Source organism: Desmodus rotundus, chromosome 7, assembly GCF_022682495.2.
Source record: "Desmodus rotundus isolate HL8 chromosome 7, HLdesRot8A.1, whole genome shotgun sequence".
NCBI classification, from domain to species: domain Eukaryota; kingdom Metazoa; phylum Chordata; class Mammalia; order Chiroptera; family Phyllostomidae; genus Desmodus; species Desmodus rotundus.
The window spans coordinates 37,171,009-37,312,365 of NC_071393.1; the positions used below are offsets into that span (position 1 = coordinate 37,171,009).

A 141,357-nucleotide genomic window follows, 5' to 3' on the forward strand; every position below is an offset into this window, starting at 1 on the left:
TTGAGGTCTAGGCTCAGATGCAGGTAACGAGACTTGTGGAAGCAGTGAGCCGACAGTCCCAAATGCGCAGAGGCCACCGAAGAGGCCTCAGGAGGAGCTCTGGCCTGCCCCCGCCTATGCCGCCCTGAGGGGCCCCTGAGGAAGCAAGAGTGGGAACCTGCCTTTCTTTCCTGACAGCCGCTTCCTCAGGCAGGAAGGAAAAGGGAGTTTTGGCTTTCCCCTCCCCCCTCCAGATAGACAGAGGCCCTGCCTTTGGCTGAGCCGAGATACCTCCTGTTTCCCCTCACCTTGAGCCAGCCCCAGTGTCCCCTTGCTCTGGGCCACCTTCTGTCTCTAAGTCTAAGTTTGCCCACCTGTAAAGTAGATTCAGGATACACGCAGAGGGCTGTGACAACAGACTCGGAAGGTTTGCTACTGTATATACTGCCCTGAGAGGGGGATAATTTTCAATAGGTAGAAGCTTCAGAATTTAGAGGTCCCCCTTTACCCAGGACCTGAGAGAGAGGTAGATGTTTTGCCAAAATACTTCTTCATTCCTTTAAAAAGTACATCTCTCCTATGCAAAGAGTGTCTCACGTGCTTATCCAAGGTGCTTCTAGATGGTGAGCAGCGTTCAGCTTAGACGTGGTGCGTGCTCTGTCTCTCTGTCTTCGTCTGTCTGTTGTATACAGTGGGTGCCATATAAAGCTGATCAATGGTGGTGTTTTCTGCCTGCTTCTGTGAGATGGGCAAAAGATCTCAGCTTAGAACACCACGGCTCACCCTGCCTTTGCCAGCCTTTCCTGGGCCTGCACGGCCTTGTGCGTATTTTTGTCAGGAGGATAATTTCCTCTCCACCCCACGGACGTGGATCAAACTGGTCTGTGGCCCAGCTGTGTGGTGGGCACTCTGACCACCAGATGTTGCTAAGGCTGGAGGTCTCTAATCTTATAGCACATCAGACAGTAAAGGATGTGGGGGTGGGGTCAGAGGGATCCTCCTTCATAACAGTTTCTAAGAAAACGTGTTCCTACCTGTTCCTCTGTCTTTGACTCGTTTTTGGAGGGAATGGGATGAAAAGTAGGCCTGCTAATAACATTGCCAGGTAAGGTATGGTGTATATCAACTAAAAATTTCCAGCTGATAGAAGAACCAGTACTGAGGGCTTCTGTACATCAGCGCAAGGCAGACACATAGGCTGGCCCCCCTGGACACTGATGGAGATAGGTAACTCCTGCACAGTCAAACAGATTTCACCTGGAAGTGTGGAGGCCCCCTCAGTACTCGGAGTTGAGCACTGTGCTAGGAGATGGAGCTCAGGCACGTTCTACGTACTCAAAGTTAGAGGGGAAGACAGACGCATAGTGTGGTTATAATGGAAGGCCACCTAGGGTCTGTGATAGCAAGAAGAGCACCTAGTTCAAACTTGACTGGAGGTTAGAAAAAGTTTTCCCGAAGGAGATGAAAGGAGGGGAAGGCTCTTTGAGGATGAACTGGGACATCTGGGCAAAGATAATGGACAGCTGCATCATTTTGATAAAGTACCTTTACCAAGAAATACTAAGGATTACATTTAATTCAGTGCCTACTGTGTGACAGACAGTGGGCACCGAGACCCTCTTCCCATTCCTAACTCTACCTAACCTCCTTACCAAGCCATGGCAAGACACTTGAACCAAAACGGCATTTAGAAGTATTTTGCTTCCTAGTTCGGGAGCGTGGATCGCGTACCAATGCTGCAGGGGTCGGCAGTGGTCGGGGGTCGGCAAACTCCGCAGGGCCTGCAGGCAGATCTGGCCTGCAGCCTGGTTTTGTATGATCTACAAACTAACAATGGTTTTTACCTGTTTAAAAAATTGTGAAAATAAAAAAGAATATGAGACAGAGACGATATGTGGCCCACAGACCCTAGAATATTTATCTGACCCTTCAGGTAAAGAGTTTGCTGGCCCCCGTAAGATCATGGGAGACTTGTCTAAGGTCTAACGAGTGTGAACAACGTGGTGTTTCTGTCTCTGTTGTGTGTGTGCATCTATTAGTCTGAACCCTTTCCGCGGCAAGTGTCAAATACCCAACTCAGACATGTTTAAGCCAATAGGAAATTAATGGCTGTACATGAACGGTAAATGAGAGGATGTATCTGCCTTCTGGCGTGGCTGGATCTAGGGGTTCAAATGATGATGTTTGCATCCATTGGCTCGGCCTCACTAGTTTCAGCTGTAAAGTCCTAGGAAGAGCTTTGGCCAGAATGGACATGTGCTTACCTCTAGGGTGGAAGGATAACCACTGTAATTGATAACTTCACCAGGACTGTGTGAAGGGGAGAAACGGGTCCTCAAAGGAAGAGATGATAGGCAGAAAAGCAATATGCATTTAGTATTCCACCCCTTTTTTGCTCAGCATCCACCTATGCTTTTCTTGACAAACATCAATTTCAAGTGTGCCTGCCTAACAATGCGATGATCCCAGGCCCAGCAACAACAAAAACACACCCACTGCTCTGGCCCATGTGGCTCAGTTTGTTGGGCGTTGTCCTGCAAACCAAAAGGTTGCCAGTTCAGTTCCCAGTCAGGGCACATGCCTGGGTTGCAGGTTTGGTCCCTGGTCAGGGTATGTACAGAAGGCAACTAATCGATGCTTTTCTCTCATATCAATGTTTCTCTCCCTCTCTTCCTCCATTCCCCTCTAAAAGTAAAAAAAAAAAAAAAAATTTAAACACACCCACTTTCCAATGGAAGACAAAACAGCATCATGTCCAGTTGCTTTACTGAACCCTCAGGCCAGGGTCCCGTTGTGCTGTGCAACTCTTGTTCAGGTCTGGGTATAACTTCTTATGATTTTGCCACCTGTGGTTAAAAGATGCATTTAGCTACCCCTGTATAACCAATATGAAGTAGTGGAGGAAAATAGGATAACAAGTTTTAAAAAAGAGAAACCTTCTACTTGGAATAGGGGAGAAGAGAAAACACTAATCTGTAGCACACAGCGCATCCTTCTGGACAGTGGAGCGAGTTTCTTGTTCCACAAAACTGATTGTTCTTGGTCCTTTCACTGGGTTCTTCATCTGTTGTCCTTTATGGACATCCCAAAGGGGATGTCTCTTCTGGAATTGAAGTCTCCCTCTTCCTTTGGACATGATTTTGGACCCAAAGATTGCTTTAGAGATTACACATTTCCAAATCCCTATTGGCCAGGCATGGGAGTTTTCTGGTGATACAATTCTTTCAAACTGACTGATTTGATTCCTGGGCTCTCTGCGAGCTAAGAACCATCATCTAGAATCTTGCTGACTCCTTGTCCTTGAGCCTGGATCTGGCCCTTGGGATTTCTGTCTCTTAGCAACAGGTCACACTTTGCCCATTTCCTTCCCTCTTAACTTCATGGCTTCCATAATGGCCTGTCTGCTCAGTGCCCCCAGAGAAAGATTACCTGTTCACACTTGGCTAGTTCATGCTCCAGTGGCCCTGACCAGATAGTCAGATATCCCTGATTTGCCCTGACTGCTAAGCCTCAGCCCCAAGGAGAGGCTTAGGACAGGAGTGGGGCAGCCACACAAGCACTCTTTCTGGCCAACCGGCAGGCTGCTCCACTCCTCACCCTCTGGCCACGGTCCTCTTATTACACAGAGGCCACATCACCAAAACACTCCTGGGGGGAGTCTGACAGTGGACACTCAATGTGGGGACCCTCTGAGAACTTGTATAACTTGAGGACCTTGGACAGTCTTCAGCCTTCAGCAAGGTCCCTATAATTTCTCTCTCTGGGAGTCTCAAATGTAGTGAGAAAAGACCTTTGGTCTGAGACAGGGCTAATGACCTCTACTTTGGAAGCAGCGCAGGGTTTGCTGTGTGCTCTGACCAGACCTGGAGACTGGCCTCTGCCTCAGTGGAACAGAGCATGCATGCAATACTCTACAAAAGAGTGTGCTAAGGACGTGGAGATCACAGGATTTCCCTTGATCCTTTGCAGGTTTGGATATAATCTTTTGGCAACCACTTTCCTGATTGTACCTGCCTGCGTGGTGATGAGAGCAAATTCGGAAGGCACTCAGGCTATTTTGGGCCTCTGGGCCTCCCTTCACAGCCGGTATATTTGCACGGTTATGTTACACAGCCCTGTGTTCTTTGGAAGAGCCAACAAATAAACCTCATGGGCTCAGGGAGCTCAGAGCCAATGGAGGCTATTCAGCTATCCTTCCAGCCTGAGCCACATGCAGCCTGCAAAGAGGTGACTAAATCTGTGCCAAGTGTCACTCCTTTTCTCCCCAGCCCTGGCTTCAGACATCGCTCTCACAATGCTCTCCAGCCTCTAGCAGGCTGGGCTGATCAGAGCCTTTGACTGGCCATCTGTAGAGGGGACTTTGATATTCCAGGCCCTGGCCACCTGCCTTCTACTTGCCTAGGAGCACAGAGACCCAGAAGGCAGAGCAGGCCGCAAGTCTAGGTCTGATTTGTCCGAACAAAAGTCTTAGGTTCCCAGGAGAAAATTCAGGGGATAGTGAAGAAAACCTGTGAAATGAGCTTCATTTTCTCCTAGAGAGCAGGCCAGAAATGGCCTGACCTGGCGACCTTGGCACTAGGCCCCTTACAGGAAGCCAGCAGTCTGAGCTAGGTTCCCTGTTTTCCTGTTTTGTTTTGTTTTTTTCTTTTTTAAATAAAATTTACTGAGTGACTGGTTAATAACAGTCCCTGTTTTTAAGCAGGAAAAATCAGTCGTGTCCTCAGGACCTTCTCGTTACTGTAGAGGCCAATGTTGGACTTTGATGGTGGCCCCGTGTCTTGACCTAAGCACTCTAGAAATCAGACTCCAGAGCAAGGATTAAAGTGCTCATACTTTTTTGGGGAGATGGAAGCCCAGGATGGTGAATGGGGAGAAGAAAATGTGAGGCCAGGAAAGATGGGAAGGAATATAAGGAAATGAACTACTGCGCTGGCCACTGCTTTGCATGAGCCAGGAGGAGAAAGAAGGTCATCTGCCAGGCTTGTTTGCTAAGCACAAGGTGTCTGCAAGGAGAAACCTTACCTTGGAGCAGTTCGCCAAGAAGAGAATTGAGAGGGAATTTATCAATCCATTCCCCTCTTGTTTCCTGTTTTCCATTGGCCAATGTGCACCCCACAGAGAGCTAACTCCATTGCACCTCCGAGTTGCATCACTGCCTTCTTGGGTGTCTGCTTGGGAATTCAGACCCCATGGCTTGCCGTGTGGTGTTTCTACCATGCGTGTGGAAGTGGAGGGGATACTTGGCATATAGGTAGGGTGCCAACTAAGAGAAAGAAGGCGGTGGCCTGGGAGTCCAAGAACGAGTATGAGGTTTATGACCCACAGGATTCACAGCCAAGTTCCCAGGCACCGACCTTACATGGTCTGAATGCTAAGTGAAAGAAATAGTATTTAATTTGGGAGAAAAAAAGAAGCATTCAGGTGTGGCTTGGAGGGTCAGTCTTTTACTCTGGAACTTCCCAGGCCTTAAGCACCAGTACTTCAGTTGGATGTCCTGCCTCTGTGCCTTTGTTCTCACTCACTTCAGCTGGAAGAAGAGGGTCTGGCTTTTATCATCTATGAGACACGTGATTATCAGACCCTTGCCAGTCTAGCTTGCTAGCCACAGGCAGAAAAGGCAACTCTAAACAAAGCTGTGTACAGTACTGGTTCTGCCAGTATGGAAGAAAGCTGAACTACGGAACCTTATTGAAAATCTTGAGAAGAGGCCAGCATACTCCAACATCCGACGTCTTCCCAGTGTTGTCGCTGAAATATCTGGGATGGATGCATGACCCAAAACTCAAGACAAAATAGATCATTTAACCACTGGACTTGACACCAGATAACAAGGATTTTCAACTTCGCAGCCAAGGATCATCAGATCCCCATTGACTGCATGTCACTTCAGTTCTGACAGTTCCATATTCTGGAGTCTGTTCTTTGCCCACTCCCTCCCATTTCTGTATGAGAGCTGGTGTCATTACAAATGACAGGCACCAACACAAACCAGCTTAAGCAAGAAGGGGACTGTGTAGCGGTGTTATTGACTCAGGTAGGGCTGCATTCAGGGCTCAAAGAGGGCTCTGCTGTACTTTGTGCCTTGCTCCAATTTTCTTTCCTGCCACAGACACACTTTCTCCATGTGAGAAAGTGTGAGAGAGGGTGAGAACTTGCCTTGAGGGGAAGACTGCGATTGGCTCCACTCAGGTCACAAACCTATGTCTAAACTCATCACTTTGGTCAGGGTGATGGAGTCCCCTGCTTGGCCTGATGGCTCAGGTACCCATCTCTGTGGAGTGGAAGGAGGGAGGGGCAAAGGTGGCATTGTGACTGTTGGGCCCTCCAAGTACAATGGAGTATAAAAACATGTACTGCCTGGTCTGGAAAAACTTGTAATTTTGCCTGGGTGGAGAATAGCATGCAAGTGAGGAAGTGGTAAAAGTCAGGTAGGAGGCAGATCCAAAAAGAAGGGTAAAAGTTTTGTCCTAGGGGCAGTAGGGAGCCATGGAAGGATTTCCATAGAAGAGTGACATGATTAGTTTTGGGTTTTAGAAAGATTCCCTCGGGCAGCTAAATAGAGACTAGGTCGGAGGGGTAGGTAGTGGGACAAGGGGTCTAGTTTGGAGGCTAGAACAATGGTTCTGGGGAGGAGGCTTAGGAATATAAAGGAGGAGTCGATTTGAGATGTATTAAGAGGTAAAATTTAAGAGGTTTACGAGGTCAAATTGGTTCATTTTAAGTGAGGGCAGAAGAAGTAGATGCTTCCCTCTCAGGGTTCAGACTGAACAAGTCAAAGGTGCTGTTTACCAGGCTAGGAACATGGAGGAAGTGCAGATTAAGAAGGAGATGAGTTTGCCTGTGAGACATACAAATAGAGTTTTCTTAAAAGGCAACTTATCCAAAAGGCAACTTGAAACTCAAGAGGTAAAGGGTAGGGAGATAGATTTGGGAGTCCGAGTAACTTACAGTCAGTGGTCACACAGGCTGATTTAAACAGAAAAGCCATGTGTTAAAAGGACATTGGGTGTTAAAAGGACAAAGGACAAAAGGACACTGGATTGCCAAGCAGGAGACACAAGCTTAGAAATCAAAACAGGAACGATGGGAGGCCAATCAACCACAGCAAAAGCCAAAACCAGATGCCAGAAACAGCCCACTGACAATACTGCCACTGTCATCATCACTGGGCACTGAAAGTCACCATGACCAGTATCCACACCACGACAGCCCCCTGGCATGGGACAAAGCTGACCCTGCTGTGGCCACTGCCACCAGAATGAATTGCCTGTTTTTCTTGTGCTCTGAAGCAACTTACTCCAGAATCTACATTTCTGGGAACTACTTGGCCAGGACTAGATCACGTGCCTCTGTTTTAGTTGCCAAAAAGCTGGGAAAGCAAAGACTGAACCTTTTTGATGTCAGTCATGGAGGGTGGGCTCTGCTTACCTCCAAGACCTGTAACAGAGCAAGGGGATTCAGATTCTGGGCACCCCCAAATTACCAGGGTCTGCTTTAGGTAGGCACTAATGCAATCACTGAAAAGAATGATAAGGGTAGAAATGAGTGTGAATTTCTACTTACATAGTGAATGACAGAAGAAGAGTCTGTTAAGGATGCTGTGAAGAAGCTGTATGAGGTGCAGGAATAACTAGAACAGCACAGCCTGCAGGAGCCAATAGAGGATGCAGGGATGGGGCGGTCAGCAATGCCAAGTAACATCACTTGGTCCAACAAGCCTGAAATTTCCCAGTGAATTTAGGAGTTTGGACGTGATGTGTGACTTCGGTGGAAGTATTTTCAGCAGAGGTTTTGGGGAGAGGTTGGATGGCACTAGATCCAAGGAATAAATGGGAGGTAAGGATGCGGAGTTGGAGAGTGTAGACCATTCCCAAGAAGCTGGGTTGAAGGCAAGAAAAAGTGTGTAATAGCCAGAAGGGTGTGGGATGAAAATTGGGTTTTTAAAATAAAATTGGATTTTTTTTTTTTTTAAAGCAAGAGAAAGAGAGCAAAGCAAGGCAGGGCAGAGTGCAGGGCAAAGCAGAGGAGTGGGGTGAGAGAAAAAAGATAAAATTGGATTTTTAAAGAAGGTTTGGCGAGTGATCAAATTTATATGCTGAGACCAAAGAATAGGGGAGAAGAAAAAGATGAATACCCATGAAGGAGAGGCGTAAGTGAAGGAGGAAAGGGAACAAAAACATATTATAGTGAAAGGGTTAACCTTGGGTTTGAAGGGAGACATCTCTACCTCTGAGAAAGAAGGGGTGGGAGAGATTCCAATATTTGGAGGGTGCTGAAAATTGAGAGATTCCCCCACAGCAATTCTTTTCTCTGTGAAGCAGAATGGGGGATGGTGGCAAAAGTGGCGAAAGACTGCTGGGTACTCCAAGGGCCCAGCTGAGGACACAGAATTTGTGGTGCTCTGTGTTGGGTACAAGTTAACTTAAGCAATTTATTGTAGATAAAGGTGACTCACAGACCCCACGGTCAGAGGGACTCAGGAAAGACCTAGGCAACTTTCAGAAACCAAAGGGCAGTCTTGCCACTCTGGTCTCTGCCTCTTCAAAAGCTGTTATGAGGCCCTTGCTGGTGAGTTGCTTTAGGTAACAGAACCAATACCTTCCCCAAGTCCTCTGAACTTCTGCCCTCTGAGACTGAAGCTGTAAGTCCTGTTATGTTATATCCCTCAATTTTTCAGGTATTATAAGCAATGGGTGTAACAAACTAATACTGAGACAGTGTTGGGTCCCACACTGAGCAGCAAGGGAAGAGTGGGGCATCAGAAAGGAGAGGGAGTTGGAAAGGAGATACTTTACATTTACCCAAATGTAAAAACATCATTGGGGAAGTTATGACTGAGGCTGGTTCAGGAGGGATAGAGATGGCATGTTATCTATCACTCAGGGCCAAAGCCTTCCTGTGTGCACTGTGTCCAGCTAAAGAGAGAGAGTGAGGAAGAAGGTAGATCGAGCACAAGCCTTGCCCCATCAGTGCCAATGGAAAAGAGGGGCATGGAAGAGCCAAGATACCCACTTCATAAGGATGAAAATAGGTCCGACCATACCTAACCAGTTGACCATAATAACCAGTTATCTTTCATTTGTGAACAACAGTAAGTCCTCACTTAATGTCACCAATAGGTTCTTACAAACTGTAATTTTAAGCTAAACAACCTATAAGAAAACCACTTTTAGCACAGGCTAATTTACATAAGCAAGAATTAAGTTCCTGCGGCATATAAGGGTCACAAATCATTATCAAACTTCTAAATAAAGACCCCCAAACACTTCTAATATTAGACATTGATATAAGCGTGAGCTATACGTCCATTTAAGAAAGATGAATGAAAATAAGTAACGATGATGATTTAACCCACGTGTTCCACTTCAGGGTCGAGGAGGGGCTGGAGCCTCTGCCAGCCCCTCAGGGTGCAAGATAGGACCCACTGTGGACAGGACACCCTTCGAGGCAAAGGCAATCACGTGCACCCACACTCAGACTGCGGCGTGGACACATGCCAGTTCACCTTATTTGCACATCTTTGGGATGTGGGAGGAAACCAGAATTCCTGGAGAAAACCCAGACAGACGTGGGGAGAATGTTCCAACTACACATAGATAGTGAGTGGCCCAACTGGGAATAAAAATTATCTTCCCTCGTCAATGTTATAATTAAACAACATCGAACAAAATGTCATTTGAGGACCTGCTATACTTCCCAGTCCCTGGTACTCTGCTGGTTACTTTACACGTACAGTTGACTCTTCTTTTTTAAACATATTTTATTGATTATACTATTACAGTTCCATTTTTTCTCCCCTTTGTTCCCCTCCACCCTGCACTCCCCCTCCCACCAGCATTCCTCCACCTTAGTTCATGTCCATGGGTTGTGCATACAAGTTCTTTGGCTTCTCCATTTCCTATACTATTCTTAACCTCTCCGTCTATTTTGTACCTACCACTTATGCTCCTTATTCCCTGTATCTTTTCCCACATTCTCCCCTTCCACCTCCCTGCTGTTAACCCTCTCTGTGGTCTCCATTTCTGTGATTCTGTTCCTGTTCTACTATTTTGCTTAGTTTGTTTTTGTTTTTATTAGGTTCAGTTGTTGATAGTTGTGAGTTTGTTGTCATTTTACTGTTCCCATTTTTGATCATCTTCTTTATCTTAGATAAGTCCCTTTAACATTTCATATAATAAGGGCTTGGTGATGATGAACTCCTTTAACTTGACCTTATCTAGGAAGCACTTTACCTGCCCTTCCTTCTAAATGATAGTTTTGCTGGATACAGTAATCTTGGATGCAGGTCCTTGTCTTTCACGACTTCAAATACTTGTTTCCAGTCCCTTCAAGGTTTCTTTTGAGAAATCAGCTAATAGTCTTATGGGAACTCCTTTGTAGGGAACTGTCTCCTTTTCTCTTGCTGCTTTTAGGATTCTCTCCTTATTTTTTAATCTTGGGTAATATAATTATGATGTGCCTTGGTGTGTGCTTCCTTGGGTTCAATTTCTTTGGGACTCTCTGATCTTCCTGGATTTCCTGGAAAACTATTTCATTTGACAAATTAGAGTAGTTCTCCTTCATTATTTTTTCAAGTAAGTTTTCAATTTCTTGCTCTTCCTTTTCTCCTTTTGGCACCCCTATGATTCGGATGTCGCATGTTTAAAGTTCTCCTGGAGGTTCCTAAGCCTCTCTTCATTTTTTTTTTGAATTCTTGTTCCTTCATTCTTCTCTAATTAAATGTTTATTTCTTCTTCCTGGTGCAAATCATTGATTCAAGTCCTGGTTTCCTTCCCTTCAAATGTTGGTTCCCTGTATAGTTTTCTTTATTTCACTTTTCATAGCCTCCTCTTCTTCCTCTATTTTGTGATCATACACAACTATTTCTGTGAGCATCCTGATTACCAGTGTTTTGAACTGTGCATCTGATAGGTTGGCTATCTCTTCATCACTTAGTTCTATTTTTGGAGCTTTGATCTGTTCATTTGGACCATATTTTTTGTCTCCTCAGGCCTGTTATGTAGTAAGGGTGGAGCTTAGGTATTCACCAGGACAGAGCAACCCATGTTGCTGAGTTGTGGCACTCTAGGTGGGGGAGGGGTCTGAGAGGGAACAATGCCACTTACTGGACTCTCAGCTGGCTTTCAGTCACTTCCCCCACTACCCACAAGCAACTTGTGCCCTTTTGGTGCTGATTCCCAGATGGGTAGGTTTGTGTTCATTCTAGGACCCTGTGGGTCTCTCCAATGAACTCTCCTGTAAGGCTGGGAGTTTCTCCCACATCCACACCCCCCCCCCCAATGTGGACCCTGGCCTGCAGGGTCTGTGTGTTGTGGGTGCAACAGACAAATTCACATGGACTACAGAGTCCTGTGGAGAAAAAGATACAGCATGGCTGCTTTCTAAATGAAAGAGAAGGCCCTGACTGCTGCCTGGACAGACTGTTATTGTTTCTTCTGGGTACATTACATCGAGGATGGTCCTCATTTACTATGCACAGATTCACTTTAGGTGGTTACCTTTTACAGAAAACAAAGGAGAGGATGTTGCTAATTACATCAAAGGAGAAGGATATTTGCAAATGTAAAGGGAAAAGTGGTTGAACTGGTTATACTCCATACTTGAGAGGTTTAGCTGAGATTTTAGGAAGTTACTTTAAAGATATGCAGTAAGCATTTACTGCCTCAATACAGGGTGAGGGAGTTTTAGCAAAAGCAAGCCTCACAGCAGCCTAGGTACAACGCAGGCCTGATTCCCCATGGGAGACCTATCCGGGGGTGTGGGTCCTGGGTGCTGGACCTCACTCCCCACTGGCCTTTCTGAGTGGGGGCTGGGCTACATTCCCCATGCCATGTGGAACAGTCACCTATAACCCCCACAGATTTTTACAGCCAGAGGTGCTGAAGCTTTTTTTCCCATGCTGGAACCCTGGGTTGTGTGGTCTCTCTTGCTTCCCAGTTGTTCCTCCTGGTTTATCTGCACGCAAATGTGGGACCATCCTGTCTACCAGCTGCCACCTCACCAAGTCCACCAGCTACTGCCTTGCCTACCCCAGCCCCCCAACCCCCTCCAGCCCCCACATTGCCACAAGTCCTGTACATCCGAGCTGCCAGTCTCTGCCCCTCCTACCAGTCTGGATGAATGTTTCTTCTTTAACTCCTTTGTTGTTGGACTTCCATACAGTTCGATTTCCTGGCAGGTCTGGTTATTTTTTGTTTTTACATTTGTTGTTGTCCTTCTTTTGGATGTGGAAGGAGGCAAAGTGTATCTACCTATGCCTCCATCTTGGCTGGAAGTCTGTACAGTTGACTCTTGAACAACACAGGTTTGAACTGCTCAAGTTCACTTATATGCATATTTTTTTCAAAAAAATACATAGTCAGCCCTCTACATCCCCAAGTTTTGCATCTGTGAATTCAGCCAACCCTGGATGGAAAACAGCTTTTGATCTGCGTTTGGGAATCTGTGGATGCAAAGAGCTGAGTATGTGTTGTTCTATGCCCTTTTATATATAAGGGACTTGAACATCCAGGGATTTTAATATCACGGGCAATCCTGGAACTAATCCCCATGGATACCGAGGGATAAGGGATTACTGTAATTAAGTTTTCAGGGAGCCAAATGCTACATGTGGATTTTTGACTGGAGGTGGAACAGGTTGGTTGGAAGCTAGGAAAATTCCTTGGCAAGTGGAATGGGGAAACTGAGATGGATACCTGAGCAAACTGGCCAAGAAATCTACAGCCAGATAATAAGTTGCAAGGTCATATCTTCCCTGACCAAAGACACTTAGGAGCAAATGTTTCACACATTCCAGATTGTGCTGGGGCAGACCTGCCTCGGTCCCAGTCCCTTTCCAGGGACACACTTTTTAGCACCCTAGATGGGACTTGGAGTTGTATTCTCTCCTTTACTCTCCAGTTTATCTTTCCTGTCACTTCTCATTTCCTGGTGGTGTGGGGCACATCTGTCAGCAGCAGAGTAAAAGCTTCATAAAGACACACCTTATCAATGAGACCACAGGTAAGTCTGCCCTCTGGACACAGAGTAACCCGCCCACAGAACTATCCTCAGGTGACAGAGTTTGGTGAGCCAGGGGCTGATCACCCCTCATGTTCAAATTGACCCACTCGCACCCCCACCACCTTTTGCCTGTGTGGAGTTGAGTCCTCTGTCTGAGCAGAGTAACTCCAACCTCAGAGTGTCTGGCCACCTCAGTGAGCATTGGTAATTCAGCCCAGAGGACATGGGGTAAACACGTCCACAGGCCTCTCTCTATTAGGGACCCAACTTACTTGACTTGGCTCATGGTGCATTGGTGGGGCTCCTGGGCAATGCTACTGTTGTGACTCATACTATAACTGCTGGTCCTCTATTTGGAGCATTGATTACACTGACTTTGCAAACGTCATTCTTGTCATGTCACGCCTGTTACTAGGTTTCTCTTTCTGGTTTCAGTCCTCACACTGCACACTTCAGACAAGATCGGCCGCGTTCAGGGTGGTATGGCCATAGACTATGCACTCGTTATACCTGGCCAGAGGGTAAACTCATGCTCCTCTGGGAAATTCTCCAGAGCCCCTATCTGGCCACTGTCTGCTAGACCCCCTCTCTAATCACTTCCTGCACCCTTTCCATATTTTCCTATCTTGCCAACCAGGCTGCTTTTCACTGGGTCCAATCCCTTGACTGGACTGACACTTCATCCTGGGGCCCTACATCTTGGTACTGGAGGTCTCATAATCAGTCACCAGCTGTATTGACCAGGTTAAAACAAACAACAAAAAAGACAAAATGGGGGATGCCAAAATCACTCCCGGAAATTCCTCCTTAGAATGAGTTCTTAACAATTGGGCCACATTTAAGGGCGATGATCATAAGAATAAGCGCTGCATTTTCTTTTGTAATGTCTGGCCCAATACAAACTCAGGGATGGGGAAGTCTGGCTTGTAAATGGATATCTGAATTATAACACTATTTTCCAGTTAGATTTGTTTTGTAAAAATGAAGGCAAGTGGAGTGAAATACCTTATATTCAGATGTTTATGGCTCTTTACCAAAATAGGGGCTTAAGAAAGTCTTCTAGGATGTATATTGCCATAACGTCTGGGTCAGATGAATTAGAAGACACCTTCCTTTCAGTCCCAGCAAGACAGAGACCTCTGTCCCTAGGAGATAGAACCCATCCTGAGGGTGGAGCAGCCTGTCCCCCAGCTCATCCCCTGTTACCCCCTAAGGTACAACTGGCACCTCATAACCACTCCGCCACTAGAGAGCCACTGGCACCTGCCCCTGCTTATAGTCCTACCACTACCAGCAGCAGAACTCATTATCACCCAAACCCTAGCATGTGATCACTTATGGAAGCAGCAAGTGGGGAGCCTTACAGGGGCCATGGTCCCTCCTCTATGTCTGACCTGGCCCTCTGTGCAGAAAAACTCTGTGAGTTCTCCGAGGATCCTGGTAAATTCGCACAGGGGTTTAATCACTTGGCACTGACTTATAACCTAACTTGGAGGGGTTTATAGATGGTTCTCTCCCACTGCTGTGTTGTAGATGAAAAGCAGTGCGTAACAGAAGCCCTAGAGCCTATGCTGATGAGTCAGCTGGTCGTCATGGTCTGCATTGCATATATGGACCAGGGGGAGATGCAATCCCAGAGCAGGACCCTAACCGGGCCTATCAAACTGGGTCAGATAAAATGACAAGAGGGAAGGGACTGCTGGTCCCATATGATTACTTGTCTCATGGAGGGGATGAAAAGATGCACTGTTAAGGCTGTTCATGATGATAATTATGATAAAGGGAAGTCACTCAGAAAAAGGACGAAAACCCCACCCTTTTTCACAGCGATTGACAGCAGCTTTATGAAAGGACACAAATATTGACCCTAAGTCTGCTGAGGGCCCCGCACTTCTGGGGATGCATTTTATCCAGCAAGCATCCCCAAATACCAGGAGAAAGTTATAAAAACTAGCCTTGGGACCCCAACCACCACGGAGCAACTGGTACGGACTGCTTTCAATGTTTTTAACAACCAAAACAAGCCGCAAGAGGAACAAAATGTCACCCACGGAAACAAAAGTCTCACTTGTTAGCTGCAGCTTTAAGTCCTAGGCAACCTCAGGGCTACCCACTCCCCAGAGGACAATAGACATCAAAGGGGCAGTTCTATGTCTGTGGACAAGAAGGACCCTGGAAGAGGGAGTGCCCACAACTGACTCTGGCTCGACTGCCTCCAGGACCGTGTCCCCTCTGTGAGAAGAGGAGCCATTGGAAGAATGAGTATCCTGGGCTCCGAAGGGAACCCAGTGCCTCTAAACCAATGATGGTCCAACACCAAAGAACTGATGGTGTCTGAGGCCTCCCACCACCCCACCGACCATCTGACCATTACACTGAGGAGTCTCGAGTAACTCTTGACATGGCAGGCAAGTCCATTACATTTTTATTAGACATGGGGCTGCTTAATCTGCTCTGACTTACTCACCTGGACCTCTTTCTCCCAAAACCTGTTTGATCACCAGGGTATGTGGGTGGCACAGCCTCAGAAATCTCACTTAAAAAAAAAGACTTTATTTATTTATTTTTAGAGAGAGGGGAAGGGAAGGAGCCAAAGAAGGAGAGAAACATCAAGATGTGGTTGCCTCTTGCACACCCACAGCCCAGGTAGGTGCCCTGCCTGGGAATGGAACCAGCGACCCTTTGGTTCACAGGCTGGCACTCAATCCACTGAACCACACCAGCCAGGGCACAGAAATCTCACTTTTAATCATGCTTTTCTTGTAGTTCCAGGCTACCTCATCCCCTTATTAGGAAGGGACATCTTGTCCGCTCTGGGAACTACCATTATCCTAGGAACATTAGCCATAGAAGATAATGAACCCTCATTATTATGCCTGATGGCCAATTTAATTTCTCACTCTGAGCCAGAAATTAATAATGTTGCAGAATGTATCCTTGTCCAAGTCAACCGCCAAGGCATGGGAAACTGAAATACCAGGCAAGGCAACAAATGTACCCCCCAACAAGATACTCCTGCCCTGGACAGATGGCTCAGTTGGTTGGAGCACTGTCCTGTACACCAAAAGGTTGCAGGTTTGATTCCCAATCAGGGCACATACCTAGGTTGTGGGTTTGATGTCCAGTCGGGGCACGTACAAGAGGCAACTGATCAATGTTTCTCTCTCACATCAATGTTTCCCTCCACTCCCCTTTCCTTCCCTTCTTTTCTCTCTAAAATCAATAAACATATCCTGGGGTAAAGATTTAAAAAAGAGAGAGAGAGAGAGAGAGATCCCTAAAACCAGTACCTTCCTTCTAAAACCTGAGGCCGTAAAAGGGATTGAACCTCTCACTGAAAAATGTGTAAGGCATAGGCTTCTCAAGCCCGGCCCGGCCCCATACAATGCCCCTATTCTCCCAGTAAAAACCCAAAAGTACAAGACCGGTTGGTACTTGTACATCCTATAGTTCTAAACCCCTACGCCATCTGAAATCCCAGGAGAAGCCAAATATTTTACTATATTAGATTTAAAGGATGCTTTTTAAAAAAGATTTAACTTTTTAGAGAGGAGAAGGGAGAGAGAAAGAGAGCGAGAGAAACATCAATGTGTGGTTGCCTCTCATGTGCCCCCTACTGGGGACCTGGCCCCGAACCCAGGCATGTGCCCTAGACTGGGAATCAAGCTGGCAACCCTCTGGTTGGCAGGCCAGCGCTCAACCGCTGAGCCACACCAGCCAGGTCCAAACAATGCTTTTCTTCTGTATCTGCCTTCATCCTGACTCCTAGTACCTGTTTGCATTCCAATAGACTAACCCCCAAACTAGGAAGATTTGTCAATATACGTGGACCGTGCTCCCTCAGGGCTTTAGGGACAATCCCCATTTGATTGGAAATGTGGGCAAGCAGCTGGAGGACGGCCACACTCTCAGACTATAGCATTCGGAAAGAGTCCACCCCGCAGTTGGTGCTTGGACCGCAGGGTGGCATCATCAAGCCCTCCCTCCACAAGGTGGCCCCGAAGTACAGCTGTAACAAGGTGATTTGCTGCAAGTGTTACGCCCACCTGAACCTGTGCACTGTCAACTGCAAGAAGTGTGGCCGTACCAACAACCTGCACCACAAGAGGAAGGTTAAATAAGGCCTTTCCGCCACCTCTTCAGGTGGCGGAATGGCCTTCTGCCCGAACCCCTTGGCCCTGGGGCCTTAATAAAGTTTCCCTTTTATTAACTGGGGGGGGGGAAAGGGTGGGGAATGCTATTGTCTGTCTTCCGTAAACAAGAGGTAAACCCCTGCCCCCTGCTACTTTGGCTCAAAAAAGCTGAACTCATAGTACTCACTAGGGCCTTACAATTAGGATAAAACCCTCTGAATTAATATCTATACTGACTCAAAGTACGGGTTTCTAATATTACATGCCCATACTGCTATGTGGAAGGAAAAAGGACTTTTAACTGCTAAAAACTCCTTCAATAAGATACCGTAAAGAAATTTTAGAACTCCTTGCAGCTGTAACACTCCCCCAGAAAGTGGCAGTAACACACTGCCTGGGCCACCAAAAGGGGACATGGATATAATCAAAGACAACACATTGGCAGATAGAGCAGCAAAGGTGGCACCCAGGTTTTCATCAATCACCCTGGAAAGAGTCCACCCCGCAGTTGGTGCTTGGACCGCAGGGTGGCATCATCAAGCCCTCCCTCCACAAGGTGGCCCCGAAGTACAGCTGTAACAAGGTGATTTGCTGCAAGCTCAGTTCCTCAATGCCCCTCCACCCCCAGGAGACCCTTTCAGCACCATGGAGGAGGTCTCTTGGGCCCTAGAGAATGGGTTCTCTAGAGACCCTATGGGCTGGATGTTAAGGGATAATAAACTCTTATTCCTTCAAAGTTTAAATTAGAAATACAACAAAACGCTCCATGATCACATCCATATGGAGAGGGATGCTCTTACCACCCTTGTTTCCCCAGCTGTTTTTGTCACAAGGATGTCATGAAACTATAAAAGAAATCACCCAAGGGTGAATACTCTGGTCCCAAAATGACTCCCAGAGTCACCTCCCTCCTCCTTCCCTCCTGACGCTAATACGATACAGGGGCACATACCCTGGGGAGGAGTGGCAGACTGATTTCACTCAGATGCCCCCTAAAGCTGGATTTAAATATTTTCTAGTATTTGTAGGCCCTTTCACCGGATGGATTGAGGCCTTTCCTTTTTTTTTTTTGAGGCCTTTCCTATCAGAAGAGAAAATGCTACTGAGGTATCCAAATATTTACTAAAAGAAATCTTACCTAGATTCAGACTACCAAGAAACTTACAGGGCAACAATGGACACACTTCTGTAGCCAGAATTAAACTATAGCTGGCTCAAGCTTTAGGGGTCAACTATCACTTATACTCATCATGGAGACCTCAATCCTCAGGTATGGTAGAAAGACCTCATCAAACCCTTAAAAAGACTCTAGCCAAGCTATGTCAAGAATCTTCAGAATCCTGGGTGTCTATGTAACCCATAGGTCTCATGAGAATGAGAACCGCACCTAAAGGAAAGTTACAAATGAGCCCCTTTGAACTCATCTATAGCAGGTCCTTTCTTGGATATGACCTGCTACTAGATGAGGATGCCCGCCATTTGTTATACCATTAGTCTAGGACAGGTACAAAAGGCATCACAGGAACATGGAAACAAAATTCTAGATTTCCGGTCAAGATGGAGGCATAGGTAAACACATCTCACCTCCTCACACAATTACGGCAAAAATTACAACTAGACTACAAAACAAATATCACCCAGAAAAGTCAGAAAATTGAGCTGTATGGAAGTCTGACAACCGAGGATTAAAAGAAGCCACATTCATCCAGACCAGTAGGAGGGGTGGAGATGTGGAGACACAGAGTGGTGCAGAGATGCATGAATGTGGACCAGGCAGTCACAGATCCACATGTAGTGAGTAAAACTTGGGAGGGATACCTCAGGAGTGAGGGATCGAAGCCCCAGACCAGACCACCCAGCCCAGGGTTCCAGTGCCAGGAAGATAAGTCCCTGTAAATTCTGGCTGTAAAAATCAGTAGAGGTCGAGGCAGTGGAAAACTGTAGGATTCTCAGGAGACTCCTCTTAAAGGGCACACAATGGACTTAGGACTTCTGAAGACTCACCCCCTATGAGAGTCAGCACCACGGCAACAGCTAGAAGGGCACTGGTGGAATACAGGGATAAACTGAAGTGACTGGCAACAGGGTGAGTGCTGGCAGACAACTTCCTTCCAGGCAGAACTCCAGAGGCCAGGTAGCTGCATTGTCCCCTCTCTGAGCCCTCCCCCACATAGAGCCACAGAGTGGTGACATTAGTTACCCTGCCCTGGCAATTACCTAAGGCTCCACCCCATTCAAATCACAGGTACACTTTTCTACAACAGGCCATGCTACTAAGACAGGGGGTCAAAGCAGCTCTACCTAATGCATAGAAACAAACACAGAGAGGCTGCCAAATGAGGAGACAAAGAAATATGGTCCAAATGAAAGAACAGAACCAAACTCCAGGAAAAAAAAAAACCTAAATGAAATGGAGATAAGCAATCTATCAGATGCAGAGTTCAAAACACTGGCTATAAGAATGCTCCAGGAACTCACTGAGTAGTTCAACAGCATAAAAAAAGACCAGGCAAAATAAGGTCACATTAAGTGAAATAGAGAAAAATCTACAGTGAATCAACAATGGAGGGGATGAAGTCGAGAATCAAATCAATGATTTAGAAAACAAGGAAGAAAAAAGCATTCAATCAGAACAGAAAGAAGAAAAAATAATTTGCCCTGGCTGGTGTGGATCCGTGGTTGAGTGCTGGCCTGGGAACCAAAGAGTCACCAGTTCAAATCCAGGTGAGGGCACGTGTCTTGCTTGTGGGCCAGTTCCCCAGTAGGGAACGTTTGAGAGGCAACCACACACTGATGTTTCTCTCCCTCTTTTTCACCCTTCCTTCCCCTCTCTCTAAAAAGAAATAAAATCTTTGAAAAACTAATAATAATAAAAAAGAATTTGGAAGATGGAGGCACAGTTAGATATGCTTTGCTTCCTCGCACAACCAAAAGAAGGACAACAACAAATTTAACAAAAATAACAGAACTCCCAGAAAACTGAACTGTGTGGAACTCTGACAACCAAGGAGTTAAAGAGGAAACATTCATCCAGACTGGTAGGAAGGACAGAGATGGGCAGCTGATGCAGAGAGGACATGCAGCAAGGCGTCAGCTGGAGGACCCAGTGGCCAAGGTGGCGGCTGGTGGACCAGGCGGTCCCACACTGTGTGCGAATAACCGGGAAGAACAACTGGGAAGTGAGACAGACCATGCAACCCAGGGTTCCAGCACAGGGAAATAAAGCCTCAAAACCTCTGGCTGTAAAAATCTGTGGGGTTTGCGGAGGTAGGAGAAACTCCCAGCCCCACAGGAAAGTTTATTGGAGAGACCCACAGGGTCCTAGAATGAACACAAACCTACCCATCTGGGAATCAGCACCAAAAGGGCACAAGTTGCTTGTGGGTAGTGGGGGAAGTGACTGAAAGCCAGCTGAGAGTACAGCAAGCGTCACTGTTTCCTCTTAGACCCCTCCCCAACCTAGAGTGCTGCAACTCAGCAATGTGGGTTGCCCTGTCCTGGTGAACACCTAAGCTCCACCCCTTACTACATAACAGGCCTGAGGAGACAAAAAATATGGTCCAAATGAACAGATCAAAGCACCAAAAATAGAACTAAGTGATGAAGAGATAGCCAACCTATCAGATGCAGAGTTCAAAACACTGGTAATCAGGATGTTCACAGAAATGGTTGAGTATGATCACAAAATAGAGGAAGAAGTGAAGGCTATGAAAAGTGAAATAAAGAAAAATGTACAGGGAAGCAACAGTGAAGAGAAGGAAACAGGGACTTAAATTGATGTTTTTCACCAGGAAGAAGAAATAAACATTCAATTAGAGAAGAATGAAGGAACAAGAATTAAAAAAAAAAAAAAATGAGGAGAGCCTTAGGAACCTCTGGGACAACTTTAAATGTCCCAACATCTGAATCATAGGGGTGGCAGAAGGAGAAAAGGAAGAGCAAGAAATTGAAAACTTACTTGAAAAAATAATGAAGGAGAACTTCCCCAATCTGGCAAAGGAAATAGTTTTCCAGGAAATCCAGGAAGATCAGAGAGTCCTGAAGAAGTTGGACCCAAGGAAGCATGCACTAAGGCACATCATAATTATATTACCTAAGATTAAAAATAAGAGAATCCTAAAAGCAGCAAGAGAAAAGGAGACAGCTCCCTACAAAGGAGTTCCCATTAAAGAGCAGAGAAAGTGCTTCCCAGACAAGGTAAAATTAAAGAAGTTCATCATCATCGAGCCATTATTATATGAAATGTTAGAGGGAATTATATGAGAAAAAGAAGAAGATCAAAACTAGGAACATTAAAATGGTAATAAATTCACAACCATCAACAAATCCGAAAATCAAACTAAGCAAACAAGCAGAACAGAATGAGAAGGATAAATATGGAGATCTTTGGAGGGTTATCAGTCGGAGGGGGAAGGGGAAGGATGGGGGGAAGATGCAGGGATTAACAAGTACAAATTGGTAGGTACAAAACAGACAGGGGGATGTTAAGAACAGTATAGGAAATGGATAGCCAAAGAACTTATATGCGTAACTCATGGACATGAACTAAGGGTGGGTATTGCTGGAGGGAATAGGCCTACCAGGTGGAGGCAAGCAAAGGGGAAAATTGGGACAACTGTAATAGCATAATCAATAAAATATATTTTAAAAAATTCTATCTGCTCCCAATAAGGACTACCAACACAAACAGCCAAAACCAGGGGCGTGGTCTAGGAGGGACAATTCTGTTAAGTCCCAACTGCAACCCAGATGGAAGGGCTCACTTCAGGTCCTACTGAAGTGAGGTCCTACTAAGCAACCCAACAGCAGTAAAGCTTATAGGGATAGCCAGTTGGGTTCACATATCTCAAATTAAACCTGTTTCTTGTGAGTGCCCAGAGGAACCACAACCCAAGACTTACTCTGAACCCATTGAGGACCTCAAGTTCCTCTTCAAGAAACAAAAACCTGTTACAGGTAAGTAATGTGGTGACTGGGCTTTAGTATAATTGTCTTTCACACACACACACACACACACACACACACACACATACATGTCTGTCTGGAAAAAAAATAGCCATTGTTAATATAATAATAATGGTTTTCATGACATCGATGTAACCTGGCAGCCAAGGAGAGTGGACTGGAATGCGCATGTGTGAACAACGATGACTTCACTGTACTAGTCAGTGGGGGTGGTAGTTGCTGTTAACTGAGCACGTTTACTCTGTGGCTGTGGAATTCAAAATGACTGATCAGGTAGAGCAATGAATCTGCATTGAATTTTGCATTAACCTTGAATATTTCCCCACAGAAACTATTGGGATGATTCAGAAGCCTGCAGCTATGGGCAACCGGTGATTGGCAGCTTCATCATGACAACGTGCCCACTCATGCATCACATCTTGTGCAGAGTTTTTTGTTGAACCATCAAACACCCAGGTGACTCAGCCTCCCTAGAGCCCAGATTTGGCACCCTGTGATGTCTGGCTTTTCCCAAAACTAAAATCACCTTTGAAAGGGAAGAGATTTCAGAATGTTGATGAGATATAGGAAAACATGACGGGGCAGCTGATGGCGGGGTCCCACCATATGAGGTCCCAAGGCACCTATTTTAAAGGGGACTGAGGCATCATTGTCCTATGTACAATGTTTCTTGTATCTTGTATCTTCTTCAATGAATGTGTCTATTTTTCATAGTACATGGCTGGATACCTTCTTCCTCACCCAAGAACCTTTTTTTCCATTGTTTTTAGAGAGAAAGGGAGAGAGTGAAGTGTCCAGGTGAGAGAGAAACATCAATTGGCTGCCTCTCATCCACACCCAGACCGGGAATCAAACCTGCAATCTTTCAGTTACAGGATGACACCCCAACTAATTGAGCCACATCATAGGCCATATAGTAGGGCTGTCTTTCTCATATTCCTGACACTCTTTCTACTCGTCCGTCATGCCCAGCCTCCTTCCCCAGGAAAACAATTTTCTGTCTCTGTTGGATTTAATCCTTACCAGATAAAGTTCCAGGTTCTCTACTCTGCTCAAATTATTCAAATTCTAACCGACAATGAGTAATATCGTTCTTCCTTCCTTTTTTTTTGCTCACCTGAGGATATGTTTATTGATTTTAGAGAGAGAGAAAAAGAGAGACATCAGTGTGAGAAACCTCGGTCAGTTGCCTCCCATGTGCGCCTCAACTAGGGATTGAACCCACAACCTAGTTATGTACCTTGACTGGGAATCAAACCCGCAGCCTTTTGGTGTACAAGATGATGTTCCAACTAGCTGAGCCATGTGACATGGGCAACAATGTATATTGTTCTTATTTCATGACCCTACTGTACCCAGGACCCCTATGAGGAGAATGGGAGACCAATATATTAATAAACTTTTCCAATATTGTTGCTACTGGAAATCAACTTTATGATTGCTGGATCTGCTGTAGATAGCCAATTACAATAGCACCCCCACCTCAGTTTCAACCTACAGCTCTCAATTTGAATCTAACTCTAATATCAGGGTCCTGCAAGAATTTTAAAAAGGCTAATTATTATTATTATTTTTTTTGTAAACCTCCCTCCAATTCTCAGTGGCTTTCCTGGCACTCGCCTTACCCTGGTCATTAATCAGACTAGTAGCTAGTCACTTCAGATGCTCTTACCTAGTAGCTAGTCAGTTCAGATGCTCTTACCTAGTAGCTAGTCAGTTCAGATGCTCTTACACAGAGTCTCTGTAAGAGCATCTGGACTGACTAGCTACTAGTCTGATTAATGACTAGTATTTATTAATGACTAGCCTCTCTGTCCCAGGCTTGGATCCCATGCCTGTGTCTCCCTTAGATCAGGCAGGGAGAGACATCCATGCCCTGCACCGGCAGGAACTGCGACCCTTGTCAGCAGGGAGCAGTTAGTGAAAACATATCCTTCTCCCTTATTGCCCCTAAAAGATTTCAGGGATGGAAACCTCTGAGGGGGGAATGAGGCATGTCGGTAAAAAGCTAGGAAAATTCCTTGGCAAGTGGAATGGGGAAACTGAGATGGACAGCTGAACAAACTCTGAGCAATCTACAGCCAGACAACAAATCACAAGATCTTCTCTTCCCTAACCAAGGATACTTAGGAGCAAATGGTTTACACATTCCAGATCATACTAGGACAGACCCGCCTCAGTCCTGGTCCCTCTTCAGTGACAGTCTTTGAAGGTGAAATTGACCAAAGAATGACCCTGACCCCTCTCTACGCTTATTTTGATGAATCAGCATATTGAAGCACACACCTGGAACACTGATGAATATTCTATTGGAATCCTCCCCTGAAACGTCCCCTAAAATTCTCCCCTTTGGGAAAAAAAAAACAACAACCCTCAAGATAAAGCAAGCCTGCGTACTCTCTCTCCAGAGCACGCCCATGTCCCCCCTTTCCTCAGGCATATACTTTTGCTTTCTTTCTCCTAAGCTCTAAGGATCTCAATGAGGCTGGCCACCAGGGCAGCAGCAGGCAGCAGCCCCTCCTCCTGGGCTAACCCCCTGAACCTGTCTCTAAGCACCCTTCTTTTGTCTAACTTTGCAGTGAGCCCCCAAAATCAGCCCAGTCTAGGCTCACTCCTATCACTGTGATCTTGCCTCTTCTTGAAGCTCTTTCTTTGTTTCACTGTCCTGAGCTTTAACACACACTGTCCATACCACCTGGCCTGGGGTTGTGAATCTTCCCTGCACGAAGCCAAGAATCCACACATTCCAGACCATGCCAAGGCAGAACCACCTCAGTCCTAGTCCCTTTCTGGTAACAGTAGTACACCCCTAAACCCCATGCTATTCTAGGGTCAACTATATTAGGCTAAACCATATGAAATCGTAGGCATTTGACTCTATATCCTACAAAATGGCACTTTCATATGGTTCAACCAACCACTTCATTTCATTCTCACCACGGGAGCCCCATTAGTTAGGTATTATTGTCCCCACTTTACAGGTGCGAAAACTAAGACTCAGAAGTGAGCCCTAGCCGTCAATGAGTACTGAAACAAAGATTTAAACCCTGTCAATCCTTCCTGTAGAAAATTTTATTTCAACCAAGCTTTTGAGGACACTCCCAGAAGCAAGTTTTCAACAGATTTGAGAAAATGTTCTGGCAAATGACAGTTTTACAGCTTATTTTATACATTTGGAATCAAGGGAGAAAACGTAAGGAAGGTTACATGAACTCTAGTGATAGATTAGGGAAGCAGGAGAAAGCGAAGTGAATAAATGTCTAGGATTGGATAAAAAGTAAAATGGAGATTGGTGGGTACAGGATAGGTAGCATTCAACATTTACAGTGAATAGTCATAGTATGTGGGCAATAAGGTAACAAAGGAACTTCATAGTCCGCACGTTCTAGCGGTCCTGTGCTCCCGGTGCCAGCAGTTGTGCCTCCGAAGTGTCTGGAAAAGAAAATTACTCTGACATTTCAAGGGTATGTTATCCTAGATGCCTAAGAACGATGGACAAGGCTCACTTAAGCTAAAGACTGACCTGCCATGACCCACCCAGTGAGGAGTTCATGATCAGATCATCCTGTGTAAGCAGGTCCCCGAGTTTGCCCAGCCAGCCACGTAGCCTCCTGAACTTGTCCCATCTACTGTGTTGCCCCTTTTCTTCACAACCCCACTGTCTGAATTAGAAGGTCAGAGTGCCTTCTAGCACACCGCAGTGGCAAGGGGAGTAAATGTATTAAACTTAAGACTTAAAAAATCCCGAGGTGTTTGACTTCCATTACAAATCAGAGGTTGTTAGAAACAGCTGAGCCTCGGGAGGACCTTATCAATCTCCATCCGAGCGCCTGATTTCCCACGCCCAGCAGCAGCCGCCCATTGCCTTCATTTTTCATTCCTCCCAACCGCACGGGGCGCCACATGCCAACGTCTCTTCTGGAGGGACCTCCGCTCACCCGCAAGGTCCCTCTTGTTTCTCTATGCAGCCGCGCCGATCGGCGGCGCAGACCCCCCCTCCCCCAAACTAATCGCATCCCTCCCACCCCACGGCACCGCCACCCACCCACCCGGCCAGCCCCGCGCAGGCGCCGCGAGCGTGGAACCCGGAGCGGCGGCGTGCCGAGGGGCCGGCTGGGTGTCCGTTGGTCCGGAGCGGGCCACGTGGCCACGGCGGCGCCTCCTGCGCGTGCGCAGACTGGCTCAGCGCGCCCGTGACGGAACGACGAGGCGTGGGGAAGTGCGACCTCGCCCTCCGGGCCCGGCCCCCGCCCCTTGGCTTGCCGCTCCGCCCCCGCGGGGCGTCCCGGGCCGCTAGCTCCCTCGGCTGTGGCCGCGCGCGGCCCGGGGTCGCCGCCGTAAGTACTCGCGAGGCCTGCGCGTGCAGCCGCCGCCGCGGGGACGGGAGGGGCGGGGCGTGCGAGGCCTGCCCCGCCGGCTGGAGCGAGCGGAGTGCGGGGCCCGGACTGTGGCCCCGAGCGGCCGTTCCTGGCTCGACGGGCTTCGCTCGAGGCCGGGCGGCGGGCGACACAGGTCGGGCACGGAGATTGCTCCCCGGGAAGCAGGCGTTGGCTGTTCTGGGCGGCCTCTGAAGGAGACGAGGGAAGAGCTCCAATTGCTCCCCGAAGGGAGGCCTCGGAGCCTGCCCTGCAATCGCGGGTGGCAGCTAGTGTTTTTTGGGGGGGTCGGGGTGTGCAGACCCCGCCCTCTCCCTCCGCGGAGTACTTGAAATAGCGCTGGTCTGCGAGAATCGCCCCTCTTGGGTTCCTGTCCGCACTCTTTGTTCTTCGGGAGAAAGGAGCCCTCGATGGGGAGCGGAGTAACCTCCTTTCCCGGGACCGCAGAGCTGGGAGCCAAACCCAGAGTTTAAACGTCGCCGTCTTTGACCGGGTGTAAAGTTTTCGCACCGAGAAGCCCCTAGGGACCAGGGAAAGACCCTTGCGATCCAGGCTTGAGGCTTGTTTACGTTTGGCCTATTCGTGTGAAAACTCCTAAAGCGTCGTATGGAAGCTGCCATCTCCAAACTGAACTCTGAGCTGAACAGGCCCCCTCTCTGGGCACTGTTCACACAGTCTTTGTAGCCCAGCTGATTTTGAAAGGATCTCGCCTTGTAGCTAAGCCAGGTCTCTCTGGCTTAACTCATTAAGAACTCCTTAAATTAGTTAAAACGACATCGCATGAAGATTGAGTGTAATTAAGACCTGTCAAATACACTTAAGTTCCAGCTCCTCTGTATTTCTAAGCAAATTGCTTGACCTCCCTGCACCTGAGTACGTAGAACACGAACGCTTTGAAATAGGCTATCTTTCAGGTGTATTCCTCTTGAAGAGTGTCTGTGAATTTTATTACCACTCCCATTCCCCCCATTCTTCACCTTTTAAGCCTGTTCTCCATCTCTTGAGAGGAATGGGCAGTGGCAGTCGAAGGTGGGAGTACCTTTCAGTTTGAAAAAGATGGTAGTCTCTGAGTTATCTCTTCCCTGGACAAGAAAAATTCTCTCTGAACTACCTTTTCCTCCTTGTGTTAACAGCAGAAATCAAGCAACAACAGCTCTTGGAGAGAGGCTAAGTGTTCCTTGACTTACACAGTGACAAAGACCTGGAGAAAGTTGGGACTTCCGGCCACTCTGCCATCATCCCACCACCCGGTCCAGGACAGCCTGGGCTGGACGTCAGTGCCTCCTTTGTGCTCTGTGATCGTCTAGACTAGCTCCTGACTGTTTATTTCCAGCCTCTCGCACCCAGTGCTCAGATCTTCGTGTTCTGCTTCTCAGCTGCTCTGGAAGGTGAATGAAGTCTTGCTTTTTAAAATCATTTTTGTATGGTTTTTGTCTCTGTGTAGGTGCATTTAGGTGCTTTGGCTTAGGTATCCAACAGAGAGTTCATTCATTCACTCATTCAATGAATATGTGTTGAGAGACTGGCCGTAGAGGCAGTGAAACAGTCAAAGCCTATGCCACCATAGACCTTTCCTTCTGGCGGGAGAGAAACACAACCAACAAACATTTTGTATGTCAGAGCACGGTAAATGCTGTGGGACAAGACAACGCAGGGAAGGGAGGGAGAGTATGCTACTGTGTGTGTGTTGGAGTTGTGCTGTTTTATGTAGGATGGTCAAGGTGACCTTAGAGCAGAGATCTGAAAGAGTGACGGAGCAAGCCGTGTGGATATCTGGGTGCAAAGCATTCCGAGAAGGGGGAACAGCAGGGACAGAGGCCCTGTGCTGAGAAATGCTCCGTATGTTTGAAGAATAACAAGGAGATAGTTGTGGAATCTTAGAGGTAATCTTCCTGTTTACATTTAGAGTTGACTTTTTAGGGAGAGCCCTTGCAAGAGTCCAAGAGTAACCTCTGATTTTTTGAAAAAACTTTTTATTATGAAATTTTCCCACTACACAAAAGTTGAGACCCTAAGAAACTCATGTACCCTTTACCCAGGTTCATCCATACTTGGCATTTTGCCACACTTATTTCAAGTATCCTTCCCCTCCCCCCTTTTTGTGTTGGAGCAGTATTTTAAAGCAGACCTCAGATACCAGGCTATTTCATCTCTGAACACTTCATTTGCAACTTCCTTTCGCATATGGTTTTTGATAGGTCAGGCAGGGCTGTTGGCTGGGGGACTGCTGTGCTGTTTGCCCTGGCATTGTGCCTCACCATCCCCCATCCTGGGTGTCCCCATCCTGGGTCAGTTACCAGGCTGGAGTTGGCGTCTGAGGAACTGACCACAGGCCGTTGGAACACACAAGGATTTAGAACCATGCTTCTCATATTTTATGCATCAGAAAAGCTTGGAGGGCTTGCTGGAACACAGGGCATTGGACTCCATCTCTGGAGTTTCTAATTCAGTGTATCTCAGTAGGGGTCCTCAGATTTGCATTTTGAACAAGTTCCCTGGGGTACTGATGCTGCAGATCAGCAAAGCCTACTCAAGAACCACTGGTTTAGAAACCTAAGGTCCAACGGAACCGTACTGGAGACCAACAAGCCCTCTGTTTAAGGTTGGAGTGGGTGAGACTGAGCTATGTGCAGAGCCAGGAAGTCCTACAACGGTGGTTCTTTTTTGAAGGACTAAGGGTTCGTGTTTTTTTGAGCATTTGTTGGGATGATTGTATTTTTAATTTGGGGAGTAGGTTCCAAGATGAGTCTGGGGCATTACTTTGGCCATAACAGGTCAAACTGTATCTACCAGAGGGTGTTCAGTATTGTCGAGGACTTTTTAAGTTAGGTATGATTGTCATATAAAGGCTTCTAGTGATACTTATGTTTGGTAAGAGATTATGACTCAACTTGGGGAGTAATTAGGGGTTAAAAACTACCCCCCAAAATCTGATTCTGATGGATGTTAGTACCGTGAAAAGTGTTCCAGATGGGCTGATGTGATAGAGTAGCATGAGCACCTGGTCCTGCCGCCGCTGCTGTTGGCTTCAGCGTTGACACAGGACTCTGAACTAGAGCAGTGACTTGCTCCAATCCCAGCTCTTGAGCTTCTGTGGAACAGTAGTGGCTTCTGGTTCAGTATCTTTAAAGAACTGTGTGTACAAGTGTGTGGTCATGCATGCAAGCATGTCTCTGTACAAGTGTCTGTACATATGTATAATGAAAGTACCCATAAACGTGTGTGTCTGTGTATAAACCACCAGCTTTTCAGTGGTGACGAAATCAATTGTTGTCCACTTTCCACAGGACAGTGACTTGTTGCCACCACAGCAGCAGAGCCTGCCGTCCCCAGCAGATCTCCACAGTCAGTCCCTGACATCGCCCCCTCCCTTGCCACCTCCTAAATGCCCATCTCGTTGGCCTGGGTTCAGCTGGTGGTATGGAGGGGTGCTGCCTAGCACTGACCTGGGAGTGTGTGTGACCCACTGACCCAATGGTGAGGACTGACTGCCTACCTCTGCAACTGATCACCCAGGGGGTAGATGGGATAAAGCAGACCTCGTTTTTTCCTGGTGTTTTCCCTCCCACCCCTTTGGAAGGTAGAGTGGCTCTTTGCAGTTAAGGGAAGGAGAGGGGGCATGGGAACAATATTACTTGGTGTGTGTATGGGTGGACATTCTTGGGAAGGAAAGGGATAGAAAGGGAGTGAAGAAGCAAGGGAGGTTAGGTGTGCTTTGGAACTGTCTGGGGTCCCTAGATGATCCTAGAAGGGCCAGCTTACACTAGACCCTAGGCATGCCTAGGAGTCAACTTCGACGTTGAATTCTTCTCCGTCCCTTCCCACTCTGGCTACCAGATCCTCAGTTATACTGGACACTTCAGAAGGCCAAATTCTCTGCCGGTTTTCTCCATCCCACCAAGTCAGAGGTAGACCACGGATACAACCAGATTTAGGAAGAGATTCAGATGCTTCCAAAGGATGAGGTGAAGGAAATGAAGGGATTAGGGACTCAATTATTGCTGTCCCAAGGGACCTCCCCTTTGTGGGGATCTGTTTCCCACCCTATCGCCCCACTCCGTTCCGTGGGGAAACAAATCAATAAAGGGTTGTGTTGTTATTTCTCATTACTAGGACATCAAAGGCCAGTTTTGGAATGATGATGATTCAGAGGGAGATAATGAATCAGAGGAATTTCTCTATGGAGTTCAGGTGAGATTACAGCCCCTAAGATCCATGTAGGATGGTCAAAATGCACCTCTGGATGCACCAAGAGGGAAAGCAGTTATTCTGGACCAGAGACACAGTGTTGGTGTGGTCTCAGCATTATCTTGTCAGAGCTGATACATCCTTGTTCTTGCCTGGGATTCATACCTTTCCAGTGTAATCTACATCCTCTGTATCGGGGGCTACCCATGTGTTCTTATTTGGAAGTAATTATTTTCTGATTTTTCACTACTAGCCAGAAAGGTCATTTCAATCATTAAGGTAACATTTGTTGAAAATTGCCCTGCCAGTGATTGCTTAATGCCATCACTACCCAAGGCACAATCCTGAGCAGGAATGTGAGACTCTTCAGGCAGAACCAATCTGAGTTAAATTCTGTGCTCTTCAGTCTGTTCTAAGTTCTCATAGAAGGGACACCTAAGTATTCTGCTCAGAATCTGAGGAAAAGCTTTGAGATGTGAACTTCAGCAAAGCCTGCAGTTGATCTACCGAAACTTCTTAGGGTGGACGGAGGGAGACCGGTCTGTCAGTGAAATCCCCAGCTAGAGCTGCTTCCAAGAGCCCCTGCGTATACACAGCTTTTTCCTATGTGTACTGCTGCTGCTTGGTTTTTCTGTTCCTGGTGCTGCTGCTTTGTATTTTCCACCCCTCTTTAACGCTGTCTTCCTCCCCACCCCTACTGCTTTCGCTGCTGGTTCAGGGGAGCTGTGCAGCTGACCTATACCGACACCCACAGCTGGATGCGGACATCGAAGCCGTGAAGGGGATCTACAGTGAGAACTCTGTGTCCATCAGGTGGGACTCCACTGCAGGGGCGGCAGGGGAGCGAGCCCCTTTTTTCTGGGCCGTTAAAAGGCTAGAGGTTTTTTCTTCTTAGGGTATGATAGGGGATCTGTGTACACTAATAAATTAGTTATGAGCTTAATGATTCTGAGAGTTGCTCAGAGCACTTAAGCGTGGCCTCCCTTTCTTTGAACAGGAGAAAGTAGGGAAGTAGAGCCACTTTTCTTAGAAATTCCCTTTTGTCCTCCTAGACCCCTTTAGACTGATAGTTGCGCCTTTAAGGTAAGAAAGGCTTCTGGCCTGGACAAGGCCATGATTATTAGGTGGCTTGAGGCTGTAGCTAAGAGCCTAGGTACAGAGTTACCTTTTACCATTCCCTCTCCCCTGGCCCCAGGCTCAGTTCTCCCTCCACCTCAGCCTCTGTTCCCTTCTTTCTCCCTTAATGAGTCTCACCTGTGGTCGCCTTTATCTCTGTAGAGAATATGGAACTATCGATGACGTGGACATTGACCTCAACATTAACATCAGCTTCCTCGATGTAAGTGGTACTGGTGCCTGCCAATAGTGTATGTAGCAGGACTTGTGGATTTTACCGTGTTGGCCAGCAGTCTCTTTCTGAGTGCTGTATGTGGAGCACGTACTCTCCAGCCCTGTCTTTTAGATCATAAGCAGACAGTGGTGTGTACTGCCGTTTGCATGTGTGTGTCATGGAGGGAAAACATCAAGCCTATTTCTCTTTGTTGCTAAACTGGAAACGATTTCCTTTACGCTTTTAGGAGGAAGTCTCTACAGCTTGGAAGGTCCTCCGGACAGAACCTATTGTGTTGAGGCTGCGATTTTCTCTTTCTCAGTACCTCGATGGACCAGGTAAGGGCGGTGACTTTGGGCAAGTGTGTTCTCTGAGAGCAAATCCAAAGTCCTAAATTTAGTGACACAGAGAAAAACTAGGAACAAGGACCTTTGGCATAATCTGCAGGCCGTTGGTAGCGGTGGCTTTTCAGTCTCCTCTCACTGGTTTCTTCATTTCCTCTCGCCTGATAGCAGTCCCCTCAAATCATTGGTGAATGAAATTGTTTTCTTTGGTTCCTAGGTATTATTTATTCCTCCCCTTCCCCTCAGCTTCCTCATAGAACCTGAGAATATTTGAGTTGGTCAGTCAGCTCCCAGAATCTACCCTTTGCCACAAATGTTTTCTTTTCCACTGCTATTGTTTAGAGCACCGTTAGAATTTGAGGAAGCTAGTCCACTGAGCCATAGCTTTGGACTCCCAGGAGGATAGAGATGTGTACATACTAGGAGCTTTCTCTTCTCTTTGCAGAACCATCAATTGAGGTTTTCCAGCCATCGAATAAGGAAGGGTTTGGGCTGGGTCTTCAATTGAAAAAGTAAGAACTTTGATCTTTCTGGATATGGACATATGTGATGGATAGGCAGATGGAATGTTTTTTTCCCAAAAATGTCTTTCTGAGATATGCCCAAGGAAAACTAAAATAAATTTGGGGAGCCAAATTTATGGTTAGGCAGTGGAGCCTGTGGTTCTGGGGTGCTGGCCTTGAGACATCTTGAAGGTAAGAAGATAGGTTCTCCCTAGCTGGTGAGGCTCAGTGGATTGAGCACTAGCCTCCAAACCAAAGGGTCACTGGTTCGATTCCTTGTCGGGGCACATGCCTGGGCTGTGGGCCAGGTACCCTGTTGGGGGCGTGCTAGAGACTACCAATTGATGTTTCCCTCTCTCTCTCCTTCGCTCCCCCTTTCTCTAGAAAGTAATAAATAAAATCTTTTTTTTAAAAAAGAGGGAAGAATGTAGGTTCATTAGTACTTAATATTTAAGGAAAAGTACAACCCTGGAATTAAAGCCACATTTCCTCTTGTAGTTTTCTTAGAGTGGGGCCTAGGAGCTCAGATAGTTTCAGTTTATTGAATGTGTTGGGCACCTTGCTAAGTATTTGGTATACAAAGGAAAATGAGTTACAGATTCTACCTTTAGTGAATTCCAAGTAGAATCCAGTGGATACATGTTCTGATACCAGGGAATTAAGTTTTAGAAAGAACACAGAGGAAGAATGACTCAGTCTGGTGGCAGGTGGAAGACAATGAATGAATGAATGGATGGGAGGTGTAATGGTTTCCAAGGATAGATAAAAGTTGCCTGTGTAGACAGACACTAAGAGTAAATAATGTTTGCTAGGGTACAGTAACACGAAGTAGCATATATGTAGGAAGCTTCAAGTACTTAAATATTGCTATTAAAATGCAAGGGAAAAGTGGTAGGAACTGAAGCCAGAGAAGTAGCGAGGGGTCCAAATCAGAGAGGATCTTGGCCTTTTATATTGTAGGCAGTGGGAACATTGAAAGGTTTTAGGCAAAGAGAAGACATAATTGGTTTAGTTTTGAAAACATTATTCTGGTAAGACTGTGCAAAGTAGATAGGAGGATGTCAGACAAGAGACTAGAACTGGGTTAGTAGGAGGCTTTCGTGGAAGTCCGCCGTGAGACGGTGAGGACTGGCACCAAAGTATGGCTGTGGGTAAGAGCAGAGACGAGAGATATGCTGGAGAGATTTATGACGTGTGAACACGTAAGATGTGTCTTTGGGCTCTCCGAGCAGCACCGTGGCAGTGGGCAAGAGTAAGTGCCTTATAAAAGACGGCAGAGAAGAAGCCAGGAGGAAAGCGGTTGGTCCATTTTCTAAGAAAGACAGGTGTGATGCGGAAGTACCAGTGATGGCAAATGTAAGAAGTACTGGAAACACACTAGTCATGGGAACTCAAGGATCCGAAATCGCATCCGGTGGTCTCAGAAGGTCGTGTTTTCGAAGTGAGCCTAGCTGATCTGCAGAACGATGGAGTTGCATTTAGAAAATTCAAACTAGTTACTGAGGATGTTCAGGTCAGAAACCGCCTGACTGATTTCCGTGGCACGATCTTACCGTGACAAAATGTGCTTCGTGGTCAAAAATGGCAGACCATTACTGAACCTCGTGTTGGATGTCAAGACTACTGGTGGTTATTTGCTTGGTCTAGTCCGTGTTTGTTTTACTTAAAAAATGCAACAGTCAGATGCAGAAGACCGTTTATTCTCAGCATCAGCAGGCCCACAAAACCCGGAAGAGGACGATGGACATCATGACCTGAGAGGCGCAGACAAATGACCAAAAGAAGCGGTCAGTGAACGGACCCCAGGTGGCACGGGGAAGACATGGAGAAGCCTGCCAATGTGTTTGTCCACTCCATGATGTGTTTGTTGTTTTTTTAATTCTCACCCAGAGATACGCATATTGATTTTAGAGAGGCAGGGAGGGAAGCGGGGAGTGACAAACATCACTCGGTTGCATCCCGGTTGCATCCTGTAATGAATGCTCCCTGTCCGGGGATCGAACCTGCCACCTTTTGCCGCACAGGATATCACTCCAACCAGTTGAGCCACCTAGCCAGGGCACTCCGTGATGTCTTTGTTACAAAAGTCAAAGTGCTGGGGAAACCTAACTTTGCATCAGGAAAACTCATGGCGCTTCATGATGAAGGTCGCAATTCTGGAAAAGCTGCTGAGGTTCAGACAGGTACTAAAGTTGAATAAGCTGCTGGATATGAGCCCCCAGTGACAAAAAAGAATCCTATTGGTGATATTTTTAAAAATCAGGACGACCTGACGATTGATTTGGTTATGTCGTATATGGTCATAAGCCAAGGAATAGTGGAAAGTCACTCCTAGGTTTCCATCCCAGATGGCTGGGTAAAGTATAATACTACCAATTTAAATAGGGATTTAAGAAGAAGAGCAGATTTGTGGAATGAGGGTAATTCTGTTTTAAACATGTTATTTAAAGGTACCCTTGGGATATTTAAATGGACATGCTTACTAAATTGATATGTAGATTGGGTACTTACAGGAGACTTTAGGGTGACAGATATATCAGTGTATGGGTGGAAATTACGAGTGTGGAATTTGAGATTGCTAAAGGAGAGTGCAATGGAGTGAAAAGATCAAAGGTAAAACACCCTTGACACTCAGGCAAAGTCCCCAAGAAATTAGCAGGGGAGCCAGAGGAAGAAGAGACACTGAGGGGAGGTCAGGGAAGTTAGAGAAGAATAGGAAGAGAAAGGTGACACAAGGAGGGCCAGGTGCCAGAGAGGGTAAGAGGAGAATTTAGGAGCTTCTGTTGGATTTAGCATCACCGAGAGGGCAATTGTGGTGAAGTAGTGAAGGTAGAATATGTTGAGAAGTTAGTGATTGGCAACAAAGTATAAACAATAGGTATGGATGGAGAAATTTGGGTGAGGGTAGGAGAGAAAGAGGGGGAGAGAGCTGAGGGACAGAAACTTGAAACTTTGTAGACTTTGGGCAAGGAATTGACAGGAGAGAGGGATGGTTGATGGATCAAGGCCCCTAAAGAGGCAAGAAGGGACTGAGATCTAGAGAACAGATAGAGGAATGGGTCCTTAATGAGAGGGTTACCTTGTCCCCAGAGAACGGAGGGATGGAAGTAAGGGTGGAAATGGAAAATGATTTGGTAGTAGGGGTGGAAGATTAAGAAAGCTGATACCTGATGGCTAAGGTTTTCTCTATTTAGAAGGAAGAGAAGTCATTTGTTGCAGGTGAAGTTAGTTGCTTAAAAAAGGTGGTAAATATTAGGATTATAGCTTAAAGCAACAATTTTCAACCTTTTTCATCTCATGGTACACATAAACTAATTACTAAAATTCTGCAGCACAACAAAAAATAAGTATAATTTTAATTCAGTCACACCAGACAGCTATCGTTGTATTGTTGTGTTGGCTGTTGTCTTTTTTTTTAATTTGACAATCTAAGGGAAAAGAGATCATTACCCCTGACTAAACAGTCAGGTACTGCATGGTTTAAAAATTCTTACGGCACACCAGTGTGCCGTGGCACACCGGTTGAAAATCGTTGGCTTTGAGTAATGCTAGAGAGAACGGATCAAGGACAAATGAAAGACTTGATCAGACTAGCTGAGGACCCAGCTCAAGTTGGAAACCATAAATTTGCAGATGTAATTTTTAACCTAGCAATGTCAGTACCTCTCATGTATCACAAGGCAGAGGGCTATACTCACCTCTCTCCCACTACTTTTGTTTCACTCATTGCCAAGTATATAGTGATTCTTGGCAATGAATTCCAAGGCTTATAACTTGAAGGTGCGTGCCTGAGATCTCTCTCTAAAGGCAAAGAATCTCAGTTTACTTTGGTCCCTTAGACAAGGTGATGGGAGTGGGCGTTGGCGCCCTAGGGTAAATAGGTACTTTAGCACAGTACATTCCCATGTGCCAAGGTCACGTGCGGCAGGGCCGCGCTCAGACACACTCCCCCACCACAACTGCCTTTGCAGTACCCGGGTCCGAGTTTTAGATTAGTTTCCTTTCATAGTCCTATTTCTTGACCAGTTCCCCTGCCTGAGCTTTCCTAAGCCTGTTTTCTTTGATTCTTTAGGATCCTGGGTATGTTCACATCCCAACAATGGAAACATCTCAGCAACGATTTCTTGAAGTCCCAGCAGGAGAAGAGGCACAGTTGGTTCAAGGCAACGGGTACCATCAAGAAGTTCCGGGCTGGCCTCAGCATCTTTTCACCCATCCCCAAGTACGTGCTCCTCCATGAGCTAATTGTCTCCAATCGCTTGGTCTTGTCTAAGCTCCTACTCTACCTCTTCGATTACCTGTGTTTATTTATTCTGTCCTCTCCTCGGGTCCTTTGAGTTCTGTACCTTTTACTACTAAAGGTACCTACATGGCTCAGTCCCCTATGTGTGCTAATTCCACTCCTGACCCCAATTTTTATACTTTGTCCTTTATGAAAACACAGTTCCTAACTAGTGGTATATGTTTGGAGAAATGTATGCTAATCTCTCCATCCTTCCTTTATTTGGCCCTCATCCTATTCCCTATGCTAGGGAGGCAGAGTCAGAGTGTAGGCACCAGCTCCTTGCTCTGTGTAAGCGTACATCGATTCATAGTCAAACCTCAGTTCTCGAACATCTCGGTTCTTGAACAATTTGGTTCTTGCCGAGTTGCTCATGGAAAACATGTCTCGGTTGGCTAATAAAACTTCAGGTCTTGATTCTATACCCTGCCACCCTTTCGTGCTGGTACCTGTATGATCAGTCACATGGCAAAGGGGATTCAGTGTTCGAACAAAGCACTTCTGGAACAGTTCTCTGGAACAAATTAAGTTGGAGAACTGAGGTTGTACTGTATTATCTAGTTCTGTTTGCAGAACTAGATAATGAATCAGTGATCTGATAAATAAAGCACACACACCCCACCCCACGCTTTTTGATCATCTTAAAAGCAAATACAGATCCCAATTCGTAGCTTCCCAGGTACTGTTGTTGACGGTCAGGCATCAGGCTCTTTGAAATGAAACTACTTGCCTAGTACAGTGTTTAGTACTTAATCATATGTATATAAACACACACATTGAGTAAATGAAACAGGCATCCTCTCCAAGGGAGCATTCCACACCTGGCTTAGATGCCACAGAGTGACCTAAGCTTGGTCTCTGCCTAACCTCCATGTTCCAGGCAGGAAAACACACAGATAATGACATAAAACTCAGTTCAGACGTGTGATCTGTGTATTTGTTTTAACAGTGTTGAGATCCAGTAGAACTTTCCTCATACGTTCTTTTTGGCTTCGGTCACTTCCCTCATGCTGGCCTAGGGCCCACTGGTCTCCAGGCCTCTTCCAGGGCTCCTACTGAATCCCCAGTTTCATCACTTCTCCTTGCTCTCTCTCCAGGTCCCCCAGTTTCCCTATCATACAGGACTCCATGCTGAAAGGCAAACTTGCTGTGCCAGAGCTTCGGGTTGGGCGCCTCATGAACCGTTCCATTTCCTGCACCATGAAGAACCCCAAAGTGGAGGTGTTTGGCTACCCACCCAGCCCCCAGGCAGGTCTCCTGTGCTCCCAGCACGTGGGCTTCCCTCCCCCAGCACGGACCTCTCCTTTGGTACATGAGCTAGGGAGGGTTTGACTTGGGTGCCAGGGTGGGAGTAGAATTGGGAGAGTATAGCTTATCAAAATGGGGTGGGAGTATGGTTTTCTAAGCATCGTAAATGGTACTACCTGGGCGTGTACCATGAGTAGGTAGAGTGGAACACATTTTTTAATAGCTGGAAACTTATATCTGAAATATTTGTCTCCTGGCTGGGTAGTTCAGTTGGTTATGGCATCATACCAATTATGCCAGGGTTGCAGGTTTGATCCCCAGTCAGGGCACGTGCAAAAATCAATGAATGTATGCATAAATATTTGGAACAACAAATCAATGTTTTTCTGTCTCTTTAAAAAAAAATCAGTAAATAACTATTTGGCAAGCTTGTCTGATAGTAGGCCATGAAGCAGAGAGTCTGGGGTTGGATAGCCTAGTGAAATGTCACATGACTTTATTAGGTTATGGTTAAGACTTGATAGTCAGCTGCTACACTAACCTAGTCCACCTACCTTGAAGAAGGTTAAGGATAGGTGAGCTCTTTTCAAGAATCCTTGGCAAAAATGTCTGAAGGTCTCTCCAGCTTTGGAAGTACTTAGGCTGATTGGAGCTAGGGCTTAGCTACTTTGTTATGGGCATGAGTGAGGTCTGTCTAGGCGCCAGCTTCATAGGAGGCTCATGGGGTCTTCTTACTCTTGATCAGGTCAGTGGTCACTGCAAGAACATCCCCACTCTGGAATATGGATTCCTTGTCCAGGTAAATCAAGTCCAAAGTTTCATTCCAAAGCCTTTCCCCTGTTGCCTGGCCCATTTGATCGCCTAATGTCTCCTGTTTCCGTAGTCAATTAAATATTTCCTGAGTTGCTCTGCTCCCAGAACTATACTAAGTGTTACATGGATAGGAGAAAATAAGCATAGTTCCCATCCTCAGCTTACAGCATTCCTGGGAAGAACGCTTACAGACAGACCACTTATGATCAAGCGCCAAATGACGCGCTCGATGTGTAGTGCCTCGCTGCTGAGATGGGGCGTAATTGGCTAGTTTCCTTACGACCCCAGCATTCTCGCGCAGACCCACTTCAGTTTTCCCTGCAGACATCTTTTACTGCTCAGCCACCACTGCCATTCCTTCTTTTTTAACGTTTTTATTCCCTGGACATGCTTTCATTTTCTCATCCCTGTTACCTTTGTTCTCGTCATTTCCTCCACTGGATTTCCTCCCCTATATCTGCCTATTGCAGTCAAGGCTCAGTGTCACCTTTTCCATTAAATATTCTCTGTTACTCCAATAGGTATGTTAGTTAATTAGCTGGATGTTCTAGTTCCTCTTGCTGAACTGTCACGATGCTTTTGGTTTTATACGGCACCTATGTGCCGTGTGCCATATGCTGCATTGAACTGTAATTAATTTGTATACACACCACACCTCCCTATTGGAGTATAGGGTCTGAGAAGACAATCTTTTATATTACCGCATAATCAAGGAAACTTTTCACTGAGCTGGGTACATAGTAGGCATTCAGTAAATCTGAATGAATGAAAGCCCTTGTGTGTCCCTTTACTAGCCCCAAAGAATGTTAAATGGGAACAACTTGTTTTATACACAAAGCGTATCTGATTGAAAAAGCCATGTTAAGGCAAAATGTTAGGCCATGTTTAAAAAAATACCGTAGGATATTGCCCCACGAGCTCTGGATTTGTTCTTCCTTCCCAGCACGGAGTTGTGTCTGTGGCTGTGAGCAGTGGATAGGCCGACTGTTCTAGGTAGTTGAAATGCCTTCTCAGGCCCCCTACCATCTCATCATGGACCCAACACTCACCTCTCCCAGAGGGACAATCTGTAATTACTACAGCTAATGTTAATAGTTTGATGAATGTTAACGTTAAATGTTAACGGCAGCTTAATGTTAATGTTTAAAAATACTTTCACAGAAATCATCTCATTACTCTTAATACTTCTGTGAGGTGAATAATCACTTTCGTAAATGAAAAAACCAAGGCCCAGGTTAACTGACTTGTCTGAAGTTACTTGTGGTAGTAAGTAGTGAAGAGGAGAGTCTTAACCCAGGTCATCTACCATGGTGGTCTTGTTTTTACCCTTCATATTTGGTCTTAGCTCCAGAGGCAGGCCATTCGTTTAACTAAGTTTAGGGCCAGGAAGAGATTCTGTTGTAGGCGTGGGCTGAGAGGGAGGAGACTGCCTGGAAAAGAAGCTCGAATTAGTTCCCGTATCTGGGCCTGTGCTTCTGAAGGACTGAAGAGAGTCTCCTCTCCCCCAGATCATGAAGTATGCGGAGCAGAGGATCCCCACGTTGAACGAGTACTGTGTGGTGTGTGATGAGCAGCACGTCTTCCAGAACGGGTCCATGCTCAAGGTATAAGCCCTCGTCCTGTGCCCTCTTCCTTTGCCCTCTGCCAAGGCCCCTGCACTTCTCATCTGGCCTTTATGCCGTCCTTTCTGGGTCTGTGGTAAAGGTAAAATCCTGTCCTTACTCTTTGAGACTCTAGAAATAATTGTTCTTTCTTAAACAAATGTCCGTAGTCCTGCTAGGAAGGATGCGGGTGTGTGAATATTTTTGAAGATATAATCCCCACCCAACATTTAAGAAAGGTGTCAGGTATTGACCCAAACGATTGGACATGGTGCTGTCCTTGAGGACTCCAAATCTAGGTGAGTCGACGATACTGCACTGTGAGTGTGTAGAAGAGATACAAGTAGTGCCGTGGTGCTCAGCAGGGAGAGCTTGTCGCTACCTAGGTAGCTCATGGAAGGCTTCGTAGAGGAGACAGCATTACTTCTCAGGCCGACAGTAAGGCATTTTAATGAAGACTTCACTTATTTACAGTTTTCTCCTGACATAAAGGGCCCTGAATTCCTACCTCATTCTTGAGTAGTCTGTGGCCAGGATTGTCCCTCCCCCCACAACTCCCTTCTACTGCGCCTCTGTACGACCACTGTGTGCTTAATGTGTCCGTTCAGCCAGCCGTCTGCACTCGTGAGCTGTGCGTTTTCTCCTTCTACACACTGGGCGTCATGTCTGGAGCGGCAGAGGAGGTGGCCACCGGAGCAGAGGTATGGGAGGGGGAAGCTGCTGGGGCACCTAGCTTTCTCACTCCCTTGAACTTAACCTCCAGCAAAGCGTTCACAAGTAAGGGTGTTCAAGATAGTATTGTTCATAATAGTAAAAAAACCAAACGTGGGTACAACTGCATCTATAGGGTGTCCAGTTAAATGATGGTGTGTCCTTACAGTGGAAATACTATACATAAATGGAAATACTATAAATAAATACTATTATTTATGGGTAGAAAATTATAACATATAAGCCCTGACCAGTGTGGCTTGGTTGGTTGGGCGTCGTTCTGCAAAATGAAAGGTCTCCAGGTCAGGGCACATGCCTGGGTTGTGAGTTCGTTCCCCAGTCAGGGCACGTGCAAGGGGCAACCCATCAACGTTTCTCTCCTCTCTTCTTCCTCCCTTCCCCTCTCTCTAAAAAATAAATAAATTTTTTAAAAAGGAAATTATAACATTAAAAAACAACAGTATGTGAGGTGCAATTCTTTTTTTTTTTAATTGGCTATCTAATAAAATAAGCATTTCCATAGACAAAATATCTGGAAGGATATACATCAAATTTAGCAGCTTACCTGTAATGAATGAGGTTTGTTTGGAGGCAGGGGGATGAATTTTATCTTTCCTTTAAGCACTTTTTAAATCATTGTTGCTTGAATTTTTATAATGAGCTTATATTTTCTAATGAAAAAACCATAAACATACTTGCTTTTAAAAAGAAGAGCAGAGAGAGACGCTGAGACTCCAAAAGTTAGACCTGTCCTGGATACTATGTGACGTCCGGCACTGAGAAATCATTTAGCACTCTGGCAGCGGGGCTCAGTTGGATGGTGCCCCATATCTGATGGCACTTTGATTCTGGTCAGGCTTGCCAGTTCCACTCCCTGGCCCCGGGCACGTGCGATCTCTAGTCTGCACATGCAGGTGATCCCCGGTCCATGCGGGTGGGAGGCAACCAATTGATGCTTCTCCCTGACACAGTGTTTCTCCCTCTCCCTTCCTCTCTGTCTAAAGAGCAATGAAAAAATGTCCTTGGGTGAGGATTTATAAAAAATCATTTAGCTTCTGCTGAACCCTTTCTCCTTTCCCCTAAGGTGGTGGATCTGCTGGTGGCCATGTGTAGGGCAGCTTTGGAGTCCCCTAGAAAGAGCATCATCTTTGAGCCTTATCCCTCTGTGGTGGACCCCACTGATCCCAAGACTCTGGCCTTTAACCCTAAGGTATAATTGCTTGGGAATAAAGTTAGGACTAAGGAGCGAAACCAGTAGAAGACTGGGAGACTGTGGGCTGTCATTCTGGTTAAACAACGTCTCGGAATAAGAATCAGAAGAAATGAAATACTTGTTTCTTGGCAACTCTTGAACCCTGAGCTTTGGATGTTTTAGTGAATAAATAACTGAGTTTGTCAGAAGGGGAAAAGAATGAATATTTGTTAAGCCATGAAAGGAAAGAATATAGACTTTAGGGCCAAACAGACCTGGACTCCACTTGAGACTCTGCTGTTCCCTAGCTGAATGGTGTTAGGCAAGTCAGAAAACCTTAATGAAACTCAATTTCCTTATCTGTACAAGGGGATAATATCTACCTTGCAGATTGTTATAAAAACGAGGGGTAATATAAGTAAAGTACTGCATTAGTTAGCGTTCTCCACAGAAGGATAACCAATTGGAGATTTATTATAAGGAATTGGCTTATATAATAATGAAGGCTAAGAAGTCCCAGAATCAGCAGTCAGCAAGCTGGAGGCTCAGGAGAGCCAATTGTTTAAGTTCCAATCCAAAAGCTAGCAGTCTCCAGATCCAAGTTTAAAGGCGAGAAAAGACCAGTGTCCCAGCTTCAGAAAGTCAGGCAGCAGGAGCCTTTTACGGGGCCTCTCTGTTCTCTTCAGGCCTTTGACTGATTGGATGAGGCCCATGCGGATTAGAGGGGAGCAATGTGTTTGACACAGTGTTCTGATGTAAGGGTTAGTCTCACCTGGAAATTCCCCCAGACACACCCCAAAGCAGGGTTTGGCCGAATGTTCGGGCGCTCCGCGGGCCCGTCAGATGGACACAATGAGCCATCACAGTGCCTGACCATTCCTCATTACTGTGTACTATCACACACTATGCCAGGTTCTTTATACATGTTATTTCAAAGCATCTATATTGGGGTAGTGGGGATTTTCATCTTCATTTATTCACGGGGATACTGGGGTTCTAAGAGGTTAAGTAACTTACCCTATTACTCTCAGCTGGTAGAAGAACTAGCGTGATTCCAGAACTGCCCGGCATTAAATCTGCTTTCTTTCCATGGCATACCACACCATTTCCCTAGGGCCTAGACATTTTTTGTACATCTGGTCCTCCTTTTCATCACATCTTACTATCCTCCATTTTTCTTCATCTGGTTCTCTTTCCGTTGATTCCCCACAGAAGAAGAATTATGAGCGACTTCAGAAAGCTCTGGATAGTGTGATGTCCATCCGGGAGATGACCCAGGTACTCTGCCCTTCGCCTGTCCCCTGCCTGTGCCACTCAGCTGTCATATTCTGTTTGGAATTCATGGGAGTGGGGTGAAGATTTAGAGATGCTGCTCAGATTCCTTACTGTATTTTCTTTAGTCTTCGCTCCTGTTCTGCTGTTACTCTTCTCTCTCAACCTTTGCCTTTGCTGCTAATTCCTTAACAAGTTGTTCATATTTACTGTTCTCCCCATAATTATTAGGGAATTAGAGAAGCGAGGGAAAGACCTCTGCCCAGGGTTGGGAGGCTGAGGGCGGGGGGCTTGGAGTTGAGGAACTAGACCCAGGGGCCTGCATCTTCTATCCTTCTAGGGGTGGGGCAGCCACATGGAGCAGTGACCGTCCTTTGACTCAAGGCTGTCCCTCATCAGACTTCCCCACCCCTCGTCTGCAGTCTCTGCATGAATAGACATTCATTTGTGCTCATTTACAGGTGGGCCTCTTCTCAGCAAATCCTATGTATTACAGTTCAGATTAACACATAAGAAACACCAAGGAGGGACGATTACTTGTCAGAAGGACTCTGCTTTGCGTAAAGTTTCACCACAGGATTCCTTAGCTTATATTCTTTCCGGACATTAATTTCATTTATTGTTTGATATACAATCAACTTTGTAAGGCTGTAGGAATTGCATAAAATGAGGGAGACCCACCTGCATGTTGTTTTGTAAGCATCTTCAGTCATTTTCATACTTATTTATGAGTTTGCCCAGTTTGCCCAGGCTCCCTGCGGGTGGGAACCCCATCTCCTCTTGCCTTTGTGCGGCCATCGCTGCCTACTTCGCCCTGGGCCCTGATAGTCAGTCTGTGGAAAGTGGGAGGGTTCCCGCCACTCCAGCATGTTAAACTTATGGCTGTTGTCTTACAGGGCTCCTATCTGGAAATCAAGAAGCAGATGGACAAGCTGGATCCCCTGGCCCACCCTCTCCTGCAGTGGTATGGACAGAAGTTAATTCTTCCCAGAGTGAGGCAGGGACGTGGTACTAGACAAGGAGCCTGCACTTCTCTTCAAGACAGTTTCAGCTTCTTTCCCCCTTCCCGAGGTTGCATATAATACCATGGCTGCTTTTTTAGGGGTTATCACTGACACATCTGACTTTGACAAGAGCTCAGGTCCTACAGGGAGCCCACAAATTCTGCAATGTCACAACTTCTCTTCAGGGGGTTCTTATTTCCCTGTAGGTTTTTGCGTGCCCCTTGCATGTAGGAATTAACACTGTTCATTTCAAATAAGTTTCTGTGCATCCAGAGAGGTATCTCTTTCCCTTCTACTCCCTTCCCTGTCTTGAGGTCCATCCTGTGGAGGTAGAGTGTCCAGAGCCTTGAGGTGCTATTTTTGCCTTCTAGCAAAGATTCTGACCGTTTTCTGTTGCCCTCAGTCCGCACCATCCCTCTCTGATCTTGATTTCTGTTCTGTTTTCTTTTTGTTTTAGAGAGAGAGGGAGGGGGAGGGAGAAGGAGAGGGAGAGAAATAGTGATGTGTGGGAGAAACATCGACTGGTTGCTTCTCCTCACCCCCAACCAACCAGGGACCTGGCCCACAACCCAGGCATGTGCCCTGACTGGGAATGGAACCCGTGACCTTTTGGTTGGCAGGACTATGCCCAACCCACTAAGCCACACCAGTCAGGTCTCTTGTTCTATTTTCTGGACATAGCTTTTCCCTTTCTTCGTAGTCAGCCTTTGACAGCAGCACTTTCTCAGTGCAGCATGCTCCCTCTTAGCATGAGGGATGAGCAGGCCTAGGTCCTCCAGGGTGGCATCACTAGTCCCTGGGTGCAAGCATTAAAAAACCAAATCATCTAGTGTAGGAGATAATGCTCCTTTGCTGAGGCTTCAGTGTTTTATGCCTTTGTTCCCTCCTGTCCTCTGAGTTCAGCCTGCTTACATCCCAGTCTACCCCTGAATCCTCAGGAATTTTGTTCTGGTTTCTTCTGTTTCTTTCTCCAGCCTCAGCAGTAACTTTTTATCCATTCTTTGCCATCCCTAGGAGCCATCAGGCTTCCTCTGAGCTCAGGCGGGACAACTCCTGAGCCTAGTTCTGAGTTTCTAAATCAAGGATAAGTGTCACCACCCTGATGCAGGCCCTCCCTTCTGAGCTTTTTGGCTGACCTCTTGCGCTCTTCCTTTCGTTCCTCTCTTTTCTCTCCCTAGATGCAGCAGCTCACCTCCCACACCTCTCTTTTTTTCATCCGTTATCTAACTACCAGTAACTAGCTTTCCTTTTACATTTTTATATACAAGCATTACTACCCAAGAGAATATCCAGAGAGTGGCCTGGAAATTTCACAGAATTCAGATGACTCTGGAATTCTTGCTTGTTCTCCAAGGGGCACAGCAAGGCAGCTGCTTTGTTCAAGAGTGGCCTAACCACACACTGGTTCTCTCCTTTTCCTTTTTCTCTGTTTTGTCCTAGGATCATCTCTAGCAACAGGTCACACATTGTCAAACTACCTCTCAGCAGGGTAAGTGATCTTTCTCCCTTTAAACTCTAAATTTCTGGTGAGAGGCAGAGAGGGGCTTCAAACCAGCCAACCACATTGGTAGACTTGCCTGGTTGCCTCTGTCCATCAATGGAAGTCTGTGGGCCTAAGCGTATTTCCCTTATTTGGGGTCAAGGCAAATGTGATTTTCTCCTTATCCCCATCCTTTCCCTCCCTGATCTCCATTTCTACTCTGTTTTTCTGACCCCACCCCCACCCTGGGCAGCAGCTGAAGTTCATGCACACCTCACACCAGTTCCTCCTGCTGAGCAGCCCTCCTGCCAAGGAGGCCCGGTTCCGGACCGCCAAGAAGCTCTATGGCAGCACTTTTGCCTTCCAGTAAGGAGTGCGGAGATGGGGGAGGAGGGCAACAAATAATGTAGCGGGATGGGCGAGCAAGTTCACTGGAGATGCATGAGTTTGTCTACCATGTCCATCAACTAACCAATCAGTCAACAATTGGTTATTAAGTGCTATTGTGGTAGGTGTTGTAGAGGATTGAAAAGATACACATGAGCCCTTTGTCCCGTGGCTGGAAGGTTGCAGGTTCAATCCCCAGTCCAGGTGTATGTGATCCCTAGACCAGGCACGCGCGGGAGGCAACAGATCGATGTTCTCTCTTGCATGCATCGATGTTTCTCTCCCTTCCTCTCTAAAAAGCAATGGAAAAAATGTCCTCGGGTAAGGATTAAAAAAAAGATACATATGATGTGGTCTTTACTGTTGAGGAGATACAGCATTTACATATAAAAAGATGGCTGAAGACACAGACTGGAAGGATTAGATGTGAAAGCTACTTTAAGGAAATCAGCAGTTGGTGCCTAATTGTGGGAGGAGAGAGAGAGAAAGCCATATGAAAGGTGATACAAAGGGAGTGGTGGTACACTTTTCTCAAATTGGAATTCAGGACTGGAAGCCATATTTGGATTCAGTGATAAGTTTATTGAGTTGGAGAATGTAATTTGAAATACAAGAAAATAGACCAATGAGAGTACTGAATCGGTAGTTGACTTACGATGGGCTTGCTCAAACACAGAAGAGAGAATGGGACTGGAAATTAAAATATAGGAGTTAGCAACACACACACACCTTGCATGCCTGTGACCGGGTCCATGTGCACGTCCATTGCTAGGTGTCTGTGTCCACCTTCATGTCCTGTGTGGGTGAGAATGGGGGACGGGGGGTGGCAGTCTTGGAAGTGCTCCTGGGAAGCTCACTGTAAGGAGACCCTGTAAGGAAGCTCACTGTATTCTACCCTGCCTTACAGTGGGTCCCACATTGAGAATTGGCATTCGATTCTGCGCAATGGGCTGGTGAATGCATCCTACACCAAACTGCAGGTGAGGCTGTGACCCTTTTTTCTTTCTCTGTACCCCTTTTCTGCCTCACTCAGTTTTGGGGAAGTCTGCTCTAGAGTATTCAGCGGTTTTTTCCTCAGCATCCTCAAATCTAGCTTGCCATGTGACTTCACTAGGGAGGAAGTTGGAACTGTTTGTACAGAATGAAAGTGGCTGGTGTGTATTTCACCCCAGACTGGTTTTTGGTGGTTTTGGAATGGGAATGTAGCTGTAAGCAGGCATATGAATTGCTGATTGCAGCCACTAGATGAATTAAGCTATTAGGACTTTGCAGTATATGTGCTGGTTCATTCAGAGTTGATATAGGACACTTATTTCTTTGCCCTGTGAGACTCCAAGGAACAGTTACTGTCCTCCCTCCTGGCTACCTGTTCTGTAGTTCCTTATTTTAGAATCTGCATATGTACCAAGGCCTGGGGACAGGAGCATGGACTCTGAGGGACTGACTCAGTGGATCTGCTATTCCTCACTCTCCAAGGCTTTAGTATCTAGTATTTCATAGACAAAGGGGTTAACCTGCATCCATTTTTTAGCCAATCAGCTTTTTGATATTAGGTGCCTGGAGTTATCTGGATGAGAGAGATAATGGAGGTACAGGGGACTAGATAAGCCTTGTGGCTGCCTAATACACAGCCATGGGAGGGCCCAGGCTCATATTGCTCATCCTGGTGTTTCCCTGCAAGCTGCATGGAGCAGCCTATGGCAAAGGCATCTACCTGAGCCCCATCTCCAGTATTTCCTTTGGATACTCAGGTAAGACATACTCTCTGGCCATCTTGACTCTATTTATATTGCATCCAGTTTGTGAATACATGATCTGTGCTGTCTCTCCTCCTCCATCATGGATACTTGGTCTGTGTCCCCTCTCTCCCCAGTCATGGATATGGTCTGTCTTTCTCAACTTTATTTTGTTAGAAATTTGGATTCTTCACAAGGTGAGGCCATTTATCTCCCCTTCTCTTAGGTAGTCCTTTTCTCCACGGGGATGGTTCTATTCATTATAGAGGCTCAGCCCTGGGAATTGGTTAGAGAATAACTGGGAAATGAAACTGGGCTTTCTGTAGAGCACATTTTTGGTGTTGGCAAGAGCCCGTCATTATAAATTGTGTGTGCGCACATATGCATGTGAGTTTACGTGTGAGTACACTTGGAAGTTTGAGTCCTTTCCATTGGCTTACATTTCTGGACACATCCTCCTCCTCCCTGTCAACCATCTTTTCAACTGTGTTTAATTACATACTATGATGTTAGTCACAGTGAATGCAAGAAACAGCATTTTATTCCCAAGATAAGGCGTGAAGGAGGTTCAGATTCTACCCGGGAGATCAGTCCAGCTTTGTCCTGCTCAGAAAGTGATTCTGACTTAGAACTCTCTCAGTGTTCCATGTTCACATCTTAATTCCTTTTCCGCCTTCTTTTGTTCTTTTTCTGGTCTCTGAATATAAAGGAGAGCCCCGATTTATTTGCACGTCTACCACATGAAGGGGACAGTGCTAGAGTTTTCATAGATTACTATTTTGTACCCTCCAGTACTTATAACTGTTGTAAAGCTTAGAAAACAAGTCCAGAGGCTCAGAACTGGGAACCAAACAAAGTAGAGGAGACAATACAGGTAAGAGCCCAAATCAACCAAGTCAAAACAGGTACAACAGAGAGAACCCAAAAGCCAAAAAGTTGATTCTTGCCCTACCTAGTGTGACTCAGTGGATTGAATGCCAGCCTACAAACCGAAAGGTCGCCAGTTCAATTCCCAGTCAGGGCACGTGCCTGGGTTGTGGACCAGGTCCCCAGTTGGGGGAGTGTGAGAGGCAACTAATTTAATGTATCTCTCACACACTGATGTTTCTCTTCTTTCTCCCTCCCTCCCCCTCTCTCTAAAAATAAATACATAACATTAAAAAAATAAATGTTTTATTTTTGTTAAATATTTCATTTACTTATTTTTAGAGAGGGGGAAGGGAGAGAGAAAGGAGAGAAACATCAATGTGTGGTTGCCTCTCGCATGCCCCCTACTGGCCTGCAACCCAGGCATGTGCCCTGACTGGGAATCAACCGGCAACCCTTCGAAGGCCCACGCTGAATCCACTGAGCTACACCAGCCAGGGCAAAATAAAATAATTTTTAAAAAGTTGATTCTTTTAAGAACTAAAAATAAACAAACAAAAGCACATAAAGCTGGGTAGACTGATTAAGAAGATCAAGAGCACAATTAGATGAATGAAAAAAGGAACATAATTACAGATAATAGCAAAATTTAAAAAGTTAATGGGAGAGTTTTGTCAGCTCTACTCCAGTACTTTGAAAACTTTGACAAAATGGATAAATTCCTAGAAAAATATAACTAAAAACCGATTCAAGAAGAAATAGAAAGCCTTAATAGCCCTAAAACCATAAAAGGCATTGAAATAGTAGTTTAAAATTTTATGTACACCCCCTTCTCCCCCATACACACACACACACACACACACACACAACCCAAAAAACTCACCGAGCTCAGATAGTTTTCAAGTCAGTTTTAAACCAGACTTTCAAGGAACAGATTATTACACAATTTTATACAAAATCATCCAGAGAATAGAAAAAGATAGAATTATACATCATAAAAGATTGGTATATTTGACTATTAAAACTAAAAAATACAAAACAGAAGACATTTGCAACACATAAACCACAAAAGATTAGTAATAAAAATATATTTTAAAAACTCTTACAAATCAGTAAGAAAAAGACAATAAAAAATCAGTAAGAAAAAGTGGGCAGGTGATATGAACAGACTTGTCACTGAAGAAATGCTCAACCACTATTAGGAAGTAAAATCAAGACCAAAATGACCTACCATTTCAGCACCCATATGGATTAGCAAAAATTAAGAAATCTGATAATATATCTGATTGTACCAGAGGTTGTAGAGCATCAGGATCTTTTTTACTGCTTATGGGATATAAATTGATACAATCACCTGATGTTAAATTGAAGCTGGATTTTATCCCAGTGACCCAGCATTTTCATTCCCGCATACGTGCACCCAAAGGTGTGTACACAAATGTTCAAAGCAGTACTGCTACTGTTTGCAACAGCAAATCTTGGAAACAACTCAAGGCTCGTCATCAGGAGAATGGATAAATATATTTTAATATATCCTTACGATTATTATTCAGCGATGAAAATGAATGAACAGTGGCATTCAGCATCATGGAAAGATCTTAGTGAGAAAAGACAAGCCTAGGCATGACTGATGTGGCTCGGTTGGTTGGGCGTTGTCCCGCAAATTGAGAGATCTCCCTTCAATTCCTGGTCGGGGCACAGAGAGGCAACTGATTGATGTTTCTTACTCCCATCGATGTTTCTCTTCCTTCTCCCTCCCTTCCTCTCTCTGTAAAATCAATTCTTTTTTAAAAAAAGGCAAGCCCAGAAGACTAGTATGCACTGCTTTTTTTATATTGTTCAAAAGCAAACAAAATCAAACATTATTGAGGCGTGTTGGGGGGGGGGGCGGGTAAAACTAAAGAAATTTCAGGATGGTGGTTACCTTCTAAAGGGAGGCAGATGGTTGGGGTAGGGTAAGAGCATGCAGTTAAATGTAAGTCACCGGTAACGTTTTAGTTCTTGGCTTTAGTTCTTAGGTATTCCTTGTCCTATTAAGTAACCACCAGTGCGCATGAGCCAAACGTTAGGGTTAATCCACACAGGCTGAGGGCCCAATAAATGTTTATTAAACGTGTGCATGGGCCTCATTCTGTGTGCCTGGGGTCTAAAGTAGAGTGGGGGTGGTGTCGTCTTTTTGGCTTCTTTGTATAGGTTCCTCAGTTTTTGTCTTCGTCCAGCCTGAGCTTGCCGCTAGTGAAGCTCTTACGATTTTCCAAATGGTGAAATTCTCCCCATTCTCAGCGCCCACAAGATCCCTTCTTCCTGTCTGTTTTCTCCCTCTGCCACTGGCCTTTGCTGACCACCAAGTGCCTAAATACCATTAGTTGTCAGGTGGGGCCAGGAATCTCCACTGACTGCTTGTGTTTTTCTGGCACTTCACTGATTACTGAAAGACATCATGTTGTGATACTGTTCTTCTCCGAAGGGTTTTATTGGAGTTATAGATCATCTTGTCCAGCCCCGTACTATATAAATAAGAAAGCTGAAACCCAGAAGTTAAGTGACTTCGAGGTCACACAGCTGTGAGTAGCAGAGCTAAGACTGGAATCCAGATCTCCTAAGTTCTGGGACACTGCTTTTACTATTGTACTGGACTGACTCAAATGCCTACGGGGTGGGCGTTTGGGTCTCTAAGACAGTAGGTGGAACGTGTGCAGCTGTCTAACTTACGGTAGTCACTCTAGCATCCAGTCAGCTTTATCTTCTGTACGTTTTCTTCAACCCTGTTCTGGTCTCCTTTTCTCTGATCGTCCTCAAGGTAGCCTAGTGGCATTGGGCGCCCTCTGGGAGCAGTGTAGAGAGCGTCCCTGTGACTGGTGGAGCCTCCAGTGACTTGGCCAGAGTATTATGCGGGTTAAAATGAGGGCCAATGAGAAAGGAGGTGGCAAACTCCATTTGTTTAGAGATTTGCAATGAGTACATACTCCGGACACAAAACATCCAGGGATTTCTAGCCATCGTGTTCTCGGGGTCTGGTTTTGGGAAGCTGACGGAAGATCACTTGGGGCAGTGTGGATAGGACAGTGTGCAACAGAACTGGGATGGGGCAAGGAAGGGCCATCTCTAAGAGCAGCTGTAGAAATCAGGTTGTTCTTTCCTATCCTCTGGGGTAGGACCTGAATGAGAATGTCACTCAGAATCTTGCACTGAAACACCTGGGGTGAGAAGGTCAGGTTTGGAATGCAGAGCTAAACCGGGTTCGGGGTAATGGAGAAGGTGGAAGTGGGCAGTGAATGTCTGTAGGAGGAAGAAATTAGCAGTTCAAGTCTTGAAGCTCTCATTGGCCTCAGTTTTGTTCAGGCCATAAGCCTGTCATGGGACGCCAGCGTGGTGCATGATGAGTCGACAGCCTGAGCAGTGAAGAGCACCCGCCGGCCGTTATCATCCCCACAGCTGCACATGGCTACAGAAAGACCGAAACTTGGAGCGGAGCAGAGTTAGTGACAATAGAAAGTTCTGGGGTGGAGTGGTCGGGAAAGACCCGGCTCCTGGCCTGCAGTGATCGCATCATTTCCCATCCGCTCATCTTCCTCTCAGCCCCGTACACACACAAGGCTGGGTGAGGCTGGCCTGTGCTGAAGCTGAGCACAGACACGGAGTGCTAGTCACAAGGCGGAAGGAGTTGGGAGCAGTGCACACAGCACTGTTTTGTATCTAAAGAAGAGAAGTCCAGAACGAGGCTGTAACTGTCATGAACAGGGCTGCTCACTGGGGCTAAGGATGGTGGAGGATTTATGGATTTAGGCAGGGTGGAGTCTGGACGGAACTGGCAGCACTCCCCACAGTGTGGGAAGACTTTCCAAAGGGGGCAGGATTCCTCGAGGGTTTTGCCATTGTGGTTGTCTGTGGAAAACTATTACCTAACTGCTGTGCTTTCTCCCTCTTCTCTTGAACGACTGTAGTCACAGTATTTTATGTAACTTTGAGATTAGAGCATATCTAACCTGCTCTGCTTGCTTCTTTACACATTTCACTCAGCCTGGCGCTTGATCCAGTGTTAATGCCACACTCCGTTAGGCCCCTCATTCTTGTCTCACTTCATGTGTTATGCCCCTGTCTTTGACCCTTTCAGTGATTCCCTGCTGTTCTCAGGATGCGCCCTAGCTGCCTTCCCACAGCCTACAAGGCCTGCTTGACCTGATCCTTGCTCACCTCTTAGACACCCTCTCTCGCCACTGCCCTGCCGTTGACCTGCTCCGTAGGAACTAAGGCATGCTGCTTTTCCCTCCGGGCCTTCTGTGTCCTGCTCCCTCTGCCCAGAACACTGCCTACTCTTCATATCACTAAGTCTTTCCAGTCCTAGACTTCGCAGCCAGGCTGTCACCAGGAAGCCTTCAACCCCTAGGCCAGGTTCCATGCTCTGTATTCTCCCCGTCACAACACTTACATACTGTGTTGTAATTACTTGCTCTTTGTCTGTACTCCCCACCAGGCTAAATTCTGTGAGGAAAGGTATCTTGTTTGTTTTATTCACTGCTGTATTGACAAGTGTCTAGCTCAGTGCCTGGCACCTAGTAGGCACCTGAGTAATGTTTGATTAAGGAATAGATAAATGAACTCTTGTTTGTTGTTCCGTGACAGGAATGGGAAAAGGACAGCACAGGATGCCCTCCAAGGATGAGCTGGTCCAGAGATACAACAGGATGAATACCATCCCGCAGGTATTATTGGTTGGCCCTGCTCCAGTGAGGCAAGACCCTTCTCCTGGGACCAGTTTCGGCTACAGAGGTGGCTGGGGAAACAGTGTGTGTGTGTGGAGGGGGGGGGGGGCGGGGGGAGGGTGTAGTTTGAAGATCGTTTAAAGGCATCAGCTACATTCTAAGATGAACACACTTCCAGAGTCACAAGTGGCCTCAGTCACAATGGTGAAAGTAGAGACTGAGTTTATGGAAAAATGCAGTGACATGAAAATGTAAAGGTGGAAGCTGTGGACTCATTCAGACTGGTTGTGGGAAAGTAAAGTGTGTGTGTGTGTGTGTGTATGTGTGTGTAGGGGGGTTGCTGGCTGGGAGCACAGGATACCCCTGACCCCTACCCATCACCAGCTAACCAGCCTCTATAGGGAGAACCATAATAGTCTACCTGGCTCTGCTCTCCTTCTCTTCCAGACCCGATCCATTCAGTCGAGGTTCCTGCAGAGTCGGAATCTAAACTGTATAGCACTTTGTGAAGGTAGGTAGCTCGCCCAGCCCCCGTTTTTCTGGGTCCCCAACCTTACTTTTCGGTGCAGCTATGGCACACGATCCAGCCAAGGGTGATGTGGAAACATCACACCTTCCCTCCCCCGCCTGGACTCTGACCTAAGCGTTACATTTGTAACTTCTGGCCCCTTCTTCTCAGTGATTACATCTAAAGACCTCCAGAAGCATGGGAACATCTGGGTGTGCCCTGTGTCCGACCATGTCTGCACACGGTTCTTCTTTGTGTAAGTCCAGGAGGGCTCCTGGGGGTGTGCTGGTGTGTGACTATTGGAGAGTCTGTTTCTGTTACTCGAGACTTGCCCGTGGCTACCTGAGTGCACCTGGCACTGGGACTTTCACCTTGGACGTTGGGAATGCCTATAGATGAGGGTCTGTTTAGAAACCAGATAAGTCAAATCTCTTCCATCCTAAGGAGAACCAAAAAAAGGTTTTTACTTCTGGGATGGGATAGCCCACCTCCAAATACAGTTCTACTGGTTGACATTATTTCTGATACTATTCTCCCTCTTATGCTCACGCTTGCCTTCTCTTTGGCAGATACGAGGATGGTCAGGTGGGCGATGCCAACATTAATACTCAGGACCCCAAGATACAGAAGGAAATCATGCGTGTGATCGGAACTCAGGTTTACACAAACTGAGGGGGCCCCAGCCCTCGTACCACCCCTGTTCCCCCAGGATCAATCTGCCCTTACTAAAGGACTCAGGAGGAGCAGGCAAGGCTGCCCTGAGAAATCAAGGGGCCGTTATCCAGGGGCAGGAAAAGGACAGAAGAGGCAGCCTTCGTGGTGGAGATTGCAGGAACCACTCCTCGTGTGGATGGACCAGACTGATCCCTGTCCCTGATTTTCCCAGTTGACTTTACCCTGTTTGTAAATAAAACAATAAAATGGAAGGTGCTGTGGACTGGATATGATCACTGTGGACTGACTGGCCTTGGACCAGCATCTACCCCAAGCCCGCCAATGGGGGTGGGGTTGGGGCTGGGGGCAGGGGAGTGTCCTGAGGGTGGGGACTGTGTGAGTTGAGGGGAGGCAAGGCTGAGTCCATCCAGTGTAGTGTACTACAGATCTGTCAGCCCTTTAATCAGCAGATTAGATTAAGAAGGGAAATTAACAGTTACGCAGATGACAAACTGCGATGGATTTAGAATCCAGTACCACTGATTAACTATTTCTCAAGATTTAAAAGGGCCATTGAGGCAAAATAGCTCAGATTTCCTACCTCTGGAAATGAGATCACATGAGGACCTCTGCTTTCCTCACAAAAACCTAGCCCTTCTTCCTTGCCCTACAGCACTCTCTCTCTCCTCCCAGCTACTTCTCTGGGATAGGGGCGTGGGGAGTGAACTGGCAGGTACAGGATGTTGAGTCCATCTCTAATTGGGAATCTATAAAAAGATCCTACAGAAATGCAGCCTCCCATAATGAAACAGATTCCAGACTCCAAGGCCAGCCAGCAAGGTGAGGGGAGACAGCCGATTCTAGATCGAATTGTTTCAGGGAAATATGTCTTGCTTGTGAAATTCCCACCGCCAACCTCTGCTCCACATACAACACCTAGAACCCCAAGTCAGTTGTAAGGAACAGGTTGGACTTTGCCACATAGTGTGAAATATTAATGAAGAAAACAGGAGCATTAAGCACAGAAAAACTTTTTTAATAAAAGCATTTAAACAAGCCTGGCTTTTCGAGTACAGGCACACCTTGGAGATAGGCCAGGTGCCATTCCAGACCATTGCAGTAAGGCAAGTATCGCAATGAAGTGAGTCATCTTTTTGCTGATGGAGGGTATTGCCTTCGATTTGTAAAAAATGCAGCATCTGTGAAGTGCAATAAAATGAGGCCTGCCTTCCAATAAATTCAATTTCTTTTTAAAAAGGTCTGCCTGTATAGGTTAATTGCTCTATCTTCTCGATTTACAAAGTCTGTGCTACATCGGCTATTTTCTTTCACTACCTTCACCCTACTTTGGAGATAACCTTCTTTGCCTGGGTTCCTTACCTGCTTTGTACTCGCTGACTTGCCTTCAGTTGGAAGGACCATTCTTAAGGTCCATCCCCCTAGGAGCTATCTCTGTAACTTCCTTACCTGTTCTTGTTCGAGACTACTATATTCTGACTCCGTAAGTCTTGTAAGGCTCCTTCCCATTCAGCTTTAAGATCTAGCAGAAATCCTCTTCACTGAGTAAAAGACTCCATCAGGGAACCCACCCTAATTGATGTTCCTGCCTCCTGGGGGGACCCTTGCAGCTTAATTTGTAAAGTATCAGGGATAGCTACATTTTTAGTTTTTACTTGGTAGGAGCTATGCACTACGCTAATCAATTTAATACTGTGCTCACACTCTAGCTTGCTTACTATGTGCTTGGCGTTCTTACAAGCTCTCTCCATGTATTGACTAACACAGTTCTCACAATAAACCTGTAACACGGTGGGCAGGTGCCATTATTCCCTATTTGTAGATGAGAAAACCGGCACAGAGGAAAAGAGGTTTGCCCATGTTCCACAGCTAGCGGATGACTGACTCCAGCACTGCTGTTCTGGCTCTGCTAGGTAGCTTTTCAAATTCTACAAACGTTTTCATTTAGTCTTGACAACAAAAAGGTGGAAGATAGGTTTTCTCTCGAGATTTTAATGTGTCTCAGGTCTCACAGCTGGTTAGTGGTGATGCTGGGTTTTTGACCAGATCTGCCCAACTCGCGGACCCGAGCTCTTACTCATTCTCTTACTTCCCCGGAGGCTCTCCAACTGCTCTCACTCACATCCCAGCGACTGAGCCTGGGTGCTTGACTGCTCAAGTGGCGGAACATTCTTGCTCTATTTTCAGAAATTGTCAATAGATTTTTCTCAGATGTAAGCATTTCTTACCATTTTTCTTTGATCAGTGGCAGATGACATAGTAAGTACTAGTAAACGATGGAAAAAGAAGTAATGAACATAGGGTCTATCACCAGAAAAACGCAAAAAAATACCTGAGCTAGTCTCATGGATGTCACGTTTTTTTTTTAGAACATATGCATGATGATGGTCCTTTTTCAATGCCAAAAAATTGTAAAGAAGTAAAAATACAGCAGGTCCTCAAATAACATGTCTCTATAACATTAATGGGACTTAACTCTTGTTTATATCAATTAGCCTATGGTAAAATTGATCTAGTTGCATGCTGTTTCACTTAAAGTCATAGAAGCTACCAATGACATTAAGTGAGGACTTACTGAACCCCATTCTATAGTTTTCCTTGTAAAAGTAACAGAACCCTGAGATGTCTGAAAGCCAGAGGCCAAGGCTAGTACAGATACTGCCTGCCCAGAGTGGCCTCCTACAATTCCTATAGTCCTGGGCCCACCCTCCTCATTTAGACCTGGACATGCTTAGCCTGGGCTCAGGCAGGGGTGTCTGTCACCAGGCAGGGGCCACAGCAGTTGCCTTCAAAGGTCCGAATGTAATTTCAGCTCCTTAACAATTAAGGAGTAGTTACATTTATTTTATTTATTTAGAGAGAGGAGAAGGAGGGAGAGAAACATCAATATGTGGTTGCCCCTCACGTGTCCCCAACTGGGGACCTGACCCGTAACCCAGGCATGTGCCCTGACTGGGAATTAAACCGGCAATCCTTTAGTTTGCAGGCCTGTGCTCAATCCACTGAGCTAAACGGGCAGGGCCAGGGGTAGTTACATTTATACAGTCCTAAAATTATTTCGGCCCTTTGAAGGCAAACACGAGGCTGATGTGGCCTCAGTGAAAATGAGTTTGACACCCCTGGGCTAGGGCCAGGGACAGGAAAAGAACTATTTTCCTCAATTAGTTCCAGGTGGAGGGTTAGATGACTGTGATTTCTGCATTGAGAACTCCAAACCCCTGGGAGCCTTTTTCCTTCCCTATGATGGTAATTTTCCATCCATGTAGGGTGTGGTCATGACTCAGTTTGTGGCGAGGATGTAGCCATTCAAGGGGGAGGAGCCTCCTGCTTGATTCTGCCTTTCATTCTGGCCAGTGGGGAGAAGGGGAGAGTTTGGTGCTGAGTCATAACTAGGTTACTTAATAGCTTCTCACAGAATGGATTCTGAAATGGAGGTTTGGAAGATGTCTCAGGTTCCGGGCCCAACTTGTGAGTGGTGGGGAGGGATTCATGGGTCACAGAATTCCCCCAGAGCCCTCCTCCCAGAAGGGGTGGGAATAAAGGAGGCTTCAATTCATTTGAAGGGGCATCATTCTCTCTGGAGTATAGGACCTTACATAAATATTTCAGAACCCTCCTGCAATGAGACCAAAGATGCTACCCTAAGTTAAAGTATTGCCCACCAAAATTGTTTTATCTAAGAGAGAGACCAGAGTCTCCTTAGTCCTAGCTGTCATTACTGGGACAAGTGGACCAGGTTAGCTGGTAGCCAGTGAGTAGGGGGGTGGGTACTAGAAGCACGGCACCAAGGAAAACGCAGGCTTGGATTGAACTGCAGCAGGAAGGCTTCCTGGGGAAGGGGACACTGGATCCATTGTTCTCCAATGCCTTTCTCGGTCTTCCAAATCCTGATTACTTTTGAGACATAGGATCTACTTCCAATTGCATCTTTGGGAGCCTGAGCTGTGGCTACACTTGTAGGAAAAAGGGAGATAACACAGGGCCTCCAAAGGAGCGGTTTCGTGGCCAGGATTATCCGGCCCTAAGGAGGGTGGTCCTGTGAGCCCTAGCAGTCCTGGGCTAGATGAAGACCCCTCGAGGTTACATACGCTGACAGGGTCATCTTGGCTGAGGCAGGACTTGTGCTTCTTCCCTCTTGCTTCTAAGTACTGATGGGAAATTTCTTCAAGAGGGGGTACCCTAGATACACAGCCTCATTCAGAAAACATTCTTTACTGTTCCTTTCCCCTGGAATGGCCTTCCTCTCCCCATCTCTACCCTAACCAACCCTCCACCTCTTTCTCCATGAAACCTTCCCTTTCCCCAACAACCTGTTCTCTCTTTATCCTTAACTCCAAAAAGCCAACTATCTCTTCCATCTAGAATTTTTCTGGAGGGAACTCTGGAATTAAGATTTTGTGCCACCTTGGTGGGCCCAAAGAGATCTTGGGAGTCTGAAGGAAGGCATGGAATAAATATAAGTCGACTTGGTCAGGCTCTGGAAAGGCCATAGGTATAAAGTCCAAAGTAACGAGCACTTCTGCTTTGAACCTGGCATTCAAGTCCTGTGCACCGCCCTGGTAACCCGTACTGTCCTAAGAGAAATAATGCTGTTATTTCAGCCAGAGGCCAAGAGGTCACATAACAGTAAAGCCTGTAACCAGGGCCGAAGCTCCAAGATTGGGTGCAGTGTCTTTGCTGACACACCTACCCCACCAGGGACTCCAAATGGCCTTCAACCAGTCACAAGGACACCCCTCAGGACTAGTCAATTCCCAAGGGAAGAGGGTGCACACTGGGCAATACTCATTCACACACGCCATCTGATTAAACCCCACTCTACGAAGCAGGAATTGTCTTCAGTGTACTTTCAAGGAACTGGACTCTTCACACGTTAAATCACAGGATCTAGTCATACGGCTAGTGAGTGGAATTGGAACTGGCCAGATCACTGCCCCTAGCTGACCACCATTCCCCCAGTGTTGCCCACCACTGTGCTTAGTTTATCCTTAGCTCACGGGCCAGAGAGGGCCGTTTTATGCCTTTCCTCTTTCTCTGGATAGGAAGAAGTATCATTCTCCTTGGTGGAGCATGGCCTTTTTTCCTCTAGCAACTTCATGTGCTCTCACCATGTCAATAAATAAGCATTTACTTCCTATCTTTAATTAAGGGACCCGAATAGGCTCACAGAAGAAATTAAAAGATTTTATCTCAAACAAAAATGTACTTTCAGGCTCACTTTCTCCTGCCAGCTTATCTAAGCTAAAGGAAAACGTAATGAAGGCCCGTGATTCAGCTGCCAGCAGGGTGTCTGCTGGAGCAGGTCACACCCATTTGTCTAATTTTCCAGGAAAAGCAAAGAACCTAAAACAGCCTTCATGATTTTTAGTGAAGCAGCATTGTATCTGCTCTTAAAACTTGGCTGAATAAAGGCAAGGGTTACCAGCTGTTTCACTGATAACTGCTTTTATCACCGGTTGTTAGCTAATTACTGAGAAATTGGAAATGCCTTGGAGAAAATGTAAAAAAAACAATATTGATATAGCTACACAAGGTTGTAAACGGGAAGTGCTGACTCCTGCAAAGATCATCGGCTCTCACAGTCTGACCTGGTATTTCCTGATGGTCAGTTCTGTACTAATATTACTACCTTTTACATGTTTTCTTCTCTCAGGGACTCCAGCCCCTACTCAAGTACTCACTCGCCCCAATTGGCCTTTCCTTGCTCTAGATCTGAGAACACAAGAACCTCGCGCTCCTGCTCCTTATGCATTCCACCCTCCCTACTTCTCCCTGCCCCCATTCCCAAACCCGCGTGCCCCAAAGTCCGGCGCGACCTCTAACCATCCCATGAATCTGCATCCTTCCCCAACCTCCTTTTCCGCTCAGTCACCGAGGTGTGCGCAGGGGCGGGGCGGCCCTGGGGCATGCTGCCGGGGACCCAGAAATCTGGGCGCCGCCCCAACAGGCCGAGGCACCTGGGGTGGCTTGGGCCCGGGGTCAAGAGAGGAGTTCTTCTCCAACGTGCCAATCGACGGCAACAGGTGGCCCAGGCTCCGGGGGGGTCTGGGAGGAAGGTCTACGCGGTCCAAGGGCGGGTCCTGCCGCCCCGCCGCTTCCCCATTGGCTCTCCTGGGCGTGGTCTGAACTTTTCAATACCGTGTCCTTCCGCCACAGAATGTAGTGCCCCCCGAATGGGCAACACGCCGGCCCGCTCCTGCCCGGGGAATTGACTGCTCACCGCGCGCACTCAGGGGGCGGGCCCGGCGAGCTGGGCCCCGGGATTGGGCAGGGGGCGGGGCGGCGGAGGGATTGCGGCTTCTCTGCAGCGGAGATAACCTTGAGGCTGAGACGGCCGAGTCGGCACTCGAGCGACGTCCCCGTAGCCTCCGAACCCCTGTGCAGTAGCTCGAGCCGGACCACGCCGGAGGTGAGCGGGGAACAGAAGCTGGCTGGCTGGCTGGCCGTGCCCCCCCAGGCCCCATCGCCCGGGCTAATGGGGCACCCCGGCTCCCACTCCGCGGCGGCGCGGCATCCTGGGCATCTCGGTCGGGGCGGGAGAGAGGAGGCTGCTCGTGCCCTTGGCCTGTTTTTTCCGAAGTCAGATGGGTCAGCCAGCCTCTTTGTGCCCCGATCCCTACCCCCATTGTGGTCCCATCCTCGCCTCCCTGCATTCCTTCCCGATCTGTGCTCCCTTCCTCCTCCCTCCCCGCCCCCGCTCGCCTCCCTCTCTAGCTCCGTAATCCTTTTCCATTCTCCCCCTCGTGTTCAACCTGCCCGTGTTCCCCTCGTTCAGATGCTTTCCGTGTAATCTCCCCAGGAAGCTCCCCCAGCTCGCGTCCCCTCCCGCCCGGGGTCTCACTGCATTCAGGTGCTGGCGCCCTCTGCATGCACACCCCCACCCCATTTATGCTCCGGCTTCCACCCCTCCCCTCCATCGCGGCCGCGGTCGCTGCTCTGCATCCTTGCCCTCCGCGCCGCGCGGTCCTCGCCCCTCCCACTCGGTTCTGGTCACGTCCGCCTGCTCCCCCGCCCCCATCTCCCATCTCCGTGCCGTCCCTTTTCCATCATGCCTTCCAGACTAGGGCTCTCCTGGAGCCGCTCGGCCCATGGTCTTAAATACAACGGTCTGCAATGGGCAGGGCTAGCCCAGGTGCGGCCAGGATGCAGCGGCGGCCCGGGTTACGTAACCCTTGGCCTTCCCCGCAGCAGCGGAAGAAAGGGTGGGCGCTCCTGGGGCGCCCCAGATTCGATGGGGTGGCCGCGGCGCTGCGCCTGCCCCTCGGGCGTCGCCAGACTCCATCCCGCCGTGGTGGGCCTGCACGTAGCGGCCGGCGCCTGGGACCGGCCCCGCGGCGTCGCCTCTGCTTCATATTGCTTAGCAGATGCGCCCCTGGGATAGAGCAGGTGTGGATTTAGCGCCAAGGACCGCATTCATTCAATAAAGCTGTATGCTAGGAGCTTTGGGGGGCAAGGGATAGAGACCGGGATAACTAGATCGACCATAGCCCACAGGGCTCACCATCTCCCTAGAGAATGAACATAGAAGTTATCACTGGTTAGTGTGGTGAAGAAGGTACGCGCTTTCTGCTTGGGGAAGAGGGGTGCCAGCAGGCCTCGCATGGTCGCATCACACTGGGTCTTGAAGATGCAGGAAATCACCTATAGGTCTGAAGGTTATTTAAAGACTAGGTCATGGAAACACACCCCTGGCTTCTCATCTCTGTTGCTCAAACCCAGAACATCGATCCTCGTGTTCAAGGGGTCCTGGCATGATGGATAGAGGCATTGGGAGGTTGTGAACAGGCTTTTAAGATCAGGTTTAACTCATTAATACACCGATAAGGAGGGAATTCAGCCTCTGGACCTCAGTTTTCCACGTGCAAACTGAGAGTAACATTTTCCTCATGATTGTTGAAAGGATTAGTTTCTATATATGCACCTACATGTATATATGTTGAATAGGCAGTGCAGTGTCTAATCTCTGGTGAGATGTTAAGAAATGACTCCAAATTTATTCTTAGTCACTGAGCAAATTAATACATAATTGAGCATGAGGGCTCATCTTCATGCCATCCCTATACACGTACTCATAGCTGATCTGTGGGAGTCTAAATACTAAGTATCTCCTGGAAACCAGTCCCCTCAGGGATCAGGTACACTGTTTACAAAGTAACATTACTAGTTACTTTGAAACTCTCCACTTGCAACAGGGGTTCTTTGGTCCCCTGAGAAAGGGTAAACCTCTGCCACAAGTGTCCAACCTGTGGCATTTGGGCTGCATGAAACCTAGGATGGCTATGAATGCAGCCCAAAACAAAATCGTAAATTTACTGAAGATATTGTGAGGTGTTTTTTTTGTGTGTGTGTGTGATTATGTGTCACAATGTATTTCATGGGTGGTCCAAAGCAACTTTTCTTCCAGTGTGGCCCAGAGATGCCACAAGGTTGGACCCGGGAAGGCAAGGGAGTTTCAGTCTTTAGTGTTTGGCTGTAAGAGTAGAAAGAAACAAACTTGCAACCCCAAGACCAAAATCTTTACATTCCACCCCCACCTGTCTGAGTTCTTTCTAGGATTTGTTCAGCCTGCTGGTAAGTGTGAAACTAGGATTGGAGGCAGGGGGCAGTAGGCCCCTCCTAGCTGTACTGGGGGTGTGGCCACTCCCTAGGGTAACTGGAGGGCTTAAGTCCAGACTCCCGCCCTGCAGCATTGTTAGCAAATAATTTGCCCTCTGGTTGTTTGCAGGTGCTGCGAGAATACAGTGGGGCTGTTGGGAGGGGCTGGGTATTTAAGCCATTGCCAGGTCTGTGTGTGGGGGCAGGGGAGGCTCTGTGGGGAAGATGACTCAACCTTTCAACTTATCCGCTTTTGAGAGAATTCTCTTCATTGGGTGAGTGGAAAACTGCACTGTGATCTTTGCAGATTTAAAAAGTCCCCTCACCCCCTTTGAGTTACATAATGAAGCCTGCATTTCCCTCAGTTAAAAATGGCTTAACTAGGTGAAAAATGGTTGGTCCAGGTCCCCAGGCTCTCTCTACAGCTTAAAGAGCAGAAGTGCGATGGCAGAGCCCCACACCCAGTCTGTGCACCCGAATTCCCAAGCCTTCTGCAGCGGGCATGGCCACCTTTGGGGATGTGGGCTGTTCATAGACATGAATAATGCCTGAAAGAATGTCCTTGAACTCATTTCTGAGTCACTGGACTGGAGCCAACATATGTGGACATTATAGTCTCTTCCCGTTTAGTACAGCTGCTTTCATTTTAAACTGCATTAGAAGTAAATAATGTTAGTGTTAAATTTAGAGTTTACCCAAGAGCATTAGTGGGTCTTTAAGAAATGCACCCCCCAGTGATTTGGCACATTTGGTAGCTATGATTAAACAGCAAGCACCTTACTGGAGTTACTTCTGTGCCTTGAATGTTGTGACATCAATGTGGGGTCACAGGAAAAGCCATTTCATTTCTTAAAGCTGATTATTTCTTAATGTTATGCAATGGAAGAAATAAGGAAATGGCTGTACGCAGGAAGGTAGAAAAAAATGTAACTCTTGCATTATAAATTCACAAGACATGGGTTTTAATTCATTTTGCTTCAGCTTTTACGAGGGCATACCAAGAGGTATTATTTTGACCAGGAACTGAGCTCAAGTATGGGAAAGTGATTCATTTGACATTGTTATTTCTGAATCATTCCAAGGATCCACATTCAAATCCCAATTAACTGGCGAGGATCCATATTCCATCTCAGTTAACGGGCACACCACGAGAACGAGTCACCCGTGTGAGCGGAGTTTTCTTGCAAACTTGTGGCCTTCTGATTTGACTGCTCAGCTCAAAGAAGTTTGCTGGGCCGCCAAGCAGTGCTGCCCCACCCCTGCTGTGGTTTGTGCCAGTCTGCACGTAGGAGAGCCAGGCTGCAGTACCACTGGCCGCCTCTGAGACTAGCCTCCCCCAATCCTGACCAGAGGCAGAGCTCTTGGGGAGCTCTAAGCCTCTATTCCTGACGTCCGCAAGCTGTGTTTGGAAGGCAGGCCGGCGCTGTGTGGGGTGGTGCCTGGACCCGCTGTGATAGGGCAGTGAGGTTACTGGCCACAGCATCGCAGAGTGTGGGGCGGCTTAGGCGGTGCGGTCCAAACATGTTTTTGTTACTTTAGACAGCCGACTCGACGAAAGGTGCCCATCAGATAGGCAAACATTTTAAAAACCTACCAGTGCAAAGCATTTTCAAAGGGGCAATAAGGCAAGAACTGACATTGCTGATGAGTTGTAAGTGGGCTCAAGCACTCTGGGGAGCAATTCAGCAATATTTAGTAAAATAGAATAGAAGCATCCTTGTGGCCCAGAAATTTCATCTCTGGACATATAGAAGCGCACACAAGAAGACATGTAATAGGAGAGTTGTTACAGTATTGAAAATCGGGGGGAAATTGGTTTAATGAGGGGGAATGGCCAACCAGTGAGGGAATACATAAATAAAGCATCTAGCAGTGCGGTAGAACAGTGTAGAAGTTTATATGAATTAACTAGATCTGCATATCAGCTGGATAGATGTGAAATGTGCTGAGTCAAAAAGCAAGTTTAATGATATTTGTGCAGGTTACTACTTAGAGCATTTTACAGGACAGCAATGTCAGGGGCTCAGTATAGATGCGGGCACTTAAATGAACTAGAAGGACACAAAATGAGTAACAGGGTGGGTGTCAGTGTTTTTGATGGGGTGTGGAGGGGCTGAAGGGGCCTGGAGATGGAGAAAAAATAAACCATAAAATTACCTTTTTTTTTTTTTTAAGTCTAAAAACATCTAGTTAAATGTTAATGGTCAGTTCTGGGTGGTAGAAATACAGATGTGAACATTTCTTTAGTTCAAAACGAAACAGAAGCAAACCTATGAAACCACCGTGGAAGACTGGTCGTACCGTTGAGGTTGGTGCTGTTGGCAGCTGGCATGGCCTTCCTTTCATGCCTCCTTTTTCTCCCGCCAGCTGTGATGCAGGGCCGCTCCCCTTTAAATGCTCAGGGCGCAGCACAGCCTGGTTGTGCCTGCCTTGGAAGGTCCCTACACCGAAGTGTGACTACCGTGCCTAGGGGCACTGCCTCATTGTCCTAAGCCTGGGAAAAGGCCCCATAACGCAGCACAGTGAAAGCGTCACCCAAACTTCTTCCTTTGGGCTGAAACAGTTCTCTTTGAGCATCTGCCATCAATCAAACAAGAACTCCCTTGTCATCCGGAGTTCTAGCCCTGAATAAATAAAGGCAAGGGCGTTTTACTTGAATCCACAGGCAGGTTCGTTTTGTTTTGTGTGACCAGGTAAAGGAGACTGCTTTCTGTTACGGGGCCTGCTGAGTGTAGAGTGGACTTCAGATTCACATCTCCCAGCTAAAAATTGCTCAACTTCCAGAACCCACTCCTTATGCCAATACACTGCCGTCACGATTCTGTCTGTTGGGATCCGTGCCCATTCACTCCAGGCCCCGCTGGGCTCTGCGGCTGGTGCGGCACCCGGTGCATCTTCCCGCTGCCATAGTTCCATGAGGGCTAGTCCTGGGAATTACATTTCCCTGCTTCACCGTCTGGGGAGAGAGCTGCTAGGGAGCAGGCTGGCGCGAATGCCTTGTCCATACGTTGTGATGCAAACTTTTTTATGGATGCTGACCTTCTGAAGATTGGGGTTTGAAAGGCCTTCGTGCTGACGTGGAGGCCTAGATACCAAACTGATACCCTGGCCAGGTAGCTCTGTTGGGTAGAGCATCATCCCAGTGCGCCAAGGTTGCGGGGTACTTCCTGGGTTAGGGCACATAACAGGAATCAACTAATGAATGTATCAAGAAGTAGAACAACAAAACCATGTTTCTCTCTCCCCCCGTCTCCCCCCTTTCTTTCACCTTCCTCTCACCCGCCTCCCCTCCGCCTCTCCCTCACCTTCCTTCCCTTCCTCTTTCTAAAAATCAATGAATAAATTTTAAAACTTGATGTCAGAGCAAGGAAGGCAACTGGCAGGCATCAGGTGCCATCATAACATCATTACTGGGCCAGTCTGTGTGGTGAGGTCGGCATCACAGCAATTTGAGGCAGAGACTCCTGTCTGGCTAAAGACTGGCTTACGCACAACAGGTTCGCAGACCAGGCCGGCTCACTGGGGCAGAGTGATTGGAGCCTTTGTGAAAGGGTTGGTGGAGTGAAGCGTGAATCTCCCAGAGCAGCTTTGCCAGCAGTACAGTCTAAGAAGTGGCATGTTGGGTATTTTTGTTTTATGAGTCCCCCCACCCCCTGGTGGTTGCTGAAGAGTAGCACAGATGAAACTATAGTGTAAGAGAACCGGAAAGCAGCTTGAGATGAGAAAGGCAAGGTGGGAGTAGGGGCCCCTGGAGCTGAGCTGTGACTGCCTGCTCTATCCTGCCAGCCCGCACTAAGGCCTCCTCCGATGGTGTCTCGTTTCTCACAGAGGAGGAATGGCTCTGAGGAAGATCCTACTGCAGGGGCTCAGGCTCAAGAACGAGGCTCCTGTACCTGGGCACAGCATTTCCCCCCGTCAGTGGCGATGCCAGGCTTCCGCTGCTGGCCGGAGGTTGGCTCTGCATGTCCGTGGCTCCCAAGGAGGAGGATGCACTCTAGTGAGTCAAGGCTGGCACAGGCCGGGCTGCATGTCCTGCCAAGCACTGTCCAGACAGTAGCATGGGGAAGGGGAGCTCTTCCCTGAGGTCGGCCCAGAGACACCAGGACTGAGGCCGCTGTCCTAGGGCTGGGAGAGTCCAGCGAGTGTTTTAGGAGAACTCGAGGTGGCTGGTGGGATTGGCAGCTTGTGCACCAGAGAAGAGGCAGGCAGGAGAGACCAGTTGGTGACCAGGGATGAGACGTGAGGTCTCTGGTTTGGTTGAGGGCCTTAGGGGCACAGGCTGAGACCCCGTGGGAGTCTGGACCCACTTGCTGAGAAGCAAGCTTTTAGCTGGTTGCTGGTGTGTATTTCCACTCAGATCCCAAGCAAATTTTTAATTTGTTATTTTTGCACCTGGTAGCCTGGGTGAACAAAAGATCAGAGCTTGTAAACCTCAGATTTAATTCAAGGTAGTGAAATAGGCTGGTGTTTGAGCCCAACGTGATTGCTTCTGCTCACGGCGCCGCCTGGTCCTGAAGGCAGGCCCCCCCCATACCAGAGCCCCTAGTCGCAAAGGCTTTGCTGGGAAGCCTGAGGACAGACTGAACAGGAAAAGAAGTTGGCTGGATTTGGGCACATAACTTAACAGGTTTTTGGCGTTGAATTTTCCCATGGACCATATTAACTTTTCTTTTTTTGCTCTGAGGTTCTGAATGCGTCAAGGTTGGTCTTCGTAAGTCAGTGGAGCTGCCCGGCTGTGACCTAGGATGGGCCTGAGATGGGTTATCTTGCCTTCCACATTTAAACAGTATTTCTGAAGTACAAAAAGCAGCAATTGCTTGATAGAACTGGGAGCTTCCCATTTGTTTTAATTCCAACACTTTTACCAGGATGCTTGTAAATATCTTGTTTTTGGAAGAGGTATATTGTAATCTTTTATTATAAAAGTATTTCATATCAGTAAATATATTAGTAAAGACTGAATTTCGCTGGACTCCTACCACCCAGATGGCACGTTAACATTTTGGCAGCTGTCCTGCCCGTCCTTTCATGTGTTTAATTTAGTGTCTCTTCCATCTGACCAGGGGGAGGGATCAGGCTCTTGTATAGAATAGCGAAGTGTCAGTCAACCGCACAATGAGAGAGACTTCACAGAAGAAGAGATCTTTGGGTATCAGGGGAGGGGATAAAGCATCGTAGAGGAGCCAGGAAGAGCTCACTTCTCCCTGCACATTTTCTGTTATCAGCATCTTGGTATTTTATTTGGGAGGCTTGTGTTTTCCTTTGTAACATACCTGGATCTCTAGAAGCATCTACCACCTGGATACCTGGTTATTAAGGTAATTTTTCTGTTACCCAAAAGAGCTTTAGTTACACTCAGCTTTACCTTAATCCTTGTACAGCTCCCCAGGGAAAACCTTACTCAGCTCCGAGCAGTCTTTGCAAGTGGGGCCAAGGAGCCACCCTGAGCCAAAAAAGCATTATGTCACCGGAAGCCCAAGTCCAGAGAACGCAAGGTATGACCTGATCATCGGTGGCCCCAGCCAGGTCTTAGAAAGGAGACAGTAATGTCTCAGGCAGGTCTAGGTAAGAGCCAGCTGATGCTTTTTAGGAAGAGTGGGGTTAGCTACTCCAATCCAGTCATTCAGATTGTATTTTATTTACAGCCCAGTCTTCAGACTGGATGGCTCTCTCCCCTTGGAGGGAGGCCCCAGCACAAGGCCCTTGTGTTTCAGCTGGCTCTGTGTGCCACCTGGTACCCCCTCCTCAGTCATGTTCCCTTAACAGTCAGACCCGCCTGAGCCCAGCTGGGTGTTCCGAAGGCTTCATAGCCCTGCTTCAACGAGAGTGCAAGTACAGAGACCCTGGCTGCCCAGGCCGTCCTGCCCAGAATTCAGCAGTTCCTCAGTGCGGGCATGGGGAAGTAGAAGTGCACCTGTGATTTTGACACAGAGGCATTAAGGCACATGAAAAGGTATTTAGCAGACACTGGGATGCGTCCGAGTGCTAGAGGTGTAGAACCACATAGGTTATAAAGGAGAGGGCTGACGATGATTCCAGGGTCTGGTGTGTGTGTATGATGGAGTTGGGAAATGCTGTGTGGAATATTTAACTGGTATCTTAAGTCCCCAGTTTAAAAGTTTTAGATTCTATAGTTGTGGACTTGCAGCCATCAGTTTCCAATAGCTGATAGAGGGTTTGCTTTCAGCTGGTCACAAAGACTTCTCAAAAATGAAGAGATGCGTTTAGATGCTTGCTCTGCCAGAGCCGCCCAAGGAGGCCAGCCAAGTCAGGGAAGAAGGAGGAGGAGAGGGAGTAAGGATTGTGTGTATGGGGGGGCAGGAGGCTTTCCTTTGGAGCCCTGAGATTTAGGACGGTGTGGGACAGGGCTAAAGGGGGGTTTGTTTCTGAGCCCGGCCTAAAGCATTGAGGCTCGAGGGGTTAGAAGGAGTAGCCCTTGGTCTAAGAACTTGAGAAAAGGGACAGACTTCTGGGGAGCGTCAGGCTTCTGTTCATACCCTTGCCTCACAGTTCTTCAAAGCGCTGGCCAGAAGCTTCTGGCTCCTTCGTCTCCAATCAGCTCACCAACTGGCTGGGTTTAGCTGTAAGTCTGCAATGAAGGGAAGCAAAGGTCAGGGAAGCTGTCAGGATTGTGACCTGGGCTGGTTAATTACCCGGAACAGACGGTCTTCGTTGCTGGGAGTGGTGCGCTTCCTGGGTGTAACTAGGGAGTCAGAATCAGAAAGTCGGTTGGGGAAAGATTCGACCAGTAACTTCAATCTCCGCGTGTTGCAGATGTGGTTGTAGTAATTTTAGAACTAGACCAGGGCCGTTGTAGTTATCCTTGGCTTTGCTTTTTGTTTTTGTTTTTAAAGAGTGATTCGAGGCTTTGTTTTAGGAGGTTTTATTTTATTTTTTAAAGATTTTTTTTTTTTAATTTATTTTTAGAGAGAAGTGAGATCAGTTGCCTCTCACACACCCCCGGCTGGGAACCTGGCCTGCAACCCATGCATGTGCCCTGACTGGGAATCGAACTGGCAACCTTTAGGTTCACAGTCCAGCCCTCACCAGCCAGGGCTATCCTTGGTTTTATGCAGATTGCTTTGCACGTCGTAAAGTCGTTCTGATCAAAAGTAGGTGTGGTTTTTAGGTACAAACTCCTGGGGTGAAAAATTTTGCATTCAGGGTTCCAGTGGGACTTTGCTTCGTGTCCAGGGACTAGTTTTTATTGCTCATCAGGAGGCTAGGACCCACTCGGGCCTAGGGTACGTGGAAGAATGAATTTATGTGGTGCTTCGGCTTAGTGAAAACCTAGGACTCCAGAGCTAAGAGGCCTGCCTGAGTGGTGGTTGTCTTCACAACCAGGAACACCACTTCGGGCTTGGGTCGGCATTGTTACGAGGCAGTGTGGGTGCCCCAGCTCATAGCAGGTGTCTGGCTTTGAGACAGCTCTTCATACAAAGGTCTAGATATACTTTGATTCTAAGCTAGGAGTCAGTTCTTTATGTCACTGAAAGGTGGTTACAGTTTTCATTTTAGGAAGCTCTTTCTGTGTGTGTGACATGATGTTATTTGCGGGATTAGCAGGAAAGCTGTCAAGGTAGAAACTAGCCCAGTGTGGGGGAGGTCTGCTTACTCTGGGTGCCTGGCAAGCACAGGCATCGAGCATGAGGTTTTAACTTGGCTCGCAGTCCGGTGAGCCCGTAGCCTAACTGGAGGAGCACCCACATGGCCAGCGCGTGCGGGGCTCCCTGTGCTTGTTGAGTTAACGAGTGAGCAGGAAACAGGCTCCTGTGCCAGGCAGTGCATTAGAGACCCAGGCTGCTCAGACTGGTCACGCCCTTCAATTCCCCTGGATGCAGGACTTCAGAAGCCATGTCGAAGCCCCACAGCGACGTCGGGACTGCCTTCATCCAGACCCAGCAACTGCACGCGGCCATGGCCGACACGTTCCTGGAGCACATGTGCCGCCTGGACATCGACTCCCCGCCCATCACGGCCCGGAACACGGGCATCATCTGCACCATCGGTGAGTGGGTGTGCCCCTCCCTCCAGATGAGCCTTCTGGAGACAGTGAGCTTTTCTCTCTGGAAAAGATTAACTGTAGCAACCCTGGGTGCTGAGCAAGATTCTCCACACAGATTCTTACAGGAACTCAGATCATAGAAGGTTGCAATAAAGAGTTAGTACGCTTTACGTTTTCCGCTAGAGGTAAAGTTTAGAGGGCATCTTCCTTAGCAAGTCTGCCTAGGAGCCTCACCTAGGAGCCTAGGAAAGCTCTTTTTGCCTTTCTCTGTGCAACCAAGATCCTGTGGTTGGACATCTGGCTGGGCTTTGGGGACAGCAAAAGGTGAGCTGGGCTTCTAGGCTTTCCTGCTGATAGATGGGAGCCTGCAGAATTTGAAGGAAATAGAAGTGTCCCCCTAAATCAAGAAAGGGGGACTAATACCATAATAGCCATGCATGTGGCTTTTTAAAAGAATGTTGAGCTGTTTAGGGGAAGAAAAGTATATGGGAGGGAAAATATCAAGAGTTCTTTAAATCTAAGCAAGTTTAAAGTATTAAGACTTACATCTTTAGAACATTTTTACTAGGCCCAGCTTCCCGATCGGTGGAGATGCTGAAGGAGATGATTAAATCTGGAATGAATGTGGCTCGTCTGAACTTCTCTCATGGAACTCATGAGGTGAGCCTCGGCTGGGCCTTTCGGCCCCTGGGATGGCTTGAGGAAGTAGGGGTTGGGGGTGCAGTGTGTATTTAGCCACAGTGGACCAGGCAAGGACGAGACTGGGAGTTAACAGCCAATGCAAAGATAGCCTTCACTAGCTTGTCCCTACTCTCCTTTCCTCTCCTCCTGCCGTCCCAAGTGGCCGTGTCTCCGTAAACAAAGACGACCGTCTTTGTCATTAGCCATGCTTTTCCCATACACCTGTGCTACCACTAGCCCGCACAAAGGAGAGTGGAGGCTTCTGCTGGAAACCTCTCTGAGCCATCAGGTTCTGGGCCATAGGGCTTGACACTCCCACCCCAGGATTTCCGGGAGAGCTCCTGTTGCAGTGACAAACCAAAAGGTCACCATGCAGATTGATTCTGGCCTAGTTTAGACCCAAGATCACTGGGCAGGTCCAGGAGAAGGGTGTTCACTTGGCAAGTTAAGGACTGAGTCTAAAGCACTAACACTGTCTGACAGTTTGTACATCATCAGCATTGTGTCCCCAGCCTCTCCCTTCCCAGGGGTTCTGGTGCGTGAGGATAAAACTAAGTCATAATACTTCCCCGAGAGCCTGGTAGGATTGTTTCAGTGCTTGGGCTGTTGACGAGCTGACTTGGCCTGTGGGCAGAGACAAGGTCCATCTTGTCCTAGGGACAAGGTGGCAGGTATCGGGAAGTCCTCATTCCTGCTTGTGTCCCGAAGTCCATAACAAACTCATTTTGAGGACTATAGGGGCTCCGTGAGGGACAGTGCCTTTTAGAAACCTTCAGGCTCAACAATAGGCCCTGGGATTTCGCACCAGCATTGACAGAGGAGTAATGGATGAGGCCATTTTTCCCACCCTTGACTTCTGTGCTTCCTGTTCAGAATAAAATGCTGCCCTGTAAGGGCAGGCAGCGAGGGGTTGCCCTCTGGCATTTGGAAGTTGGTATTAAGTTTAGACTAAAAATAAAGCCTCAGGAAGAGCAATTCAAGAAGTGAATTTCTTCTTTCTGGAAACATGAGACGCTGCATCGTTGGTTCCCCAACACACGTTCCATAAACAGCCTATGGCCTGGCAGGTAGCCGGCCTCCAAATGTCATGGGGGCCTGACCAAGTTCGGAGGAACTGCTCAGCAGGCACCTCAGGCAGGTTAAGACACATCTGCAGTGGCATTAAGTAATTTCCCAAAGGTGGGGGGGGGCCCTCAGCAGGAGTCACTGGGAATTAGCACCAGAGTTAGCTTCGCCCAAAGAGGGAGCTGAAGACATCAGTGAAGGTGGGTTCGCTATTGATCCCTACTGCCGGATCTGGGATCCAGGGTCTCCTGTGTTCAGGGGAAGGAGCAGAAATAGACTTTGAGAAGCTGACCTTTAACTAGGCTCGATAGCCTCTTCCATCCAGTAAAATAACACCGCACGCCCTGAAAAGGCACGAGGGCAAGTGCTGTCTGCTGCACCTGCTCGGGGATTTGCGTTTTAACTGCAAGAGGCATTTGGAGATAATATGTGCTGTAAACTCTTATTCACAGATTAAAATTAGGATTAAAAAAAACAAAACAAAACACAAAACAAGTCCCTCTTGTGGGTTTGTTTTAAGTTTTTGACCAGGATAGGGTTGTCCCTGGGTCTGGGTATTGGCAGCGGATCTGAAATTGTTCTGATACAATATGACGTGATGTGAACAAGTTTTAATTTGACACTGTAGCTTTGAGTCGAACAGTAATGACAAATGGAAAAAGAGGGAGGGCTTAAGAGAGAAGATTAAGGCCAGGATTTGTTGCAAATGAGAACTAGAAGTAGCAAAGGGCAGCCCAGAGAAGGGCACGTTCCCACCCCTCCCTATTCCACCGCTGCCTCTAATCGGACTCTAGAAGGTAATTGTGAAAACAGGCCTGTGTGACCTTCGCAATTGGCCACTGTTTGTTTAGCTTGGGTTACTATTATCTTACTTAAATAACTCTGAGTTTGAGTTGTAGCTGGAATCAATAGAGAACAGGCTCAGAATTACCAAATCTGTTCATCTAACATTGACTGATAGACCAATATTATCCAAACATAAGTCTGGCCCTTTTACTCCTGTTGTCTGCTTGCCTTTTTTTAAAAAAAAAATACGAGTTCTGAGGAAAGGAGGGTTGATAAGGGGACACAGGCTTCTTTTATGTAAAGATATGTTTACACCCATGCCTTTAATGGGTTTTGGTGGCAACACTCTGAAAAGTTTCTAAGATTTGTCCTCGAGTGAGTGAGAGTGTGCCGTGGTAGAAGTGGGTGGAAGCCAAGAAGGCCACACTTGGCAGGGAGAGGGGACTTGGTGCGTGAATGGGGTGGGGGTGGAGACGGCCCGAGTGTCCGTAGGTCTTCCCTGAGCAACCAGCTCCAGCGCTGGATCCTAGTGTGTGGGAGCACACTTATCACTCCTCCCCCTTCCCCCAGTACCATGCAGAGACCATCAAGAACGTGCGCACAGCCACAGAAAGCTTTGCCTCCGACCCCATTCTCTACCGGCCAGTTGCTGTGGCCCTGGACACTAAAGGACCTGAGATCCGAACTGGGCTCATCAAGGGCGTGAGTATCCTGGGCAGAAGTGAGAAGGCAGGTGCAGGAGTCGGGAACCCACAGGTGTCCTTAGCTGTCTCTGCCCTGCTGGGAGCCGCATTCCTCAGAGTTTAGGTCTATAAATGAGGGTTTTATTCATCACTGTAAAAAAAGGTTGATTTAATCTACTTGGCTAAAAAACAATACCAAAAAGGAACCTTTTCTACTCTAAAACACCACTTCCAAATTTCTACTTATGAGGAGTAATTTATCTCTTTTCCTCTATCATTAAATAGCATAACTAAACATTGTGGGTTTTTCTGGGGTTACTTCCTTGAAATCTGCTAAGTTAGACAATGTGATTATTTATTCCCAAGGGAAAAGCCTTTATTGTTACTTCTACTTGCGATTGGAGCGTTGTTCCCTGGAGGAAAGCGTTCCTTTCCCTGCCAGGAGGGCCTGGTCTCTCAAGTTGGGGCTCGTGGCTTGTTCTCCTGTCTGCAGAGTGGCACCGCAGAGGTGGAGCTGAAGAGAGGGGCCACTCTCAAGATCACTCTGGATGATGCCTACATGGAGAAGTGTGACGAGAACACCCTGTGGCTGGACTACAAGAACATTTGCAAGGTGGTGGAAGTGGGCAGCAAGATCTACGTGGATGATGGTCTCATTTCTCTGCAGGTGAAGGAGAAAGGTATGTTTAAACCCGGCTCCAGTCGCTAAATTTTCTGGATACCAGGAAGAGAGGAAGCTTGTTTGGCTCATAGGAAGATAGGTCTGTATTCTCAGGAATTCCCTTTATAATTCCTTAGCCACAAAAACTGACTTCAGTGCTGTTTAGTCATGCTTTTGGGGAGCATATATGATTTCTTTGTATGCATCCTCACTACTCCGGGCTGTCTGCTTCCTTCTTCCCTCCCTCAATGTGATACAGGCAGGACTCCAGTGTGTGGGAATGACAGCTCATATTTCAAGTTCCAGGCACTGTTCTAAGCATTTTAAGTGATACTTTGTTTAAATTTACGAGTGGGTATTATTCACACTTGCCAGGTGAGGAAACTGAGGCACAGAGTGGTTGGTTGACCTGCCCAAGGTTGCACAGTTAGTGGAACTGGGATTTGAACTCTGGCAGTATGGCTGCAGGGCCCGCAGTGTGCTGCTTCCCAGTTCACTGTCCTGGGGATGAGGCAGCAGCTTTTCACTTCTTCCCTTCCTGTTGAGGACATGTGCTCATTGATCTGCCTCTCCACCTACTCCATCTCATGCAGGTGCTAACTTCCTGGTAACTGAGGTAGAGAATGGTGGCTCTTTGGGCAGTAAGAAGGGTGTGAACCTCCCTGGGGCTGCCGTGGACCTGCCTGCCGTGTCAGAGAAGGACATCCAGGATCTGAAGTTCGGGGTAGAGCAGGATGTAGATATGGTGTTCGCATCTTTCATCCGCAAGGCATCCGACGTCCACGAAGTCAGGAAGGTCCTGGGAGAGAAAGGAAAGAACATCAAGATAATCAGCAAAATCGAGAATCACGAGGGGGTTCGGAGGTGAGCGCCCCACCGTCTGTCCCCCGTCCCTTAGCCCCAAACCAGCTCTCTAAGAACCAGGTGCACCCTGTGAGTTACCTGGCTGAACTTGCTCCAGACCCACTGAACCAGACTATCTGAAGGGGTGGGGGATGGAAAGCATCAGTACTTCAAAAAACAAAACAGAAAAAGTGATTACCAGGTTACGAGGGTGCCAGCATCTTGACAGAGGCCTAGGCACTGGTCTTGGAGGGACAGGGTCACTGCTCACAGGGTCGGGGCCATCGTGCTGTGCTGCTGTGTCTGCTGGAATGTGGGGGCCCAGAGGGAAGGCAGCAAACTATGAGGAAGGGACCGTGTGGAAGCTAAAGGTTACAGCCTCCGAATCTTCACTGAGAAAGCAGCTGGCATGTGGTTCTCTTTTAGGCTTAGGTTGTCCCAACGCAGCCCACCATCTCCCCAGTGCTCACCAACTAGAGCCAAGTGATTGTGGCCAGCTTGGTGACGTCTGTCCTTCTCTCCTTCTCTGGCTTCCTGCTAGAAACACAAGTCCTAGCAGATAAAACCCTACTGGGGGTGTGCAACCTTGTGGCATCTCTGAGCCACACTGGAAGAAGAGTTGTCTTGGGCCACACGTAAAATACATTGCGACTAGTAATCACCAGAAAAATCTGACCATGTTTGAAGTGAATTTAGGATTTGTGTTGGGCCGCGTTCACAGCCATCCTGGGCTGCGTGTAGTGCAGACCCAAGACCTGTGGATTAGACGTGTGCTTGTGGAGAGTGGAAGGAGCAGCCCCACTCACTGTTACGACCTTGCTGTCCTCGGCTTTGTGTATATGTCCTTTGTAACAGGCAGTTTGGGGTCCTCCCTCTGCCATCCTGATAAGCCATCTGACCTTGGCCTTTGGCTAGGCAGATCCGTATGTCTGCTTCCCTTCAGCAAGTTGGAGGGGGGCTGCCTCACAGAACAGACCTCAGGCGTCCTTGGCTGGAAGAGGCCATTGGATCCTTGTATTGGTAGCTATACACAGACAGGCCTTAGTTTTCCTTTCTGCCTTGGAAATGTTGATTGCAGTGGAGATGGCAGAGAGACCTCAGGAGGGGCCTCATAAATGCAGATGGAGAAGTGAGCCCGTGGAGCTGGAGAAGGGAACCTTGCCCCCTCCCCTGTCCCCCGTGAAGGATCCATACTAGTGTTGAAGAACCTACTCAGCAGGCTGTTGGGCCCCTTTGGGGGGCACGAAGGTAGCTGACATACTCCGCCGCCTCCACACATCCACCGTGACATCATGGGTGGCTGTTCTGCAAGGATAGCTAAGCCTGAGAAACCTGGGAAAAGATTCTTTGCATCACCGTATTGGTGGCTCCTGTTCACGTGACCTGTCTCTTTCTACCCCTGCACCCACTCAGGTTTGATGAGATCTTGGAAGCCAGTGATGGGATCATGGTGGCCCGTGGGGACCTGGGCATTGAGATCCCTGCAGAGAAGGTGTTTCTTGCTCAGAAGATGATGATCGGGCGGTGCAACCGAGCTGGGAAGCCTGTCATCTGTGCCACGCAGGTGTGCTCCTCTCCTCAGTACACATGCTTGCCCTGGTCTCTTCCACACACCCTTCCCCATGTCACAGACACATACACACACATCCCCGCCCCCGCACACCTACACAGAGCCGTACTGTGCACCCATGCTGTCCGGGGATCCAGCTTGCAGTCTTTCGTCTCTGAACACGGCCTGGGCCACGTCTCACTGGTGGTCTGTCCTCTCTCAGATGCTGGAGAGCATGATCAAGAAGCCCCGTCCCACCCGGGCGGAGGGCAGCGATGTGGCTAATGCCGTCCTGGATGGAGCCGACTGCATCATGCTATCTGGGGAGACAGCCAAAGGGGAATACCCCCTGGAGGCTGTGCGCATGCAGCACCTGGTGAGTGGGTAGGGCTTGCGCATCTCCTGGGCTCGGGCTTGGGCTGGGGTGGAGGCAGCTCGGTACACAGCCTGTTAGGCTTCTGCACCCACATCTCTGTTACCTTTCAAATCATAATAAGAGTGTGGAGGTGTGTGCTGGGGGATGTGTATTTGGTTTTTTTCTGTTCTACCTTCCCTTCCCATGGCCCCCTTCCTATTTCCTTTTGTTTTGGAGGCTTCTCTTTCATCAGACATAGCCCAGTCACTCTGGCTCCTTCCCTTGGCTCACGTACTGGGATAATTGTGCCTCTTCCTCTGGACGGCCCAGAGGACCTGAGGTCCTCTGCCCTACTCTGGAAAAGGCCAAGGACTCCAACTCCTAGCCATCCTCTTCATTTGGCTTCTATTTTGACTCCCCACCTGTCCCACAGACAGGTGCCTCCCCAACAGGGGCCTCTGGGCCTGCTCTGGAGGCCCCTGTCCACACTGAGCTGACTGTGAGCTGGCTTTGCATGGTGCCTGCAGCTGGACCTGCTGTGCTGAACTGTTGCACTCATCTGGACTCAGAAGTGGGCTTTGAGTGACAGGTGACAGGTCCACAAATAGAGACAGGTAGAAGGATGGCTGATCCTGGCTGGCCTTGTAGTGAGAGCATGTGGAGGTGTCCTGGAGGTGACTCTCCTTTTTCCCCAGGAACCAGGCAGGCTGTTCTGCTCTGCCGCTGCCCAGCTGCTTCTCATAGCTCGGTGCTTGGACCTTCCCCCCTGTCTGCTGCAGCTCTAGAGCTTACTAAAGAGTTAGCATAGGGATCCACTACCAGGGTTACTCATGCCTGGGACAATGAGTGCTACAAATTAACTTTCTCACACTAGTCCTAGGTCAATGTTTATAACGTGTAGCTCAGTAGCCTTGTCTCTTATCCTGAAGAGACAAGGTTTTTCTTTAACCTTCCTATTCCCCTTCGGTCAACCGAGGAGCCCATGCCATCTGTGTGACACTTCCTCTCCTGCGTTCCCCCAAGTTGAGAACCACCCCCAAGAAAGAACGTCTGGACTATATATCTCCCCTTTCCTCTGTCATTTTCTGTGTGTCCAATTATTATGCATAACCGTCTTCTGGAGAAGACTGTCACTTACAATTTAACACCTTTTCTGTGGTGAACCAAGACATCTTGACTAAAGTTGTCTTCTGGGCTGTCTTCGCGGGTGTCCCCAGGAACCCTGAGCCCCTTCGCAGGCCTACTGCCCCAGTGCTGGGACACTGCTTTGTCTCTCCCAGGAGACAGTAGGCCTCGGCCCAGTCATGCCTGGAGGGCCTGCTGGTGTATTTGTGGGTTTCTCCACACATCCTTCTCTCTAATTACCTTGCTCAGATGCGTGGCCTCAGGGAGAAGAGTGATCTAGTTTACCGAGCCCCTGAACCGTGCTGGGGCTTCCAAGTGTCTGTGGGCAAATCGTGTGGCCTCTCAAGGCCTTATCTGTAAAATGAATTAGTCGGGATGTGTTTAATTATACACTTGCCGTTAAATATTCACTGCAGTTATTAAATGTCTGATAAGTACCTGTGGAGATTGAGGTGATCTTTATAGCCCCTATGAGAAATAGATATCACATCAATTCACAGATGAGGGTTACACGATGATAAAGCCTGAGTTTGGACCCAGATCTGGCTGTCAGGCCGGTGCTGTGTCCTGCAACACAGGACTTTATCTCACAGGACACAGGGCCAGATTTGGGGTCAGAGACTAAGAATCAGGCTCTGTGCTCTCACTTCCATGTCCAAGTTTTCCAGACTCCAGTCCTTTCTTACAACAGGTGGACACCTTAGAGCCGCAGGGCTTGGACCACATGGCCCGGCTCGAAAGATCAGTTATGGCGTCCAGGCCAGGTGGGGCCAGCCTCTCCTTTCCATATCCCTAGTTAACACTGGCTGACAGCTTCCCTTAACTGTGCCGCTTTCTCCTCTGTCACCCGATGCAGTCAGTGACCTGTGACTAAGGGCTGGGCAGTGCCAGGTACGGTTCAGCTCCTGCCCGTCCTGTCCTGTCCTGTCTTTCGGGCCGCATGCCTTCCATTCTCGCAGAGAGAAAACCTTTAACCCTGTGAACCCTGCCGCTCGCCTCCTTACGCTGCCAAATTAATGAGATGGTGTTGCTGATTCTGCCCTCACCTGTTACTCCCTTCAGATGCCGGTGATTGCATTGTAATCCTCTAAAACTTAAATTTGCTTTCTAATTGTGGGTATTATCTGAGCAGGTGGTCTGTAAATAACTCAGTGGCTTTCTCAGGACTTGTAATTGTTAGATTTTAATCAGATGTCTTGTTAAACTTGCCTGCCTGCTTCCACGGGCATCTGTCTCCACGTGGCTGTTCTGTGTACCCTCCCAAGCTCGCCAGTGTCCTACCCTCCTGCTTAGGATGCAGCCGGGCCGCGTGGTTCTGGCTGTGGGCGAGCCCAGCTTCTCAGCGCTGCTCCGTGCGTCTCTGCGGTGGGCCGTCGGAAAGCTCCGACGCACCCCTGCGCCCGAAGCCCAGGGAAGTGCTCCATGTGTGCATGGAGGCTGGGCAGAAATCCCTGGGGAACCAGACAGCCACGTGAGGAGAGGGCCTGCCCGTTCCTTCCTGTAAGCTGTGTCACAAGGCAGTGTGGTCAAGTCCTGCCAGGGTGCGGCCTGGGCCCGGCCCGAGCATGTTTCCACACTAAGGCGCTAGAGCCCGCCCGCCGCCATACTGTCTCCCTCCACTCCCCGCCCCCCCTTCAAAAGTTCCTTCGGAATGGGAGGACCCGTGCCCCCTCTGATGGAGGGAAGACCCAGCCGTTGAGCTGGAAATTCTCCACATAACCCTGAGTAGGTTTGCACCACCCTGCCTCTTTGCATCTGCTTGAAGGATAGATTTAGCCAATTAACCTAAGGTTACCTTCTTCTCTGATTAATTCCCCATTCTGTCTTTCCATGTTGTTGTCTCTCTTTTCTTCCCCCTCCTCCTTCCCTCTTCCTTGCCTCCCCTTCCCTCTAAACCTTACAGATAGCTCGGGAGGCTGAGGCAGCCATGTTCCACCGCAAGCTGTTTGAAGAACTTGTGCGAGGCTCAAGTCACTCCACAGACCTCATGGAAGCCATGGCCATGGGCAGCGTGGAGGCCTCTTATAAGTGTTTAGCGGCAGCTCTGATAGTTCTGACGGAGTCTGGCAGGTAGGGCCTTCCAGGCAGGTAACCCTGTAGGATAACCAGCCTCTTGCTCCAGCTGCTCTAGAAGACAGCCAGGGCCCTGGGCTCAGAGCCCCTTTTGTCACCTGCAGGAAGCCAGCCAGGGAGCTCAGGGCAGGGCAGAGCCAAAGGGCCTCTCAGCTCGGTAGGCACAGGTGGCATCATAGGCACCTGGTGAGGGACTGGTTCCCGTGGGTCTTTTGTTGCTCGGCTCAGAACCTGCAGCGATGGGGCTTCTCTTAGCCCGTGCACCCAGGGACACGTTCCTCATCAGCTGTCTATGGGACTCTTTCCCCTCCCTCTCCCATTGCAACACGGCTCTGACAAAGCTCTGTCCCCCCTCGTCCCTCTGGACGGATGTTGCCCCCCTAGATTGCCCGCGAGGCAGAGGCCGCCATCTACCACTTGCAATTGTTTGAGGAACTCCGCCGCCTGGCGCCCATTACCAGTGACCCCACAGAAGCCGCCGCCGTGGGCGCCGTGGAGGCCTCCTTCAAGTGCTGCAGTGGGGCCATAATCGTCCTCACCAAGTCTGGCAGGTAGGACGTGGCAGTGGCTCCTGGAAATGCCCTGCTCAGTGGCACAGGTCCATGGGGGTCCTGGGAGCAGCGCGTTGAACGGTGCTCAGGTAGCACTGAGCCAAGGTAAGACCCTGCTGCCTGCCACCTGGACCCTGCAAGGAAGGAGCTCCTTTGGCCGCCCTCTGGGGCCCAGGAATGAGCAGCACCCATTCCTTGGGCTCAGAGGACTCCGGGCAGCACTTGTGAAGTATGGGGGACCATTTGGACCCAAAGCAAGTCTGCACATTAAGATGAACTAGAGACTTCACTGCATAGCTGCAGACAGATAGTTGATTACTTGGTATTTAAAAGCTGGTCCTAAAGTAGCAGAAGACCACCAGCTTTGATTATTTCAGTTACTGTGTGCTCTTTAAAAGTTCGTTTTGGAAAAACAGTGACATGCTGTTTGGTCAGTGCATGTCCGTCTCTGTCTTTGAACTCGGAAGACATTGCTGGCTCAGGAAAGGTCACCGTGTTGTCATGCAGCCAAGCTTAGGCCTGTGTTGGGCCACTGACTTGGGACCCCTTCCTAGTCTTGGACATTGAGTTACCATCCTTCACAGCCCTGGTCTCGGGGCGTGCTCCTCGTCCCTCCCCACGAGCAGCTGGGGTTTCTTGGAGGATGAGCCGGATGGGCAGCCCCTGTGCGCCGAGGGGCAGCAGGGGAGCCGCCTGCAGACTCCAGATCTGTGCTGATTCCCTCAGCGGAGCGGTTAGGATCGGCAGCTCCAGAGATTGGGGTTGACCTTTATGAAAAGGTCCAGCCTTCGCTATTTGACTATTTTTAGCTCCAGTCTCCTGGGATTTCAAACTCAGCCCATCCTGACTTCAGCAGTTACTTCCTTCTGAAAGTCTTGCGTGGAGGCCAGGCCGTAAGCAGGGCATTCTCTGCTGTAAAGTGGCTTAAGTTTCCTTGACACCTGTTGAGTGTCCTCAGAGCTTGCCTTCTGGGGCCCAGTCCCTCCTTCATTCTCTTCCCTGACTCCTGAGACACATCTATAAGTGTATGTATACAGGAAGCACCCAGCACCAGGGCTTCAGAGGGACCCCTACCTTCCAAAGGAACCTGCACAGGCAGAGCCTCCCACACCAGCACTTCCAGCTCCTTCTTGCCCCTGGGTAGCATCCAGATTTCTCAGCCTCACTTAGCTCCTCAGGTTTGACTCGATCTCTAGAACTCAGTTGCTGGGACTGTTTCAGGGACCTGGAGGATGTGTAGGGCGGGGCAGGGCCCACTAGTAGGGAAGGTGGCTTGCACTGTCGATTCCCAGGGAGTGGCAGGTCTGTTCCTGTTCTTTGCAGATGTCGAGAGTCAGGTGCTATTCACATGCTGCTTGGCTTATAGAGTTACTGGCATCAAGAGAAGTGGGTGCTGGTGAGGCTAGGCCAGGGCTGCCTCCCTGTGCCAGAATGGAAACATTCGGAGGGGGCATTCTGCCAGCTGTGGGCCCTGTGGGGAAAGTGGGTGAGACCGACCATGCTGGGTCAGTAGGATCTGGGGCCCTGGTCTGAGGGGAGGGGTGGAGGGCAGATGAATCACACAGCTATGAAGAAGAGTAATGTGCTGTGGAGGAAATAGGACGAGACACTGCCCTAGCAATGGGGGCAGTTTCTGGCTCCCAGGGTGGGGTGCCCAGGGAGCAGATGCTGAAATGGCCAGAGAGCCTCAGGCTGGCATAGTGAGCTGGATCAGAGGGTAAGCTGTCGAGGCCCCTGAGGGGCTTCCTGGGAGGCTTCTGGGACACTGTTTAAAGATCTCTGTGGCTTGTCTTTATCCCATCCGTAGGTCTGCTCACCAGGTGGCCAGGTACCGCCCCCGTGCCCCCATTATCGCTGTGACCCGTAATCACCAGACAGCTCGCCAGGCCCACCTGTATCGTGGCATCTTCCCCGTGGTGTGTAAGGACCCAGTGCAGGAGGCTTGGGCTGAGGACGTGGACCTCCGGGTGAACTTGGCCATGAATGTTGGTATGTGGCTGGCAGCAAGGGCTGGAGCCTGGGGTGGGGCTGCTTGCACACGGGGCTCCCTGGGACACAAGGGAAGGGGGAACGTGCAGACCGTAGGGTGCAAGAGCCCTGGCTGCTCTCATTGGGAACCTTCTCTTTGATTCCTCTGTCCCCTGCCTTGATGTCCTGGGCCGAGCCCAGGAGCGGGGAGAGAGGACTTTGTGCTGCGGAGCTGAGCGGCCCGTTTTGTCTCCTCGCTCTTCCAGCCCAGGCCCCAAAGCCAGAGGGTCCTGGACAGTCAGGACTGTTCGTTCTTTGGCATCTTGTTACTGAGGCTTTTTAACAAAATTGGTCAGAGCTCCTGCGCTTGCACCGTTGGGTGGCGCACACAGATTGTGTGCTGACAGGGACTTTGTCCCTGTGCAAGTATAGGATGCCATGGGATGAGAGGAAGCAGCTAGCTCTGACCTCAGGCAAGGCTCTCTACCCCTCGAGTATGAAATGAATGATGCCCAAAGGGCCCTGCCAACTCCCCTATCTGAAGGGTAAGGAAATCTCAGGACTGCCCTCATCCCTTTGGCCTGGGCTGAGGCTAGTGCCACCTTGTGGTGTAAAAAAGTAATAGCCAGCCCTGCTTGCTGTCTCTGGGTTGTGGGGCAACGTCCCAGGTTCATACCTGCCTCACTTAGCACTGACTCACTCGCTTCCCTTCTCTTCCTTCAGGCAAGGCTCGGGGCTTCTTCAAGAAGGGAGACGTGGTCATTGTGCTGACTGGCTGGCGTCCTGGCTCTGGCTTTACCAACACCATGCGTGTGGTGCCTGTGCCGTGATGGGTCCCAGAGCCCCTCCAACCCCTGTCCCATCCCTTTCCCCCAACCCATCCATTCGGCCAGCAATGCTTGTAGTGAGTGCTCACTTAGGGCTGTAGTGTGGCACCGGTGGGCTGGGACACCAGGGAGGGAGATTAATGCCCCTGTAAAACATGGCTCCTTTTAAGACCCTGCTCGGGTGAGGTAGCCCAGAGCTAGGCTGCCCATCTTATGGCCCCACCCAAGTAAGAGAGGCAGGGGTGCAGGACTGAGGCTCCAGAGCTTAACGTAGAGGGCGACAGCTGCTGCTGCTCCTCCTCTGTGCAGTCCCCCCGGTTCCTGTAGAAGTGTACACGCAGAGAGCCCCCTCGTCTGGGGTCGGGAGATAGCCAGCTAGAGAAGGCACTAGTTCCAGTGTCCACAGACTCTGGCGCTGACGTTCACTTGCTTCTCCAACCCTGTCAGCCTTCCCCACTCCTGCCTTCTTGTGCACCTCTTTAAGTTCCTGCACTCGACTCAGCTGTCACTGCAGACAAACACTCCACCCTCCACCTTCATTTTCCCCACTCCAGCTGCCTCCAGGCCTGTTGCTGTAGAGCCTACCTGTATGTCAATAAACAGCAGCTGAAGCACCTATATTGCCTCGCTTTTCTGGTGGGGGTGGGGGCTGGTGCTTGCCCTCTGAGTAGGGTGAAAATGGCATGGGCCTCGAGGCTCCTGTTGGAGGCTCCCAAATAGCTCAGGCCACCTGTTACCCACCCTGTCCGTCTCCACAGTGCAGGAGTGCAGCGAAGCAGCAGCTGACTCTCTTGCATGGGTTACCCCCTTCAGGACTCTGGGAAGGTGTGCTGGCTGTAAAAAGCTGCAGCTGATGCCCTGGCTGGTGTAGCTCAGTGGATTGGACTGAGTACATGGGCCTGTAGAAGCAAGGGGTCGCTGGTTTGATTCCCAGTCAGGGCGCATGCCTGGGTTGTGGGCCAGGTCCCCAGTGGGGGATGGGGCGCGAGAGGCAACCACACACTGATGTTTCTCTCCCTCTCTTAAAAAAAAAAAAAAAACAAAAACCTTGCAGCTGGATTATTGCTTATTTGAACCAAAGATGAGAGGACAGTGACAAGAGTCTGTCTCCTGCTCTGGTGGGTAAACTGGGAGTGAAGTGGCCCTTGCCCTGCCCTCTTAGCCTTTCAGGCAGTAGAAGCCCGGGAGGGGAGCTGTAGGATGAGACCTGCTTCCGTTCCCAATTCCCAGAACAATTTCAGACCTGGTTTGTGCCCCTTCTGTCTGCCAATGCCCTCCCTCCATGGTACAGCTGGGGCAAGGAGGTGGGAGAGTTTGGGGAATGGAACTGAACCCACCATGTACCTTTGCCCTCGCCTGACCTACCTGGTTGGTGGGGATAGGAGGGAAGGGGCCTGTAGGCCGCAAGAGTTGGGGAGATCTGCGTGTGGGGAGATTCTGGAGGCCCAGTTCATTGTCACCCCACCAGCACCACCAATCTCAGCCCTTCTGCTTCTACAGGCTCCCCCCACTCTTCATCTGGCCATCTTCATTCTTTCCCAGGCTCCTTTAAAAGCTCTGCCTGGGCAACACTGAAGTTTCCAATTCTAGGAAAAGTGCATGAAAGCATTCTAGGTCCCTGTTTGTCGACTGTCACGTTTATCGTGCCTCTGGTGCAGAAAGAGGTTGAAAGCCACCCTGGAGTTCAGTGTTGGGAGGAGGGCTGGACTCAGTTGCTGCAGAGAACGCCGAGCTCCGAGACTGGGAGGGCCTAATTGGAAGAACGAGGAGACGACCCAAGGCCCTCACAGCGAGGGGGGTGAGAGGTACAGACCCGAGTAGTCGCGGGATCTGCACGGGCTGGATCTGGAGAGGGGAAGCACCAGCCAATGGGCAGGGCTCGTCCGTGCTTGCAGCCAATGGGCGGGAGGGGGTGGACCTCTGGCGGGTGGGGCCGGCAGGCGCGGTCCGGCAGCTGGGTCCCTAGGGCGCTTGCTGGAGGCCCGCGATGACCGCTCTGAGCAGGGTTGAGGCTGCGGAGGCTGTCAGGTAAGGGGCTGCAACCCTCACACCAGGCTCGGGCCCCGAGACTGCCGCGAGGCGCAGGGCGGGACCCGCTGCGCCCGGGTGCCTTCTGTCCGGAGGGCAGGCACTTCCCTGCCGCCAGAATGCAGGCTGGGCTCCAGAGCTGCCCCACGCCCGCCCTGGTGCTTCGCAGGCTGCGAGGTATTCGCGCCAGGGCGCACGGTGTCTGGCTTGTCTGCGCTCAGCGAGAGGGGTCGGGACGTGGGGTTGAGGGACCTCTAAGCAGCATTAGGGCGGCGGAGGGCACCCTCTTTGGGACGCCCCCCATAGTCCACCACCACCACCCTTTGCCATCATCGCTCTTCATTCATACATGTATTCATTCACTCATTCCCCAGCCACGTGGACCCCCAGCCCTGACTGCTCCCCACCCAAAGGCTGGCGCTCCCCTGCTGCCCCCTTGGTGGGGGTGTCAGCCTGTCTGCCCTCTCAGCCAGGTCTGTAGCGCCCTGCGGATGCCCAGGAGGCAAACTGGAGCTGTCCTGGCACGACTGGGCCACACCCGTGCGTCAGGCCCATCCCGGTCGGGCGGGCTGGGGCCAGTCTCTCAGCCAGATCTGATCCAAAGTCTCCCTGGGAGGAAGAAAAGTTCTTGCAGCGCGGGAAGGGGCAAGGAGGCAGGGGCAGGCGGGAGGTGGTCTTTCAGGTGATATTAAGAATTGTGGCTTCTGGCCCTTGAGGTCTTGGGACCTTGGGGGATGGGATTATTTGGGGGAAGACAGAGCCAGTGGATGAGGTCCCAGGTGCCACAGTCTGAGCTCTGGAGGGCGGCCTGGAACCCCTAGTCCTCCAGCACTGAGATGGAAGGCGTGAATGTGAGTCCTATGCCCACACCACGCAGGTATTTGGAGCTGTGGGAATGCTTCAGGGCTCCCTCTGTCCCGTCCTCAAAGAGGCTGGTGGGGCCCTACCCAGCTGCCCCTACCCCATGATTGTTTAAAGGGGCCATCGTTGTAGGGATTGGGCTCCTAGAGAAAGAGTACCCTGACCATCTGTGATGACTTTGCCCCATATACACCTCCAGCTGGCTCTGAGGTCCAGCTCTTTTCAGAGCAAAGACTTTTGGAGTTGCCAGGAGAGGTGGATAGAGGGTGCTCATCCCTCTCTGCTGTGGGGGTGGGGGTCCGTATGCCCCCTCCACAGTCCTCTGATCACACTGGCCGGAGTCCAGTCCAGTCCATGCTGGCACACACGCTCAGATGTGAGGTTGCAGTTTGCCCAGGCCAGTAAAGCAGTGAGCATCCCTGGAGCAAATGGGCAGTCTGCAGGGTGAAGCTGAGAGAGGCCGGCACTGAGCTTCCAGGAGAGTTTCTGCTGGAGACAAATCAAAGCTCTCCTTCCTGACTGACCTTTGAGAGAATGTTCTGAATATCCTAGAGGGGAAAGCCCAGGCCCTATCTGTGCCTTGATGTTACTAGTTGCTTTCAAATTAAAAAAAAAAAAAAAAGCTTAGGCAAGTCCTCAAAGTCTTAATACAGACCAGTGTGCCAATTCATCCACCTAGGATGCCCCCTGAGGTTGAGGTGGGCAGTACTCAATGTGGCTTTATGGCAGCCAGCCTCCCTGCAGCTTTTCTACTCTCCTGCTCCGGTGGTTCCACCCAGTCCTCACCCTGGTTAAGCTGTGGCTGTGGTCCTTGAATGCCACATACCATATTTATCAGACCAATATGAAGAGCCTTGTCCAGGAAATCAGGAGTTCTCAGCCAAATGCTGTTCTTATTTTGCTGTGACTTGAAGACAAGGCAGGTCTTCTCTCTGGGCCTGCTTTGCCCCACGTACACCTCCAGCTAGCTCTGAATCCAGCTCCTTTCAGAGCACAGGCTTTCAGAGTTGCAGGGAGAGGGCGTAAAGGGTGTCCCTCTACCTACCAGGTGAGGCGATTGGACTGTAGACCCCCTAAAGCCCTTCTCCAGGCAGTCATTTAGTATTCTGCTACCTAGCATGTTTCTCCTCAATTTCTGAAGGCATTTTATTTCTTTATACCATTTCTCCTTTGCTATCACTAACTATGGAAAGCCCATGAATTTGAGAACAGTTCAGCATTCCACTTTAGTGTCCAGTGTCTGCATCTGGACGCCAGAAAATCATGTGTTTTTCTCCTCTCTGAGAAGTGAGAATCGCTCTATGGCGTGAGGTCCACCTTGGCCACTATGCTGCTATTCACCTGGGCTGCTGCTATTCACCTGGGCTGCAGGGCATGGATCTGTCACCACCTGTTATCACCACCCTTTGAAGCTTTGATTAATTCCTCTGCTGTTTACTAAGGTAGGAAAAGAAGGAGAAGGGGGAGGGGGCAGAAGCCCCTGGACACAGAACTTTCTGTGAAATTCAGAAGGAATTGCCTCCCCAAGGAGGAATTGCCTGTTACGGCACTGATGCCAGAGGGAAGGAACCAAGCAAGCCCCTGCCGGGCAAACGAGTTCCTCCTTTCTCCCCACCGCAAATGCACCTTTTTATTGGTCTAGAAATGCTTGGTCATAATTTAGGACTGGAGTGTTTTAATGACTTGTGAAGGTTAATCCAAGTCCTTGTCCTAAGTCAGTGTTTCCTCAGGTTTAAAATCCACTACAAAGTCCCATTGTTAATTTTTTAAATAGACATTTGCTTTTGGCTGGCACTATTTTTTTTTAATATGAAATAAAAAGCACATAAAGAATTAGTTCTAATCAAACATGAATTGCTTTTCCTCCTAACGTGTTGACATGACACATCAATGGCATTAAATAATTTTCAGAATCCTACTGGAATTTCATTTTGCTGGTATCCCTTTATCTTATCTGACTGCGGTCAGAGCACCAGTGTGGCTGGTAAGCCTGGGCACACAGCCGTGACAGGCTGTAAGAGTGGTTTCCTCTCTCTTCTATAGAAAAAAATTAAGTATTTCTGATATGCTTTAACATTAATCAAATCACTTGAAATTTGCCCGTAATCACCAGGGCCACACAAAATGCTATTTTAAAATAAGTTTTGAATTTTGAATTTTGGAGGACTGCTCCAAATTGTATTTTAAAATAACCTAACCACAATACCTCAGAATTAATATTCATACTGGGCTTTCTCGATTACCAAGCATGTTGAAAAATGCTTATATTTAAAAAAATATAACTACAATACCATTTTCACAGCTAAAAATAACAGTAACTCCTTAAAATCATCACACATCTAGTCATCATTTAAAGTTCCCCCATCATCTCATAAATGTTTCTGTACTTAGTTACTTTAATAAGGGTACCAGTGAGGTTTTATAATTGGCTGACACATCAGATCTATGTATCTATTTCTCTGCCATCTTCTGTAAGCTGTAGGTTCCCCTTCCATTTCTTCATCGTTGTTACAATTTATCTGTTGAAGAAACAGTATTATTTGTCCTATACCATTTCGCAGTTTGTTGGTGTTGTTTAAAATATTCCGCTGACTCCTGTATTTCCTATAAATAGAGCATTGGATCTAGAAGTTGCGCAGATGCAAGAGGTAGTAAGCTCTAGAGGAAGCACCTCTGGCTATTTCTATCTGGATGCTGTTAGCAGCCATTGACGATTATGTCACAGAGCCCAATTATTCATTAGGGATTGTAAAATGGCCCGTTCTCAATCAACCAGTAGGTTACACCAAGTTCCTTGATATGGATAGCAGTGGACAAGTTCTTTTTTTCTTTTCCTTTATTCATCCTCAGATGTAGTCATTGTGATACAATACAGGAAAAGCCTGGGCATCAGAAGGACCTGGTCACACGTCCTTGCTCCACAAATTGATGCTGAGCTACTGCTGGTCCAGGCCTCCCTTTCTTCATCCCTACAGTCACATCCGGCCCACTTAAAAGTTCTCGGGCTGTGTAATGGCCTGGTCACCCAAAGTTACGCTCCCTGCAGTGCCTCCGGCTTTGAGAACCCGAGACCAGAACTCTGATAATTTAGCCCTGGCTCTAAGACGACCTTGATCTGTTTTCCTCTTCAAGGTGCAAAGTTCATTTTTTAAAAATACACTCTTTATTTGGAGATAGATTCACATGCACTTGTATAAAATAATACAGAGGTCCCGCACGTTTCACCCAATTCCTCCCAGCGGTCACATCCTGCATGAAAACTGCAGTAGCACAACCAGAACTTTGACATCGATATAATTCGCCGGCGTTGTTCAGATCTCACCAGCTTTCCATGCGCTGGTGTGTGTGTTTGGTTTTTGTGCAGTGTTTATTGCATGTGAGGATTTGGCAAAGTTCATTTTTAAAATCAAGGTTTCTTTTTCTGTTGGATTCTGAGGGTTTCCATGGAAGAAGAATGAGGTGTTAGGAATTTGGAACTTCAGAGGTTCATCGTAGTGAATATCGCTGTGCCCCGGGGACAAGATTTTAATTAGTTTGTTTTTTTTCTTGCTGTATCCTTCTCCTTCTTCCTTTGAATTCTTTTCTCCAAATGAAAATAGTTTGTTTGTTAAGCAAACAAATTAAAGCAAAGTCTATGAAAAAGTCTAAAGAAGAAAATAAAAAAACACCTAAAATCCCAACTCGGAGAAAAATACTGTTAGAATTTTGGTGAGGGTCCTTACCATATATATTTTATTATGCATGCTGTTCTATATAATGCTTTTTCCAATGTTATATAATGCTATCTTTCCATGTTAACAGACCTTTTTTTTTTAATAAATAAGTTTTAATAAATAACTGGATAAATATTTTAATAGTTACATAGCCTTTCATCCTGTGAATAAACCATAGTTTGTTCATGCCCTATTGCTTTGTTCTCTTATAACCGCACTTCAGTAAACATTCTTCACGTAAACTTGTGTCCAATTCATTTCTAAGAATAAACTGTCCGAAGTGGAATTTATGAGTCTGACGGTCGTCTACATGTAGAATGTACCTGCCCTTCTCACGCCGCGCTACACACAGTAATAGAATGTGGGGCTGCCCATTCAGCAACATGTTGACTAGCAGTAGATATTATTAAACTTTTAAGCCTTTGGAATTTACTAAGTAAAAAAGGATATTGTTTATTTTATGTTATTTTTAAGTATCTTTATTTCTTTTGCTGTTTTTAGGGTTGTACGCCTATTATATAAGTTCAAGCACAACAAAAATTAGAGAGTGAAAATCACCCCATAATTCCTTCTAAGATATAATCACTATTGCTTGATATACACCCTTATGTAAAGATTTCTTAATCTTATCAATAGATTATATCTTACTTACTAATTTGTACCTCCTTTTCACTAAAGAACACATTTTGGACTTTTTCCCATTAAAAAAAGCACATACAGCTATACTCCCTTCTTTGAGTCAATTGCATAGGAATCTCCTATGTTGATAAAATATTACTTTGGTATTTCCATTTCTCTCATAATTGTTAACCATATGAATATACATATTTTGCATATATGAATATATATGAATATCCATTCATTTTTTTATATCAAGCTCTGTGAAATGGAGTTGTTGAGTCAAAAATGAGTCAAAAGATTTGCATTTCTTAAGGCGTTTGATATACGTCAGAACAGTTCTGACCCAGTTTGCAATCTCATCGTGGGATGTAAACAATGCTTATTTCCACATTCTTGGTAATGCTGAGCACTATAATGTTTTAAAAGGTTTACGAACAAGACAGGTAAGGGATTTCTTCTTTTGTGACTGGACTGTTCATATTCTTTATTCACTTTTCTATTAGATTGTTTACCTTTTTCTTATTGACTTGGATGAGCTCATTATATGTTAAAAAAAATACCAGTTCTTCCTCAGTTTAAATTTTGATGTACAAAGGTTGTTCATTTTTATGTGATTAATTTTTTTCTGTGTTCTGGGTTTTATATTTTGCTTAGACCTTTCCTGGTATTTTAATAATGTCCTCTATTTTATATTTTTATTGATTTAGAAAATATTTGGATATTTACCCTACCTGGAATTTATTTTTGTAAATGGTGTGAGGTAGCCAATGCCATGTATTGGACAATCCATTCTTCTCCTACTTATTTGAAATACTTTCTTAATTACATACTCAATTCTCAGATCCCTATTGATCTTATCCTGGACTTCAATTCTCTCTCTCTCCTGCTACATATATATATAATTTATATATTGTAAAGAATATTATCTAAAATATTATTATATATTCTATATAAATTTTATATATATAATTTTTTAATCCTCACCCAAGCACTGAATGGCATCAGGGATCACAGGCACCCAAAGGGAGAGCCAAGCCAGCAACCTCGGTCTGTGCCCTGGCTGGAATCCACCCGCAACCCTTCAGCTCCAACCAAATGAGCCACACTGGCCAGGGCTATGGCTCCGTTAATCTTTCCTAGATCAGTGAATACTGTGTTATTTTCACTGACCTAGCTTTGTCGTTTGTTCTGACATCTGGTAGGGCAAAGCTCTTGCATTTAATTTGGGACAAATGTGCCCTGGCTGGTGGGGCTCAGTTGGCGGGGTGTCTTCCTGCAAGGCAAACTGAAAGGTCACTGTTGAATTCCCGGTTGGGGGCACACGCCTAGGCTGTGGTTTGGCTCCCTGTTGGGGCACCTATGAAGGGCAGGTAACCCATGTTTGTCTCCCACATCCATGTTTCTCTCCCGCTCTTTCTTCCTCCCTTCCCCTCTCTCTAAAATCAGTAAGCATGTCCTCAGGTGAGGATTAAAAAAATTGGGGATAAATTTGCTTCTTTAAAATTTTGCATCTCCCCACTCAAGAACAAAGTTTATCTCTCTATTTATTCAAGTTGCCTTTTATGTCATTGAAAAAATGTCTGTGGTTTTCTTCTCATATTTTTTTACATTTTAAATGTTTATTCTTGGGTAAATGTGTCATTTCCCCAAAATATATTTTACAACTGTTTATTGAAGGTTTACAGAGAAACTACTGATTTTTATATTGACCTTGTACCAAGTAATAATTAAGTCCATAAGAGTTCATTATGTTTCTGTTCCAATCATAGCTTTGCCTAGACCAGTGCCCAAATATAAGACTATCTGGACCACGTTCTTATGGTTTTTCAGTTGATTATATGTCCTCCAGGTAGTTTATCATACCATCTTTCAAATAATACGCATCTTTTTAGGATATACACCTTTTATTTCTTTTTCTTGTCTCTGTACAAAGGCTAGAACCTCCAGAACAAGGTTGAATAACGGTGACGAGAGCAGGCACTTCATCATTTAGACAATCTGGGGGTCTTCCTGGAGGAGAAGGTCTCGGCAAGCTCCTTAAAACCAGCGTGGCTCATTGGTCAGGAATCTGAACCCGCGGCCAGAGCAGAGCTGGCGGAGCCTGCTGCAGGGCGTGGAGCGGGCCTGCGTGGGGCGCCTCAAATCCAGGCCCGCTGCCCGGTTTGGTGCTGGGCACCCCCCCCCCAAGAGGGGTTCCCGGATGGGGCGCGGGCTCCCTTTGCAGGGAGGCCAGGAGGTGCTGGCGAGCAGATGCACCCCCTCCAGCGCCTCCAGGCTGCTCCAGCTTTTACTCTCGCTCCTGAGGAGCCCCGAGCCTCCGCCAACTAGCGGGAGGGATCTCTGGCGTCCAGCGAAGGGCCGAGCAGGAATTCTGGGCGCGGCTGCCCTCTTGGCGCAGAAAATGGGCTTGTGGATTGAAGGCAGGTCGGCCCCGGGGATGGATCTGTGCCGGGAGGACGGCTGGGGAGGGGTGGGCCCGGCAGTGGGGCTGAGGGCAAGAACAGCACCTTCTCCTCCTCCCCGCGCCTCCCCCAACGTGCCCCACCGGGAATCGGGAGGGCACAGGCAATTGCTTCTCCTTCTCCGGCTCCAGGGGAGGGTCTCCGTGGTTTCACTGGGAGGAAAGCCGAGTGCAGGCTGGTGTGCTGCTGAGCTGGTGGCCCGAGTTTCCAGCTGTGCCCAACGGCGTCGTCCCCTGTGGTCCCAGGCTTGGCCTCACTGGGCATCCCTGGGATGCAGTCGCCGGTGGGGAAGCGGGGAGGGGGGCAGGCCTTTAGCACTGGTCCGGGGTTATGACTGCCTTTCGGTCTCCTCATCCTGGGCTTCTCAGCAAACTGCACTGCCTTCCCCTTCCCCCACCATTACTCCTCTTTGAAACGCTCCTTGGGATTTCGCAACAGCCCATCCACCTGATTTTCCTTCTACCGCTTGGGCCCCTCTCCTAAGCTCCTTGAGGGCCTCCTCTCCCTTCCCCACACAGCCTGTGAGTGTTGCGCTTCTTGAAGTCCCGGACTTCTCTCCCTGCCCCCGCTCCCCTCAGATACTGCTGGCCGTGGGTATATCCTCCGGCTTCACATCCCTGGATTCAATCAACCAGGGATGGAAAATATTCGGGGTGGGAGGGAATCCCAGAGAATTCCACACTGAAGCCCCGTGAATGAAGTGAAGGTATGTAGGCGGACCCTGCTGTAACCTATATGCCAATATAGGTGACAGGCAGGACAACACCCTTTTACAAGGGGCTTGAGCATCCTGGTATTTGGTATCCACAGGGTTGGGGCCGGGCGGGGGGTGTTGGAACCAACCCCCTGTGTATAACGAAGGACAACTGTACAATTCACATACCATAAAAGTCACCCTTTAAAAATGTACAGTGCAGTGGCTATTAGTATATTCACAGAGTTGTGCAACCATTATCACTAAGCGCTGAACAGTTTCATCACCCCGAAAGAAACCCTATGTCCACCCGCACTTCCCGTGCTCCCCTCCCCCCAGCGCCCCGGCAATTACTAATCTACTTCTTGTCTCTATGCATTTGCCAGTTCTGGGTGTTTCCTGTACCTGGAATCGTATGTGGTGTTTTGTGACTGGCTTCTTTCACATTCTGGTGTAATGTTTTTAAGGCCCATTCGTATTGGAGCAGGTATCCGTACTTCATGGTCTTTTTAACGGCTGAATAATATTCCGCTGTGTGGCTATACCACATTTTGTTTATCCATTCATCGGTTGATGGATATCGGGGTTTACATTTTGGGGCTATTATGATAATAATAATTACAATGCTGTGAGCATTCTTGTGTAAAATTTTATGTGGACATGTAGTCAGTTCTCTTGGGTGTAAACCTGGGAGTGGAATTGCGGGGTCACACAGAAACTCTGTGTTTACCCACTTGAGGGACCGTGGAGCTGTTCTCCAAGGTACTGGCACCAGCAATGCATGACGGTTCCAGTTTCTCCACACACTCACCAGGTATCCGTCATAGTCTCCTAGTGGGTGTGAAGTGGTAGCTCATCGTGGTTTTGATTTGCGTTTCCCCAAAGACTAATGATGTGGAGCATCTTTTCATGTACTTATTGGTCTTTGAGATCTTCTTTAGAAAAATGTTTATTCAAACATTGGTCCATTTTAGTTGGATTATTTGTCTTTTTATTGTTCAGTTTTAAGAGTCCCTTTTTAAAAAAAGTTTTGTGGTTAAGAAAAATGTATAACATAAAAACTACCATCTTAACCTTCTCTATGTTCATTGGTACAGTTCAGTAGTGTCAAGTTTATTTACATTGTTATCCACTCCATTTCCAGAACTTTTTCTTCTTGCAAAACTGAAACTCTCTACCCTTTAAATAACTGTTCCTGTTCCCCTCCCCCAGCCCCTGGCGACCACCATTCTGCTTCCTGTCTCTACGAATGTGACTTCTCCAGAGACTTTATATAAGCGATCTCACAGAGTGTCTGTCTTTCTGTGACGGGCCTATTTCACTTAGCGTAATTATCTTCGAGGTTGTGAGAGTGCTTTGTATAGTCTGGATACTAATCTCGTATTGGATATTTGATTTGCAATTATTTTCTCCAATCTGTGGGTTTTCTTTTCACTTTCTTGATGATAGCAGCAGCAGCCCAGAATTTTCTGAGTTTGATGAAGTTCAACTTATCTACTTTTTCTTCTGTTTCTTTTGTGGTTTTGCTGTCCCATCGTAAGAGACCATTGTGTAATCGAAGGTCACAAAGATTTACATCTATGTTTGCTTCGAAGAGTTTAATAGTTTTAGCTCTGACATTTTTAGTTAAATTTTGTATATGGCGTGAGATAGGGGTCCAACTGAATTATTTTGCCTGTGCATATCCAGCTGTCCTGGCACAGTTGCTGGAAAACTATTTTTCCCTCATTGAATTGGTCTTGGCACCTTTGTTGATAGCTTCTCTTCTTTATGGATGCACTTTCCCTGGGGTATCTTCCTAGCTTCTGTACCACCGAGGGCCAAATAACTCAGAAAGTTATCCCTCCCGCTGGAACCTCTCTTCTGAACTTTTTATCCACATACAGCCTGACACCTCCCCTTCAACGCTTCTCACACATGTTCAAGTCTGAGCTCATGATTGTATCCTTCCAAGATGTTCTTTTTCCAATCATTTCCCCCTGTTTTTGTCTCAGCAGTACAGAGCAGTATCACACTTGATTAAACCAAAAATCAACAGTCATACTTGGTATTTTTTTCCTCACGCCCCGTATCTAGTTGATCCCCAAGTCGGGTTGGTTCCATTTGGAAACATGTATCCTGAATCCATCTCTGGTCCTCCATCCTCACTGCCACCAAGTCGGAGACGTTATTTCTCTGCTGGAATCTAGTCTCCTCACTGGTCTGTCTTCGTGCAAAAATTTAAAAATGTAGAAGAGGAGCCAGGATCAGGGTGGACCTGATGTGTCCATCAGCCAGGTACAATAACCTCCCACATGAGGTTGCTCCTATTTCACCAGTGTTCACCCTCTACTCCCTCTGCTCCACCTCCTTCAGTTTACTTTGAAGCACATCTAGGCATCAGTCATCTCTCTTTCTAAAATTTTAATTTCTATTATTAAAATACATTTAACATACACTATTATATTAGCCTCAGGTGTATAATATAGTTATTCAACACTGACACACCTGACAAAGTGATCACAGTGAGCCTAGTAACCACCTGACACCATGCAAGGTTATTATAATATTATTGATTATATTCTCTATTCTGTACAGTATACCTCTGTGACTTATTCATATTATGGCTGGATACTTATACCTCTTAACACCGCTTCACCTTTTTCACCCTCCCCACTGGCCTCTTTCCCCTCTGGCAACCATCAGCTTTTCTATCTGCATCTGTAAGTCCGTCTCTGTTTTTTTTTTTTTCTGTTTTGTTAGTTCACTTGTTTCGGTTTTTAGATTCCATATGTGAGTGACATCATAAGGTATTTGTCCTCCTCTGTATGACTTACTTCACTTAGCATAATACCTTCTAAAGGTCCATCCATGTTGTCAAAAATGCAAGAGTATTCTTTTTATGGCTGAGGAATATTCCACTGTGTATAGACACCTCATGTAATGTACGCATTCATCTGTCAATAAACATTTAGGCTGCTTCCAAATCTTAGCTATTGCAAACGATGCTGCGATGAACATATGGGTGCATATGCCCTTTGGAATTAGCCTTTCTTATTTTCTTCTGGTAGATAGCCAGAAATGGAAATTCTGGGTCATATAGTAATTCTATTTTTATTTTTTTCAAGAACCTCCATACTGCTTTCCATAATGGCTGCACCAGTTCACAATTCCACCAACAGTGTATGAGAGATTTTTTTAATGAAATTTTTACAGATAAAAAATACATCGCAAAAGGTTATAAGAACAAAAAATACAGAACGCTTCACGAATTTGCATGTCATCCTTGTGCAGGGGCCACGCTAATCTTCTCTGTATCGTCCCAGTTTTAGCACACGTGCTGCCGAATGGAGCTGCCGGAGTCATCTCTTTAACCTACAAAGTTGGTGGTGTATTTCCTTGTTTAAACCCCTTCATTGGTTCCCCACTGCTTTTAAGAGAATGATGGAAACCCTTACTGGTGCCCACAGGACCCTGCATGATTTAACCCTGCCAACGGCTCCAGCCTCACTGCTCGCGGCTTCGCTGTTCATTTCTACCCTCCAGACACAAAGGCTCTGTTTGTGTTCCTCATAAATGCCACACACCTCTGGCCACAGGGCCTTTGCACATGCAGCCTTGCTACAGTGACCCCTCTCCAACTCCCTCCAGCGACCCCCAGCCCCATCTCATTAGCATCCATTGGCTATCAGCTCAAAGGCTGCTGCTGCTTCAAGAAGTCTTCCCAGCTCTCCACGGCCGAGTGAGGACTCCCTGATGGAGGTCCTCCTAGGACACTGTGCTTTTCCTTCATAGAGTGTATTTCACAGCTGCAATTATGTATTGATTTATACAAATATTTGTTTCATGTCTGCCTCTCCCACCAGGCGTTTTGGGGATAGCAGCTCACCTTACCCCTCTTAGTGCACACAGCACTTACACAGAGCTGAGCAAATAGCAGGCTTTCCGTTGGCGTTTGTAGGAGGAAGGCGGAGAGGCTGGCAGCCCTGGAGGACGGTGCTCCTGCCAGCCTCTTGTAGGACAGGGCTTTTTCTGACCACAGAGGGCCAGCGGCCACCTGCAGTGCACCCCTTGCCAGGCTCTGGTTTGTTTTTCCCTTGGGCATTTACTTTCCCTCCTGGGCTGAGAGTACCTTGCCTTGTTGCAGAGGAGTGACTGTGGCCCAGAAAGAGAGAGTAGCTTCCCGAAGGCCCCTCAGCAGTGGGAGGCCCTTCCAGGCCCACCTCCTGTCTTCCTGCCCCCACTCTCAGGCTCTTCAGGACCCTGAGACCCCTCCCATCTGCCTAAGCCCTGTGAAGAGCATCGCGGGTCCACAAGGTCAGGATGATTCTAAGGGCATATGGTAGGTGGAGCAGGGTGTGCTGGATGGTATTCATGAATGGACAGAGCTGACTTGTCCCAAGAGTAGCCCCACCGCCTGGCAGCCTTGAGTGGGGGTGTCCGAGCCGCCGAGACTGTCTGTGAGCCCTCCCCTCAGCAGGCCGCCAGAGGGTGGCCACTGGAGCACAGGGGTGCTCTGTTTCTTAATGAATGCAAGTCTGTTTTTAGACCTGAATGACCAGCTTCTTGTCTGAAAACGGCCAGGCCCCAAGTGGCCTGCCAAGAGAAAGTGGTCTGTGACCAGGTCCAGGGGTGCCAGCTCAAAGAGATGCTGCTTCAGGAGCAGGCAGATCCCTCTCTGCACAACCAAGTGCCTGCTCATCATGTGGCCTGGGCTTCCTAGGAAATCCTGCATATTCCTATAAGCAAAGCTCCTGGGTTTCAGCGTTTCAGCTGTTTATCCTACCTGTCTCCCTGGGAGCCGTTTTCACTCTGCAGGCCAGGAAGGGGGCAGCCATCGCTGGCCTCAAGCTTCTGGCGGAGGGAGGAGAAGAGAGGGCGGCATCCCGAGTAGGGCCGGGCCTGTGCTGTGGGAGTGCCTCTGAGCTCAGCAGGTGCGGGAGGCAGCCACTGGGTGCGGCCTAGGTGTGGAGAAGGCCCTGCTCTCAGCTGCTCTTCCTGGCTATAGTCTAGAGGAAACACTCAGGTGTTCAGGGTATGTATGACGTTTGTGGGTGCAGTTTGGGGCTTTGTGGCGCCTCAATCTCTACTTTCTGTGGACAGCTGTACCTCTAGGCATCCTTCAAGGGCCATGATGGACTCAGGGCCAACTCAGCTCTCAGTGGTGCTGGCAGGGGTGGGGCTCAATGAGTAAGGCTGTGAGAACAGGCCCCTTCCCCATGGGGGACTGGGCCATGACCTCTCAGATTCTCACCCTGCAGGTCAAGGAGGAGCAAACTCGGAGGGAGGAGACTGAGGCCACCCAGAGGGTCAGGGGAAACCAGGAGCAAACTCGAGTGGGTTGCTCTTACTCCAGGTCTCAGGTTTGTGTTCTAAAGCCCAGCTGCCACCTTACAAACGGAGCGGCTTTTCGTGGGGAAGCATTTGTTTGCTCAATAAACAGTTATCGAGCACTTACTATGTGCCTGAAATCGTGTGAGGTCCTGGGGCAAGAGATGAATACACAGCCTAGTGGGGAGACAGCCACGTAAACAAGCAGTGCAGCAAAGGAAGATGGCTGAGTGGACCGGATGTGGACACAGGCAGGAAGAGATCTACTCGCCCTGCAGGTGCAGCCAGCCAGGCTTCAGGGAGGAGAGGTACTGGGGGATGAGAACAGGAGGGACTCCATCTCGGGCAGGATCAGGTTAGCGAAGCAGGGCCCAGGCAGAGCTGGGAGGGGCACCTCATTAGCCCACTTCCCGAGCGCGTCAGCCTGAGCATTTGCTCCTGAATTTCATCTTCATGAGGAGCTAGGCCTTTCTGGTGTGCCAAGAGAGCTCAGGCCTGGGTGGGAGGTCAGGGAGCAGGGGAAAGGGGAATTGGGGTCCTTTAACCGGGGCTGGTCCAGTCAGCCAAGCATCTAAGGGCAACCTGGGCAGCAGGCAGTATCTTGGCTGCTGAGAGTGGGTGATGGAGCCACCCTTGATCTTGGCCCTCCCAGCTCCCACTGGATGGAGAATCCAAGGTTTCTGAGAGCACTGTAGGTAGAAGGAGTTCTTGTTAGCACTAGAGGGGTCCTTGTTCTGGATGCCCACATCTCCTCCTGCACAAAGTAACTCAGTTTGTATGGTCCTCTGAATAGAGGAGATAAAGGCTAGGGGGAGGGGGTCTGATCTAAGGAATCCCACTCCCCAGAGGGCACCTGCATAGTCATCTCAGTCCGAGAGACCCCCCTCCTGTATCCTCCAGTCCCCCTGCACTGGGGCTCTTGGGGAGCGCCGCGGCCTGGCCCTGCAGCCGGGAAAGCTACAGGAGACAGCAGAAGGCCAAGGCCTGTGGGCTCCCCCAGCCCTGTGCCGCGTTAGAAAGAGTACACACTTTCAGCCAGACTGGAGTTTAAATTCAAGCTCCACTACTTTCCGGTTATATAGTCAGGGGCAAGACGCCTTGCCTGTCTGGGCCTCAGTTTCCTCCTTTGTATGACGGGGATGGCGCCGTCTCCCTTGCGACACTAGAGCTGAACTGAGGATGAGAGGAGATCAAGAGCCAGACCTGGTCATCCCCCTTCTCCCCAAGGGCTTCCTCAGCCAATAGGGTTTGACTCGTTTGAGCATTCCCAGAGTCCTCTCCCTTCCTGGCCCTGACGTCTTGTGGGGAGCATGGTATAACCCAGGTTTGGGTGTCAGACACACCTCCACAGGGTCCCGGCTCTGCCAAGGCCTGTGTGCGCAGTCCCTGAACCCAGCTAAGCCTCCGTTCTCCACCCAGAAAAAGTAAGTGGTATCCCCTGCCGAAGAGGCAGTGCATGGGTGCCCAGGTGTGTGGTGTTTGGGGACACCGAGTGTGGGGGTTTCTCGTCTGGCTGCAAGTGCTGGGGCGCTGGAAGCAGAATTCAAAGTTAATGGGCAGCCATGGGGAGCCGGCTGTCTTTGCTGTCTGTCCCCAGACTGGGGGCTTGGCCTGTGGCCCCTGCTCCTCTCTGTGCCCACTTGCCTCATTCCTGACCCAGCCTCAGGTACATGCAGAGGTTCTGCTCCAGCATCGCCTGTTCGCTGCCTCTGGGTGCATACCTCGTAGGGCTCAGAAAGGGAATCTGATGGGCCTGCTTCTCTCAGCACTCTAAAGAGGTTGCTGGTCAGCCTGCCAGGGCTGTGCTCGGGCTGGACCACACCTGTGGCTCTGCCAGCTGTGGCCAGGGTCCTTCGGGACAGTCCGTGATGTCGGGAAGCAGAGCCTCTGGCACTCCACATCTCCCTCATTACAAAGATGCCACAGGTAGTGGAGGGAAACCAAGCCCCTTCCTGGCCCAGGTGTTCTCAGATCAGCTCCTGAGAAGGATGTCTGTGCCTCTGCTGCACGCCTCCCATCCATCCCTGAGTGCTTTGCCAGAGTTGCCGAGCAGGACAGCTGGATTGGGATCCAGCCCGAGGCCCCAACTCCCTGAGCCCCACCCCTTACACTGAGTATGGAATTCCATCATGGAATTCCTCCCTTTTTCTACTGAGCAGAAAGGGCAAAGCAGTTAGTTGTCCTAGATATGAAATAGCAGCTTAGGAAATAAAAAGTGAGGGGCAGCTTCTGGGCAAGTAAGGGCAGCTCCTGTGTTAGAAATATTAGAATTGTTTTTTGCAAAAGGAGGACATTACCTTTTATCTTCACATTTCGATGCACTTGTGATGAGCCTGACTCTATTCACAGTTCCACTTTCCCTCTGGGAGAGGTCTGGGTGTGGGCCAGGGCTGTGGCCCTTCAGGAAGGGCACATCGTGGCTCAGAGCTGGCCTTGGCCACATGGGGAAGCTGCTGGGCTTCTTATTGTTTCTTGGCACAACTTAGTCAATGTGCTCTATGATCTTCATGGATGGAGGAAATCTCTATTAACAATGTGATTCCCTGTCTTGCCGAGGATGTTCCTGGAACTCCAGAGGGGCAGGGTGAAGGCACAGGAAGGTCAGGGCCCCGAGTCCAGAGGCCGTGTAGAAGGATTGGCCCTGGAGACCAGAAACCACAAAGGAAGTAGGAGTGAGGAGTGAGTCTGGTGGTTTTATAACCCTGGCCGTGGGTTGGACTTCACCTGAGAGGCTCTTGAGGCTGAACGTACGCCTACTTTATGACCCAGCAATTCCAATGCCAAGCGTTTATCCATAAGACAGGTACTGGGATGTTCACAGCAGCACTTTTGGAACAGGCAAAAACGTAAACTACCCAGATGCCTATCAGTAGTGAAGTGAATAAATCAATTGTAGTAGGTCCATAGAACAGAATTCTAAACACTGGCAAAACCGCACAGTTCAAAACTACACAGGACACTGGGTAAACGTCACTAGTGCATTGCCAAGTAAAAGGGCCACATAAAAGATCACATAAGATGTGATTCCAATTGAAGAACGTCCACAAGAAGCGAATGAGCCCCAGTGGTCAACATTCCTTCCAGGACAGATGTCCACTCAGCGCCCTGTCCCTAGATGGCTATTTCCATGGTCCTCAGGTTTGTACTCTCAGACACCTGCTGCTAAGGTGGCTTTTTTGTTTGGAAGGGAAGGTCTCTTCTTGTAGCTCCCTGGAGCACAGGTCCCTGCCTGGCTGCAGGAGAGGGTGGAGCTGTCCCTGGCCTTGGCTTCGAGAAGAGCTGGCAAGACCCACGGGATGCTCTGGTATCTCCCACGTCCACACGAAGTCCCAGGGAGAGTGTGGGCTCCTCCCTGGAGCAGGAGACACTGAAGGGGACCCACTTGTGGCCACGAAGGCCCAGCTGGGTCAGGCAGTGAGGCCTGGCCATGCTTTTTGCCTCAGCATTGGCTGCGGCACTGCTTCTGTGGAGGTGTGGGGGCAGCCCTGCAGGGAGGCTGGGGAAAGGGGGCAGGGTCTGCTGGAGGAGAGTTGCCAGACAAGCCACAGCCCAGGAGAGTGCAGTCAAGGGAATAGCGCCGTGGGGGCAGCAGGGGCCCGGCTTGTGCTTTCCCCAGTAGCCCACCCCATCCTGTCTGGGCCACTTCACCCTTTTCCATATATTGTCTGCCGCCTTTGATCAGTCAGCCACGTGGATTGAGTGCCAACTTGTGCTGGGCCAGGGCTGCCTGCCCACCCCGCAGGCCAGGGCTCCTAGAGGAAAGGGCCCATTTGCGGGTGACCCACCAGCTCCTGTCCAGCCCCCTCCTCCCTCCCCTGCTGGGTGGGCATCAGGCGTTCTGTCCCTTCGCTCTGATCGTCTTGCTTTCTTCTGTCCCCTGCTCCCCCTTGGTATGTCGTCATCTCCTTTGACTCTCTCTCCTTCACTCATTCATGTAGCAAACACTGGGTGCCTGCTGTGTCCCAGGAATCAGAGATGTTGCACACGCACCCCTGGGGGAGCTCATAGTTGAGGCGGGGATGGGTATAAAAAGACAAGTACAGCCTGTTGTGCCAAGTGCTGGTGCAGCAGAATAAAGGAAGGGACAAGGGACCACAGCTCTACTGGAGGGAAACCAGGGAAGGCTTCACAGAGGAGGGACCTTTGAACTGGAGCTTGTAAGATGATCAAGTAGATAAGCACAGGAGGGAATTCCAGGTACAGTGAACAAGGAGGCATGAAGGGCTGCTGTGGTGAGGAAGTAATGGGGCTCAGCAGAGCTGCAGGTGAGTCTAGAAAGGGAAGCAGGAGAATTGGGAAGGCCAGCTGAGAAGGCAAGGGGGAACTAAAGAAGCAAAGTCAGCAGGAGAAGGGGGCCAGATCTGGGCCCCAGATAGCTATTTGGCAGTGTGCATGCAGGAGAGGGCCAGGTAAGGAAGGGCAAGCCTGGGGCAGGTTCAGTTAGGAAGCTGTTGCCAGTACCCAGGAATCAGACAGTGGTAGCCTGGGCTTGCATGGTGCAGCAGGAACGGAGAAAGTGGATGATACTGTGGGTAAGTGGTGGTAAGGCTCTCAGGGCCTTGAGGATTGATTGGTTGAGTGGTGGGGCAAAGAATGAATGGAGGGCTCTGGCCCTGGTCACTGAGGAGGATGGAGCCTTTCAGGGACACTTGGTGCTCATAAGTGAGCAGCGTTGGGGCATGGCACTGAGCTCGCTTTGATGATGGGTATGCCACGGTGGCAGGGCAGGGGTGCAGGGTGAGAGAGGTAAATGTGGGGGTGAGTGCCCGGGGGAGGCACTCAGAGCGGAGTGCGTGGGCCGGTGTCCTGTGAGGCCAAGTCCTGAGGTCTGTGGGAAGCAGCCCGGCTCTCCATCTCTGGGTTCCCTACTCATTGCCTCTCTCCCTCTCCTACCTTCTTGGTGTCTCTTCTTTCTTGAAGGGCCTGGCTCCCCAACTGACATCAGGTGGTAGCTGCCCATCTCTGCCATCTCAGCAGGCCCCAGACTGGCCTCCTGGTACGATGAGCTCAGTAAGCATTTGCGGAAGGAAGGAAGGAATGGGCAGGTGGCCTGAGTTCCTGCACGAGCCACTGAGCAGGGCCCTGCTGTGTCTTCCGCACAGGTGTCCTGCCTTCCAAGCAGGCTCAGCAGGGTGAAGGGACCTCGTCTGGGGACTTTCCCAACCTTTCCTACCCCTTCAGTGTCCAAAATACTGGGCCTCCTCTGCTCCATTACCCTCGTGACAATAATATTATTTGTAGCTTTGATTGAAAAAATAAATATGGATTTGAGAAACCCTGATAGTTTTTTCAATTATAGTTTACTTTCAGTGTTACTTGGTATCGGTTTCAGGTGTACAGCAGAGTGGTCAGACAACCATAGACTTTACAAAGTGGTCCCCCTGATATTTCCAATACCGACCTGGCACCGTACACAGTTTTTACAATATTATTGACTGTATTTCCTATGCTGTACTTTTCATCCCCATGATGGTTTCACCCAGCCCCCTAATCCCTCTCTCCTGGGCGCTCTCTGCATCTATGAGTCTGTTTTAATTTTGTTTGTTTATTTTGTTCTTTAGATTCCACATATAAGTGATGTCATATGATTTGTCTTTCTGTCTCTGACTTATTTCACTGAGCACAATACCCTCTAGGTCCATCCATGCTGTCACACATGGTAAGATTTCATTCTTTTTTTTTTAGTTATGTTTTATTGATTATGTTATTACAGTTGTCCGAACTTTCCCCCTTTGCCCCCCTCCACCCAACACCCCCACTCCCTCAGGCAATCTCCACATCATTGTTCATGTCCATGGGTCATGCATATAAATTCTTTGGCTACTCCTTTTCCTACACTGTACCTTACATCCCCCTGGGTATTCTGTAACTATTTGTACTTTTAATCCCCTCACCTCTTTGCCCATTCCCCTACACACCCCTCCCATCTGTCAACCATCAAAACAATCTCCGTATCCACAATTCTGTCTCTGTTCTTCTTGTTTGCTTAGTTTGTTTTTTAGATTCAACTATTGATAGGTATGTATTTATTGCCATTTTATTGTTCATAGTTTTGATCTTCTTTTCTTAAGTTCCTTTAACATTTCCTACTAATGGTTTGGTGATGAACTCCTTTAGTTTTTTTCTTGCCTGGGAAGCTCTTTATCTGCCCTTTGATTTTAAATGATATCTTTGGTGGGTAGGGCCATCTTGACTGTAGGTCCCTGCTTTTCATGACTTTGAATATTTCTTACCAATCCCTTCTTGCCTGCAAAGTTTCTTTTGAGGAATCAGCTGACAGTCTTATGGGAACTCCTTTGTAGGTAACTGTCTCCTTTTCTCTTGCTGCTTTTAAGATTCTCTCTTTATCTTTAACATTTGGCATTTTAATTATGATGTGTCTTGGAGTGGGGCGCTTTGCATTCACCTTGTTTGAGAGTCTTTGTGCTTCCTGGACTTGCATGTCTATTTCCTTCACCAAATTTGGGGGATTTTCTTTCATTATTTTTTCAAAAAGATTTCCAATTGTTTGCTCTTTCTTTTCTCCTTCTGGCACACCTATGATGCAAATGTTGGGCCTCTTGAAGTTGTCCCAGAGGCTGCTTATACTATCCTCATTGTTTTTGGATTCTTTTGTCTTCTTGTTGTTCTGATTCATTGTTTTTTGCTTCCTTATGTTTTTGAGTCTTGGCTTCATACACTCTACTGTTGTTTCCCCATAAATTGTTCTTTATTTCAATTAGTGAATCCTTCATTTCTGACTGGATCTTTTTTTATGCTCTTGAGGTCCTAAGTTCCTTGCACATCCTTATAACCAGTGTCTTGAGCTCTGAATCTGATAGATTGCTCGTCTCCATTTTGTTTAGTTCTTTTTCTAGAGTTTTGATCTGTTTTTTCATTTGGACCAGGTTTCTTTGTCTCTTCCTTTGGGCAGCCTCCTTGTGTTTGTTTCTATGAATTAGGTAGAGCTGTTATAACTCACTGTTTTGGTAGTGTGGCCTAATGTAGTAGGTGTCCTGTAGGGTCCAGTGGCACAGCCTCCCCTTTCACCCATGCTGGGTATTCAAGGTGTGCCCTTTGAGTGGTCTGAGTACAGCCGCCTCTTGTAGATGAGCATTGGTTGCTGTTGGCAGGTCAATGGGAGGGATTTACCCAGGCCAGTCAGCTTCAAGGACTGGCTGTGACCACTGACCACCAACCTGTCCTCTTTGAAGAGGTGTCTATTCAGGTCCTCTGCCCATTTCTGAATTGGATTGTTTACTTTAAGTAGTATGAGTTCTTTATCAATTTTGGATATTACCCGCTTGTTGGATGTATCATTGACAAATATCTCATTCAGCAGGTTGTCTTTTGCTTTGTTGCTGGTTTCCTTTGCTGCGCAAAAACTTTTGAGTTTGACGTGATGCCATTTATTTATTTTTTATGTTCCTTGCCCAAGGAGATATAACAGAAGAAAATTGCTAAGAGAAATGTCAGAGATTTTTTATTTGCTCATTTTTGTTATCCTCACCCAAGGACATTTTTTTCATTGCTTTGAGAGACAGACAGACAGACAGATGTTGATTGGTTGCTTCCCATACGTGCCCCAACCAGGGATTGAACCCACAACCTGGGTATGCACCCCGACCAAGAATCGAATCTTCAACACCTTTTTGTCTACAGGTTGACTCCCCAACCAAATGAGCCATACCAGCGAGGGCAAAAAATGTCAGAGATTTTACTGTCTATGTTTTCTTCTAGGAGTTTCATGGTTTTGAGTCTTACATTTAAGTCTTTAATTCATTTTGAGTTTATTCTTGGATGTGGTATAAGAAGGTGGTCTAGTTTCATTTTTTTGTGTGTATCTGTCCAATTTTCCCAGCACCATGTATTTAATAGACTGTCTTCACCCCATTGTATGTTCTAGCCTCCTTTGTCAAATATTAATTGACCATATAGACGTGCGTTTGTTTCTGGCTTCTCTGTTCTATTCCATTGATTTATGTGTCTGTTTTTATGCCAGTACTATTCTATTTTGATTACTATGGCCTTGTAGTATAGTTTGATTATCAGGTAGCGTAATACCTCTGATTTTTTCTTCTTTCTCAATATTCCTGAGGCTATTTGGTCTTTGTAGTTCCATATAAATTTTTGGATTTCTTGTTCTAGTTCTGTGAAATATGCCATTGGGCCCTGGTTGAGTAGCTCAGTTGGTGAGAGAGTTGTCCAAGGTTGTGGGTTTGATCCCCAGTTAGAGTACATACAAGGGGCAACCAATGAATGGATGGACAGGTGGAGCAATGGGTCAATGTTTCTCTCTCTCTCCCCCACCTCTCTCTCTTCCCAAGATCAATAAAAATAAAACTATTATTGGTAGCCCTGGATGATGTGGCTCAGTGGATTGAGTCCTGGCCTGCGAACATAAAGGCCACCGGTTCATTCCCACTCAGGGCACATGCCTGGGTTGTGGGCCAGGTCCCCAGTAGGGGGCGCATGAGAGGCAATCAATCAATGTATCCCTGTCATGTCGATGTTTCTCTCCCTCTCTTTCTCCCTCCCTTTCCTTCTCTCTAAAAGTAAATAAAATCTTAAAAAATATATTATTGGTATTAGAAAATATTATTGGTATTTTGATAGGAATTGGGTTGAATCTATAGATTGCTTTGGGTAGTATGGACATTTTAATGATTTAATTCTTCCTATCCATGAACACAGTATATGTTTCCATTTGTATGAATCTTCTTCAATTTCTTCATTATCTTATAATTCTCTTATCAAACCAAGAGCGGGATGCTCAATAATGAATGGACAGTGGTATAGAGAATTTCTCATGAAGCACTCAAACCAAGTAAGGGACAGAGAGATGAAAGAGGCAGATGGAATCTACCACACAAAAATTAAACACAAATATAGCAACAATACCAGACAAAACTAAAAGACAAATGACTAACTGGGGGAAATATTTGCAGAAATGATAAGCCAAGGATTAATATTCTCAATAAAGAGTTTGTACAAATCAGTAAGAAAAATAGGAAGATCCTTATGGACAATTCACATTTCAGTGGTTAATAAATATTTGGGAAAAAATGTTCAACCTAGCAGTAAGTAGAAATAGAAGTAAAAACAATATATTCTCACCTATCAAGTTGCAAAGGTGATAAAAAGATAATGCCCAGTGCAGGGCATGGACCTAAGGCCATGGGCACCCTGATTCAGCGCTGAGTCCGCGCCAACTGGGAAAGCACCTGGAAAGCATTTCGGAAGTGGGTCTAATGAGCCTGAGAGATGTCCACTCGCGATCCACTAATTTCACTTCTGAGGCTCTACCTTAGGAATGGACAGTGATATGGAGAATTTCTCATGAAATTATGTTAAGAAAGAAAAATAGGACATACAAATTATATGACATATAATCCCACTCACATAAATTATGAATTTATGCATAATTGTACCTTTGGGTGATTTGGAGGGATATTTTTCTTATGGGTAATTTTGACCATTACATTTTCTATAATGAGCATTAAAAAAACAAGGGGGACGCTGGCTGGAATGGCACTGTTAGTGGGCATCATCCTGCAAACCAAAAGGTCGCGGGCTTGATGCTGGGCGCACGCCTGGGTTGCGAGCCTCTCACACTGATGCTTCTCTCCCTGTTTCTCCCGTCCTCCCCCTGTCTCTAGAATCAATAAAAGAAAAAAATATTTTTTAAAATCAAGGGGGGAAAAAAGCCTCTGTGAAATGTGAAATGACGGAACGAAATAAATTCTGAAATTAACTTTGGGAGTCAAAGTGTCAGATCACTAGCACAATCTGTCGCTCTGCAAGATTTAAGAAATATATGTTGATGTGTACATCAAAACCCTCCATAAGACCGAGGCGGAGGTCACCAGGTCACAGAGCTGTGGCCGGGCCGATTTTGTGGGTGAGGTCACTTGGTTGTGATATATGTACAGCCTGTTCCCTGCTTGGTCTCAGTTTCCTAATCTGTACAAGGGTCTGGGGGCAGGAGCGGGGCAGGGAGTAGGAATCAGACTAAATAATCTCTGAGTGTCTTGGCAGATCTCTGCTGAGTCTGTAACTCTGTTCTTGAACGAGAGAACTTGGACTTGCCTAAGTCACAGAGCTGAGAGCACCTGAGCACTGTGATGGGCAGGCTCCAGGTTCCAGCTCCCCCCCCTGGGAGAGACCACTGCACAGGACCTCATTACCTATTCCTGCCACCGCACTGTCCTGCCTTGGCTCTGTGTGTCGGCCATCCTCTCTTCCCATCAGCCCTGGGCCCAGGTTGACTGCTCAGGCTTTATTATTTCAAGCCTGTCTTCCTGGAGGGGCAGAAAGCAGGGAACCCTATTGTTTGGAGCCATCTACTGGAGGCATGAACTCAAAGGCCATTGAGGAGCTCCTTCTTCCCAGGGAAGAGGTGTCTCCTCCTTCCAGGGCCTTCAGTCTGGGGCATTTTTGAGAAGGATTGGCCCTCAGGCTGAACTACGCTGATTGTCCAAAGGCAGCCAGTGGTGACTTCCTGGTGTGGGGCAGCCCCTCCCCTCCTGGCCCACACTCACCTGTGAACTCTCTGGAGTCCACTCCCACATCCTAGGACGCCTCAGTTCCTCAGCTTTGAAAAGGCCTCCTGTGTCCAGCGTCCTTTCCCAGAAACCGACAGTTTACGGTAATGCTCAGAAACTGGCTTTCAGCCTTGAGTGAGTCTCCGAGTCCTCCCTCCCACTGTGCCTTCTTAAGGGTGGGACCAGAGGCCTAATTCTGCCTGGCATCCACATAAGGTGGATTGATTTTCTTCCGGCCCAGTAACAAACTGAGCTCAGACTTCTAGGAAAGACAGCTAGTGAGACTCCCTCCTCTGGTGGCTGCTCCAGAACACCTGTCTGAGCTGCTACCTTGGGGCTGCAGTGTCTTCACAGCCTCACCCCCGAAGAGCAGGGCTAGTCTGGGGCGGCAAGCAGAGGCAGCTGCCCTGGGTACGCTGGAGCTGGTAGGGAAAGGGGTTCCCTTGAAGCCCCCCTTCCCAATGTGGACCTGTTTCTTCTTAGCAACCAACAGATGCATGGGAAGACGACTTCTCTGAAGAGTCCCGTGTTCTGTGCAGAGAAACCGGACAGGGTTCCGACATCTCAGGACTCCAGGTGAGGCCCTGCCACGTAGGACAGGCGTATGGATGGGGGTGGGAAGCCCTCGGGAGGTGACCTGTTGGAAATGGGACTGTAAAGCTGAGTGAGGATGTTAGGCGGATCCTAGATTGCCCAGGGCCTCTTCCTCCCACTCCCAGGCCTGACCCAGTGCACTGGGACCTAGCAGAGTCCCAGCTTCTCAGGTTACCAGCCTCCTGCCCACCTGTCCTCAGGCCAACTTGGCTAGGACAAAGGTTTGCGTTTCAGCACCTCCCCATTCTCCCCCAACCTTGGTAGCCTCTGTGAGGTCAGGTGAGCCTGCCGAACACCTCACTGCAGAGCTCCAGGCCACCAGGAGGAGGCTGCTGGGAGGGCAGCCCAGCTGGGATCATGGCCTATGGTCAGGCCCCGGAGCTGTGAGTCTGACACCACCGTCTCACCCACTCCCCAGACGGCTCTCTTCCCTCCCTGTGCCTGCTACTCCTTTATTCTTGAGTCTGTTCCCCCACTTACCCCTTGGCCAGAGAAATAGGAAAGGGTTTTTGACACCCAGGGGTGGATGGCACCTAACCTTCGCTGGGAGATCTGAGCTCAGGCTGAGCAAATCTCCTGGGGTCGGGGGTTGGGGCACTGCTCACAGCTGTCTGGAGGGAGGGGTCACTGGGACTCCTTTGTGCGGCCCCTCTGTGCAAACAGGAGCGTCCTTCCCCAGGGTCGAGTTGCTCGGCTGCTGTGCTTATCACTGTTCTATAGTCCCTAGAGAAGGGCCCTTCTCCAATCTCTGCCCCGAGCTTCTGGCTTGAAGCCAGGGCAGAACTGGCACTGAGGATGCATGGGTAGGGCTCGAGGGTTCCTTGCCCCTGGAATGGAATGTCTCCTTTGCAGTCTGCACTGGCCAGAAGGCCTGAAGGGTGAAGAGATAAAGAAGTACAATCGAGAAGGGGTAAGTGTGTGAAGGCCAACTTCTTGCTGCCCAGCAAGGGAGGGGCCCTGGGCCACCTGAATTCGGTGACTGCTTGCTCCTTGGCCACCAGTGCACCTGAATGGTGTCCCCTCCTGGGTGGGAGTGGTGCATTTCCCTTCCAGGCACAGGCTGCCTGGCAGCACCCAGCGTGAACAGGGGACAAGCTATGCTCGGAACTCAGCCCTCTACACCAGCTGGCTACTTAGCAGCCTCTTTATGCTCAGTCCCTGGGGGGCCTGCAGCATGACCTGGTGGCTGGGGCAGGGCCCCTGGGGTGTGTGATCTCCCAGGACTTCTCAACCCCAGCCCCTGTGTTTGCAGACACTGCTGAGTAAATACAACCAGCAATACCATAAGCTGTTCAAGGACATCCCCTCGGAGGAGGCAGTTCTCAAAGGTGAGCTGTCTCCCCTGCGTGCCTGGGCAGGCCCCTGCGGTGCCCGAAGCCCAGGTACTGGCCTCGCGATTTAGAAATGGGAACTGGCTGCCTTTTGGATGTGGTTGGTCCGTTTTTCTTCAAAAGTGTGAGAAGACTAGGCTGGTTTGGGATATGAGGTTGAACTTGTGAAAGTTTTCTTGAGGAAATGTCAGGGCTTCCAAATCTTATATCTATTCTGCTGTTATCAGTGACTATTGTTTCCTGCTCAGGCCTCTCCCTGAGCCTGTGGCGGTCCTCTCTGCAGGCAGGGCAGGCAGGGCAAGGGATTTTCCCTGAGGGAGTGAGAATCCAGGCTCGGGGCACTGGGGCAGAAGCCTGTCCAGGCCCTTTGGGGCGTGGATGGAGGAGAGGAAACATCTAGCAGTCAGCGGGCATGGGGTGGTGGCAGTTAGAACTCGAGGGGCACTGGGGACGGGTCGTTTGGGACGTGGGGGTCTGAGGAGGACCGTTTCTGAGGCTGGACTCTGGACTGGGGCTTCCTGACTGACCTCGCTCATGGCGGTCTTCTCTCCTGCAACTTCCCAGTGTGCTCCTGCGCTCTCCAGAGGGACCTCCTTCTCCAGGGACGGCTCTATATCTCCCCCAACTGGCTCTGCTTCCATGCCAGCCTCTTTGGCAAGGATATCAAGGTAGTAAAGACTGGCAAGGTCAGCTATAGTCCAGTGAGGGTCCAGCCGCAGCCCAGGGGCACACCTTTGCCCACGCCTGTCTGCTGCTTGCTGATTGGGTGAGCAGCGGTGCTGCGTCCTGCCTGGTGTCAGTCCTGCCCCTTCCAAAACAGGGGCCCCAAATCTAGACTCTGCATCTGGCCTGAGTTGGGCTGAACAGTTCACAGCCAAATTGTTCTGCCTCTGAAATACCTTCAGAATCAGAGTGGGATGTCACACTTAGGGGCAGCCAGAACTGTGGTCAGGGAGTAGCTCAGGGAAGCCCATCACTGGGGTAGAGGCTCAACAGCGCCGCCAGCCGTGGCCTCCTGGATAAGAGGGCGAAAGCGGGGTCAGGGAAGGGAGGCCTGCGCGGGAAGGGGAAGCTCCGGATGCTCTCTGCCGCGTTGGGCCAGGCTTCTCCACCGTACCAGTGCGTGGCTCCCTGCCGGCTGGGGCAGGGGCTCGGTGCCAGAGCACAGGGACAGTGCCCCTGGGAATGAGTCCTGAGAACAGCGTGTTCCGCCCCCCCCACCCGCAGGTGGTCATCCCCGTGGTGTCTGTGAAGATGGTCAAGAAACATAAGATGGCGCGGCTCCTTCCCAATGGCCTGGCTGTCACCACCAACACGAGCCAGAAGGTGTGTGCGTCTGACACCATCACCAGTCCCCTGTCCCTGCCCTGGGGGCGCACAGCCTGGCTCTGTCTCTCTCCCAAGTCTTCGCTCACCCCAACCCCCTTGTTTTCCTTCCTTGTCCCAGTACGTTTTTGTGTCGCTGCTCTCCCGGGACAGTGTGTATGATGTGCTGAGGAGGGTCTGCACTCACCTACAGGTATGGGGTTCAGGAGCAGGAGTTAGGCAGGGAGGCTGCTCAGGCCTGGACTGAGGTCTTGGGAACGAGGCTCTTGGGGAGATCGGCCCATTTCTTCAGCACAGAGAGGCCATCCTTGGACTGTGTGCATTTGTGAGCATGTCTCTTTGGGACTTGGTGCATCCCCATGTATACGCCCTCCCTTGGGCTTCCTCAGTGTACAGGCAGACAGCAGCATGGGCTGCTTCTCTGGATGCCTGTAGCTCCCTCTGGCCTAAGGTGTGGAAGGGGGAGGGGTGGCAGCAGCTCCGGAGAGTAGGTGCCTTGGACTTGCCCCTCTGCCCCAGCATTAAATCAGGCACCCCTGCAAATGCTGGGAGCTAGGCTCCATCGGATCCAAAACGGAGGTAGAGCTCTCTTAAGGCACGTTAACGCCTCCCCATGGCTGACCGTGGCTGTTCCAGATGGACAAGTGACCCCTATTCCCTTTCCTCCTCAGCCTTCCAGCAAGAAGAGTCTGAGTGTAAGAGAATTTCCAGAGGAACCTGAGTGCGAGTCCCTGGTGAGAGCTGAGGCTGGGAGCAACCACTGCTGGCTTGAGATTGCCTGTGGCCTGGACGCTCAGGCCTTCCAGGCAGGGAGGGGCCCCCAATGCACGACTGAGGCACCAAGCACAAGAGCCAGCAGCCATGCTGTGTCAGGGGTCTCCTGGACCCACCACACCCCATACCACGCAGAGCCACCAAGTCCTGGGCAGATCTGCTGGCTTTGTGAGCAGAACAGATATCCAGCCCCCAGAACAGTCCAGATCGGGTCCCACACCTTTACAGGGAGAGAACCAGTGACCTATCCTTTTTCCTTTAGCAAAGTCAGGAAGGCCTTTTAGAAGATAGCGATATCCCTGGAGAAGAACTTCGAAGGCCATCAATGTAGAACTGAGACTCATTTCAGACTTGCTGAGATCCCAGCAGTTTCCTTTGCCAGCTGGGGTTCTTCTGGGCAGGCAGAGCTGAGTTTTTAGAGTGGAGCTGGGGGTGGAAGTGGCCCCGTGGTGTTTGAAGCCTCCTTCAGTAACCATTAAGCAGTCAGCCAAGCATGCAATATGCACAATACCGTGCAGCGAGACAGAAGGTGACGTTCCCGTTTTTGTTGCCGGGGACCTTCAGTGCCCACTGCCAAGATCAGTGACGTGCTTAGGCTTTGCGCCCAGATTAGGAGTCATGACTTATCCCACCTGAGACAGGGTGTGCTGAGCCTCCTCGAACTCAGCTGGCCTGACCACACACTTGGGTGGTCTCATGTCTTGGATCCCCCTGTGGCTCTATACTGGCACTCTGCAAAGACATTGTTCCCTGGAAGAGCAGCTGGGCACAGCAAGAGAGCAGATAGGAGAGACCGTGGTTGCTCTGCCAGTGGTTCCCCTCCTGGGTGCCTGCTTCCATGACATGCTGGGCATCTGTGTTGGTAATATGTGAAGAAAGCTTTGACAAAGCTGGCATGGGCCCCTGAGGGCAAGTAAGATCCCAAGGGCCATGATGGGACAGCTTCTCCTGCTTTCTCTGCAGGAAGTCCTCATCCCTGAGATGAAGTGGAGAAAAGTGTGCCCTGCCTCTAGGTCCCTGTCCCTCCCAGACAGCATCCCTTGTATCCCTCGGGCATCCATGGGCTCCCCGGACAGCTCATTCCCCTCCAGGAAACCTCCGCGGTCTGGTGAGTTCAGGGGGCTTGTCCACAGCGGCGGTGCGCAAAAACCAGGCTTCTCCCCTTACTTCTGTGAAAAGGGACCTTCACAGCCAGCAGGGCTTCTGAGAGCTGTTCCCTTCTTCCTCCGAGAGTCTGTAGGGCAAGCCGAGAGTCCAGCTGGGGCCCTGCCTGTCCCAGGAAGGAAGGTGACCAACTGCTCTCTTACTGCAGAAAATGCTGTCTGTGAGCAGGAGGCACTGGCGGGGGAGCCCAGGAGCAATGAGGAACTGAAGCTCTGGAATTACCGGCTCCTCAAGGTCTTCTTTGTGTTGTAGGTGACGGTACTGGGGTAGGGGGCAGACCCACCCGGCTGTCTGGGGGTTTGGAACAGGGGCCCTGGTGTGTGGGGAGGTCACAGGAGCGAGGGGAAGAGTTGGAGTCAACTGGAAGCTCCTGGGTGGTGTCTGGAGGTCACCGGGCAGGCCCTTCTGTGGTGAGACAGAGTATCTCTAGTTTTTATTTTCACAGCCCTGTAATTTAGGGTTAAGGCTGGGCACAATGAGGAGGGCAGGATATGAAACTCTGGGAAAACGGACAAGGCGCCGTGCAGAACTGGGAGGGCCGGCATCAGACAGACTAGGGGAAAGCCACTATTAGGGCAGTTCCTGGTACCCCAGACTGGTCTGTGACCGCCTGAGGACCAGTGGACGGTGAGCTGGATGGGATGTGTCACCAACGCCCAGCCCCTGGCTTCCTCTCATCTAGCCTCGTTGCCTTTCCCTGGCTCAGCTGGCTGGGGCCTACCCCCTTAGAGGGCGATCTTACTCTGCCAGAGGAGGGGCCGGACCAGGGTGGCTGGTGAGAGGGAAGGCAGGAGCAGCTGAAGAACCCGAACTCCTGCTGGGCCTTGAGGACACCTCCAGGGACCCATGGGACTCAGTGTGCCAAGGGTTCTGTAATTCTTCCAGTTGCCAGAGGAGCTCAGTCCCGCTCCCACTTTTGGTGAGCCTCTAAAAATGCCCCTCTTCTAGAAGAGAGATTCAGCCCCGCTGCCCCTTTCCCTCCAGGATCTGCTTCTTGGTCCTGTCTTCATCCTACCTGGCATTCCGCATCTCCCGGCTGGAACAGCAGCTCTGCTCCCTGAACTGGGATGGCCCAGTCCCTGGGCACAGGTGACACCCCCTTTTCTTCCCAGTGCCTCTGGGATTCAGGGCTAAGGACAGGGACCAAAACCCACAGCCAGGCTGCTTGTTACCCTCGCTGGGCTGGCCCCAAGCAAGGTCGGGCAGAGTGTGCAGGGTGCGCAGACCCCACCCGACTCAGTTTACGAGGGCAGGAGGGGAGGCTTCGTCGACCTTTCTACCGTCTAGGCCCTTTCTCTGATCTGGGCGTCTCTCCTGTGTGCAGGTAACGGCCTCTTGGCCTCTGTCCTCACTCTGCCCAGAAGAATGCCTTGGGTGCTAAGGGCCCATCAGTGGCCCCCTTGGGTCCACGACGCTGCTGCTGTGCTGGGACTGACTATGAAGGAAAATGGCCCAGAATCCCTCCTCTTCCCCCGACTCTTCTGCTTCCTCTAATGAGTGAACTGAAGTACCTGTTTAAAAAGCTCCTATGATTTCTGAACTCAGACAAAAAGCCAGGTTTTTAGAACCAGCTGAAGCATCCTGTACACTAAGCCTCAGCAACCAGTTCAGTGACAAAAAGTTTACCTTGTTCCTCGGAAAGACTTCTGGCACACAGGCAGAGCACTAGGGCCACCAAGGGACAGAGGCCAATGCTTTGACATGTGAGAGGCAGCTCTTTGTCACATGGCTCAGTCCGGTGCTACGACAGAGGCCAGCACCCAAACCACGAGTGTGGGCTCTGTTCTGTCCCCACTGCTGAGAGTCCCTGCTCCTTGGCCCACAGAACTTCCCTGCAGGGGTCCAGGTGCCCACCCATCAGGCCTAGGGCAGACTGGAGGGAGGTGGGGGCAAATTTTGAAAGGGGAGAGGGAAGGGCCTATGGCCAGGACTCCATCAAGAAAGGAATATTTGCCCTGGCCGGTGTGGCTCAGTTGGTTGGAGCATCATCTTGGAAACCAAAAGGTTGAGAGTTCTGTTCCCAGTTGGGACACATGCCTGGGTTGCAGGTTCAGTCCCCACGTGTGGGAGGCAACAGATCCATGTTTCTCTCTCACATCGATACTTCTCTCTCTGTCTCTCTCCCTCCCTTCCTCTCTCTCTCCCTCCCTTCTCCTCACACTAAAATCAATAAGCATGTCCTTGGTCGAGGATTTAAAAAAAGAATACTTATGCTCTGTGCTGAGGCTCTGTCCTGTCCCCTCATGAGGAGGCTGGCTAGCCCTGGGTGGACACACCGGAGCAGGGGCAGCGTCAGGGGCTGCGAAGGGGAACAGAGGTCTAGCATTCCCTTCCTGGTGGGACAGGGCTGGGCCTTTGATCGCAGACCGATACCAGATCTCCCCCTGGTGCGCATGTGCATTTCCAAAGCGCCGCAGGTGGGAAGTAGGTGTGACCAGGGTGGTGGCTTTGATCCGAGGTATTGCTTTGTACTCTCTGCCTGACTGCCTGCATCTTAGGTGTGGCCAAGAGCAGCCTGTCGGGGAGGCCTGGCTGGGGACTGGGCATGATGCCTGCATCACCTGTAGCCACTCCATAACCTCTGTTCTCCATGGAAAAGGTGGAGGTGTCCAAAGTGGGCCTGGTACAGCACAGGGACCAAGGCAATCAAAGAGAGGGTACCTTTGGGGACAAGAGAGGGAGAAGATGGAAAGTGTGAACAGTTGTGGCTCGGATTTAGAGACTCCTCCTTCTCTGTCAAGGTCTCCTCTAGTCTGAAAAGCTGCTCTGTACCTCAGAACTCCGGCCTGCTCTCCCCGGGGGCCCGCCCGCTACCCCAGTGACTTGGGAAGTTCTGTAAGGGCTGCAGTGAGGCCGGCAGGATCAGGGAAAGTCGCTGGTGATGAGGAGAGAGGTGTCAGAAATGGCCCGTTTCCTATTTTCAGACGCCTGAGAGGTTAACTGGGGAGAGGTCCGAGTGGAAATGATTTACTACAGAGCCGTGACCGTCTGCCCTGTTCACGACAAACCCACATGGGGACTGGAGGGACAGACAGTAGGACTCTCCAAGCTCAGTCTGCAGGTCTCGAGGGTCTAGGGACCAGGACTAAGCTTTGAGCCTGGCCTTGCAGGTTGCTTGCACCGCATCTGTCCGTCTCAGGTGAAACTCACTGTTCTGTGCCCCTATAGTGCCACACTGGATGAATACTCACCCTTCTTTGGAAGCCAGCCCCCCTCATCACTCCTTTTCTCCTGGTCTGGGGGACATAATACTACATTCCCTAGAGTCTCCCCTCCCTGGTCCTTGCTGCAGGGTGGGGAGAGAAGACCCATTCTCTGAGCCTTGCTAAGGTGACCCAGAGGCCCCGAGAGGTGCCACGTCGTAGTGGCTGTGATGCTGACGAGCATAGCCATGTCCTGGGCTCAGAAAGGGCGAGAGGCATGCCACAGGGCAGGCGGCTTTGGAGGCCCCCTGAGGCCCAGGGCTCTGAGTGATATGGGTGTGCCTGCCCCTTTGGAGGGTCCTTTCTCTGTTTTTCCCTTTCGCCCCCCAGCCTGGCTCTCTGGGGCCAGAGTACCTTCTCTTGTGCTCACTTATAAACCGCGTGTCTTTATACAGACCTGCTCGCATCGGCCCACGTTCCTCTAATACCCCTGACAGTTTGGTTCAACTATTCTTGGGTTGTTTCACTATGGCATTAGCCTTTGAAAATAGTTTTAAATAAACAAATTCTGATTTTGCTAGTGTCCTGTGGTATGGAAAGTTCATCTGCATCTTGTGACTGCTCGCTAAAGGTGCTCTCACTCACATATCTGGCTCCAGGGAGAGTGAAAAAGCCCAAGTCGCTCCTGGAATCCCAAGTACTCTGCAAACCTCACAGGACTTTAGCTGAGCTAACTCATGCTTCCGGCACATGGCAAAGGGGAAGCATGGCCACAGCAAACCACCACGGTCTGTCTCTGCTGGGGGGACATGGAGGAGGACTCCCCATTTCTCCAGGGCAACTCTAAAGCAATGTCCTTGGTTTGAATAGTGCTGTGCTTCTCAGTACTCGGGCACTGAGTACCCAGGAATTAAAGCCCAGAACTGGGCACTAGAAAATTCCTGTGATCTTTTCTCTGATATCAAGCCTCGTTTTGGCAGGTTAAACTCCAGCTGGGGCCACCCGTCACCTTGCTTTCTCCCTAGATGCCCCCTGTAGTAGGAATTCACTTACTCTGTAAATATGGAGCCCAGACTGTGTGCCGGGTACTATGCTGGGCCCTAGACTGTCGCCGTGGCCCTGTTAGGCAGTATCTCCGCCCCCTCCTTGGCACTTGCGTTCCCTGTGAATGCAAGCTCCAAGTAAATATGTAAACAAATGCGGTAACTGCAGGTTATGATTAAGTGCCAGGAAGGAAAGATACAGTGATAGGAGGTTAATGAGGAAGATGGCTCTAGATAGGTGGTCAGGAAAGGCTCTCCGAAGTGACATTTAAGCCGGTTCTTAAAGAATGAGGAGCCAGCCATGGGTGGAGCTGAAAGGCGAGCATTCCTGGCAAAGGGATCAGCAACTACACAAGGTAGGAAAGAGTGTATATGTCTTTGAGAAAGAGACCATCTACATGTCTCTAGGATACTAATTAAGTGGTACAGTGACATGAAAAGAGGTTGAAGAGGTCAACTCAATGACCACAACCAACAACCCTGTTTAAAAATGGGGAAAGGGCCCTGGCTGGTGTGGCTCAGTGGAGTGAGTGCCAGCCTGCGAACCAAAGGGTCGCTGGTTCGCGTCCCAATCAGGGCACCTGTCTGGGTTGTGGGCCAGGTCCCCAGTAGGGGGCCTGTGAGAGGCAACCACACATTGATGTTTCTCTCCCTTTCCTTTTCCCTTCCTTCCCCCATCTCTAAAAATAAATAAATAAAATCTTTAAAAAATGAGTAAAGGGCCTTGACCTGTGTGGCTTAGCTGGTTTGGCATCACTCCACAAAGTGAAACATCAGCAGCTCCTGGTCAGGGCACATGCCTGGGTTGCGGGTTCAGCCCCCATTCGGGGAGCATGCAAGAGGTAACTGATCAGCGTTTCTCTCTTACATTGATGTTTCTCTCCCTCTTTCTTTTTCCCTCCCCCGTCCCCCTCGCTAAAAATAAATAAAATCTTAAAAAATAAAAATGGGTAAAGGACTTGAATAGACATTTTTCCAAAGAAGACACACAAATGGCAAGCCAGCACATGAAAAAATGCTCAGCATCACTAACCATTCGGGAAATGCAAACCAGAACCACGATCAGGTACCACTTCACCTCCATTAGGATGGTCATTGTCAAAGAAACGGAAAACAACAAATGTGAGTGAGGATGTGGGGAGATAGCAACTCATATTCTGTTGGTAGGAATGTAAAATGATGTAGCCACTGTGAAAAAGATATAGCAATTCTTCAGAAAATTAAAACTAGACCTGTTTTGTGATCTAGTAATACCACTTCGAGGTGTATACCCCAAAGAACTGAAAACAGGGTCTCAAACAGCTATCTGTACATAAATGTCCTTAGCAGCATTCCCGCAACAGTCAAGAGACAGAAGCAACCCAAGGTCCATCAACACGAGTGGGTGAGCAAAATGTGGCATGTACATGCAGTGTTATTCAGCCTTAAAACGGAGGGGCATTCTGACGCCTGCCACAACATGGGCGAACACAGAGGACATCATGCTCAGTGAAATACGCCAGACACGAAAACAAATACTGTGTGATTCTACTTACACGAGGTACCTAGGGTGGGCAAATCCACAGAAACAGAAAGTAGAGAGGTGGTTGCCCAGGGCTGCGGGTAGGGGCGTGGACAGTTACTGTTTAATGGGCAGAGTTTCAGTTTTGCAAGATGTGAAGAGTTCCCGAGATGGGAGGGAGTGATTGTTGCATAGTAATGTGATTGCACTTTAAACTATGAAACTATACATTTAAAGTGGTTAAGACAGGACATTTTATGTGTATTGTACAATTTAAAATTAAAAAATTAAGAGGTTGGAGGGTAGACAGGAGGAGGGAGTTTGGGTTTTATATAATCCCCGGGTACTGCAGCTCCGATCTGAAAGTTTGGAGCTGGTAGCATCACTGGATGCAGAAACCAAGTGCTTCCTTTTGCTAAAGGAGATACACCTGTGGACGTAAAGTGCGGGAAAACACGGCTGATAATCTACATGTACCCCCTTTCCACTATTCCCAGGGACTGGTTTATAGTAGCAGCATTGCAGAGAGGACATTCAATTTTATGTTTATATTTTTAAGTTGAAATGAACTAAGTATAAGGGAGAAACAACTGCCTTAAGTTTGGAGAAAGGGAGAGAAAGAATTCATATATCTATGCACTGCAGGAGCTCCAGTCTTGCAACAAGGGCTGTAGCCAGATGTGAGGAGGCGCGGGCATTCTAGTGAGAAGGGCGTTCAGGAATGAGGGCAGCTGGGGAAAACGGTTCCCTGGGAGGCGCCCGGCCATGCCAGCCCTGGCCCTCCTACTTGCCGGCCACGGCATTAGGACACTATGCAGCTGGGTGAGGCCCTGAATCTGTGCTGCTCCTCTGTCCTAGCCGATGGGCCGCAGAATCAGGGCGCGCTAGGGCAGAGAAGCTTGTCAGACAAGGCTGCGGGGTTTGCCTAGGCCAGGACAGAGGCCAGATCCTTAGGCTGGTCTCCGCGAGGAGGAAATGCCAACCAGGCCACTAGGTGGCAGCAACGTCCACCTAGGAACTGGAGCCTGGGCTTGCAGGAACAAACCTCACTCTGCTTTTTCAAAGAAGTGTACACCCCTTCTGTCCTCTTTTGGGGTGAAAATGGGCCCAGGCCTGGTCCAGGGCCACCACACTGCCATTTCGTCCCTGTCCCCTTTGGTCCTTCCTTTTCTCCACTTCTCTCTCCTTTCACACAGCCTGGAGAAAGGCCCCAGGTGATTCTGAAAGGAACACATTGCCAAGGACCCCCCAGACCTGCTGAAGGTCAGGCCGGGAAGGAAGAACCCGCGGCGCTGAGGAACAAACGTGTGTGTTTGTGCCTGAGGACGTGAATCCGCAGGGGGCGTCCGAGAGCTCAGCTTCTGTTCCAACAAGGGCACAGGAATCTCGGGCTTTCACCCTCCTCGTGGGTAGCACCTCCTAGCACGCAGAGCACAGACTGACGGCAGCCTGGCTCCTGCACAGCGGCATCTCAGGAGGCAACAGCACCCTTTCCCTCCTCCTCCATTTAGCCCTAAGGGGTTGGATCCCAGAGCAGAGGAGATTCGAATTCAACAGTTCCATATGCTCTGTCCCCTGACTGCAGAGAGGGAGGGGGGCGGTTCAGCCTCTGAGACGACAATCCAGAGAAACCCGAGTCCATCCCTGTGCGCCTGACCTCCATCGAGCGCAGGAGCACCTGGCGCCTGGCAGGCCCTTCTTGCTGGGCCGCCTGCGCGTTGGCAAGGCTCCTTGCCTTCCTGGAATGTGTTCCTTCTTGTTTGCCACTCACTGCCTGGCCCAAAGCCAAACCTGGGCTGCTCGGAACACTGTGGCCCACTCTCTTCTCTCCCAGGATCTGAAACGAAGCTGTCTCTTCCTCTTGGGGGAAGGCCAGGCCCTCAAGAGTTGCCTCATCCCACGGTCAGCCCCTCCAGTGGTCAAGAGCGAAAGCACTCAGGGAGGACACAGTCGGGACCCCAGCACAGCCCAGGGTGGCATATTCACGTCTCACCGTATTGGGAGCCTTCTAGACTGGGCCAGAGTGGGCGAAGTGTCACTCAAAAGCTGTTCATTAACTTGTTAAATGCAGAAATGTTGGCTTCGGCACTACTTTGGGAAAATGTGACACCCGCTGCTCCTGGATTCACTGTAGCATGAAGGTGTGTTCATTGGTACAGGGGTTCTGATGGAAGTTTTTCTTTGCTCTCAGTTCCAAATACCAAATACCAGGCTAGTCTGAATGCACACTCTCTCCAGTACGTGACTACATTTAGGAGATTTATTAAGCACTTTCTATGGTTTCTGGAATGTATGCATCTACAGATACTATGATACTATAATTTTCTGAGCATTTCACTGAGTACCAGGCCGTATATAAAGTGCTTTTTTCTCTGTAATATATTTTATTGATTATGCTATTACAGTTGTCCCATTCCCCCCCCCCTTTATTCCCCTCCACCCTGCGCACCTCCTCCCACCTACATTCCCCCCCTTTAGTTCATGTCCATGGGTCATACATAGAAGTTCTTTGGCTTCTACATTTCCTATTCTACATATACTATTCTACATATGCTACTACATATACTATTCTTAACCTCCCCCTATTTTCTACCTATTACCATTTATGCTATTTATTCTCTGTACCTTTTCCTCCTCTCCCCCTCCCACTCCCCAGTTAATAACCTTCCATGTGTTCTCCATTCCTGTGATTCTGTTCCTGGTCTAGTTGTTTGCTTTTGTTTTTGTTTTAGGTGTGGTTGTTAGTAACTGTGAGTTTGCTGTCATTTTACTGTTCATATTTGTATCTTCTTTTTCTTAGATAAATCCCTTTAACATTTCATATAATAAGGCCTTGGTGATGATGAACTCCTCTAACTTGACCCTATCTGGGAAGCACTTTATCTGCCCTTCCATTCTAAATGATAGCTTTACTGGATAGAGTCATCTTGGTTGTAGGTCCTTGCCTTTCATGACTTGGAATACTTCTTTCTAGCCCTTCCTTGCCTGTAAGGTCTCTTTGGAGAAATCAGCTGACAGTCTTATGGGAACCCCTTTGTAGGTAACTCTCTCCTTTTCTCTTGCTGCTTGTAAGATTCTCTCCTTATCCTTAATCTTGGCTAATGTAATTATGATGTGCCTTGGTGTGTTCCTCCTTGGGTCCCGCTTCTCTGGGACTCTCTGAGCTTCCTGGACTTCCTGGAAGTCCATTTCCTTTGCCAGATTAGGGAAGTTCTCCTTCCTGATTTGTTCAAATAAGTTTTCAATTTCTTGTTCTTCCTCTTCTCCTTCTGGTACCCCTATAATTCGGATGTTGGAACATTTAAAGATGTCCTGGAAGCTCCAAAGCCTCTCCTCATTTTTTTGAATTCTTGTTCCTTCATTCTTTTCTGGTTGGATGTTTATTTCTTCTTTCTGGTCCACACCGTTGATGAGTTCCAGTTTCCTTCCCATCACTATTGGTTCCCTGTACATTTTCCTTTATTTCACATAGCATAGCCTTCATTTTTTCATCTAATTTGCAACCAAATTCAACCAATTCTTTGAGCATCCTGCTTACCAGTGTTTTGAACTGTGCATCTGATAGGTTGGCTATCTCTTCATCACTTGGTTGTATTTTTTCTGGAGCTTTGATCTGTTCTTTCATTTGGGCCAATTTTTCTTATCTCTGCATACCTGTTGTGTAGTAAAGGGCAGAGCCTTAGGTGTTCACAGGGCGGGCAACCCACCTGGCTGTGTTGTGACGCTGTACGTGGGGGAGGGGCCTGAGAGGGAACGATGCTGTTTGCTCTGCTCTCTGCAGGTTTTCAGTCACTTCCCCCACTACCAACAGCAAATTTGGCCCTTCTGGTGCTGATTCCAAGGTGGGGGGTGTGTGTACATTCTAGGACCCTGTGGGTCTCTAAGGAACTCTCCTGTGAGGCTGGGAGTTTCTTCCGCTGCTGCCTCAACCCCACAGGTGTTTTCAGTCAGAGGTTTGAGGCTTTATTTCCCCTCTGCTGGAGCCCTGGGTTGCAGGTCTGTCTTGCTCCCCAGTTGTTCCTCCCGGTGTATCCGCATATGAATGTGGGACCACCCAGTCTGCCAGCTGTTGCCTTGTTGCCAGTCCTCTGCACCCAGCTGCCCATCTCCGCCCCTCCTACCGGTCTGTATGAATGTGTTTTCTTTAACTTCTTGGTTGTCCGACTTCCATACAGTTCAATTTTCTGGAACTTCTGGTTGTTTTTTGTTTTCAAATTGTTGTTGTCTTTCTTTTGGTTGTGCAAGGAGGCAGCGTGTCTACCTACGCCTCCACCTTGGCTGGAAGTTCCTTCTACAAAGTGCCTTTTTATACTCATCTCATTTGACTCTCAATACAAGAATTTCTTAATACAACAATATAGTCTGCACACCTTAGGTTGTACTGATTGAGACCAATAGGCCAGAAATACAATACGGACTCTTTCAAGGAGTTTATTGAGGGGACAAGATAAGAGGAATGGCTATATAACAGTGCAAGACTCGTGAGCTCATGCTAAGCACAAGAGAGAGTGGTACAGACTGACTCAGAAGCAGAGGGGTGTGCAGAGCACGTGGGCTTCCCAGGGTGAGTAAGATCTGGGTAGGAGGACAGATGTGGGAAGGATCCTCGCAAGATATGTGTTTCGAGGGGAGCGTTGGTAAAAGGGTGGTGGTGCGGGGGACGGTGCAGATGAAAGCTTGGGAGAAGCTGAGTTCCTGCTGGGGAACAGGCATGTAAGTGGGCAAAATCCCTCAGGGTATGAATGTCAGAATGAGAAGAAGAGACGATCTTTCGGGCAATGAGGAGCTATTAGAGCTCAGGAGTGATGGATAATTCGATGGTTTAGGAATATTGGTTTGGCAGTGGAGCACAAGGTAGATTCAAAGCCCAGCAGAATAGTCCAGATACGTTTCTCGACCTCAGCAGTACCTGACATTTGGGTCTACATTCTTTGTTATGGGCGGTGACCCTCTGCCTTGTAGGTGCTTAGCCACATCCTTGGCCTCTGCTCACCTGATGCCAGCAGCACCTTCCGCCCCTGTTGTGGCAACCCAAGCCGTCTCCTGACATTGCCAAATGTCCCCTGGAGGGGGAGGATGCCCTTGACCGAGAGTCACTAGTTTAGATGGCGAGAGATCAGGGCTTGGGCCTCAGAATATTAGCAAGTATCTTCCATAAATAACCAACTGCGTCCATGTATTGACTGTCAGAACAGCTGACGAAAGGAAAAATGGTTTCCTTGCCCCAGGAAATCCATCATCAGTGCCAAAGAACTCAATGGCTTGGAGGCAAGAGGCTTCAGAAGTAGATCCTTCTGTGTATTAGAAACCTCTAGAGGATACTCCGAAGCTCCCGATAATGTGCTCTAGACAGCCCAATAGCAAGAAGGTGGCTGGTAACAGGATTTGCTCTCTCCCCACCCCACCCTCAAGTCACATCTTACTCAGTGGCCACTTCGAATAAGGAATGCCCAATCTGTCTTGGGCAGAGGAGCTAGTGATCTGTAACTTTGCTAGGTTTGCATTCGCCTATCCAACATTTTTTTTTCCCCTGGATGCATGTTTGTCTAAATCCGTGAAGTACGGCCTGCTGGCAGCCTGCTTGTTTTTGTGCACAGTTTTACTGGAGCACAGCCACACCCACTGGTTTCTGTGCGGTCTCTGGCTGCCCTGGAGGTCCAAAGGCAGCATGCAGTAGTTACAACAGAGACCACCTAACTGCGAACCTGTACCGTTTACTGTCTGGCCTGTTACGGAAAGGTTTGCTGATCCCTGGTCTAAAGGAAAAATGCCCGTGTTGTACACAATTGTGGACTGAAGAGTTTCATTCTGTTGCTAGGGATGACAGATTTCCATTTCCCCCCCATTCTAATAATTGTTAAGTGCCCACTGTGGACTAGATACTGAGCTCCGTGCTTAGGATATACTAATGAACAAAGCAGGTAAAGATCTTTGTCCTCGTGGGGGTTATAGATTCTAGTGGTGAGGGGAGTGAGATAAGACGATAAGCAATGAAGATAAATTATGTAGTCTGTTAGAAGGTGATAAGTACTAAGGGTAAAAGAAAAATGTAGAGCAAAAAAAGGGGGAATTGGAAATACTGATGAGGTGTCACAGTTAAAAGAGGGTGGTCAGGGGAGGTCTGGTCGAGAAGTTAATATTTTACAAAGTGAGAGAATAACTTTGTGGGGCACTCCAGGTGGAGTGAGTAGCCAACACCAAAGATCTAAGGCGGGAGGGTGCCGGGCTTATGTGGGAACAGCAAAGACGCAGGTGTAGCTGAAGACGGAGAACGAGGGGGCAGAGCCAGGAAATGAGGTCACAGAGGTAGCAGTGGGGCGAGGGAGATCATGTAAGACCACTCTAAGAACTTTGGTTTTTATTCTGAATGAAATGGGAAGCAGGAGAGTGAACAATGAACTTAAAATTATGCAGTTTTTTTTTAAGGTCCACCCTTGGCTGCTACGGAGGGAGAGGAGGAAGCGGGAAGGTCAGTTCTAGAAGAGTCCCGTGGCAATCCGGGTCGGGGTCGATGGTGGCTCTGACTAGGGTGGTAGAGGCAGAGATGGTGGAAATGGAAACATTCTGGATATATTATTCTAAACGTAGACACAACAGAATCTCCTGTCAAGTTAAAGACGGAGTATAACAGGAAGAGTCACATACGGTAGCTCCCTGTTGTTTGGCTTGGAGGAACGGATAGAGTTGCCACTGACTACAAAGAAGGAAGCCTTGAGCGGCGCAGTTTTTGGAAGGACGATCAGAAGTGCAGTACTGGGTATGTTGAGTTTGAGATGAGATTTAGACCTCTGAGTGGGGGTGTCAAGAGAACAATAGACTATGTGGGTTTGGTGTTCAGGAGAGAAGTCTGAGAGATACAAATTTGGGAACCCGTTGACATATGGATGCTATTTAAAAACATGAGGCTCGATTAGGTCATTAGGGGACTGAGTGTCGGCAGAGGGGAGGATGGAGGCCTGAGCCCTGTGGCACCTGCCAACAAGAGACCCGCGAGGAAAGGAGGCCCTTGCCAAGGAAACCGGGGAGTGCGTGCCTGGCAAGGTAGGAGGAGACACAGAAGGGTCTAGTGTTCTGGAAGGTAAGTACCATGTATCGAGGAGGAGACTGACAAATGCAGCTAGTAAATCACATGCCTTTTATCATGACTCAGCAGAAGTTCTTTCTCACTTGACCGTAACCTAGCAGTTTCCCACTGGAACAACTCCAAACAATTCAGGTTTAAGGGTCATTCTTCCTTCTTCTTCTTCTTCTTTTTAAATATGGCTGAAACTTTTTTTAGAGAGAGACAGAAGAAGGGGGGAGAGAGTGAGAGAGAAACATTGATTTGTTTTTCCACTTATTTATGCATTCATTGGTTGATTCTTGTATGTGCCCTGACCCAGGATTGAACTCACAACCTTGGTGTATCAGGACAATGCTCTAACCAACTGAACTCCTTGGCCAGGGCTAGAGGCCATTCCTTCAACACACAATGACCTGAGCCCCATTTCAAACCATTGTGGGAAGTCCTGAGACCTCACTTTCTCCAAGGGTTTCCAAGGTCGCTTCTGTGTACCCTGGGTCTGACTATGATGCAGCCTGCTCGTCTTCCATCTCCTGTTCTTTTTGGCCGTTACCTTGTTGCTCATGCTGCACTACTCCTCATTCTTCATCCCTCCAAATAGTCCACCGCCAAGAGGGTTGGATGTATCCAAATTGCATAGGAGATTCAGAGTTAATGGAAGGCTATAGCACAAAGCAGAAACTACGTCAAATTCAAAGCATACGTGGCTGCTATGGAAATTTAACAGCCATTCTCTCCTGTCTCAGGAAATGTCTCATCAGCCCTGACCTCCGCAGGCCCCTGCCTCCTGCCATGGTTCTGGCATGCATCCCATCTCAGTTCTTTTCACCAGCCTCTCTGCGTTTCTTTCTTTCCCAGGCTCATTCGTGTTTAGGGCATCCAATGAAAATTTAAATTTCTCTAATTTTATTTTGTGCAGTAACCGATCTTTCCTTGTATTGCCCTGACCCTCTCAGGCTAAACCCAGGGAGTTGACCTTTCCCAGCCAAAAGGTCCATCTAGATACTTCCCTCAACAAAACAGCCACCTTTCCAGCAATAAATTATCTCACACTCCTGACATCACAAAGGCTACATTCAGCTTTTGTTTTTAACAGTAATTTTTTCCTTTTGGGAAAATCAATCAGGAAAAAAACCCAACACTACCACCGACAGCCAGGGCAGTACCGAATGGTGGCTAAGAGTGCAGGTTCTGAATTCATCTGTGTTTAGACCTTGTCAATTTACTTACCCTGGGCAACTCAAAGCTTCAGTTTCCTCATCTCTAAAAGGGGGATAATAATAGTGTCTGTCTCACAGGTTTATGGTAATTATTAAATGGGAAAATTCATGTCACATCTTTAGAAGTCCCTGGCACATAGAAAGAGCTCAGTAAATATTATTCTCTACTAAACTTCAAGAAATAAACTTAAACTAGTATAAAACCCAATGTTGATAGGGCTACATGGAATTAGGTATAGATCTAGATTATACATTTTTAATGGTATTACACATTGATTCTTTCCTCTGAGAACTCTCTAGCGATCTATATGAAGAGATATATATTGGTCATATGCCTTGATGTCTGAATTCCACTTTTATATTCCTCAAGGAGATAATTTGAAATGGAAAGTTATTTATGAAGAGTTTTTTGCCCTGGCCAGGTAGTTCAGTGGGTTGGAGCATTTTCCTGCTATGCTGAGATGGTGGGTTTGAGCTTGTCAGGACACAAATAGGAATCAACCAATGACCGCATACCACATTTTCGGACTATAAGACGCACCTAGGTTTTAGAGGAGGAAAATAGGGAAAAAAAATCCTGCTCCATCCCCCCCCCACCCCCCGAGCCAGGTAAGCTACATTCGGGCTATAAGATGCACTCCCATTTTCCTCCCAAATTTGGGGGAGGGGGAAGAGCGTCTTATAGTCTGAAAAATGTGATAAATAAGTGGAAAACAAATCAGTGTTTCTCTCTCTCTCAAATCAATTGTTTAAAAAAGAGTTTCTGCAGCATTATTACTCATAACAACATGAGACCTAACCAAAAAGTCTCACAATTGGACAATGGCTGGGGAAATCATGATCTATTAACTTGATGTAACCTTGTATTATCTTTAAACGTAACAAGCAATGGTTAAGTGTGGGAATTCGGAAAAAGCAGAATTAAAATAGTGCTTACACATGGATTACAACTATGTAGAATGTACAAAAAAATCTCTAAGAAATCAGCAGATAAGTTGAAGAGACGCCCGTGATTAGGATTGACATGTTGAGTGAGTTCCTTGTTTTCTGTCAGGTTGCTTCAGTTCATCATACAGAGCTTGCTCTTGTGCAAGCGTGACATACTACGCTGATTAACGTGGTGCTTTGGTTTCTGCTGCAATGCCTTGGGAGGATGGTGGACTGTATTTTTTAAAAAATAAATTACTTCTACATTTGCAATTATTCATTCAACAAATAACCTGTGTCGATGTGCCAGGCACGATAGTAAGTAGCAGGGATTCAATGGGGAACAGATCAGATACGGTGCCTGGCCTCCAGAGCTTTTATAGTTTAGAGGGAAGAGAGATACGCCACCAACAATTAGGTGGTTTGGGCACATGGAAATGATTCATGATTCTAGGAAATCGTTTAAACGAGGAGAAGCAGCTAGTCTGGGGCATCAGGGATTATTTCCCTGAGGGAGAGATTGCATAGGAGTTGCCCTGGTGAGCAGAGTGGGAAGGTCAGAGGGGGAACACCGAGAGAGGAAGGCAGAACAGGGAGGAAAGAACGTGCGCGTTGCGGGGACTGACAGAGGGGCTGCAGGGCTGCAGCCAGAACACTAGGGTAAGAGCAGTCTAGCTTGTAAAGAGGCAGGGGACGCAGGAAGGGCCGACATTATGCAGAGCTTTACTAAAGGTGTTGGTGGCATGTAAAGTGCAGTTGAGGATGAAGAGTGTGTGTGAACAATGGAAGACTACTTGAAAAGCTGTTGTTGTCCAGGTGAGAGACGCTGGTTGTTTGAACTAGTGTGGTGGCATTGGCAACAGAAATCCTCATGGATTTAAGGGACATTTAAGATGTAGAATAACATGATTGACAGATGTGTGAGAGAAAGGCCATTCAAGGATGGCTCCTGGGTTTCTGGCTAGAACTGGGTGAGGCAGTAGAGCCACTTCCTGTGGCGGGGAATGCTGCTAGAGCAGTTTTGATGGGTAGATGATTTGAGCTTTGGTATTTGTTGGGTTTGAGCTGCCTACGAAATATACTGGGGAAGATGTCTAGAAGGCTGGTAAATGATATTGAAGTAATTTGAGAGAGTTCAGAAGAGGAAGTACAGGTCTTAAGCGCACAAACCTGTCGTTGGGTGGGAAATGGATGGAGAAACTAGGAATTTTGTATACAACGAGAAGAGGGCTTTTGGGGCAAAACCCTGAGAATCCACAACAAGTGGGGAAGAAACCGGCAAATAAGAAAGAGGGGTCAGAGAAGTACTAGGAAAACTAGGTATAAAGGAAGAGGGGGTTAAAAAGGAGGCTTTAATGTTGCTAGGAGGGCTAATAAAATAGGAATCATTAGTGATCTGAGAATTTTTTGTAGAATGGTGAGAGAGTAGAATACAGACTAAAGAGGGGTTGAAATGTAGGGGGCGAGGAATTAATTGTGCCACTTCAGATCTGTCTGAAAAGCAGAGAGAGCAGTCCTGCTTTTTTATTTTTAAAGATGGGGAGGTTAAACACATCTATACAACTAGATGCTGGTGGAAAGGAGCCAGAAGACTGAGGATGATGATGAGGAGGAGGATGCGAAGGAACTGTTTGCACGGCATCCCTGCATGCAGTTGAAGGGACTAGCTTTGGCTTTGGCATCACTGCAGTAGGAGTGAGGAAGGCTCAAGGCTGGGCACCAGTACGGGGAGGCTTGTAGATTTGGCATCAGGAAAATTGAAAAAGTTCATGGCACTTCCTATTTTCTCTCTGAAGTCAGAAAGTGCAGGAGGAGATGGGGGCTCTGCCGGGTTTTGAATGAAGACAAGGGAACAGCTGTCGAGAGCTGGAGTGTAAGCTGGCTAGGGAAGCAGAGCCTAGCGAAGAAAAACCAGTCCCAGTTTGCACTGTGGGGAGACGGTTTTCTTCCAAGCACACGTTGCTTTGTCTTGGGTACAAGGAAGGAAAGGAGCCAAGAAGTAATTTTTTTTCTCTTTGAATACAGACTGCAAGACATAAGAGTGAAGCTTGTCCAGAGTAATGATAACTTCCCCACTACGGATGGCGAAGTAGGCTATCACTTCCTCTGACACTGTGACATTTTCCCTACATAAGAAAAATTCAAGCCCTGGCCGGGTAGCTCAGCTGGTCAGAGCTTTGTCCCAATACACCAAGGTGGTAGGTTTTATCCCCAGTCAGACTTATACAAGAATCAACCGGTGAATGCATACATAAGTAGAAAAACAAACCGATGTTTCTCTCTCCCTTCCTCTCTCTCTCTCTCTCAAGGGAAAAATGAATTTAGAAAACTTCATTTAAATGCATTTGGCACTTGATTTTTCCTTAGTGGAATTTCGTTGGCCTTATTTTGGAATTTAGTGATTAATCTTCCCACTCCTATTGAGAATGCCTCATCTTTGCCTAGTTCCATTTATTTAACCCAATCCCTGCAGGCCCTCTCTCTCTATTTTGTTTTTAATGAGATTCCCCAGCTCACTGCTCTGGTTCTAATTCCCATCTTGCGTACAATGCACATGGCATCTGAAAGGAAGTACAATGTAGGGCTTTTAAAACGCCTTAGGTCAACAGATGGATGTCAGGAGCTGATCCAAATATAACCTAACACATAAAACAAAGCCAGTTTTTATATAGGTTCTGCTATCTAGCAGTTGATTAAGATGACAGTTTTTCACTATTGATTCCTGTAACATACCAGCCAAATTTATGAAATTTATGAAGTGAGGTGAGGTTACACTTAAAATGTCCAAGCAAGGAGCTTCCTGCCAGCACTTTCGGGGAGAGGGAGAAAGGAATAGGTGGAGAGAGTGTGAGAAGGGGACATTGAGGCTCTGCATTTGGGTCTTGGCCTTGGCACTTTTAATCATGTGATCCAGCTTCTCTGAGTTTGTTTCTATTTATAAAGTTAGAATACCTGAAAAACAGGACAATTAAAGAGATTACAGCTGACCCTTGAACTGGCTTAGGGGTCCGGATCCCCCTCCCACCTCCAGTTGAAAATCTGGGTATAACTTTTGACCCCCCCAGACTTAACTACAGTTGTCCCTCATTATCCACACGCTGGGGATTGGTTCCAGAACGCCCCGGCAGGTACAAATCTGCGGATGGAAAATACTGTTTGTGGTTGGTGGTATGGAGGACCGCGCATATTTACTGAAAAACATCCATGTATAAGTGGACCCATGCATGTGGTTCAACCCCTGCTGTGCTCTTCTAGGGCTGACGGCATATGTAATATTATAATTAGGAGTAGTGAACACATGTAGTGTTCAGATGACGTGTATGGAGTTGTGCATCTGAAACCTGTGAAATTTTGTTAACCAGTGTCACCCCACTAAATTCAGTGAAAAAAAGAGAAATGATCTGATTTTTAAATTATTTTGTTTTCGAGAACAAAGTATTGTAATTATATATAATGCATATGAAGTACCTCGCACCTATAGAATGATACAAAGATTACTTGTCATCTACCAGCTGAATGTCTCCTCTTCTGTACGTAGAACAGCACTTATCAGGCTTCATTCACGCAGCTGTTCAGCTGCTACATAAAACTAAGTTTTCAAACTTGCTGCTCCTCTTGAAATGGACCTGGTAGTAGTACAGGTGGGGACTGGGGATATTTTACTATCTATCACATGCTTTACATAATGGCAGTTACTTGGTTAAAGACCAACTTTCCTTTGCTGATAAGGCTACTGAATCTCAGTCCTGCCTGAGGCAATAATTTTGTAACCCACAGGGTTTGATTTGACTAAAACATTCACGCTCTTTCCCACAACACAGCATGCAAGTTTCTGTAAATATTTTCCCCTTTCCTATTTTAAATGATGAAAGGAAAAAACTTTCATTATCAGTAAACAATCATGTGACTGAGAAATCCTACTTTGCCATCTTAATGGAATACCTATTACTAGGACATACGGTCAAATGAAGATAAGAAGATAGTAAAAATTAGAGTGTGGTAAAAATAATAAGGTACATGTCAGAAATATAATCCACTTGTGAATTTTGTAATTGTTTTGATCCATTTAGGACTAGTGCTTACAAACTTCAACAGCTATCTCTAGCCAGAGAGCAGATATATTTACATTGAATAATTTAGACAATATTAAATAAAAAAGCCACTGGTACTTTGTGACTACCATGTACAGCTAGATTTACACGGCAGCCTTTCTGAGTTCCATGTGCAGACAGGCCAGCCAGATGTGAGCACACCTGTGGGTCAGTGCAACAGGGTGTTTGACAGCAGGTGGGTTCAGCGCTCAGTCCAACTGTGAATAACCTGCTTTCCTTCTGCACACTGTGAGGTTGAATTTTGCACACTGAATCCTTCTGACTTTAAGAGAAAAGGGAACACAACACCAGCAAAAGATCTTTTCCCCACTTTGTAGCATGTAATGTCAACCAAGCAGGCGCATAACTACAGGCTTTCATAGTTATCTAGTGAAACATTGCCCGTAAACTCTTAAACACAAGTGGCGTACTCAGAGTTTTGTAGGAGACTAACCTGTGGGCAGTTTAATCCTGTTATGGATTTGGAAGAAGAAACCTTTATCTTTAAAAGAAAACTTCACCAGTTCTGTTAAAAAAAATCAGAATTCTGGGACAATCTCAGGGAGTTTGGAAATATTGCTTTGATACGTATTAACTCTCGAGAGAGACAGTATGACATCTAAACAAATGTGTCAACTGATGCCAAAAACCCGTCCATTTGTGGCAGGGAGGAAGAAAACTTTGGGACTTCTGGACAAGATGGTTGGCAGAGGTAAACACAGCCACATCAAGAATACAACTGAACTACAAAACAACCATCACTCAGAACTGCCAGTAGAGCTGAATGAAGTCCTACAACTACAGAATGGAAGAAGAAACCACGTTGAGACTGGCAGAGATGCAGAACGGGCTGGTCCCATACCCACGTGTGGCAGATGAAAATGGGGATACTTCAGGAGTGAGGGGTCCCAGCCCCACACCAGGCCCCCCAGCCTGTGGTTCCAGTGCCAGGAAGATAAGTCTCCATAACTTCTAGCTGCGAAAAACCAGTGGGCATTGAGGTTGTGGAAGACAGAAACTGCTGGAATCCCAGGCAGTTCCTCTTAAAGGGCACACACACAGACTTAACTTGGACTTGCTCCCTCCGAGCTCCAGTGTGGGTGCAGACGATGGAAAGGCATCAGGAATGTATGGGGAGGACCTTAACTGTCTGGCATCAGGGCAAGAGCAGGGGGGCAGCTTTCTCCCAGGCAGAGGAGCTGGAGGCCATCGATCCTTTTCTGAGCCCTCCCCACACAGAGCCAGCAGGTGGGTGCCACATCTGAGACTCCAGCCTGGCTCACACTGTTTGCCCCACCCTGCTGATTCCCTGAGGTCCTGCCCCACCCAAATTTCAGGCTCACCCAGGCTGATTCCAGTGGCTTTTCCGTACATATGGCTTGTGTTGGCCCATGCTTCAGATTTCCCTAAATTCTCTCAAACAAGCAGCATTTGGCTTAGTGAGCCCTGTACCTCTAAGTTGCCCCATGCCTGGCACTAGCAGCAGCTGGCCTTGGTTCACAGCTTGGCCTCACCTGGGCACCTCCAAGCCCAGCACAAATAACCATCTGCAGATTGCTTTGCAGCTCATGCTGTGTGACCCAGGACAGAGCACAGGTGGTGGCTGACCTTGTACATGCCAAGAGCAATCAAGGCTCAACTACAAGAGGAAGGTGTACTCAGCCCACACACAGTGGGTACACTTTGAGTACACAGCTTAGGTGATAGGGGAGGCTGTGCCACTGGGCCCTACAGGACATTTACTACATTCAGCCATTCTATTAAGCCTGGGAGACAGAGTAGCTCTGCCTAATACATAAAAACAAACATAGGGAGGTGGCCAAAGTGAGGAGACAAAGAAACAAGGGCCAAATGAAAGAACAGAACAAAACTCCAGAAAAAGACCTAAACAAAATGGAGAAAAGGAATCTATGAGAAGCAGTGTTCAAAACACTGGTTTTAAGGATGCTGAAGGAACTTAGTGAGGACTGCAACAGCAAAAAAACCATCCAGTTGGAAATGAAGGATACATAATTGAAATAAAGAACAATTTACAGGGTATCGACAGTAGAGTATAAGCAAAACAACCAATCAGAACAGCAAGAAAAAAAAAAAGAATCTAAAAAAATGAGGATAGTGTAAGAAGCCCTGGGACAACTTCAAGCATACCAACATTTGTATCACAGGGGTGCGCCGGATGGAGAAGAGAAAGAGCGAGAAATTGGAAATCTGTTTGAAAAAATAATGACAGAAAACTTCCCTAACTTGAAGAAAATAGACATACAAATTCTGGAAGCACAGAGCGCCCCAAACAAATGGACCCAAAGAGGCCCATGCCAAGACACATCATAATTAAAATGCCAAAGATTAGAACTTCCAGTCAATTTGGCAGCATAGGCAGACATGGGTCATCTCTTCGCACAACCACATCAAAATTACAAGTAAAATATAGAACAACCATCACTCAGAACTGTCAGAAATCAAGGTGAATGGAAGTCTGACAACTACAGAATTAAAGGAACCACATCCATACAGACTGGTGGGAGGGGCACAGAAGGGGAACAGGCTGGTCTAACACCCACATGTGGTGGATAAAAATTCGGGAGGGATATCTTGGGAGCATGGAGCCCCACACCAGACCTCCCAGCCCAGGGTTCCAGTGCTAGGAAGATAAGTCCCCAGAACTTCTGGCTGCCAAAACCAGCAGGGATTGAGTTGTTGGAAGAAACTGTTGGAGCCTTAAGAAGTTCCTCTTAAAGAACCCACACACAGACTCACCTACTCAGACTTGCTCCGTCTGAGCTCTGGTACTGGGGTAGCAGCTTGAAAGGCACAAGTGGCATAGAGGGAGAAACTGAAGTGTCTGGCATCAAGGCGAGCAGAGGCCATTGTCTCTCTGCTAAATCCTCCCCACCAGAGCCACAGAGCCAGCACCTAGTGCCACATCTGAGACTCCATCATCCTGGCTAACACTGTGTGACCTGCCTTGGGAGATCCCCACATTCTGCCCTACCCAATTTATGGGCCCACCCAAGCTGCTTTTCCATATGATTGGCTGGTCTTGGCTCATGCTTCACAACTTCCTAAATCTTCTCAAACAAGCACAGCCAATCTCAGTGAGTCCCAGGCCAGGCACTAGCAGCAGCCAGCTTAGACCTGGCTTCACAACTTGGCTTTGCCTGGCAATCTCCAAGCCCAGCACAAGTAGCAGCCATCTCAGAATGCTTTATAGCTCAGGCAGCGTGGTCCTGGACAAAGCACAAGTGGCGGCTGATCTTGGCTTGCAACACCCAGGAAACACCAGGGCCAGTGCACCCAGTGGACAGCTGCAGACCACATCGGAGCACCACCAACCTGCCCCTGCATAGCTGATACTCCACGGAGGGTGGAGGTTGGTGGTTAATGGTCATAGGCAATCCCTGCAGCTGACTGGCCTGGGTAAACCCCTCCCATTGACCTGTCAACAGCAACCAAGGCTCACCTACAAGAGGAGGGTGTACTCAGCCCACCCGAAGTGCACACCTTCAGTACCCAGCTTAGGTGATAGACGTGGCTGTGCCACTGGACCCTACTGGACACCTACCATATTTCTACACTACCAAGACAGAGTCAAAGCAGCTCTACCTGATACATAGAAACAATCACAGGGAGGCTGCCAAAAGGAGAAGGTAAAGAAACATGGCCCTAATGAAAGAATTGACAAAACTCCAGAAAAAGAGCAAAACGAAATGGAGATAAGCAATCTATCAGATGCAGAGTCCAAAACACTGGTTATAAGGATGCTCAAAGAATTTAGTGAGGACCTCAACAGCATAAAAAAGATCCAGTCAGAAATGAAGGATTCACTAACTGAAGTAAAGAACAATTTACAGAGTGGATGAAGCCAAGAATCAAATCAATGATTTGGAACATAAGGAAGAAAAAATCAACCAATCAGAACAAGAAGAAAAAAAAATGAGGATAGTATAAGCTTCCTTTGGGACAACCTCAAGCATACCAACATTCGCATCATAGGGGTGCCAGAAGGAGAAGAGAAAGAGCCAGAAATTAGAACTTTGAAAAATAATGAAAGAAATAAATGACCCTGAATAACTGCAGCAATTTTGAGAAAGAAGAACAAGGTAGGAGGGATCACCATACCTGATACCAAATTGTACTACAAGGCCACAGTAATCAAAACAGCCTGGTACTGGCCTAAGAACAGACACATAGATCAATGGAACAGAACAGAGAGCCCAGAAATAAACCCAAGTCTCTACAGTCAATTAATATCTAACAAAGGGGGAAGAAGCATAAAAGGGAGTAAAAATAGCCTCTTCAACAAATGGTGTTGGGAGATCTGGACAGCTACACGCAAAAAAATGAAACTCGATCACCAACTTACACCATACACAAAAATGAATTCAAGGTGGATAAAAGACTTAAATATAAGTCGTGACACCATAAAAGTCCTAGAGGAAAACATTGGCAGGAAATCTCAGACATTCCACGCAGCAATATCTTCACCAGTATGTCCCCTAAAGAAAGGGACATAAAGGAAAGAATAAACAAATGGGACCTCATCAAATTAAAAAGCTTCTGCATGGCTAAAGAAAACAGCATTAAAATGAAAAGAGAACCGACTATATGGGAAAACATATTTGCCAATGATACCTTGGACAAGGGTTTGATCTCCAAAATATATAAAGAACTCACACAACTCCACTCCAGGAAGACAAAAAACCCAATTAAAAAATGGGCAAAAGACTTGAACAGACACTTTTGCAAGGAGGACATACAGAGGGCCCAGAGACATATGAAAGGATGCTCAGCATCACTAGCCATCAGAGAGATGCGCATTAAAACCACAATGAGATACCACTTCACACTGGTCAGAGTGGCCTTCATAAACAAATTAACAAACAAGTGCTGGAGAGGATGCGGAGAAAAGGGAACCCTAGTGCACTGTTAGTGGGAATGCAGACTGGTGCAGCCACTATGGAAAACGGTATGGAATTTCCTCAGAAAACTAAAAATGGAACTTCCTTTTGACCCAGCAATTCCACTGCTGGAATTATATCCTAAGAACCCTGAAACACCAATCCAAAAGAACCTATGCACCCCAATGTTCATAGCAGCACAATTTACAATAGCCAAGTGCTGGAAGCAACCTGAGTGCCCATCAGTAAATGAGTGGATCAAAAATGATGGTACATTTACACAATGGAATACTACACAGCAGAAAGAAAGAAGGTGCTCCTATCCTTTGCCACAGCATGGATGGAACTGGAGAGCATTATGCTAAGTGAAATAAGCCAGGTGGTGAGGGACAAATATCATATGATCTCACCTTTAACTGGAACCTAATCAACAAAATAAAAAAGCAAGCTAAATATAACCAGACATTGAAATTAAGGACAAACTGACAGTAACTAGAGGGGAGCTGGGAGGGGATAATGGGGGGAAGAGGGGAAGGGTTTTCAGGAACAACCATAAAGGACACATGGACAAAACCAAGGGGGGCTGGAAGCAAGGGAGGGAGGTAGGTTTGGTTGGGGTGGGGGGGAGTGGTGGTAGGTAAACGCAGACCACTGTAGTTGAACAACAATAAAATATTTAAAATAAGCAAATAATATATTTAGAACACATGAAAAAAGAGAAAGAAAAATAATGAAAGAAAACTTATCTATTTTGGTGAAGGAAATAGACATGCAAGTCCAGGAAGCACAGAGTCCCAAACAAGACGGATGCAAAGAGGCCCACACCAAGACATATCAAAATTAAAATGCCAAAGGTCAAAGATAAAGAGAGAATGTTAAAAGCGCAAGAGAAAAGCAGTTACCTATCTACAAGGGTGCCCCTATAAAACTGTGACCTGATTTCTCAAAAGAAACTTTGCAGGCTAGAATGGGTTGACAGGAAATATTCAAAGTGATGAAAAGTAGGG

General features: G+C 48.1%; 3 protein-coding genes and 1 non-coding gene across 23 annotated transcripts; 3 read left to right on the top strand and 1 right to left on the bottom strand.

Annotated features, from left to right (window-relative positions):
- The first annotated feature begins 26,274 nt into the window (after positions 1-26,274).
- PARP6 (poly(ADP-ribose) polymerase family member 6) lies at positions 26,275-55,566 on the top strand. 15 transcript variants are annotated; one of them, XM_071221928.1, is made up of 25 exons: positions 26,275-26,413; positions 27,592-27,843; positions 29,743-29,932; positions 30,293-30,420; positions 30,569-30,646; positions 31,362-31,456; positions 31,922-31,982; positions 32,221-32,311; positions 32,763-32,829; positions 36,893-37,042; positions 38,200-38,410; positions 39,096-39,149; positions 40,672-40,767; positions 41,373-41,465; positions 42,560-42,685; positions 43,880-43,945; positions 44,836-44,903; positions 46,384-46,432; positions 46,677-46,789; positions 47,718-47,790; positions 48,492-48,561; positions 54,037-54,116; positions 54,564-54,627; positions 54,796-54,880; positions 55,194-55,566. In XM_071221928.1, the coding sequence occupies exons 4-25, from the start codon at positions 30,403-30,405 to the stop codon at positions 55,294-55,296; spliced, it is 1,911 nt and encodes a 636-aa protein (XP_071078029.1). In that variant the 5' UTR covers positions 26,275-26,413; positions 27,592-27,843; positions 29,743-29,932; positions 30,293-30,402; the 3' UTR covers positions 55,297-55,566. The 15 variants fall into 15 exon arrangements, 11 of the variants coding, with proteins under 11 accessions (XP_071078029.1, XP_045048730.1, XP_053784315.1 ...); XM_045192795.2 differs by lacking the exon at positions 26,275-26,413 and adding an exon at positions 26,420-26,591 and having other exon boundaries at positions 27,589-27,843; XM_053928340.1 differs by lacking the exon at positions 26,275-26,413 and adding an exon at positions 26,420-26,591 and having other exon boundaries at positions 27,589-27,843; positions 46,680-46,789.
- A 5,981-nt stretch (positions 55,567-61,547) lies between these two features.
- Positions 61,548-85,679, top strand: PKM (pyruvate kinase M1/2). 2 transcript variants are annotated; one of them, XM_024557365.4, is made up of 11 exons: positions 61,548-61,705; positions 71,733-71,899; positions 72,465-72,556; positions 74,999-75,130; positions 75,605-75,791; positions 76,366-76,636; positions 78,029-78,179; positions 78,388-78,540; positions 81,548-81,714; positions 84,076-84,257; positions 84,960-85,679. In XM_024557365.4, exons 2-11 carry the CDS (start codon positions 71,746-71,748, stop codon positions 85,064-85,066), a joined length of 1,596 nt encoding a protein of 531 aa, XP_024413133.2. In that variant the 5' UTR covers positions 61,548-61,705; positions 71,733-71,745; the 3' UTR covers positions 85,067-85,679. The 2 variants fall into 2 exon arrangements, with proteins under 2 accessions (XP_024413133.2, XP_024413135.2); XM_024557367.4 differs by lacking the exon at positions 81,548-81,714 and adding an exon at positions 82,102-82,268.
- A 1,322-nt stretch (positions 85,680-87,001) lies between these two features.
- On the top strand, positions 87,002-120,167 carry GRAMD2A (GRAM domain containing 2A). 5 transcript variants are annotated; one of them, XM_045192928.2, is made up of 12 exons: positions 87,002-87,091; positions 111,759-111,851; positions 112,722-112,779; positions 113,122-113,197; positions 113,765-113,868; positions 114,428-114,526; positions 114,648-114,719; positions 115,198-115,260; positions 116,264-116,408; positions 116,613-116,712; positions 117,449-117,553; positions 117,789-120,167. In XM_045192928.2, exons 1-12 carry the CDS (start codon positions 87,051-87,053, stop codon positions 117,790-117,792), a joined length of 960 nt encoding a protein of 319 aa, XP_045048863.2. In that variant the 5' UTR covers positions 87,002-87,050; the 3' UTR covers positions 117,793-120,167. The 5 variants fall into 5 exon arrangements, with proteins under 5 accessions (XP_045048863.2, XP_045048864.2, XP_045048866.2 ...); XM_045192931.2 differs by lacking the exon at positions 87,002-87,091 and adding an exon at positions 111,522-111,686; XM_045192929.2 differs by lacking the exon at positions 117,789-120,167 and having other exon boundaries at positions 117,449-117,557.
- LOC112301960 (U6 spliceosomal RNA) lies at positions 98,671-98,775 on the bottom strand. Its single transcript, XR_002974516.2, has one exon. It is a non-coding gene; the product is annotated as a U6 spliceosomal RNA (small nuclear RNA).
- Positions 120,168-141,357: the final 21,190 nt, after the last annotated feature.

Coding starts and splice junctions, on each gene's coding strand:
- PARP6 (XM_071221928.1), top strand. Junction 47,791..48,491: donor CATCCTACACCAAACTGCAG/GTGAGGCTGTGA, acceptor TTTCCCTGCAAG/CTGCATGGAGCAGCCTATGG. Junction 48,562..54,036: donor TATTTCCTTTGGATACTCAG/GTAAGACATACT, acceptor GTTCCGTGACAG/GAATGGGAAAAGGACAGCAC.
- PKM (XM_024557365.4), top strand. CDS start 71,746: ATGTCGAAGCCCCACAGCGACGTCGGGACTGCCTTCATCCAGACCCAG. Junction 76,637..78,028: donor AATCACGAGGGGGTTCGGAG/GTGAGCGCCCCA, acceptor GCACCCACTCAG/GTTTGATGAGATCTTGGAAG. Junction 84,258..84,959: donor GAACTTGGCCATGAATGTTG/GTATGTGGCTGG, acceptor CTCTTCCTTCAG/GCAAGGCTCGGGGCTTCTTC.
- GRAMD2A (XM_045192928.2), top strand. CDS start 87,051: ATGACCGCTCTGAGCAGGGTTGAGGCTGCGGAGGCTGTCAG. Junction 87,092..111,758: donor GAGGCTGCGGAGGCTGTCAG/GTAAGGGGCTGC, acceptor GTTTCTTCTTAG/CAACCAACAGATGCATGGGA. Junction 111,852..112,721: donor CCGACATCTCAGGACTCCAG/GTGAGGCCCTGC, acceptor TCTCCTTTGCAG/TCTGCACTGGCCAGAAGGCC.